The 144,179-nt window shown below is 41.1% G+C and overlaps 1 protein-coding gene across 1 annotated transcript; it reads right to left on the bottom strand.

The window, feature by feature from the left end:
* Positions 1-53,846: 53,846 nt before the first annotated feature.
* On the bottom strand, positions 53,847-137,739 carry HSD17B4 (hydroxysteroid 17-beta dehydrogenase 4). Its single transcript, XM_030317072.2, has 24 exons — positions 137,556-137,739; positions 132,751-132,804; positions 124,037-124,144; positions 122,081-122,140; positions 120,283-120,304; positions 120,128-120,174; positions 117,200-117,284; positions 115,697-115,884; positions 109,003-109,094; positions 105,728-105,752; positions 103,692-103,820; positions 101,108-101,211; positions 99,397-99,633; positions 96,323-96,374; positions 93,607-93,678; positions 90,197-90,300; positions 87,228-87,293; positions 77,704-77,773; positions 76,229-76,335; positions 75,082-75,168; positions 70,731-70,817; positions 69,374-69,512; positions 60,008-60,135; positions 53,847-54,247 (listed from the first exon to the last, which is right to left on the bottom strand). Exons 1-24 carry the CDS (start codon positions 137,611-137,613, stop codon positions 54,158-54,160), a joined length of 2,211 nt encoding a protein of 736 aa, XP_030172932.1. The 5' UTR covers positions 137,614-137,739; the 3' UTR covers positions 53,847-54,157.
* Between the last annotated feature and the right edge of the window lie 6,440 nt (positions 137,740-144,179).

Raw genomic sequence — 144,179 nt, 5'->3', positions numbered from 1 at the left:
CCATCTGGATCCTTCTGATCCCAGTCTAAAATGAGAGACACCCCCTTTTGGGGCAGTGGCCGTGATCCGGGGGGAGTACTGGTGTGCTGGAATGAGGCAGGCTCCCAGAAGTCCCCACTGGACAAAGGCAAGTCCAAATCTGAAAGGACGTGTGGAACATCAGTCTCCAAGCAGGGAGAGTGAAAACAGGACAAATACCCCCTTGTGAGAATTTGCTGATGAGATTCAATCTTCCTGTTTCTTGGAGAATCCCTAGGTAAGAAGGTGCAAAAAGAATTTTAAAAAAACTTTTTGTGGTAGAAATTTTCCAGCATAGAAAAAGTAAAAGAAATTGCACAACAGGGAAGTGGTGCCATGGACCTATCACCCAGTATGAACAATTATCAATATTCTCTCATTCTTGTCCCATCCACCACACCCCCTCCCTCACACCACACACATAGCTTTTTGTTCAATTCCTTTAGTTTCAATGTTTGGAGGAGTGTGAGGGGGTTGGGGAGTACTGTATTTTGAAGAAAATCTCAGACATTATATCATCTCTCACTAGATGCAGCAGTATTTATATCCAATAGATAACTGTTTTTTTTTTAACCAGCACTATCATTATCTTATGGAACAAATTTAACCACAATTTCTTTATATCACTTTATAACCAAGCCATACTCCAATTCCCTTAATCATATCAAATGTCTTTTTTATACTTCATTCATTAAAACCAAGATCCAGGGGTATCTGTGTTGCTCAGTTGGTTAAGCACCTGACTCTCGATTTCTGCTCAGGTTATGATAGAGTTTGTGGGTTCAAGCTCCATGTCAGAGCCTCTTTGGGTCGGTCTGCCTCCCCCCACCCCCCCTCAAAAATAAATAAATAAACATTTTTTAAAAAACAGAAATAAATCAAGATCCACACACAGCATGTGGTCAATGTGTCTTTTAGTCTGTGAGAGCTCTTCCTACCTTTTAGGGGGCATTTATTTGTTGAAGAAACTAAATCATTTATCCTGTAGTATTTTCTGCAGCATGGAGTCGGTTGGTTGTATCTTGTGATGTCATTTAAGATGTTCTTATATTACCCATAATTCCTTCCAAACAGGCAGTTAGATCTAGAAAATTAATTAGTTTTCAATTCAGTTTCTCGTTATTGCAAGATTATTTTATAAGTGGTGTTGTGTGCCTTCCGATTAAATCACAACAGTAAGCACATAAGGTTGTCCCATGTTTAACCATGTTGAGATTAATCAGTGGGTTCCAGTGCTGTCGGCTTAGCCCCTCCATCATAACGATCCCATCAGCCTTTCAATATTTAGCATTAGTAAGCCCTGATGATTATGACTTCATCAGGAGTTGAAATTTCATTAAGAGTTCTAATCCCTTCATTCCAAGGAAGACAATTCCCTTCTTTTCCCACTACACCCATTTTGCCCCTCCCCTCTAATAGCCATCAGTTTGTTCTCTATATTTATAGGTCTGTTTCTGTTTTTGTTTGTTTATTTAGAAGAAGGAAGATTCTTAAGGCATGTTTCCTAGATCCAGAATTTCTCAAGGAAGCAAACCTCTCTTCACAAAAGAAAAGATTATTCCAGTGGTACCAGTGCAGATTCTCCACGCTGGGACATACTTTACTCGTTCCTTCATTTCTTCATTCTTCGTTCTGTAAATGCTTATTGAGTCTCTACTATGTGACAAGCTCTCTAGATCCTGCAGTTGAACAGTTATGAACAAAACAGACAAAAGCATTTTCTCCCAAGGAGTTTAATTCTGGGAGACAAGACAGGTCATCTTTTCAAATACATCAAATATGTAGTAGGTTAGATATTGACAAGTAGCATGAAGAAAAATAAAACAAACTGAATTTGGGTCTGTAAGAAATGGGTCATTTCTATGTTAAATGGGAAATCATGGAAGCCTTTACTAAAAAGATCCCTTTTCAGTAAGACCTGAGAGAAATAAGAAAGTTTACAGCTAAGATTCTATTTTCCACACAAAAAGAAGAGGTTAGAGCCCTGGATCAAGGGTTGCTTGGCCTGATAGACTATCACCAAGGAAGCCAGTGTAACCAGAACTGAGAGCCGAAGAGAACGGTAAGAAAAGAGGTCAGATAGATAATGAGGGACCAGATAGTAAGCTACTGTCAAGACTATTTTATTCTGAGTGACATGGGAAGTGTGGAGAATCTTGAGCAAGCAATTACATTTAAAAAGATCATTCTGCTCTGTTAACAATAGCCAACTGGTAGTTAAGGGCAGAATCAAGAAAACAGGGGATCTATTGGGGCACTAGCATGGCTCAGTCTGTAGAGCAAGCAACTCTTGATCTCAGGGTCATAAGCTCAAGCCCTACATTGGGTGTGGGGCCTACTTAAAAAAATAAATAACAGTGGTCCTACTGCAATTATCCAGGAGAGAGATGATCCACAAGATGAAAAATAAATAAACTAGACTTCATGAAAACTAAAACCATTTGCTATGTGAAAGGTTCTTTTAAGAGTAGGAAAAGACAAGCTAGAGACTGAGAGAAAATATTTGCAAACCTCATATCCAATAGACGTAATATCGGTAACATGTAAAGAACTCCCACACTTGGAGTAAAAAAGTAAACAATCTGATTAGAAAATGGACAAAAGACAGGAAGAGATGTTTGAGTAAAAAGGATGTGCAGATGGAAAATAAGCATATGAAATGATGTCTAATGTCTTTCGCCATTAGGGACATGCAAATGAAAGCCACAATCAAACACCCCTACATACCTATCACAGAAGTTTAAATAAAAAAATTGTGACAATACAAAATTCTAGCAAGAAAGTAAAGAAACTTGACCATTCAAACACAGCTGGTGAGGACGTAAAATGACAGCCACTCTGGAGAAGACTGTGGCACTTTCTTAAACTAAGCATACTTAAACAAGTACCATCTAATCCAACAATTACACTCTTGGGCATTTATCCCAGAGAAATGAGAAGGCTGTTCATAAAACATATCCTTGGATATTGAGAACAGCTAATTCATAACAACCAAAAACTAGAAACAACTCAAGTCTTTCAGTGAGTGAATGTTTAAATAAACTGTGATACATCGATACCATGGAATTCTACCCAGCAATAAAAGAGGAATGAACCTGGATGAATCTCCAGAGAACTATGCTGAGAGAAATAAAGCCAATCCCAAAAGCTTACATACTAAATGATTCCATTTATGTAACAGTTTGGAGATGACAAAATTATAGAAATGGAAAGTGGGTGAACAGTTAAGTGGTTAAGGGGTAGTATGTAAGTGTGAGAGGGAAGTACGTGTGGCATCATGAAGTATCTTTGTGGTCATGAAAATGTTTTGTGTCTTGATTCTATCAAGGTCAATGTCTTGGCTATGACATTATACTATAGTTTTGTAATATGTTTCAATTGGCCAAAGTAGGTAAAGTTTACATAGGATCTCTCTGTATTATTTTTTACACAGCACGTGAATGCATAATGATCTAAAAATTAGTTAAGTGAGCTTAATTTAAACTAGTTATTTAATTGAGTTAACTAAAAATTAGTTTAATTAAAAAAAAACTGGACTAGGAGTACTTGTTTAAAAATAGAGGTGGCTGGCTATGGGATTCAGGTAAAGAATTAGCTTGCTTCTCCAAACAAATTTTTCTTAGCACCTGTGCAAGTATCCATGGAAGGCACATTGAGTAAACCCTCTTGGCTATCCATGGGAGAGCAAGAAAGTTACTGGAAAAAAAAACACTCCATAAACCAGTGTAAGGCTCAAAAGTTATCCTTAGGAGCTGCTAGACTAGCAGCTAGAAGGACCTTGAAGATCTCTAATCGAATCTAAGATTCTGGCACCAATTCTAACGTGCAAGGGAGTGGCTTCCCCAAGCAATACTCCAACACCAGCTGTGCATTCTACAATTCAATTCAATGTGGACACTGTCTACCCCAAGAGAGCATCAGATTCCACAGGGTAAGGGGTAAATCCTATATGACTTCCCCAACCCACCCAACCTACCCCTGCTCCACATACACACACACCTCGGACACAAGCTGTCACCTGTGCTTCTTACCAACTGGCTGTAGTTGGGAGGTTCCAACAGCCTACCCCACCTTGAGTTCAGCTATTTTGCTAGAGTGACCCACAGAACTCAGAGAAACATTTTGCATACTAGATTACCAGCTTATTCTAAGAGGATATAACTCAGGAACTTCCACCAGCCAGTTGGAAGAGATGCATAGGACAAGGTATGGTATGGGGAAAGGGCATGAAGCTTCCATGCCAATCTCCCCAAATCTCCCCCCAAATCTCTGTGAATCCCGCCCTTTTCAGTTTTTATGATGGCTTCATTATTTAGGTGCAATTGATGCAATCATTGGCCAGTGAGGCCTGATCTAACCTCCAGCCCCTCTCCCCTCCCCAGAAGTTGAGGGTGGGACTGAAAGTGCCAACCTCTATTTACGTGGTTGGTTCCCTGAACCAGTCTCTATCCAAGGGCGCTTCCAAAGTCGTGTCATTAACATAAGCACCTTCATGACTCTTATGACTTAGGAAATTCCAAGAGTTTTAGGAGCTCTGTGCCAGGAGCAAATACCTATTTCTTACTATATCATACAACCACCTTCAATTTCTACAGCACTGCCTTCAAGAAGTTGCCTAGTCTATATCTCACTATTTCCAATGATAGAAAACTTACTTCCCCTCCAAGCACCTACAACATTTATCTATAGAAAACTTAGTAAAATCTTAATTTAAGAAAAGGAAACATCTTCTTTACCCCATTCATCACAGTCAAACTCTCTGGGGACCATATCAGTCTAGAATAAACTTAGGGGCACCTGGGTTGCTCATATGACAGCCCAGAGCCTGGAGACTGCTTCAGATTCCGTCTCCCTCTCTCTCTCTCTGCCCCTCCCCTGCTCATGTTCTGTCTCTCTCTGTCTCTCTCAAAAATAAATATTTTTTTAAATTTTTAAAGAATAAGCTTAATTGTTTTATTGTAACAAATAACTTCCCCAAAAAACAGTAGCTTAAAATAATAAAAGTTCATTTCCTACTCCTTGTACGCACCCACTGTGGGCTGGCCAAAGTTCCACTTCTCATTGTCCTCATTCCTGGATTCAGGTGGATAAAAGCCACCACTATCAGACTTCACTGACAAAGAATTCCGGAGTTTCACACTCCCATTGAATGTTCTGTCCCAAAAGTAACACATTGCTTCTAGCCAAAATTGTTGATCACAATCTTAAGTGTCTCCCCATCTTCTGAATTTCTTAGGCAAAAATAATCTTGAACAGTACCAATGAACAGCACAGAGATCATGCAGAAAAATCCTAATCACTCCCCATGAGATATGAGACCTAACAAAACTATCATGCCACATACAAAACTAGAGTTAGCACTCAGATCTCTTAGATAAAAATTCATCACCTTTTCCTACCATGCTATGTTGGGATTTTTATACCAGGATGATATAGTTGGGATTACATGGCATTTACTTCATTTTTTGTTTTGTTTCTTTTTTCTAAATAGACTCAACAGAGGGAGGGCTTGGGAGTTCCTAATCCACTTGCCTTAAACTGAAAAACAACTGGAAAATAATTTCACTGCCTCTTGAAATGTGTGACCCGGTAAAGAGGAGAGGTCTGGATGGATTTTATATTCTGAATTCAAGGAAAACAAAGGAAACAATCTTTCCAAGACTTTTCAAGCAACAGGAGGAAAAACTCTTGGCTCTCATGTTGCTATTTTGATTTCCTTGTTGACACTCCAGGTCTTTGAATAATAATGGTGGCAAGAGCCAGAGTCTAGCCAAGACAAAAGTCTAGATAATAGCCTGACAGCTCCTGCAGAACCAAATACTACAGAAAATGCTTGAGCTGAATCCTATTTGCTCACAGGTCTGTGCAAAGCAACAAAGGGTTCTGAAACATTTGCTTCAAATAGCTTTTGTTCTTAGTATCTTAAAGGTAATTTCACTGCAAAATATTCGCTCCATGATGAAAAAGAATGCATACACGGGAAGAAGATTTTTGCATTGAGATAGGCTGCTTACTTTGCACCTGAAGGTACAATGCACCGCTAATTAATTAGAGGCAATCTTCCACTCTTCCCCCAATTGTAGACCAATGAGTACATCATCCCCAGCCTTTAACCCATCCTGGTCATAGTTATTTTCTGAAAGAACATTGTTCTCCTGCTCAAATTATAAATGGCTTCTGAATTAAAATCTAGAACATTCAACCCAGTATTCAAAGCTCTGCACGATTAAGGTCCCTGTTGAGTTTTCCAGGCGACAACATAACACCTATCTTCTCATCTCCACGCTACGGGGCCAGACTTCCCCACCTCAAACAGAGCACCTTCCTTGCTCAAGTCATTTCTTTCAAAAGTACAGATTTTCAAAGAGCAATTTGTATTTTGTTTTTGTTTTCATATATGACGCTATTATATACCATTGACTGTAGTCCCTGTGCTGTGCCTTTTATCCACATGACATTCATTCTATAATGGGAAGCCTGTACCTCCCTCTCCCCTTCACCCACTGTGCCCATCCCCCCACCCCCTCCCCTCTGGTGAGACCATCAGTGTGTTCTGGGTATTTACAGGTCTGTCAAAGTACAATTTGTTTTTAAGTTGAACTAAAATCCTACTTTGGAAAAGAAGCCTCTCCGGGTGTCCTAATGAGAATGGATCACTGGTAGTTGTACCTCTGATAGCTCTTTTCATATCCTGCCTTTGGATCAGTCTATTAATGAATGTGTCTCATTCACCCCCAACACGGTATGAATCCTTGAGAAGAAGAGGCTATGATTCCTTACCTCTGGAATCTCTGCAGCTCCTTGCACTTAGTATGAGCTACCTCCCTTACAGGCTCCCCCAACCCCCAAAAACAAAGCTCAAATAAATCAAATGCCAAAACACAGGATCTTCTTTTTCTCTAGACCAAACAATATCCTGACCCGTTACGTATCTTTTCCTCATCCCAGCACAGAAGTGCTATCTCTGCATCTATCCCAGAATTGGCACCACACCCACATGCCTGAACCAAAGCGAGAGCCCTGGTCATCCTATGTCATCAACCCAACTCCCTTCATCTCCCTCTCAAATGATTTTTTCCATTGCCTAAAATTTAGCCATAGAGATTCAATCGTTTGAATACTTAAACCTTCTGAGAAGCACTACCTTCATTTCAGCCATTATTAGCCCCTGTGTTAGGAAGGACTAGGGGAAAAGAGGCTGAGAAGTGGGCCATTTTTTCATGGGATAGGAGATGTGGAAATTGGGAAAAGAAAGGATGGTATCTGGCAGGGAGACAGATGTTGGCCATGGTGGTGAGAAAGTATCGAAAATAAATATTCAACTTCTTCAGAAATTTGCAACAGACAAGCTCTTCCAGAGATGGTGTCCCAGGGTGAAGCAATGTATTAAGAACATAAAACAGGGGCTCCTGGGGAGGTCGGTCAGTCAAAGGTCTGACTCTTGGTTTCAGCTCATGTCATGATCTCACAGTATGTGAGATCAAGCCCTGCCTTGGGCTCTGTGCTGGCAGTGCAGAGCCTGTTTGTGGATTCTCTCTCTCTCTCTCTCTCTCTCTCTCTTTCTCTCTCTCTGCGCCAACCCCGGCTCACATTCTTTCTCTCTTGCAAAATAAATAAATAAACTTTTTTTAAAGAAAGAACACAAAACACATATACCCATTGCAAATTAGCAATGTTAACAAACTGAGATGAGACTCAAGGAGTTCAAAAAACCAGAGTAATCAAAGTTTAATTATAAAAGAGCCCAGAGTTTGCAGTAAAACGCACAACTAGAAAGGACACCTCACCAGGGACTCAGCTGCTAGGAGTATAAACTGTAAGCAAGTGAAGCAAGCTTTATGAAGCAGAGTTAGATGATTATTGGTGCCTAGAAAAAACCCTGGCCAAAAGGAATATTCTTAGTGGAGCCATATCTCCCTCTAAACCTATTTAGTAGGGCTTTGAAAATCTCCGTGAACCTAACACCTTTGACATCAATTCATGGAACTAAATGAGATTCATGGTCTCAATGTCCATGCCAAAAGATGGGTGGTATATCTTCAATGAGGAGGGGAATGTGAAATTCCCACAAATCCCACACTTAAAATGCCTCTTGGTCTATAAATTATGCTTCTCTGATATTTACAGGTCTGTAATGGATTAAAGAGAAACCTGCTTCTAGGTGTGACAAGTGAGGTCACTGAAGATTACATGTTGCCATTAGCCCATGGTGTTTGCCCCAGGGAAAGCAATAAAATGGTCAGCTCCCACTTTTTTTGCTGGGATATTTATTGGTTGACTCTACAAGAGTTTGGCTGCAGGCTGTGAGCAAAAGCCTTCTGTCAATCTCATTGAGTGTATATATGGATAAAAAGCCAGTAGAGGCTCAAAACAGTTGAACATTCCTACCTGACACAGAGCCAGCAGCCGTGTACTAGCAGATGAGTAATTTTCAAAGGTACTTTCAAGTGTGTATAAAACCCTTTGATGGATTCTCTGTCACTTGGATGACCCAAAATTTCCATCTCATTGAAATCTGGAAAAGAATTCAGGTTCTGTCTTCCCCAGAGAGAGGAGGCATCCAAAAGTTTCACAAACCTAGAGTTTATGTAAGCAGTCAAGTCAGATTGTCTTAGTGCTGGAGCGTGACAATACTTGATCTCTGATTTGATACTTGATAAAATCATTTCAAGTATCATTTCTAAGAACCCAGTGGCATGAGATGGTGGGCTAAGTTGAGGATCGTGATTAACGCATTAGCCCTCCACATGCCCACAGTCTAAGGCAAGTCTGTGAATATAAAGGAAAGGGAAAATAGAAATGGCAAACCAAATGAGAAGGGCTGAAGTAATTGCTCTGCCATTATGGATTCTTTCCCTCCCCTGCCATCCATCATGGATTCTTTCCATTCTCTGCCTGCCATCCCCCCATCTGTCCATCCATCCATCTGCTAAAAGCATATTCCAACCATGGTGACCAAGGTGGAGGCAAAGTCTAAAAGGACAGTCCAGTAGCTTCTGAGATGCTCAGGGTTGGAAACAACTTTGATGCCTGTGAAATCCAGTCCCCAATGGTACTCCAATTCAATGGTTATCTTGAATTTCCTGTGCAATGAATTTCCTCTACCAAGTAGTTACTTGGCTCGTATTCCAACAACTTAAGGCCCAGGTATCCAACATTTCTGTCCCCCAAAAAACAAAACAAACAAGAAAAGAACAACTCTCTGTATTTGGGTGGGGATAACAGAAGACTCTTCCTTGTGATACAGGTGTGCTGTTTCAAAGGGGCACATGCACCCCAATGTTTATAGCAGCACTATTGACAATAGCCAAAGTATGGAAAGAGCCCAAACATCCATTGACAGATGAATGGATAAAGAAGAAGCGATAGATACACACACACACACACACACACACACACACACACACACACACACACAATGGAGTATTACTCGGCAACCAAAAAGAATGAAATCTTGCCATTTGCAACTACATAAATGGAACTAGAGGGCATTATGCTAAGCAAAATAAGTCAGAGAAAAACAATATCATATGACTTCATTCATATGTGGAATTTAAGATACAAAACAGATGAATAGCAGGGAAAGGAAGCAAAAATAATGTAAAAACAGAGAGGGAGACAAAACCTAAGAGACTCTCAAACACAGAAAACAAACTGCAGGTTGCTGGAGGGGTTGTGCATGGGGGGATGAGCTAAACTGGTAAGGGACATTAAGGAAGACACTTACTGGGATGAGCACTGGGTGTTGTACATAGGGCACGAATCACTAGAATCTAAACCTGAAATCATTATTGCACTATATGCTAACTTGTATATAAATTTTAAATATATATATATATACACACACATATATATGTATATGTATGTATATATATATATACACACACATATATATGTATATGTATGTATATATATATATATATATATATATATGTATATATATATATATGAAAGCACTTCCTTGTAAGGACACATCTACTTTCCCAGAGGTTGCTGTTTCTCGTTGCATCCCTTGGGGCCACAAATAACAAATCTGCATCCCTCCATTAAGACGGTCCTTCTAATTTTTGAAGACTGTTATCTCAGCTCTTCAAATCTTTTCTTCAACAACAGACCCCTATTCTTCCAAACATCCAGGGTTCATTTCCTCTTTGCCATTCATCTTTCTCCTGAAAGTGTCCTAGTTACTTTTTGCCCTAATGTGCATTCCCCAGAACTGAATGCAGTGTTTTCCAACTAAGGTCTAACCAAGGCAACGTGGGATGGGGCTCTTACTTCCCTTATCACAGATATCTCTCCCACACCCAGTTTTAGGTAGGCATGTCAAACTGTTCAGTCCTACTGAGCTGACTTGGCCACTCTACTGAGCTGGCTCGGCCACTCTGAAATAACCACATTGCAATTCAAAACCATTATTTGTTACCAAGTAATATAGCCAAATGGTATCCAGACCCTTTCTGTCCCCTACCCAGAGCCCATCCATAAGTCCCACTCCACAAACACAAAAGCATGAATGAAGTTTTCTGTTTTGCATATTCCTTTTAAAAACCTGACAATTGTTTGATTTGGCCAGGATTCTTCAAAACGTCCCCAAGTCAAAAAATGGTCATCTCTAAATTTTATGCGACTTGATGAGCTGACTGCCTAAGCCTTTAAATCTCTTGAAGGGATACCTGAAAAGGTAAGCCATTCAAGGTCAAATGGCATCCTGTCTAGTTAAGAGCTGGATGTCAGGGAAGGAACTCAGGTCAGTCTTTAGAACTACCTGAGTTTGAGTCAGAGCCGCATTTATCAAATGGCCCAGGCAACTTACTCTGAGCCTCAGTTTCCTCCCCTAGAAATGGAGATAATCCTCCTATCCTGCCATGTCCTTAAAGTGCTTGATGTAATACCTGGTCTATGGTAGATAAAAACTAAATGGCTTGTTTCCCCTCAGAGCACAGATCATTACTAATTACATCTTATTTCTCTTAATCGATTAGTAGCCCTGAAAGAAAGGGACAAACTCTTGTTTATCCTCATATCCCTCAGCACCTTGACGCCTAGCATGAGTAGACACAAACTTCCTTCATTCTTTTAAATGTTTATTTATTTTGAGAGAGAGAGAGAAAGAGAGAGAGAGAACACATGCAGGTGAGTGGGGGAGAAGGACAGAGAGAGAGAGAGGGAGAGAGAGAATCCCAAGCAGGGTCCACACTATCCTGCAGAGCCCAAGGCAGGGCTCAAATTCAAGACCATGAGATCATGACCTGAGCAGAAATCAAGAGTCAGACGCTCAGCCAGCTGAGACACCCAGGCACCACATCACAAACTTCCTTCTTGAATATATATGTGAGCTTCTGGCTTCAAATTCAGTTCTATATCACACAGAAATAATTGCATTTCTATTCTGAAATCTCAGTTATACCAGGGATATTGACAATTCCCAGGGAGTATCTAAGGTTACCCATTATAAAAAAAAAAAAAAAAGACTCCCCTCAAGTCTCAGGCAGTCACAGTCAAATGATGCTTTAGGTTTCAGCTTTTCGGGAAAACAGATTGGCATTGACATTTCTAATATTTTTAATGCTGACCTAGTTTTAAGCTCTATTTCTCTCCTAAAGTAATGATGTTCCTAGACACGGCTAACACATGAGGGGCAATAGGAGGCTACTGGGGAAAGCCAACATCTGATATATTCAATTTCTGACCTATGGCTCAGGAAGCTACAGCGAAGTTTTGTTGGTCTCCCGTGTCTACCCTGAGCAATAAAATTCAAAGAGTTCACTCCCACACAGCCTCGACCAGGTTGAGGTAATTGTTACTGTTATGGCTTTAGCAATTTGAGTGGGAGAAGATGAGAATTTCAAAAGAGATTTATTTACTGCAAGGCATCCCAAATATCTCATTAATCTGCTTTTCATTTGGCAAACTTTTCCTTCATCAAAAGTGCCACGGTCTGCAGTTTATGACAAGGCAGAATTGCCTCTGGGAACACACAACGGCAAAATGAAAAGGATCTGGGCTCGGGAACGAGGAAGATGTGAGTTTGGTTTGCAGGTGTGCTGTGTACTTGCTCTTAACCTTGAGCAGTTTCCCTCAGGCTGCGAGAACCCCAACGTCCTCATCTGTAAAGAGAGGATCATTGTTCTGCCCTGGTTTATGAAGAGCTGAGATCAATGGTCAGACCTTGGGCAGGTCTGTTTGTGTTTGTTACTTCTGGAAGGCTTGGGTGGTCCTCTGCACAATGAAGATTGTAAAAGTAGCAGTGCACAGGGTTTATGATGAGGATTCAAATGAGTGAGTATATGTAAACAGATTAGAACAGTGTCCGGCACAGGGGGGTGCTATATGTCTGTTACCATCATCATGATTAAGGATTAATGACCCATGTAAAGAGCGCCTTGCACAGCGACTTGGCATCTGGCACATAGGTAGTGCTCAATAAATGTAAGCAAAAACACCTCTGCCCAAAATGAGAGAGTTTGCACTGGGGTCTGAAGAAACTCCTTGGGTAGGAGGACCTTTTCCACAATTATATACTCAGAGCTTTAAAGAAGGAGAGATCAGGGGTGCCTGGACAGCTCAGTCGGTTAAGCATCCGACGTGGGTTCAGGTCATGATCTCACAGTTTGTGAGTTCGAGCCCCACGTCAGGCTCTGTGCTGACAGCTCAGAGCCTGGATCCTGCTTCCAAATCTGTATCTCCTGCTCTCTCTACCCCTCCCCTATTCGTGCTAAAATGAAACCATATTAAATAAATAAATAAATAAATAAATAAATAAATAAATAAATAAAATGTATGCATGCATGCATGTATTTACCTTAAGAAATACCTTTCTACAGAGTTCAAACTGTCAGGTGGCATCTGATCCTCTTTGTGACTTGAACAAAAAGGAATCTTTGCACAGAGCTGACGGGAATGCAAAGTGACGCAGCTACTGGGGAAAACAATATGGAGGTTCCTCAAAAAATTAAAAATAGAATTACCGTATAATCCATTAACTCTACTACTGGGTATTTCCTCAAGGAATACAAAAATACTCATTTGAAAAGACACATACACACTTATGTTTACTGCAGCATTATTTATAGAAGCCAAGATAGAGGAACAACCCAAGTGTCCATCAACTGATGAATGAATAAAGGAGATGTGGCATATGCATATATTACGCAACCATAAAAAAAGAGCTAGACAATGCCACTTGCAACAACATGGATGAAGCTAGAGGGTGTTATGCAAAGTGAAATAAGTCAGAGACAAACACCATATGATTTCACTCATATGTGGAATTTAAGAAACACAACAAATGAACAAAGGGAAAAAGAAACAAAGACTCTGAAATACAGAAAACATACTGGTGGTTACCAGATGGGAGACGGATGGTAGACCAGGAGGTGGGTGAAATAGATAAAAGGGATTAAGAGTAAACTTATGAGAGCACCTGGGTGGCTCACAGTTGATCGTCCGACTTCGGCTCAGGTCATGATCTCGCGGTTCGTGAGTTCCAGCCCCATGTTGGGCTTTGTGCCGACAGCTCAGAGCCTGGAGCCTGCTTTGGGTTCTGTGTCTTCCTCTCTCTCTGCCCCTCCCCTGCGCGTGCTCTCTCTCTCTCTCTCTCTGTCTCAAAAATAAATAAATATTAAAAAAAAATTTTTTTAAGAGTACCCTTATCATGGGGCACCTGGGTGGCTCAGTCAGTTAAGCGTTTGACTTCCACTCATGTCATGATTTCATGGTTTGTGAGTTTGAGCCCCACTTGGGGTTCTCTGCCATCAATACAGAGATGGCTTCAGATTCTCTGGCCTCCTGTCTCTCTGCCCCTCGCGTGTTCTCTCTCTTTCAAAAATAAATGAACTTAAAAGAAAAAGAGCACACTTATCGTGATGAATACTGAGAAATGTATAGAATTATTGAACCATTATACTGTATGCCTGAAACTAATATAACACTGCATGTTCATTTTACTTGAATTTTTAAAAAGTTGTTTTTCTTTAATAGAGAGTAAAGAAAAGACATGGGCTCAGGACAGTTTGGGGAGATGCTTGCAATGTCAAGGGAGAAAAGGTCTTCCCAACAACATTCCCAGGAGTCCCAATTCAGCGTAAGGAATATTCACCTCACTCTGGACAGTAAAACAGGGGCAATAAACACAGGAACTTGCCACCTGTGAATTGGTCCAAAGAGCTGTGTATCCTTTGGTTAGTTTTATCCCCCTCCCCCTTTTTTAAAAAGTTTATGTATTTTTGAGAGAGTGCAAGCAGGGGAGGGACAGAGAGAAAGGGGGACAGAGGATCAGAAGCAGGCTCTGTGCTGGCAGCACAGAGCCCAATGCGGGGCTTGAACTCACAAGCTGTGAGATCATGACCTGAGCCAAAGTCAGACACTCAACCAACTGAGCCACCCAGGCACCCCTAACCTTGGTTAATTTTAAACACTGCTTTTATAGCACAGTTCAGATTCGTTTTGTTTTGTACACACAACACCCCCGAGTTCCACGTTCCTTTCTCCTTAGCCCTAGGAATGACAATGCATTCCTACTGCTCTGGTGTCACTCACTTCCAGGGGGAAGTAGGATGTTCCTCTTCTCAATGGCCACACATACCTTTGCTTCAGTGGGTTTCTCTCATTTCCTCTCCTTCAGTCAGGAAGATAGATCTGACCTAAGGATTTTGGCCTTTCAAAGCAGCTCTCACTTCATGAATTTAGGATTAAAAAAAAAAAAATCAATTAGCCAAAGGAAACAGGAGACTACAAGAAAGAGAGAACAGAAAATAGAAGGGGTGAAAAAAATCAACCTGGGTTGAGCACAAAGTATTGATATTTTGTGTGCCCCCAAACTTAACCTAGGTTCTACTTTGTGCTGAGATTCTTGACCCCTCTGGCAGTGAATAGGTAATAGTCTGCCAGGAAATGCTAATAAATATTTTCATTAAGAACCAAGGGGAAGATAAAGTGATGGTCTTTAGACAGCTTTTAATGTTTCCCAGTTTTGCCTGTGACCTACCTCCCCTCACAGACTCACCTCTCAGGGCTAAAAAGAAAGGGCTTGAACTTCTGAAAATAAAATGGAAACATGCTAACAACCTTGCCCTGCCTTGAAATCCACACTTATCCCCAAAGGGGAAGACCACACTATATCCTTCTGCCTGGCTTACGTTAAGAACCCCAAGAACAGAATCGGGGGGGGGGCAAGAATGGTACCAGGGGAGGCTGCCAACAGAGCAAAATCTGTGTTCCCTCGGAGGACAGCCAGTCTTCCCCAAATGACACTGAAGCAGGAGAGGAAGGAAACACATCATGACCCCCATGGGTGGTAGAAAGAACTAGAGAGCATGTAGAAGACAACCCTTGGGGACTCTGCTGAGGGGTGGGTGGGGAGGCACAGAGGTTCATACCATCAAAGGGATCAAAAGCTACAAATAAAGGTTATAACCATTCGTGTGACCCCTTTTAAAACTCCAGGCTAGTGTGGCCTGAGAAAATGGGCTGACATTGGTAATATCACCTCCTTCTCTTCTTTTTCTACAATTTAAACTGTACACAGGGTTATAATGAAGCTCCCTAGTGGGCTGTGTTCATCCCAACTCTTATCTGATGCAGGCGTTCCCACTAAAAGAAGTATGATTCTTGACTCTTAGAATTTAATTATGTGCTGTTCTTCAAATATTGGAGTAATTCAAACTACTGAACCACTGGGTATATGATTTGTGTTACTTTTCTTGTAAGTGGGATGGGCAGGTACTGAATCATCCATTTTCTCACTCAAATTCCCTTGTAATTAACTACACACGTTTGAGAAACAGCAGGTGAGGGGTAGGAGCACAGTCTGTGTCCATGAGAGAATTTCTCTTCAAAGAAGTAATATAAAGAACCATGAGATCAACGTCTGATACTTTAGCAGCCCCTATAAGCAAGCAAACCAGAACCTAAACCTATAAATGCCTCAAGGTTAAGAAATCAAAATCTCTAATATGGGGGCACCTGAGTGACCCAGTGGGTTAAGTGTCTGACTCTTGGTTTCGGCCCAGGTCGCGAACTCATTGTTCATGGGTTCAAGTCCTGCATCAGGCTGTGCACTGACAGTGTGCAGCTTGCTTGGAATTCTCTCTCTCCCTCTCTCCCTTTTATCTTTTTTTTAACAGAACTAAGCAACTCTGGTCCAGAGGATAACAAAAATATTCATTATTATTAGCTAGAGCTTTAGGTTTAAAATGTCCGGGCCTCAGTTTCTTCATGAATTAAAACAACAACAACAACTCACAGACTTATGAGGGCCAAAAAAGATCATCTGAAACATCTTTTTTAACCCATAAAGGATCATAAATAATAAGGGGCTGTCTTGTCCATTGGCGTAAGAGGTAAGTTAAAATACCTGCTTCCCATATTATGCTGAGTGAAATAAGTCAGTCAGAGAAAAACAGATACCATATGTTTTCACTCATATGTGGATCTTGAGAAGCTTAACAGAAGATTGTGGGGGAAGGGAAGGGAAAAAAATATATATATATAGTTACAAACAGAGAGGGAGGGAGACAAATTATAAGAGACTCTTAAATACAGAGAACAAACTGAGGGTTGATGGGGGGGGTGGGGGAGAGGGGAAAGTGGGTGATGGGCACTGAAGAGGGCACTTGTTGGGATGAGCACTGGTTGTTGTATGTAAGCGATGAACCATGGGAATCTACCCCAAAAAACCAAGAGCACACTTTACACACTGTGTGTTAGCCAATTTGACAATTATACTAAATAAATAAATAATAAAATAAAATACCTGCTTCCCGAACTGTGATATTACAGTTTAACAATTTATAAAACATAACACTCTGGCTCATAATTCCCATGTGGTTTCCTGAAGTTCAGGGCAAAGAGAATGAATAACAAATCCTTGCCCTTTCTGGGCAGTTTTAGCTTGTATTAAATCTAGGAGTGACACTTCATTCTAACATCCAATATTAAGCTTCCTCCCAATAAACTAAAAAGTTTATTGTGCCAATACCAAGTTGCTTTTGTCCCTGGTATCTTAAATGCACATGGATGTTTTCTTAAGGCGCTTCATCAATCAATATGTCCCCAACCCAGAGAAACGTAGCCACACTCACCCAAAGTGTGACTAAACAGAAGCATCCTTCCCATGAACACAACTATTGGATTTTAGTGAAGAGAGTAAGAAACTACATTGGAATCTGTGCATGGTGACAGCAGAAGTGGGTCATCCTTTTAAAATCTATTTCCCCTAAAGTTTCGTGTTAACATTAACAGAAGCCCAACCTCCAAAAATGAGTTTCCCATTGCCCAGGGGGGATGATGTCAAAGTAATTTGAATATTTTTCAAGTAACTTTCCTTAATACTCTATGCAACTGAGAAATCCCACAGGCCTGTAAATGTTAGCAAAACCACTGTTCCCAGCTGTCAACTTTGTCTTTGGGTTTGTCTTTCTCTCTTCTTTTTATGGATGAATAACATTTTCAATCGAGTTGTTTTTCTAGTTACTCTGGGAACCAGGCTCCATTATAATAAGCAGATATTCTAATAGAATAAGCGGATAGAATCCTCTATTTCAGGTTCTCTGGCCTCAACTTCTCTGTCTTGTTTCTGCTAGAGCATGACATTCACATTCCAGGAACTGTGTGGAATACAGGGGAGACATTTTGGGTTGGGACAACAGACTTTTGAAATCTTAAGAGCAGGGTCACCTGGGAGAAGACACTTCACCCCTCTGAGTCTGATTGTCCTCTGTAAAACGTGGCCAATAATGACACTAGTAAGAATCAAATAGGACTTCACTCAATGACACCTCCTCTACAAATGCTCTCCTGTGGACTGTCCTTCCCTTAGTGAGAACCACCCACTCCCCACCTTGTGTCCCTTCTCTGATGTGTACCAACTTCAGACACAACCTTCGAGCTCATTTCCTGGTTTATATTTCTCTCTCCCCCCACCAGATTAAAAACTTGCCTTATTTATTTTAGGAATCCCCAAATCAGGAGGGCCAATGTTTGCTACGCAATGGGTTCTAATAAAATGTCTGTTGAAGGACTGACATGTTAATCAACTAGTTGACTGATTGAATGCTACAGATGAAAGCACCTTATAAAGCTCCAATCACAGACAAATGTAAATCATTATTACAGGGAATGCTGTGAATTTGCTTTGAACTTAAGGTAATGAGGCAATTGCTCAAAGTCAAGATGTAATGGACCTTATAAATGTTATTTCATAGCATCTTTAGTTTTTGTTTGTTTATTTGTTTAATCCAGACAGGTGCCAAGAACTCATACACTCTAGGAGATCCTGGGTGGCTCAGTCAGTTGAGTGTTTGACTCTTAATTTCAGCTCATGTCATGATTCCAGGGTGGTGGGACCAAGCCCCACATCAGGCTTAGCACTGAGCATGGGACCTACTTAAGATTCTCTTTCCCTCCCTCTTCCCAACTCACATGTGCTCTCGGAAGGAAGGAAGGAAGGAAGGAAGGAAGGAAGGAAGGAAGGAAGGAAGGAAGGAAGGAAGGAAGGAAGGAAAAAATTCACACACTCTAAAATAATAACACACTAAAAAAAGCAGTCTATGAGGGGGGAGGGAAGGGGGTAAAAATAGCTACAGAGAGGGAGGGAGGCAAACAATAAGAGACTCTCAAATACAAAGAAAAATGAGGGTGGATGGGAAAATGGGTGATGGGCACTGAGGAGGGCACTTGTTGGGATGAGCTCTGGGTGTTGTATGTAAGCGATGAATCACAGAAATCTATCCCCAAAACCAAGAGCACAATGTACACACTTTAGCCAATTCAACAATACATTATATTTTTTCAAAAAAGCAGTTCATGCAACAGAAATACTGAAAAATATTCTGCTGGTTAAGTTTGTGTTGCCTCTAAAAGACATAATAATGAAATAACACACTTGTATCCACTTGTATCCAAGTGCTTCTTGGGTACAAACTGGCATCCTGGTGAGACCATTAACACAAAAGGCCAACATGAAACACTGAGGTGACAGTCTTCAGACACCCATTTTGTTTTTACTGATAACTCTCGGTATAAGGATACTTATAAGAAGTACTTGGGGGTGCCTGGGTGGCTCAGTTGGTTAAGTGTCTGACTTCAGCCCAAGTCATGATCTCACAGTTCATGAGTTTGAGCCCTGTGTTGGGCTCTGCACTGACAGCTCAGAGCCTGCCTGCTTCAGACTCTGGGTCTCCCTCTTTGTCTGCCCCTGCCCTGCTCACACTCTGTTTCTCTCTCTCAAAATAAACAAACAAACAAACAAACAGGTAAAAAAAAAAAAAAAAGTACTTTGCTTTGGAAGAGTTTTTTTTCCCCCACTATTCAACTTACAAATATTGGACACCAGCTGCACATTGTCCAAATCCAAGAAATGCAAACACAGTTTCTAGATGGGCTGTGGGTTGCATGACAGGGTGTTGACAAGAACACAAATATCATAATTAAGGTTGAATGTAAACAATAAAATACAGACGTAACTTTTCCAGTGTAATGGGTCTAGAGACAGAGAGAAATAACAGGCACTTGGAGGACATCAGAGAAGACTTCATGGAGGGGGCGGTATCTCTGACAAAAGTTAAGCTTTGAACAGTTTGTCAATGCACATACAAAGGGCACATAGCATGGAAGGGTGGGGGAAGAGTGGGGATTGGGAGGGAAGATTGTGATGCTGCACAGAAAGCCCAGAAGGGAAGACCAGCTTCCATGGCGGTCTTTAGTCTTCATTTCCAGAAGTTTCTATTCTATCTGCTCCTGGTACACTAATCTGACTCTAATTACCAATTCAAAATTGGCTGCATTTAATGTAAAGTAACACTCATATTATTACTGTGAAGATCTCTCCCTTCTCACAACAGTGGTAAATACGATTTTGAAGGAATGCATCGAATACTACGTGTATATAATATCCCTGGAGAAATTATTCATAATTGAAACACATTTGGGGCATACTGTAATTACATTCTTTAATTTTCATTAGAATTCAAAACAAATGCTTCTTAGCCTTTTCTGAATATGATCAGTGCTTAACATGGAAAAACCTTTTAATTATTAGAGCGTAACATCTTGCCAACTTATACATCATTTTGCCCTTGCGAAATTCTGATGTCTAGCATTAGAATTTGCTTCTTTGGGATATTTTTAAGAGCTGGGAAATGCAGCTGTAGAACTGTATGACATTTCTTAACTCCGTCAAAGTTCAGAGAAGACTCTTCCATCTGTGATAGAAATAAATAATAGATTTAATGGAACGTCTCCCAAACTGGTGTTCTGCCAGATATTAAAAGATGTTTCATTTTAAAAAAATGGGACGTGTTATTGGAAAAAAGTTAATTAAAAGTTTTTGTTTTCCCTACAAGACTTCTCAGTCATTAGTGTATTCTTATAAATTGTGAATCTCTAAAGAAGTGAAGGGACCCATGTCTCCATACTTACTATACAATGAAACATTTTTTCAGAACACATTCCCAGAATGTTGTTTCAAGAAATACCAACCTGAGAAATACTCATGGAATGAATTACTCTAAATTAAAGATAAGTCACAAGTCATGTTTGGGGGGGTCAGCTGACCTCCAGAGAAACTATCTCCTTCATCCAACAAAGAGCAGGCTTAGCAAAACAAATAAAAACACACAAAAAACAGAGTATGGATCCAAAAACAAAACAAAAGTTATATGAATTAGGTGGCAAATGCCACTTAGATAATTCTTTCAAGATGCCAAAACAAAAACTTCAATCATGAATTTCAAAGAAATACTGAGATTTTCCTGTAGTATAAAACATGTCTGAGAGGCACCTAGGTGGCTCAGTTGGTTGAGCTTCGGACTTTGGCTCAGGTCATGATCTTGTGGTTGACGGGTTTGAGCCCTGAGTTGGGCTCTGTGCTGACAGCTCAGAGCCTGGAGCCTGTTTCAGATTCTGTGTCTGCCTCTCTCTCTGTCCCTCCCCTGCTCATGCTCTGTCTCTCTCTGTCTCAAAAATAAGTAAATGTTAAAAAAAATTGTTTTTAAATAACATGTTTGGTGTACTAGTAAGTTAGTCAGTTACCATGTATGAGACAAGTAGAAACACAAGCTACTTTACACAGGTTTCCTCATCTGCTGAACACTTAGCATCAGAATATCTACTTTAATGGGGATCCTGGATGACTCAGTCCATTGAGGGTCATACTCGTGATTTTGGCTCGGGTCAAGATCCCAGACTTGTGGGAATGAGTCCTTCACATCCCCCCTCCCCCACAAACCCATGTCAGGCTCTGGACTATGAGCCTGCTTACTGCTTAGGATTCTTTTTCTTTCTTCGTCTCTCCCCCACTTGATACCTCTCTCTGTCTCTGTGTGTGTGTGTGTCTTTCAAATAAAATAAAATAGCAATAGAAAAGTCCCCTCTGGCTGTTCTCCAGACAGACCTGTATACTCTTCGATCAAAAGTGTTGTGTATTACCACCGTCACCTCCCTCACCTTACTAAGGGAAAAATCTACCCAAAGAGTAGAAAGATAGAAAAGCTTGTGAAGGAAGTAGGTACATCTAAGAAGGATGGAAAAGCCCAAAATTTAGAAGGGAGAAGTGAGAAGACAGAAGTTTGGTCATGCATTGTTCCCCTTTGCCAAGACTATGATTTTTTTTTCTATGTGTAAAAACTTTGAAAGATATTTGAAGTAGTAGTTGGTTCCAGAAAACTTCACTTTGTTGTAGAAGGATGTAAGAGTGCTTTTCTGATTTGGGAGCAAACTGTTTTGAGTGGGTTGGAAATGCTTTACAATCTTTCCCATTTAAAATAATGGGATATAGGTCACCACTATTCCAAATTTTAACATCCAAAATCTTTGCTTAGATGTGGTGAGGAAAGATGCCTGAATATGTGTTTGAACTGTTCATGGGGTAGGTGGTTCACTCATCTGCCAAAATAAAGAGTTAGCCTTTCTCCAAGTAGGCACCTTGGGAATCTATGCCTTTTATCCGATAATGCTGCCATTCCTCAAAATATTTTGGAACACCTCTTTTAAAATTGCCTTTAGTTTGTGACATATACTTTTAAATTTCCTCAGTGGTGAGAAATTTTCAGCAATTATGGGTAGATTTGATTTGGAGAGTAGACAAAGACATTCAGAGCCGCATCTGGAAAATAAGGTAAATGTTCCTTCCAAGAAATGGTATTTTGCTCCATGGGAGTCTCCATATGATGTAATGACATGACATTTCTTTTGTCACTTATGAAGTGGTTTTTAAATCAGTAGGATAGGAGGAATTCCAAAGTGTTTTTATTAATGGCAGCATCGTTAGAAAAAATATATTTTTCCAAAATGAAAGTAAAGAATAAAATTTTTTGTTATGAACATGTAGATACGGTTTTTCAAAATAGTTCCTATTGCTTTTTCCAGATTTTTTTTCAAAACAACTTGTCCACGCAAGGCAAATCCCTATTAACTGGATACCTACCTGTTTTCATCCAAATGGGTTATTTCCCTTTCAAGTATTATTTGGAAGGAGACTTACTCTGTCTTCTCTTGAACCTTCTCATTTACAGGACTTAAAAAAAAAACTGATAGGAGATTTAAAAAAAAGAAGAAGAAGAAAAGGGAAAAAGGCCAAAGTTGGGTGGATGGGAACTGGAAGGTAGTCAGCAGGTATTACCAAATTGTCTTTTGACCTGGAGGTCAATCAGGTCCCCAAAGTAAAGATGGTTTCAGTATCTCCCAACACCTCTCAAAGCAACCACACAAACCAATGATGGTTTTGCATCACAGTATTTTTTTTTTAACTTTAATTTCAAATAACCTTAAAGGTCCAGTCCTTTTGGCCCTAAGCAATGTGGCAAAGTGCATTTAAGACACTTGCCTTCCAGTCTCCATTCTGTGCCTGCAGGTGGGAACTTAGCCCCTGAGCCAGAAAACCCTGTTTTCGTCACTAATGAATGAGTCCCAAACACTTAGAATGTGCACTTACAGGTACTCAACAAACACCTGCAGCAAAAGGGCTTAATTTCTCTAAGCTTCAATTTCCTTATCTGTTAAACGGGGATACTGGTTCAAACCAAGAGATTCCATTCACAGGGATACAGTAGTTACTAATAGAGCCTCATCTTTTTTTTTTCTTTCATTTCCTTTCCAGGGATACAAACTTCTCCCCAAACTAGACCAAAGGGCAGAAGGTCAGTCGTGTTAAAAAAAAAAAAAATATATATATATATATATATATATATATACATACATATATGTATATGTATATACACACACACACTGTGATGCAAAACCATCATTGGTTTGTGTGGTTGCTTTGAGAGGTCTTGGGAGATACTGAAACCATCTTTGCCTTGGGGACCAGGTTACTGTCTGTATTATCAACAGGCACTTTACTTTCATAAACTCAAGATTTTTCCAGAAATGAAAATGAAGTGGGACAGAAACGACTGGTTGCCCATGGAATAGCCATGCTTTTCTTCTTTCTCAGTAGCAGTTTCAGTTTTGCTCCAACTATCCTGTGTTCAGCTAAAATAAAGGGAAAATACTTCCCCACAGGCCCTGTGGTCTCTGTAGTTATAGGACACAGCTCTGGGGAAAGCTGTAACATTTCCTAGAAGAAGAACAGAATCTCCTGATAGTGCTATAGCCGTCTGGAAACAAGGGTACCCACCAGGGCTGAGATGCTGGAGGTGGGCCCGCCGTGTAGAAACCTCTAGCAGGGGGATAGGGGAGGGCCAGGAGGAACAGTCCCAGGGAGATCCTCCAGGAGGCAGACACTCAGAATCAGATTGTTCCAAGAACATTATTGGGAGGGCATCCACATTTTTCTTTTCATTTCATTTTTCTTTTCATTTTCAGGTCACATGAAAATAAAAACCTAAGTGGAGGGATTGCTTAAACTGATGATAACAAGAGCTAGAAAAGATCAATGATTTGCATATAAAGATGGACACTCATATGTATGTAAAGGATATCAGGCGTATATACACCAAGGCACTATTTACATTCACTGTGTCTTTCTTCATCAGACAGTTCTGGGATCATCTGAGTTGAATCAAAATAGTTCAAACTTACCTAATTATTAAAACTCATTTGCATCACATCCCCTAACACGGTTCTCAACAGCCGCCACTTACTCACCAGGAGCTAATTGAGGTGGGGGCTTAGTTTTCAAATTGAACCAAAAGGCTCAGGCAGCCAGGACCCAGAGGGTAGGGAGCTTTGGTAGTCTGAGGACCTCTTTCTGGACACCACGTTTCCTCCTGCTTCGAAGAATCTCCAGGTAATGGTGGTGCCTGCACCCTCCAATGAGGAAAGCCTTCCAGAAGCTTCAAATGGAGGTGTTTTATCTGTTACATGGGTCATGTCAACATTGTCAATGTCCACCAGGCCACAGGGCACTGACTCTTGATTAGGAAATTCTTTATGGCTACTTCTTACAGTCAAGCAAATGATTCGTAAGGGAGCCCAGAACTGCTAAGACCTTCCTGGAGCCACAGCATTTATCCATCCCTAGACCTTTCAGGAATCAGACTTCTAAAGCAAAACCTCTGAGTAGATCAAGGCCAAAGCTGACACCCCCTCACCTACCCTCCCTTACAACCATTACTGTGTTTTGTTCTCTAGAAGCTTCTGGGCACTGCATACCACCCAGAAGTTCTGAAGAGCCTAGCATTTCTTGTTTTGTGTGAGCATTTTTGTCTCCCTCCGTAAAATCATATGAATTAAAAAGCAATCCATACTAACATAAACTGGCTTTTGTTCTCTTAGAAAGACAGGGTTTCATTCCATGAATAAGAAGCACCTGCTCCCATCCTTCAGCTTCTCCTCCTCATCATCTACAGCTCCAGCCACGTGTGACCCAGTCACTGTGGCTCCAGGAGGGCAATGCGGGGGCTAAGTGAAGAGCGTCACTTTTGGCCATGGCTCACTAAAGCCAATCTAGCAAAGGTTGGCTCGCTCACCAGCGAGGTAACAGAATTTTCTTCACACGGTGAATTTTTCATTCCCATGCACCTCACCACACTCCACCAAGGATTAAGGAATAAATATGGCCACTTAATCAAGTTAAGAAGAGAAACCTATGAAACCAGCTGGGAAAATTTACCTGAAAATTAGGTTTGTTCTGTTTTGTTTTTAAGGAAGGCATGTATTTAAGGTAACGTCAGGGTCCATCTTGTTTACATTTAACATTTTAATGGTAGAAAGGTTAAGGTTTGGGAGTGAGACTTGTTGCTACTCACGTCCAAGCAACTGATTTTATTTTAGTGAACCTTACCCCCTCCCAGGCATTTAAAGAGTCCTGTTATAATGTCAAGCCCTGATCTTTTTCCTGAAAGCAGGCAAGAGAAGAATTAACTCTATAAAATGGCGCTGTGTCACAGCAAAGCCAGCCTACCTACAGGGGAGCTGAAAAGACAGAACAGACAGTGAGTTGAAAAGGACAGAGGGGAAGGAGCATCGGAGAAACGAAATTTCATGCTAAGTTCTCTGCAGAAAAACAGGAGGCAAATTCTTGGGAGGGGACTTGAGGTGATAATTCCCATTACAAGCTGGGGTTCTGCGGCCGATTTCTCACCCTGTCTGCCCTCACCCTCCTTCTCTTTCCAAACTTATCTTCGTCCTTGCAGGTTGCAAATAATTAACAGGTGCCCCCAGATGGAGGACCTTGCCGTCATGCCTTAATGTCTTTTCCAATTGCCTAAGAAAACGGGAATCTGGGATTTACTAAACCCGTTCCGCATATGCACCCCCAAAAAAGAAAATTGTACACTCACGCCTACTGTCGATGGCCTTTCCACAGTGAAATGTGTTTTCTTCAATCTCGAGCTGCTAGTTAAATAGCCAATTCCACAGAAAATTGTCCCTTCGGAGAGAGTGCTGTGATTTCCAGTGCGGGAAGGTAAGAGGGCACTTTCAGGCCATCGGTCCCCAAGGGAGCGAAAACCAGCGGCCCAAGTCAGAGCAGCCTCAAGAGTGGCAAGCTCCCTCCTTCCACAAAGACAGCTCCAGGTGGTCTCGGGACACAGCCCAGATGAAGGAAAACAGGTGAGGAAGAGCAAGTTGGCCTCAAAAAGCACCTGAGCACAATCCTCATACCAAATAGGAACTTAAAATACTATCACGTCAGAGAAGAACTTTCTGTTGTTAAACCCAAACTCCCTAACCTGAAATTCCCTTTCATTTTTTTTTTTATGTTTTATTTACTTCTTTATTGTGAGAGAGAGAGAAGGACAGAAAAGCAGAGGCAGAAAGAGACTCCCAAGCAGACTCCGGGGCTTGAACTCATGAATCATGAAATCATGACCTGAGCCTAAGTCAGACACTTATCCAACTGAGCCACCCAGGCACCCCTCTTTTTTTTTTTTTTAAGATGTTCTCAGCTACGGGGCACATTGGAATCACCCAGAGAGCTTGGTGGAAAAAAAAAAAAGTGATGTCTACTCCCATGCCAAACCAATTACATAAGAATATCTGAGGGCAGGGGGCAAGCACTGGGGGGAGGGTACCAAAACCTCTCCAGATGATGCTAATGTGTCAAGAGGGTCCACGGTCCCTGGACTCCACCATCCACACCTTGATCAAGCAGGCACATCTGACACACCTCTTGTGACAAGAAATTCCCTAACCTGGGGCACCTGGGTGGCTCAGTCAGTTGAGCAACTGACTTTAGCTCAGGGCATGATCTCATAGTTCATGAGTTCGAGCCCAGCATCGGGCTCTGTGCTGACAGCTCGGAACCTGGAGCCTGCTTCAGATTCTGTGTCTCCCTCTCTCTCTGCCCATCCCTGTCATGCGCTAGCGCTCTCTCTCTCTCTCTCTCTCTCAAAAATAAGTATTTTTTAAAAATTTTTAAAGGAAATTCCCTAACCTTCCATGGAAATCCATTCCATGTTGAGACCGTTCTGATTTTTAAAGGCTTTTCCTTACCTTGAGGCTCAACCTCCCTTTCCATAACATCCACCAATTTGTCCTTGCTCGCTCTGCTCACAAGGGCCACGGAAATCCACACAACACATATATGGAATTCGGGAAGGGTACAAACCCAGAGGAACTTCTGTGAGAGCACAACTGACAAGCCGAAGGCAAAGGTGAGGCCAAATTTCACAAAATAAAACCCAACATGTACCTGCATCCTGTCTTTTACTTAATTAAAGAAACACCTGTGAGAGGAGAAGATGGGGGAGAAAGGGTTTTAGCAGCATGAGTTCCGGGATGGACGTCCAGCACAGCGATGGAGGGGGGGGGGCAGGATCTTGATATGAATCACCAGGGGGACGTGGCTGTCCACTTTGCTCATGCTGTCCCAGGCTGCGTTCATAGACGTGTGATCTCCAGAAAAAAGGGCACTCAGGAGACACACCTGTAGTAGAGCCCTATCGTGACCATCCTTCAAAATGGATGGAGGAAAACAGAAGAGAAAGACCCCGATGGTGATCGATTTTTAAAGGTCTTCAGTAAAGAAGTGTTGGCAGAAAAGCCACTGAAAAAGACAACATTAAAATGGCAAGAGAAGGGGCCGGGTTGCTCGGAGCATCCAACTCTTGATTTCCGCTCAGGTCAGCATCTCACAATCATGGGACCTCTACATGGGATGCTCTACAGAGCATCGGACTCTGCATGGAGCCTGCATAAGATTCTCTGTGTCTTTCTCCCTCCCTCTGCTCCTCTCCCCCGCTCACCCATTGCTCTCTCTCTAAAATAAAAAAATAAAATAATAAAATAAGATAAAAAATAAGTAAATAAAATGGCAAAAGGAAACTCACATTTGAGTTTATGCTCTTTGCCAGGTGCCCTATATCCATTCCTTCCAGTAATCAAGACAGCCTCTGAGGCTACCCAATGATCTAAAGGGAAGGTGTTTCCATGATTTCAAGGAATAAAACCAGGCAGGTGGGGTAGGCTTGAAGCTTAAAGGAACAGGTATCTGCAACTCTCTTTTTTCTTTTTGAGTCTCCTTCAGAGAAGACTCAGTTCACCATGCTTCTCACTTGGTGACACTCCGTTCACTAGTCCGAAAAGCCTCCGCACCTGCTTATCTAAATGAACCCTTTTTACTGTTTATTCACATGTATATGGTTTTAAATCCCACTCTTCTCTTCCTCTTCAAAGATAACCATATATATTCTTTTCTTTGCGTATGTCCTTGTAGAATTTTGCAGGTATTCTGTAAATTTTTCTTTCCTGTAATACCTTGCCATTTTCCACTAGAGTTTGTATCTTTTTCCTGTTAATTTGCAGGCATTCTCTGTGTTCTAGGTATCAATCCCTTGTGGGCATTCACCACTTTATTTCTAGTCTATTCTGATCTTTGTAATAACATTTCCCAGATGTCCTGAAAATCAACTTTTTTTGGTATGGATTTTACATCTGAAGCTTTACTTAATAAATCCTTCCCTACCTAAGGTCACAATAAATTCTCCTACCTTTTCTTCAAACAACTGTATCATTTCAGCTCTCCTATTTAGATTTTTGATTCATCCGGAAGCTACCATTGTGTGTGGTGTGATGACAAGGTCAGTGTTCTTTTTTCCATAGAATGAGCCTCATTTTCCAGTAGCATCTATTACACAGCCCTTCCTTTCCCCCGTTGACTTAGGGTGCAACCTTCATATTATATCACCTTCCAATCAGTGTATGAGTCTGTTTTAAGCTGTTCCTCCTATCGCATTGGTTGGTCTGTCCTTGTACCAGTACCACACTGGCTTAATTACTATGGCTCTGGAGTCTGTCTTAATATCTGCCCAGGGAATGTTACCCCACTTACTCTTCCCTGTCAAGATTGGCTTACTGTGAAAAACTTCTGGACATCTGCCATACAACATTGTGTACATAGTTAACGGTACTCTACTCTACACTTAAAAATTGTTACGAGGGTAGGGGTGCTCAGTCGGTTGAGTGTCCAACTTCAGCTCAGGTCATGATCTCACAGTTTGTGTGTTCGAGCCTCCCGTCGGTCTCTGTGCTGACAGCTTAGAGCCTGGAGCCTGCTTCAGATTCTGTGTCTCCCTCTCTCTCTGCTCCTCTCTCTCTCTCTCTCTCTCTCTCTCTCTCTCTGCCCACCCCCCTCTAAAAAATAAACATTAAAAAAATTTTTTTTAATATTTATTTTTGAGACAGAGACAGAACCTGAACAGGGGAGGGGCAGAGAGAGAGGGAGACACAGAATCTGAAACAGGCTCCAGGCTCTGAGCTGTCCACACAGAGCCTGACGGGAGGCTCGAACCCACGAACCGTGAGATCATGACCTGAGCCGAAGTTGGACGCCTAACCGACTGAGCCACCCAGGCACCCCTAAGAAATTTTTTTTAAAGAGACTGGCTCACTATTTGTTGACTTTAATTATTCTGTATAAATTTCAGAGTAAAGCCTATCAAGTTGATCGAAAAAAAAATCCAAATGAAATTTTTTATTGGGATTGAATTGAAATCACAGATAATATATGAAGAATCACCATGTTCATGTTTAAGTCATCTCATAAAATGTCTCTCCATTTACTCAGATCATCCTCTATGTCCTTTACTTACATTTTAAACTTGTCTCCATAGAGCGTGTGCATAATCTTGAATAAGTTAATTCCTAGATACAGTCTTTCTGGCGGGAATCCCTCTCCATGGACTGATAGAGAAACGATATCTGGACAGCAGTTCACTCTTATCGGTGGAGAATATGTTCCAAGACTCCCAGTAGATGCCAGCAACCACAGACAGTACTGAATCCTATATGGGCTATGTTTTTTCCTCTACATACACACCTATGATAAAGTTTAATTTATAGATTAGGCACAGTCAGAGATTAACAACATCTAATAAAATAGAACAATTATAACAACATACTACAATAAAATTTATGTGGATGTGGTCTCTCCCTCTCAAAATATTTTATTGTACTATACTCAGCCTTCTTCTCGGGACCACGTGAGATGACACCATGCGTGTGCAGTAAAATGAATTGAGGTGAATGACACAGGCTTTGTGATGTAGCATTCGGCTACGTATACTGCTGTCAGAAGGACCATCTTCTTCCGGACTTTGTTGACCGAGAGTGACTGAAACCACAGAAAGTAAAACCGCGGATAAGGGGAGACAGCTATGTAATAGAGAAGCCTCTCACATTCATACCCTGTGCTATCCAGCAACAGCAGGTGTATGCAAAGCAGCAAACCCAGCTGCCATTGGCTCCTGTGGTCAGGACTCTACACGTCCTTGCTCTGTTTCCATCTGCTTCAAGCTCCAGGTGTGTGAAAGCCAGCACAGATTTAGCGCTGGTTGTATAACCTCTGCACCACAGACCCGAAGTCTCTGTTTTTTTCCCAGCTGGTTGCTGTTCACTTCCCGGGGTTAGTGCCTCACCCAGACAGATCATGTTCTCTGGTTAGTCCCCAGAGAAGTAGATTTCAGCTCAGTCCCAGGAAGGACTTTCTGTCCCAGCTGTCCTAGGAGTGGCTAATAGGTAGTTACAACCTCACCTAGTGAAGAGGGCATTCACTCAGCCTGGTCAGAGAGGTGATGGTGCAATAATCTGGAAACTGTGGTCTCTGTGGTCCCTCCCAGTTCTGATATTTGGTGGTTCCCAGGCTTCAGGTACCTCTTTTCATGGCCCAGCTTCACCTTCAGAGGACCACTCCCCTTGTTCATCAGTGGTCCCCGCTTACCCCTTGAGGTCTCCAATCCAGAGCATACAGAGCTCTAGTCTTCTGGAGAGCTAGAGGGAGAGAAGGGACAATGGAAGGATCTGGCAGCCTTGTGGCACATCTTTGGGCACAGTGGGCATCACCCAGGCTCCAAGAGTCCAGCTGGTACTAAGGAAACCCCACCTCCCTGCAGAGGGGTGCACTCCCCCCACACACAGTGTGAATCTTGTTCATTACTCTAGATCCATAAAATGAGCTGGGCAGTTTTTACTCTCTGGAACATCTAGGAGGAGTTAGAAATGAACTGTTTCTTGGAAGTTTGGTAGAACTTACCTGTAAAACAACTTGAGCCTGGGGTCCCAGGGAGGGGAAGCCTCCTGCAATATTTAATATTGATGGTTCTATTCAAGTGTTCTATATTTGCACTAGTTCTGCCATTTTATGTTTTTCAAGGAACATATCCATTTCATCTGTTTTAAGTTCCTTTGCCTATAGGAGAGAAAATCCCATAATTGGATAAGTAGAGTGCAAACAAACAAAAGAAATCCACTGTGTAAGCGCAGAGCTGTTGAATTGCAAGGTGAACCAGATGTTGGGGGCAAGCCTGCACAACCAGGGGCTAAGAGGGGCAACGTTACAAAGTTCACACTTACCCGGCTCGCTGCAATGTGATGCCATCTAGTGGTAATTGTCTGCTCTGGCTTAAATACACAGCAGAATGCTTCTGGGACCCAAGACTGGCCAAAACTTTCAGGTCACTGCCAGCAATTCCAGAAATGTCTCTGGTTGCACAATGCTGCAGATTTGGGCTAAAGAGATGCCTGCTCCCTTTCAGGCCTCTTCAGTAGTTGCCTGCATCTGCCCTACCTCAGTCTCACTCCCACACAATGGCCCCAGAAAAGATCAAACTTGAGCCCACAGCCATTTGAGAACAAGGGCAGGATACATCACCAAGCTCAGTGTATCAAGTTCATGTTATTGGGAGATATTAAGGTAATCTTTTATGTGTGTGTGTGTGTGTGTGTGTGTGTGTGTGTGTGTGTTTCTCCCTCTCTCTCTGCCCCTCCCCTCGCTTGCACTCTGTGTCTCTCAAAAATAAATAAAACATTAAAAAAACTTTTTTAAACATAATGAAGGTGTTCTTACCTTACTGTAATTTATAAAGACTTTGCCCTGCTATAGGAAGAGGTGCTCGTGCCTAATTTAATAACTACATATAGACGTATATCTCCAGCTTTCCTGGATCAGCTTATGTCCTCTGAGGTAAAAAACCAGCTTTAAGTTAAAAGCTAGCCTGTTTCCCTGTTTTCTGATTGCATTTCTGATTACAGTTTATTGCTTATCATTTATTTCCCATAGGTGTTACTGAATGGAGTTTTACCCTGAAGCTTCATTTGTTAAAAAGAACACTATTAACATAAAAGAACCCTCACTAGAACTCCAAGGAAGATGTATTACTCCAGTTTTTTCTAGTAGCAGCCAGCACATATTTTATTAAAAGATTTAATAGACTATTGTTTACAAAAATGACGCATGGAAATCTAAGTCACAATTTATTTCTGAAAGATATAATGGGAAGGATCAGTCATAGAGGAGACACATGAGGAGTTGAGAAACTCTTTTGTTAGTCGGTGTCTGATATTATATCCAGCCTTCTAAAAAATAATTTCACCTTTCAGGATAGCCTGAGAGGGAAGCCAATCAGCCAGAAAGAGTTCTCTAATTTTCTTCAGCATATAATATCCATGCAAGGGAAGGGGTAATTTTAAAAGATTGAGAGCCTCATATCCCAAAGGTAAGGCATCCCCAAGGTGATATTTTTAGTTTTATAGATGGTTTCTCCATTATGCATATAAGGGTTCTCATTTTTCAGAAAGCCTTGAGTTTGGCTTGAGGTATAGTTTGTTTTTAATTTTGGATCATTTCATGTTGGTGTAAGTCTGTGGTCCAAAAGCTTCCTCGCCCTTCATACTAAGGCAACTGATTCTTCCGCAAACTATTTCACTAAAGAGAATACTATTACACCTATGTCTACTCAGTGGCCACCTAATCCATTCTGGTTACATTTATAAAGGAGAATAGTCATAAAATTCCATATCCCAACTAGAGAATTCCTTGCATTACCTAATGAATTCATCTTAATCTGAAGGACTACACAAATATAATGATTTGCAAGACAGGTTTCACATTCCATGTTCATACAATTTGATTCTCACCTCGGACCCATTACAACAGATCCCAGGCTACATGGGCAAAACTCCCATGATGCTTATAGTCTCCTGATGTTGCCTCTGAGCCGCCATAGAGTTAAAAATGTAATTTCTGCAAACGAAAATTGCCTTTCCTGAAATTCAACAGTTTCATGGTAACTATCCATCCATATTTAATTTTTATGCACTATCATTTGGATACATTTTCATTTAATATCATCACATACGTTCCCCCTGGGGCCCAGTGATGTTCATGTTGTCAACTTAATCACCATGAGTCAGGTATGTATCTTGGTGTTTCCCAGAATTGCCCTTTTTCCTTTGCCTTATGAAGTCAGTACTGCCCTTCTTAGGCTCAGGAGTATTTTATACTAAAAGAGGCGAGATACCTTCCAGAGCTTTAGAAAAAAAAACAAAAAATTGTGGTTGGCTTTGTGGCCGAATTGCACCACCCCAGCTCAACGAGCCACATATGCATTTGCTACTAAAAGAGCTTGAAGACCAGGCTCTGATCTCCACCACCTCTCACCAAAGAGTTCTGGAAATCCCACCTTCCTGGGGCTGGAATCCACTGAAGGCATGGAGACGGGGTGGTGCTGTGACCTGACCATGCCTCAGAATCACCTGGAAACTTGTTAACACAGACTGCTGAGTCAGTAGGTCCGACCAGGCCCAAGAACTTGCGTTTCCAACAATGAACCGGATGGTAAAGACACTGCTTGTGCAATGACCATAATTTGGAAACCACTGAATAAATCCCACGGCATTAGCCTCTTATCTGGAAAGATACTAACTTTTCTCAACGCATACCAATTGCAAAGACTGAAAAGATTGGAAAAACAGGTAGCACCGTCAAAAACTCGTTGGCAGCCTACTTCGAGATATGGTGGATTTTGTAAACCACTTGCCAAATCTGGCAGATTTCCTGGCCTTCTAGATTCTGGACCTTCCTCCCTTACCTAGATTTCCAGAATTTTCCAGACTCCCTCTGCTTCACTATTGGACTGTTGTTACCCTTGTCTCAGTATCACGGCTTTATTACCACATATCTTCTGACTCTGATAAAGCCTGCTGAAGAAAAACTTTAGTCATATTCTGAAAGCAGATGAAAACTGCTCACCAGGTCAGGATTCCTGACTAATAGTCTCCTGACTATTTAGATTCCTCTAAAAGCACAAGCCCTTTTAAGGGTTCGACATAAACTAGCAATTCCGGAAGTCCCTGCACATTTTCAAGTGACTCCAAACTCATAGGGTGGAGAAGTATCTGATATTGGCTTCCACTATTACAAACACTTTAATAGCTTGTGAACAATTCAGAAAGGCAAAACCATGCCCTCAATGAGCTCATGGCTGCAATAAAGGCTGGATGAGGCTAGAAGAGGGGGCAATGTGACTGGGATTCACATCCCCCTGACAGTCCCCTTAATTCATTCCTGTTCAGGCCCAGCCATTTACAGATGCACTCACAATATAGCTTCGGCTCACTTAGAGTCCCTGGCACAAAAGAGGTTTCACAGGGCACTGCTATTTTCATCATCGAGCAAAATTATGTGCTGATTACCTTGGGATAGTTTGGGGAGAAGTCATGGATAATCTTTATTAAAGACAAACACCTGGTGGGGTGCCTACGTGGCTCAGCAGTTAAGGGTCTGACTTAGGCTCAGGTCATTATCTCCTGGTTCCTGGGTTCAAACCCCACGTCAGGCTCTGTGCAGACAGCTCAGAGCCTGGAGCCTGCTTCAGATTCTGTGTCTCCCTCTCTCTCTGTCCCTCCCCCAGTCACACTCTGTGTGTGTCTCTCTCTCAAAAAAAAAAAAAAAAAAACATTAAAAAAAAAAAGACAAACACCAGTTGGCTCAGTCATTTAAGCAACTGACTCTTGATTTTGGCTCAGGTCATGATCTTACCATTCATGAGTTTGAGCCCTGCATCAGGCTCTGCACTGACAGTGTGGAGCCTGCTTAGGATTCTTTCTCTCCCTCTCTCTGCCCCTTCCCTGAATGCTCGCTCTCTCTCCCTATCAAAAATAATAATAATAATAATAATAATAATAATAAACTGTGAACTCCCTAAGGGCAGGAGGAAAAAAAAAAAACACGAGGGGCACGGAGTGGCTCATTTGGTTAAGGGTTAAAGGTCTGACTTTGGCTCAGGTCATGATCTCAAAGTTCGTGCGTTCGAGCCCCGTATCGGGCTCTGTGCTGACAGCTCGAAGCCTGGAGTCTGCTTCGGATTCTGTGTCTCATTCCCTCTCTGCCCCTCCCCCGTTGCACCCTGTCTCTTTCTCAAAAGTAACCGTTAAACAAGCAAACAAACACCATCACCACCCCCCACAACAAACCCTCTGAATTATCTTCTCACAACCAACATAATGATTGAAAACAATGCCAGAACATATTAACGACTACAATTGAGTTATGGCACGGAGCAAGAATTTCAAACCATAAATAAGAAGACCTTGTGTGGCCCAGTTCAGTTGTGCAGCCCCCCGACTTGACATCACAGAGTCGGAGAGGAGAACCCAACTGTTCTACTATCCAAAATGAGGTGGTCACCCTGGTTCCTATGGAACCGTGCTATGGTCCATGGAAAACACGTCAGCCATGTTGGCTGCTCTCTGGTTATGGCTGCCTGTCTTCTCTGAAGCTAAGAGGCTTCTTCCCCCTTCACATTTGGAGAAAGAAAACCTAACACTGCAGAGCAATGAAATTCATCTCCTTCAGGCAAATGTAGCAGGGAGCCTCCTGGCTTCAAAAGCAAGGGTCACCATTCCCCTTGGGGTCTTCCTTGCCTTAGGCAGTCAAGGCCACAGAAGGAAGGAAGGAAGGCCCTTTGTTAGTCCAGGCACAGACCGGAGTGAGTCCTGAGCGGCCTCTTCTGCTTGCCAGGCACCCTCCCCACCACCTTCTTCCCTCTCATTAGAAAACCTCTCATATCACCACTTAATTTTTTTGACTGATTATACTTCAAGGTAAATGAATTCCAATGCTTCATCCCAGCCAGGTGTTCGCTTTTACGCACTTAATCACTGAGGACAGATTGTGGTACCCTCTCTCAATACTGCTGTTTTGGCCAGCAGCAAGTAGTTGGAGGGCAAATTTTCAGGGAATGGTTGAGAATTGTTTCCCGGAAATAGAAGGGATATGGTAGGTGGGAGCAAGAGCCAGAGGAAAGTGGCACCTGAGGGACTGGAGCCCTTGTTCTCCAGCACAAATATCCCAACTGCCATACAGGTTCAGCCTGTATGTCAAGAGCATGCCTTGGGGCGCCTGGGTGGTTCAGTTGGTTGAGCGTCCCACTTCGGCTCAGGTCATGATCTTGCGGGTTCATGAGTTCAAGCCCCGCCTCAGCCTCGCTACTGTCAGCACAGAGCCCCCTTTCAGATCCTCTGTCGCCCTCTCTTTCTGTCCCTCCCCTACATGTGCTCTCTCTCTCTCTCAAAGTAAATAAACATGGGGGCAACTATGTGGCTTAGTCGGTTAAGCGTCCGACTTCAGCTCAAATCATCTCATGGCTCGTGAGTTCAAGCCCACTTCAGGCTCTGTGCTGACAGCTCAGAGCCTAGAGCCTGCTTCGGATTCTGTGTCTCCCTCTCTTTCTGCCCCACCCCTGCTTGCACTGTGTCTCACTCTCTCAAAAGGAAATAAACATTCAAAAAAATTTTTTAATAAAAAAATAAACATAAAAAAAAAAACACAACTTGTCCTTTCCTACCCACACCAGTGCCACACCAGATGCCAGGATCCTGGGCCCATTAGGACACACAGGGGTGTCTCTGGTTATCACAAAAACTTAGGAGGACTGCCAGCATTTCCCAGGACTCCTTACTCATCTTTTCAAACTGGACAGAGGGTGGTAGGTCACTCGATCAATGCCTTTTGTTGGATTACACAAATATCCAGTGATTCCCCTAAATGAGCAGCTTCTTATAAACAGAGTTGGAAAACACAGCTTAGGTCTAAGGCCACAATACAGCCTTTTACCTCAACTTACTGTGTCCAAGAAATCAGGGTAATGAGGGGCACCTGGGTGGCTCAGTTGGTTAAGCATCCAACTTTGGCTCAGGTCATGATCTCACCATTCATGAATTCGAGCCCTGAGTCAGCTTCTGTGGACAGCACAGATCCTCTGTCCCCCTCTCTGTCTGCCCCACCCCCATTCTCTCTCTCTACCCCCCTCAAAAATAAACATTAAAAAAATTTTTTAAAAAGAGGCATAATGAAAAAGGCTATAGCCTATAATTAAGGATATCAAGAACTGTGAACAGGGCAGTTTCCTAAAAAGGGGGTGTGACTGAGCCAGCATTACTGGCCACCTTTGGAAGGAGGGCTGTGACTGGAACCTGATATCTGGGAGGATGAGGTGCATTGGCTTTGCACTACACTTACATATATGAGGGGACTACCTTTTTTTATGAAAATGTTCAAATGTGCACAAAAAACAGAACAGTATCATCAACTCTTATCTCTTTGCCCCTACATAATTCAGTGTGTCATTTCTCTAACAGAAGGACACTTTCTTTTAAATGTTTATTTATTTTTGAGAGAGAGTGAGCAAGTGTGAGCAGGGGACCGCGCTGTCAGCACAGAGGCCGACACGGGGCTGGAACTGACGAACCGTGAGATCATGACCTGAGCTAAAATGGAGAGCCGGTCACTTAACCAACTGAGCCACCCAGACATCCCAGCACATTTTCTTACATAAGAGAACACCACAGCTGCCCTTAAAAAAATTCCTAGATATCATCTGGCATCCAGTTTCATATTCAATCCTGAAAGAAGAGATATGTTTTTATTTTGCGTGGATAACAGGCAAAGTGGTAATATTGAAAAATCGGTTATAGCATCGCTGACTGTAGATACCAAACAACTGTAAAAGAGAAACAAAACTTAGGAACACTTGGTAATTAACACTAATCACAATGATTTATTCAACTGCCTGACACTTATCCCCAGTAACCACAGATCATAATAACAATTAGGCATGTCATTAAATGTTCACAGGAGTACAGCTGGAATCAAATAAAATGGACATGAATAGGGACAGCATCTGCTTGCAAATTTACATGAAAGTTGTTTGCTTCCAACAAAATCGAATCGACCTAGATCATCCGAGTTCAGACCCAAGGAAGGGTAGTTTCTATCAAGAGAACCAAAACACTTTGGACTTCATCAAACTCCTACCTTTTCTCATTATCTTTGCAATGATACATTATGCTCTCGGCTAGGTGGAGAAAACGCTGATCCCAAATCAGCTGAATTACAGACCCAGCGCACCTGTTCTGGCATCTCTGAGAAGGAGCTCATTTCCCATGAACTTGACAGAGTGGGAAGGGCAGGTTTTGCGTACTGTTTAAGAACACTTCGTCCTCCCTACCCCTCCCTAAATGCACTTCAGTTTGCAGGACTGCACATAGGTGAGGGTGCAGAGAACTGACCTGGAGCAAATTCCTTCTGTGACTCGGTTTGTCATTTGGGGGACACTGATGGTTACATCAGAAGGCTTTCTGTCATGCTAGTGCACTACCTGTGTGACAAATTTGCGTGGTCCTTTCTAAATCCAGGTATAGGAGCACCTGGGTGGCTCAGTCGGTTAAGTGTTCAACTCTTGATTTCAGCTCAGGTCCTGATCTCAGGGTTCGTGAGTTTGAGCCCTGTGTCGGGCTCTGCGCTGACATCACAGAGCCTGCTTGGGAGTCTCTCTCTCTCTCTCTCTCTCTCTCTCTCTCTCTCTCCCTCTCTCTCTCTCTCTCCTCTCTCTCTCTCCTCTCTCTCTCTCTCTGTCCCTCCCTTGCTCTCGCTGTCTATCAAAAGTAAATTTAAAAAACATGATAAATGAATCAATCCAGATATAAAAGGATACATTTAGTTCAAAGGCAAAGGGTCCAACAGAAGGTGAGGGCACTCTGTGCACCTAAGTCTCCATTCCCTAGCAGTTGGTGTTTGCCATGAAGGCAGCCCAGATCTCTGTCTCATCCTCTCCAGTGCTGGTGGCCACTTGGTTCTTTGGACACAGAATCTGCTGAACTCAAGGACCCCAACCTGCCCCAGGGATCAACAGCTGGGCTTAGAGCCCTTCTGACAAAACCATCCCTGTAATGTTGACCTTGACTTTTTAGTAAGGTTGTAAGTATAACTGGGCGGGTTTTGTTAAGTTTACATTAGCCTAAGCCTTCTGCACAAGGGGAGGGAGGAAGAGAGGAACGTGAGAAGACAGGCAGGCAGGCTGGGCTTGGAAATGGGACTCTCTGAACCTGAAACACTAGAGAGCCTGTTAAAGGCTTTGGGTCTGACAGCCCAGCTTCCCCATTCCACGGCAGCTATAAACAGAATATAATTATACTAACAGAAGCCACCTGCGTTTTGAAGTTGCCCTAAATTTAAAGCTTCTGGGAGAGTTAATTAAATTTAATGAAAACCAAAGCCGCTAAACAAAGATGTATTGTAGCTCCCACTTAGGTATTCCTGAAGAAATTAAGTAGCAGTCATGAAGACCTACCTCACCTTTCCCATTTAAACCTCTGGATATTAACGCCCTAAGTCCATAAATAAGGTAATGCAGTCTTCTTTTCGTTAGCTAATAACACTGTCAAACTGCTCCTCCGTTCCTGTAGAAAGCAAGTAAAACAAAATTAGAAGGGAAAAGAGGAGGAGAAAAGAAGGAAAGCTATCCTGAGCATGACACAGGATAATATCCTAACTGACTTCCCATCCCTAAAGCCCCTCCACCCTCTCCACCCCAAACCCAAGTGGGATCTCTTTAGTTTGTGAGAAAACTGTATGTTATTTGCCATTGCAGAGCAATGCAGATCAGAATGGATACCTGTAAATCACAGCACCGGAACATGTGGCTTGCTATGCTCTTGTGGTCATCTTATTTAACCCAGACTACTTCTATGTAGATGCCATGGTGACCCTTTGGGTGGAGTTTAGCAGTAGGCTGGTAGACGGTAAAAGGCGACACCAGGCAGAAACATTTTTTTAAGTTAATTTGCTTATTTTTGAGAGAGGCAGAGATGGCATGAGTTGGGGAGGGGCAGAGAGCGAGGGAGAGAGAGAATCCCAAGCAGGCTCCACGCTGCCAGCGCAGATCCCCACGAAACCACAAGATCACGACCTGAGCTGAAACCAAGAGAAGGACGCTTAGCCAACGGAGCCACCAGGTGTCCCAGCAAAAAACTTTTGTCTAGAAGAAGGACAGAAGAGGAGGAGGTGAAGTAACCTTATCTGCCTGCACAGAGGGTAACCAGACAGTCCGGGACAGGGTGCTCATCACAATCCCCTGGGGAGCTTGTTAAAACATAGATTGCTGGACTTCACTCCCAGAGTTTCTGACTCAGGGGGTTTGAAGTTGGGCTCCAGAACTTGCCTCTCGAACACATACGCAGATGCTGACTGATACTGTGGTCCGCCAGACCATATTTTGAGACCCACTGATCTAACATGTAGTGTCTCCAAAGTCTAGAAAACAGGGGCATTTTTTAAAAAGTGTTTTGGTATTGGGTCAATCCAATCCAAAAGCACAACACAGTGTTGAGAAAACTAAGCCGCCAATGACAGGAAGTAGGCAGGTAATGGCTGAGTCCCAGACATTTGCCCCATCTGGCAGACCCATCAGTATCAGGTGAGCAACAAAGCCTCCCCCTTGAAAGGTGAAAAGAGATGGGTGGGGTCCTACAGCCACTATCTAGCTGCTGGAATCAGATTACGACCTCAGCCCTTAGGGGAACCAAGAATAAGCTGTGGAGGGTCCCCATGGGCTCAGGAATGAATTTGGGACAGACTACTTCAGGCCAAGGAAGCTGGGAGCATCTCCTACCTATGAAAAAACCTGACCCTCCAGGAATATGCATTCCCCTCCTGGCGTCAGAACCTACCCTCTCCCCACCCATGTCCACAAATGCTCCAGCTCTTTACAATTCCTGTATAATTAAGCAAAATACCCAAATCACTAAAGTCCACACTCATCTGCCTACAATTAGAGCCCTGTACAGCAGTTTAATGAATGATAAGGCACAGAACCATAAGGCAAAGTTACTAAAACACTTTCATGTTCACTGTCACGTGACTCTTCAAACCACCCCATGAGATGTACCAAGAGAACAGGCAAGATAAAGGATTCTCAGGCATCACAGGACTGGCCCTCAGACCCACAACTGTGTGAAGTCGAGGCCATCCTCCTGATTCCAAGCCTGGCCTTTTGACTGCAAGTCTAGTATTTTCCCCCCCATTAGAACACACTCCCTCCCATTTAAAAAGGATTTGAGGGGCACCTGGATGGTTCAGTCAGTAAAGCGTCCGACTTAGGCTCAGCTCATGATCTCACAGTTCATGAGTTCAAGTCCCGCATCGGGCTCTCTGCTGTCAGCACAGAACCTGCTTCAGATCATCTGTCCCCCTCTCTCTTTGCCCCTCCCCTGTTTGCTTTATCTCTCTCTCTCCCTCAAAAATAAATAAACATTAGGGGGGAAAAAACACTTATGTAAAAATAAATAAATAAATAAATAAATAAATAAATAAATAAATAACATTAAAAGGATCTGAACCAACGCTACAGAACAGAAGAAACTTCATCTCTCCTGCTTCATTAAGCAAACACCCAAATCAACAGATTATCCAACAAGCATGTTTCATCACTGCACTGAACTTTATAACACTTAGCTTAGTCCATTTCCCCATGGAAAGGGAAGTCCCTCCCCTGCCTTAGGAAAAACAGAATTCTCCATCCCTAGAGGTAACCAAGCAAAGGAACGTTGTAGAATTACTCACCAGGTACATTAAAAAGGGGATCAAGTATTCAGTGGGATGGATATTGACAGATATGGCTATTGATTCTATTGATTATAAATTCTCTTAATTTCTTCATTAGGCTATTCATTAAAAAACACTCAAGGGGCACCTGGGTGGCTCAGTCTGACTTTGGCTCAGGTCATGGTCTCACAGTTCATGAGTTTGAGCCCCACATTGGGCTCTCTGCTGTCAGCACAGAGCCTGCTTCAGATCCTCTTGTCCCCCTCTCTCTCTGTGCCTCGCCTGCTCACATTCTCGATCTCTCTCTCTCTCTCTCTCTCAAAAATGAATAAACATTTTTTTTAAATTAAAAAAAAAAGTATTTAAAAAAACACAATATCCCTATCACCCTCTCTGTCACTTTTTTTAAAATTTTATTTATTTATTTTGAGAAAGAGAGACAGAGACAGAGAGACAGAGAGAGAGACAGAGAAAGAGAGAGAATCCCAAGCAGGCTCTGTCCTGTCAGAGCAAAGCCCAATGCAGGGCTCGACCTCAGGAACCATGAGATCATGACCTAGACGAAAGAAACCGAGTCAGATACTTAACCGATTGAGCCACCCAGGTGCCCCACCCTCTCTGTAACTTTTAGGTGCAAAATGTTTCTGTGGGCACACTAATTTCAAAGGACCATGAAAGCCTGGTATTTTTGTCGCAACAATGAACATAAATGACAACGTATTGTTTCATACTCGCCAGCTAGTTTATTTTTGTCAAGTGGAAGAACACAGTAAGATATTTCTTACTGGAATCCTTGGGTTTGGAATTCCAAAATTAGAACAAGCCTAATACCTCACAACCCCAAGTGTGTGTATTTCTTTTCCAATGGTATCTTTGCTATTTGAAAGTGTTATCTTTAATCTTGTTTAATGTATTCTTCCTCCTTTTCTATTGTTCTGTCAAGTTTACAAATAAATGTCCATATGCATCAACTCTGTGATGTTCATGATAAAGTCTGCAAATTTTTAGTACAATCATTATAAAAAATTCTGCCTCTTAAACCCGAGTACGAGTATGGATACATGAATATTTTTTTAATATGAAATTTATTGTCAAATTGGTTTCCATACAAAACCCAGTGCTCATCCCAACAGGTGCCCTCCTCAATATCCATCACCCACCCTCCCCTCCCAACCCCCATCTACCCTCAGTTTGTTCTCAGTTTTTAAGAGTCTCTTATGTTTTGACTCCCTCCCTCTCTAACCTTTTTTTTTCCTTCCCCTCACCCATGGTCTTCTGCTAAGTTTCTCAGGATCCACATAAGAGTGAAAACATATGGCATCTGTCTTTCTCTGCCTGACTTATTTCACTTACCATAACACTCTCCAGTTCCATCCACGTTGCTACGAAAGGCCATATGTCATTCTTTCTCTTTGCCAAGTAGTATTCCATTGTATATATAAACCACAACTTCTTTATCCACCATTCATCAGTTGATGGACATTTAGGTTCTTTCCATAATTTGGCTGTTGTTGAAAATGCTGCTATAAACATTGGGGTACAAGGGCCCCTATGCATCAACACTCCTGTATCCCTTGGGTAAATACCTAGCAGTGCTATTGCGATACATGAATATTTTAAATGGAAAGCCCATCAAGGCAGCGTGACACGTAGAATTAGGAGACGAGTGATCTAAGTTTGACTCCCGGCACCACTGCATCCTAAGTCTGTGACTTTGGCAAAGTTTCCTCTTTGGGAAAAAAAAAATGAAAAAAACTGCACATAAATCACAGGAATAAAATGCAATAATGTCGGGGGTGGGGGGAGCCAGCATAATGGATAAGGCAGCATTTTACCATGATGAAAAATGAAAACTATGTGTGTCCAAATCCCAGATCTGCCACTTGACAGTGATATGATGGTGAGCAAGTGATTTAACCTCCCCAAACCTATTTCCTCATCTTTGTAATGGGGGTCATCAAATCATCTACCCACAGGTTTGTTGTGAAGACTGGCTGGGATGGTGCTTGTAAAACTCTTGGCACAGACTGCTCCCTTTCACAGCATCCTTTTCCCCAGGGTCCTCAGGTCTTCCTATGCACCTTTCTCCCTATCTTGCCATCTTACGTGGCCCAGAAGGAGATAATACATGTAAGCTAGACGCTGAAGCCTCTCAGGGAAAGAAATGTATCTGTTGAGGTATGTACAATGGAATCCTTGTTATCTGTGAAGAGAAACTCCCAAATGGCCTGGTTGAGAAATGAGTCAAACCACTGGATATGATAAAGGGCGAGAGCATGGAGCTTCCAGGGGCATGAGAGGTGAGCAGAGATGTGAGAGGAGCCATCCCATTGGGGAATGGCCAAGGCACTTTTAAGAGCCAGAGGGTCTAGTATATGCCATGAGTAGCCAGTTGGGCTAAGCTGTAAGGTAAGCCCTCTGTGTTCATCCAAGTGTTTCGGTATCTGCCCAGTACACATAATTACCTTGAGTGTGTGTGGAGAAAATGTCAACAAAAGTGAATGCTGCTCCAAATTTAGTTTCAGGGTAGAAAGGAATGGTTGAGCCGGGTTAAATGAGAGATTATGATCCAATGGAATCAGAAAATCATATCAAAATGTGACTGGAAGGGGCGCCTGGGTGGCGCAGTCGGTTAAGCGTCCGACTTCAGCCAGGTCACGATCTCGCGGTCCGGGAGTTCGAGCCCCGCGTCAGGCTCTGGGCTGATGGCTCAGAGCCTGGAGCCTGTTTCCGATTCTGTGTCTCCCTCTCTCTCTGCCCCTCCCCCGTTCATGCTCTGTCTCTCTCTGTCCCAAAAATAAATAAACGTTGAAAAAAAAATTTTAAAAGAAAAGGTGACTGGAAAAGCCATTAAAACTCCCCAAGAATACTTGGGCGCATTGGTGGGGACACTGGATTTCTCACTGTAAGCAGGAATGAAACTCTGGATTTAATTGTTAATCAGGGGTGATGGAGTGCTGGAAAACTTGGGCCTGACCCCCTTCACCTATCAAGACTGCTAACAGCTTAATTGTGCCATTTTCCCCTTTTCATCACTGGCTTTTAACTGGACATATGCATGATTCTTACTCAATGAAGTGAAATATTTGATTTCAAAGCAATGTTGGAAAGTGCATGCTCATAGGGTTCTGGAAATCTTGAAGCAAGACAACCTTCTGGCAGTGACCTAGTCCATGCTCGTAACAGCTAGGGAACCAGCCTGGGGAGTGGCATGCCCAGATCTCACAGCTCATTCCAGCAGTAAACGGACTGGAGCTCACGGCCACGGGCAGCCATTCCCCTCCTTATCGCTGGGCTGGTTTGTTTCACGTCAGAAAGGGAATAAAAAAGAGCCTGAGTGTGTAAGGTGGCTCACAAAACCAGGCAGCTCTTCGTAGTTCCCTGCAGGCGTTCCAGAGTAGAGACACTAGTGAATCCATTTCAGCAACAATCTGTTTCAACTACACCAATCAACTATGTCAATATGTTATTAGATCCAGTAACTCTGACGACAAATGAATGTTCTTTTGAGGATAAAATATCATGATAAGACTCATTCTTTGACATAGAAAAGTGAGATGAAGTATGAAAACAGGCCCATTGGACTATCAGAGCTTGTAAAGTTTTAGGGCACCTGAGCGGCTCAGTCGGTTAAGCAGCGGATTCTTGATTTCAGCTCAGGTCACAATCTTACGGTTTGTGAGATCAAGCCCTGCATTGGGCTCCATTCTGACAGGGCGCTGAGACTGCTTCTGATTCTCTCTCTTCCCTCTTTCTGCCTCTCCCCTGCTTGTAGTTGCTCTCTCTCAAAATAAATAAATACACTTTTAAAAATATTAAAAAAAAAAAAAAAGAACTTCTCAAGTTTTCATTTGCTTCTCTGTGTCGTGAACTGATTTTCTGGTGAGTTGAAACAAAACGAACACAAGTTTAGAAAATTGAATGCCTTTACAAAGAATACAAGACTGAGCAATTTTTGTGGTTGTAGTCTAACTATCGAATATGTGCTTAAATGTCACTGAATGTATGAAATAAAAATGAACTAACCGTTTTAATTAACTTCATTTGGAGATTTTAAACCTGTGATTTTTACAGAATGGCTGAATGATAAAGGCATAACTCCCACAGTTATGATATAGGCATAACTCCCTAACCTGTCCTGGTTCGGCTCAGGTCGTGATCTCCCAGTTCGTGAGTTCGAGCCCGGCGTCGGGCTCTGGGCTGACAGCTCAGAGCCTGGAGCCTGCTTCAGATTCTGTGTCTCCCTCTCTCTGCCCCTCCCCTGCTCATGCTCGGTCTCTCTCTCTCTGTGTCAAAAATAAATAAACATTAAAAAAATATAAAAATAAAAAAGAACTTGAAATTAACAGACCATGTCTCACGCCTCTAAGTATTTGCCTGGATAATAGAGTTATAAACCTAATTAAATTCAAGAGAAAACTTGACTGTCAACTATAAGATTTTGTCAGAAAAAGACAAAAGATATTTGCTTGGGTATTAGAGGAGGTGTGATGGTCCAGGAGAGAGGACTCCCCAAGGTATTGTAAAAAGGAAGTTAGGGGAAAGAACTTTAAAACATTGAGGAGCTAGAGGGGAATAAGCCAGGGGCATGTTTTCAACCCTGCAAGGAAAATCAGAAATAAAACATGTCCAACATAAAGGGGCTTCTCTGGTCCAAGTAATTCTACAATACCCAGCGTTCTCCTATTTCATCTTTAGAGAATTTTCTATAATTCCAAAGTTAAAGAGTAAAAGTCCTGCTGGCATTATAGATCAGCACTCCTCTGAGCTCCATTCAGTTTAATTTTTTAAAAATTATTTTTAATATTTATTTTTATTTTTGAGAGAGACAGAGTGTGAGTGGGGGGAGGGGCAGAGAGACAGGGAGACACAGAATCCGAAACAGGCTCCAGGCTCTGAGCTGTCAGCACAGAGCCTGACGTGGGGCTCGAACCCACAAACCGCGAGATCAGGACCTGAGCTGGAGTCAGACACTTAACTGACTGAGCCGTCCAGGCGCCCCACATTCAGCTTAATTAAGGGGTCTAAGTCAAATCAGATGATGTACCAAAGATAGGGATGGAGGTTTAGAGATATCGCTTCGAATGCATAGTAGAATAAACACGAAGTAGGAGTGGGCGACCTTGTTTCTTGGTGTGACATTCATGAGTCTCCCAGGATGATCTGGCGAAATTCATTATCTTCTGAGTTACATGGCCGTCTGCCAAATCAGGTTTTTTTAATTGTCGACTCTAAGGAGTTAGAAGCTAACAATTCACATGTAGGAAAAATACATATTTCTCCTTTTTTAAGTTTCTTTATTTATTTTTGAGAGAAAAAGAAAGGGGCAGAGAAAATCCCAAGCATGTTCTACGCTGTAAGCTCGAACTCGCAAACAGTGAGTTAGTGACCTGAGCCGAAATCAAGAGTCAGACACTTGACCGACTGAGGCACCCAGGTGCCCTCATATTTCTTTTTTTAAGATTATATTATTATTTTTTAAATAATCTCTACACCCAATGTAGGACTCAAACTTACAACCCCGAGATCAAGAGTCACATGTTCCACCAACTGAGTCAGAGAGGTATCCCAAAATACATATTTCTTGAACAACTCCTAGGCAAATATATATTCTCTAATTAATTTAAAAAATGCAACTGGGGGCACCTGGGTGGCTCAGTCGGTTAAGCATCTGATTTCAGCTCAGGTCATGATCTCACAGTTTGTAGGTTCAAGTCCCGCGTCAGGCTCTGTGCTGACAGCTCTCTCTTTGCCTCTCCCCCGCTTGTGCTCTCTCTCTCTCTCTCTCAAAAATAAATAAACATTAAAAAAAATTTTAATGCAATTGAATTCAAACCTGAGACATCATGGAACATGTGCTAAAGAATAGTAATTTCTTTAAATGATAATATCTTAAGACATAACAATAAAATTGCATTCACTCTTCAATGGAACTAGCTCCATAACGTCAGATATTCTGTCTTCCTTGTTCACATCTGGATCTCCAATGCCCAGTACACATTAGGAGTCCAATGAATACTCCCTGACTGAGGATCCATTAATGGTCTTGAAAATTGTTCTCTGGGAAACAATTTCTGCTACTGCTTCCATATTAAGCTGAAGGGTGAAGAGTGAGGGGAAATAATTTGTTCCATCCAGTGTGTCCTTACCTCCACAGGCCAATAAAACTGAGTACTCTGAATTAGGCAGAAGAAAAAGAAGGGAGGTCTATTTTCATTGGGGACAGTGGGCAAGAAAGTCGTGGTACCAACACCCCAATCTCTAATCTCCCAATCAGAACTCAAAGGTAAAACACACTTTCACTGTCCATGTGTCCTCCGTTGGGGCACGGGCAAACGTGAAGGCTCACTTTGGGTTGAGGCTTGGCTGTCATCGGACCCAGCTTCAGGTGATTATTCACAAAGGTCAGGACAACTGGGTGACTCAGTCGGTTAAGCGTCCAACTTTTGATTTTGGCTCAGGTCATGATCACACGATTCATGAGACTGAGCCCCACATCGGACTCTGCACTGACAGAGTAGAGCCTGCTTGGGATTCTGACTCTCTCTGCCCCTCCCCTGCTCATCCTTGCTCACTCTCTCTTAAAATAAATAAATAAACTTAAAAATATTTTTTTAAGTCAAAGATTCAACTCACTTAAACACACAACACTACGGATTTTCTTACAATACACTGGGTGAACAGGACTGTTCTGATCACGAACCCACTTCCAATCAAAAACAGGGGCCAGCCCCCAGACACAGGGCACATACCTCTTGTCCAATTTACTGCCACAGCCACCTCATTTGAATCAGACATCTGAGTCTTAATTGCTTCAATTGCTTTTTCTTGTTCGGTGATACAAAACGTAGTAACGCTAAGCAATGAAAGCCTTGCTGCTGTCAGCAGGGAATGACTTTGCTTAAGGCCATCGCTTTTGTTTTTTTTTTTTATGACAAAACTCACCGTTATGGACACGCTGACACCTGCCTTCCTCGCCTCACCTCCCCAAGTGAGACAAGCCTACAGGGAACCTGCCAGCTGTAAAGCCGCTCTTACCATCTGACCCAGTAAGTAATTCCACTCCTGAAAGTTTTAGTCTAAGAAAACAACTCCGAGGAAGGGCAATGTTTACAACAGCACTGTGTAAACAGGGCGGAAGCTCATGAATGTTGACGGGGATGAAAAGCGAAGATCGAGGTGATACCTGAGTTGCTGGTTTAGAAAACTTGAGTAGGTGCCGGTGCCTCTCACTGATACAGGGAATGCGCAGCTCAGGCTGGTACGAGCTGGTAACTGTGTGTGCCCGGCAGTTTTAACTGCCCGGGTGTGTGAGTGGGAGAGGGTCTTGCGTACTTCCATCATTGTTTACAGCAAGAAAGAATGACAGTCTTAAATACTGTTTTCTTTTTTGTTATTATTCATTTATTTTGAAAGAGAGGAGAGGGAGAATCCCAGCGAGGAGCCCCATGCAGGGCTCAAACCCACAAACCACAAGATCGTGACCTGAGCGGAAACCAAGAGTCGGAGGCTTAACCGACTGAGCCACCCAGGCGCCCCTTAAGTACTGTTTTCTTAACTGGCACTCAATATCTACCCCAGGCCCCATCCTATAGGCCAAATCCAACCCCTGACCTGTTTTTGTACAAATTTGTACCTTTTTTAACAAAGGTGTTTAAAAAAAAAAAAGTTGTAACATCAAAAGACATTATGGAATACAAAGCTGAGCTGTTCAATATCCCTTCAAAGGACTCTCCCTCGATGTGATACTTTTTAGTCTGTTTTTCTGGTTCAATTTTACATCTTCTTCCATTATACCTCCAGAAACTTCCCCCAGTCAATGCTGCCCCAAGCAACACACAGCTCTTTCTGCTTGTGTATTTTGTTATTCTCGTCAGCTGTGGACAATTTACGTAGCCAGGCTTCTTAAAACAGAGGTTCAGGGGGTGCTTCGGTAGCTCAGTTGGTTGAGTGTCTGACTTTGGCTCAGGGCATGATCTCTTGGTTGGTGGGTTTGAGCCCCATGTCACGCTCTGTGCTGACAGCTCAGAGCCTGGAGCCTGATTCGGATTCTGTGTTTCTCTCCCTCTCTGCCCCTCCCCGACTTGTGCTCTCAAAAATAAACATTTAAAAAATTTTAAAAAGTTGGGTTCAGGACAAGGCTACAAATAACTCACACTTAAATGGGTACATTTGGAACTTTAGTGCTTCAACATTTTATCCCTTCAGGTATCTTTTTCCATTTTTTGAGCAACGCTAACCCTGATGTCTAGAGGTCACTTTGAGCCAATATACTGCATATTCATGTAAAATATGTCTACATTCATTTTTACCAAGGCTTGCAGGGTTTTTTTGTTGTTGTTTTTTTTTTTTTTGCCTATTTATGGGTTTTTAAACAGTTGTGTGTTTTTTTTCTTTCCTCTCCTCTCTTAAATACCTTAGTCCACACTGACTTAAAATGCTCTGCTCTTCAGAAAACCACTCTCTGTAACTTTCAAGTTTTAAGGTTTCTCACTTTCAGGATTTCTCAGTGGAATTAGGTTATCATTTAATTTGGCTGCTCTATTTGTTGACTTAATAAAGGGTAAAGTTTGTGTTAGAGTACTATCATTAAATAGATTATTATTCAAATCTATTTCCCTTCACTATAAAAATCCACTTGCTTAGATTGTTTCATTTAAAACAGATATATCCATGGCACCTGGGTGGCTCAGTTGGTTGAGGGTCTGACTTCAGCTTCATGATCTCGTGGTTTGTGGGTTTGAACCCTGAATCAGGCTCTGTGCTGACAGCTCAGAGCCTGGAGCCTGCTTCAGGTTCTGTGTCTCCCTCTCTCTCTGCTCCTCCCCTGCTTGTGCTCTCTCTCTCTCACAAAAATAAACATTTTAAAAAATTTAAAAAAAAGATACACCGACTTCTGTGAGAAGTCAACAGTATTACTAAGAACAGTTTCACACAGGTGCACACTTGAAAAGTTTAAGGATATAGAGGAGTTTACCAGGTGATGAAGTTAAAAAAAAAAAAAAAGAGCTAAGGAGTCTTTGCAGAGGCACCACTGTGATCTGGTTTCCCAGTATTCTCGATTTCCTCAGACATCACACCTGATGAGCTCTTGGGCCATGAGGTTCGGGAGAATGATCCCATGGATGCAAAAGAGTTAACAGGGCAGCTCTGAGACAGCTATCCTTGGAAAGGTTTGCCTGCAAGGTTGGCCCTCGGCTGGCATGTGGGAACTTAGATTTCAGGAGGGCTCCCCCATTCCCTGAGAAAGCGGCTCCCTGTTCCCAAACTGTACCAGGGGGTTTATGCTAAATATACCTGCTTTCCTTCTATGAACCTGGAATTTTGCTATGGGGTCTGGCAAGACGAGCCTGTGTGACAAGCCTCCCAGTGAAAACCCTGGACACTGAGTCTTGATAGACATTTTACACGTGTTGTCACGATTTGATGCTGGGGGGATTAAGCGTGTCTTGTGTGACTCCATGGGAAAAAAAAAGTCTTGAAAGCTTGTACCTGATTTCCTCTGGACTTCACTCGATGCAGCCTCTTCCTTTTTCTGCTTTTGTTTTGTATCTTTTTGATATAATAAATTGTAGTCTTGAGTGTGGCTGTATGCTGAGTCCCACGAGTCCTCCCAGCAAATCATCAAAACCAGGGGAGTCTTGGGGGACCTGCCAACACACTGCCCTCAGCCATAAGTTTGGGTCCTGATAGATGCATGCATAGCCAACATCTCTATAGAGGTGATCCGAGGATTGGCTTCTGACTCCAGCATGGCTAGTGAGACCAGATGAGGCCTTCCCTGGGCTTCTCAGAGAACCCAGCGTTCTTTATTCTGCTGGTTGATGTGGGATGGGACTGTGAGGCTGCACCTGGTGGTTGCCTTCTTATGACCAAACAAGAACAACCTGGAGTTACCAGGGAGGCTACCACATGGAGCCTGCGGATAAGGCAGGCACAGAAGGCAAGGAATTGGGCCAGGATCACAATCAATTTCTTGATCAAGCCCCTTCAAAGACAGTCCTACCCTTCTAGATGTTTCCTCTGTTACGCAGGCAAGTTGTGTTACCAGTGCGAACTAGTTTTATTATTGGCCACCGCAAGGATCCCGACTGATGCGACACTGAACCATGCCAGAGTCTGACGGAGAGAAGACTAAGTGAGAACCCTGTCAGGTTTCTGCGTTGGGAAGTCACATATTTATTCAGGTGTGTGTCCTAGTAAGGCCCCTCTGGTGGGCAGGAGGTGCGTGGTGAAAAACTGGAGACCAGTGGGAACACCACTAAATGAGCTATCCACTAAGAGGGTATACATGGTAGCAGCAACTGGAAAACCCTGGAAGATTCAGTAAATGGAAGTGAAGGATTGGATGTGGGGGGTGAGCACTAGAAAAGTCGAAGATGACTGGTTTCTTAGTTTGCCTCAGCAAAAGGTGGTGTTCTTTTGTTTATTTGAGAGAGAGAGAGGGAGAGGGAGAGAATCCCAAGCAGGATCCCCACTCAGTGCAGAGCCCCATGCGGGGCTCAAACTCATGAACCACAAAATCCCGACCTGAGCCGAGATCAAGAGTCTGACACTTACCCGACTGGGCCACCTAGGTGTCCCTAAGAGGTGATGTTCTTAACTAAGGCAACAAGAATACATGCGCATTTAGGGGTGGAGGGGAAGACGACGTGTTGACCTGCACAGTAACCAGAGGACAACAGCCTCGTAATGACTTGTAACTGTGGGTGGGACTGTGGGATTATGGAAGGAGCATAACTAAAATACAGGTCCAGGGGCACCAGCACTCAGGCAATTGGTGAAGATATGAGAGGAGATGAAACCATCCAGGAAGAAAATGTCTTCCAAAGGGTGGTCAGGCCTGAAACCTCAATCCTGATCCTACAGAGATGGGTAGATAGGAGAAATTATAGAAGAGACAAAGAGAAAACAGGGAGACTAACCCATGGGTTCATTAATAAGTTAATATATTTCTTAATGAAGGATAAAAGGGAAATGATGAATTAAGGAGGACAGTGTATTCAAACAGTATGAAGATTACAGAAAAAGTTAAGGAGCACAAAGACAAAGAAGAAGCCGCTCAATCTGGATAACAGCCTCTCTCTGACCTTTGAGACTGACAGAGAAAGGTTAGGAAGATAATTAAAACATCTCTTTCTTAACATGCTTTAAAGATGTAGGGTCTACATTCAACACTCTCATCAGTGTGTGGCATTTGATTCATTTTAACATACTGTTTCTATTTGGAAGGACACTAAGCTCTTCCAAGCTCAAGAGCAACAACGGCTATGACAAAAGACCAACGTTAAAAGGCTGCCCCTTTAAAAAACAAATTCAACTGGTGTAACAAAAAATCACTCTGAATTATAGTTTTAGGATACCATACAGAGATCGTGAGGCTGAGGCATAACTTCTAGGTCTTCTCCGCATCCCGCTCACTCATTAAGCCAACAATCCTGAGGCGTGCCTTTGTGTTCCCCCACTGTGCTAAATGTTCCAATTCCATGTTTCTGAGACCGTTTCCCTTGATCCCTGAGCCTCCTGAAGCGAAGTGCCAGGCCACACTCCCCGAAGCCCTATTTGGGACTGAAGATGGTCCCCCAGCTCCTGAGCAAGTCAGCAGCGGTCTCTGAGCACACTCGTCGGCCCCAGGTCACAGTCCGTCCGTAGGGCAGGCCGTAATCGGTGACTGGTTAGCGCAGGGCAATGCTGACGGGCACCAGAGCCTCCTCTGTTCTCTCTCTGCCTCCTCTGCTTACCACTCTCCACCCAGGCGTTGATCCCCACATCTCCAAATACATTCCTGCCCGGAGATCTCCACGTCAAAGCCCAGTGGCCAGCCCATAACAGCCCTCTCCGCACACATGTTCTCGGCCGCACTCCACAACTGGAATTCACTCCATCTCCGACCTTGGCATCCCACTTGCTGGTCGCCTCTGCTGCCGACCCATCAAAAGGGCATCTCCTCGGCACACATCATCCGAGCTAAAATGGTGGGGAAAGCACCAGTGTGACAGCACTTGCCTGTGACCTATTTCTGATTTGAGAGTACTGATTAAACAAGAAAATTCTTATTTTTGGTAGATTTACAGGCATTCTATGAAAATAAAAAAATTTCAACAAAACCGAGGCGAGAAGAAGGAAAACTATTTGGGAACATAAAGACGTTTTTCCTGCTTTAAAGCAGAACACTGTCATAGCAAAGTATGGAAAAATAAGTGAATACATGTGACAATTCATGTTAAAACTGGGGCATCAATACATTAGAGAACAGAAATCAGCAAAACAAAGTGCAAAAGACATCAAAGTGGCTTTCCTCATTTAATGTTCCTTTCCACTTATAAATGCTATCACAGTTCTAAAGAATTGGGAGAAAATTTTTTATTATGAAGATATAGCTCTAAGAACAGAAAGATAATTACATGCTAGCTTATAGTTCATTGTAAAAAATAATTATAACGTGAAAAGTTAGTAAAAAATTAAAATCTGAAAAGTTATCTAAAGTCTGAAAATGTTAAGCAGAGTCCTCTGTATCTTGGCTGTGATCACTTTTGCATATCTGGGAGAGGAGAGTACTTAATTTCTCTATTCTTAATTAATAAGGTGGTGTGTCCTTCACAGCTTGGCATAGTCTTTAAGAATCATCTGAAGCTTCTGGCTCAGCAAGATGTTCCCTCTGGCCTTCAGTCTGCCACTAAAGAATGCCTGGAAAGGAAAGCGGGACAAAAGAGCGCCAGACTTTATCATGTTGCATTTCATTTCTTTTTTGAAAAGATCACTGTTCAGACTGAATACAATTGAGATAATACCTCTGGACGACAAAGGCAACTTTTACCTAGCAATAATACTTTAATGATTATAGATAGTACCCAAATTCCTAGATACCTAAGGAAACAAACAAACAAAAAGACTCCTTGTGTATTTTGGAAAACCACAGAATAATTTATCTGAACTGACAGATCTGGGAGTTCTGTGTCTCAACCCACACTTGGATGTCGGTCTATGTTCTTAAATGTGAATTTAAGACCCTATGAATATAGGGCTTTGCTGTAGTCCTGACAATACAAGTATTTCTTACTCCTTGAAAGAGAAAGCCATGTAATGACAAAACAACACCGTGTAACTAAGTAGCGAATCGGCCCTGTGCTGTAGCATCAGAAGGGCTGGGTTAAAATCGAGGCTCTGCCACTTCCAAGCAAGGTGAGCTTGGGAAAATTACTTAAACTCTCTGAGCTCCAGCCTCCTCATCTACGGGGGCATGACAACAGTACCTAAATAACGCAGCTGTGTCGCTGAGCTGAACGAAATAGTGTGTCAAGTGCTTAGCTTAGCGTGTGATGTGCGGTAAGGGCCTATCAAACGTGTCATTATTACCAAGTGAAGGCTGGAGAGTTCCAACACTACAGAATCGCCTGTGGGCCTGGCCTGACACAGAGACTTGTCCACGTTCCTTAAGTTCACCCTCGCTGTCAACTTCCCTCGCGGTAAGAAAACACACATCAAAGTTCATACAGCTAATGGGGAAATAGTATATAGACTATGAAGTGAAAAAGAAATCCCTAGGTTTTTAGATAGATGGAAAAAAATGTAATATCCATGTATTCTTACCATTACAAAGCAGCCTAGGAATACAGTCTCACCTGAGAAGCCAAGCCATCAGCTTGCAGTGAGCCTGTTTCCTGCCAGTCGACAGCTGAGAAAACTTGAGAGCTGTAATAACCGGCTCAAGGCCACAGCGCCAGCGAGAAGCGGGGCTAGGCCTTGAACTCACACGGGTTCTTCCTCAACACAGCCTCCGGCTTATCAACATACAGCAACTTGATCTTAGAAGCAAACCCTCATCAACTGGAGGGAAAGCCAAAACTACGCCAACTTCTTATCCCAGAAAAAAATAACGGGGAACTCATTCACAATCAGGATCAACTGCGAGGGGTCCAAAGAGGAGCCTGGGATTTCAAAGCTAAGACTGCTTTCGCGGGGCAGTGACAGAAGCTACGCTCCACGAGCCTGGCAGAGGCGTCAGTACCGAGACCTGCCTGCTGGGGTCCAGCTCTGAGACGGACCTGCCACTGAGGATCAGAACACCTAATTCCTTGAAGTAGATACACCAAAGGCAACGAGGACGGGTGTCTTAGAGTAGAAGAATTCTGTACAGAGATCTTTGTCCCTATCTATTTCCTTAGGATAGATTCCTAGAAGAAGAAATACTGAATCATGACACAACCACGCTTGCCCATCACCAGCGTGCAAACTGTGTGGCACAGTATGGAACAATATGGAACATTTAACATTTTCAAGGGAAATACAGGGACATCAGTGAAACACAACTCTTGCTTGGACCTAATCACTTAATAAAGGGCTGTTAGGTATTTCTCTGAGCCTAGGAGTGCGAGGCAAAAAGTACTGAGACCGCAGGTTGCCACGAAGGAACAAAGTCTGAAGCCCTCCCACAGTGCTTTCCAGAAGACTGTACCCAGTTTATACTCGCTCCAGCTACCTGTGAGTTCTCTTATCCCAACTGTAACAATACTGTTCATTTTAACCTTTGAAAATTTGAGGCAAAATGACATCCGCTAATTTGCATTTTGTGGCTACTGGGAAAAATTAATAGTTCTTATGTATCTAAGTCATTTCTATTTATTGATTACTGGATAACTTTTGCTAACTTTTTTCTATGTGGTGTTTTCCAGAGCGTTGCAGAGGTTACTGACACCGCTCTACCGTGTATCGTCGTTGTCTGTGTTATTTCCCCCAGGTTTATGGGACCACCTCGAGGAGTCCGACAAGCTGGCGTTTTCAGTTTCCCCATGGCCTCAACTGCTATTGGTGAGCTCCTGTTCCTGATTTTTATCCTTGCTTTCATCTGCTCAAGTATCAGTGAGGGCCCACAGTATGCTAGGCGATAATCTAGGCAGGAAATAGGTATCTTCCTCTGTTCCCATGGTGCTAACATTATGGTAGGGGAGTCAAAAAATAAAATGTAAGCAAGTAATTAAAACCTGTTATAAACACTAGGAAGGAGAGAGCAGGATGCTATCTCACATCCTTCCTAACAGAAAGGAACTACTCTGGATGAACTGAAGCCAGCTCTGCCAAAAGCTCAGGGGACAAGATCCAGAAAAGGCAACGGCACAGACACCAAAGCAGTAAAAGGTGATGGGAAGAAATGGAGAGAATGAACAATGTGAATGAGTCAGCATTCTAAGTGGGGAGACAAACGGTGTGGGCTGAAGCGAGAAAAGACGAGCAAGAAAATCGCCACGCAGGACATGGGAGATTGGTAGTCTGGATGTCATCCAAGTGCAAACGGAAATCTTAGGGAGGTTTTCAGGTAGGGAGACCAATAATCTAATTTACATTTTTAAACGGTTCCCCTGGACCCTGTGTGGAGAACAGACTGGTGGAGAGGCAAGTTTGGAAGTAGTAAGACCAGCCAAGAAGCCATAGGAGTAAGCCAGCGGAGATGCTGGAGACTTGGATCGTGGTGGTATCTCTAGCGGGGAAGGTGGAGGATGAATGTTAAGATATATTATGGAGAAAGATCAGGCAGAATTAAGGACAAACAGAATATAGAGGTATAGAAGGAAGCCAAGACAATCCTTACATTACCAAGCATATTAACTTGTATAGATAGATGGTAGTGCCATTTACGGAGACAGAAAAGACTGGGGGAGAAAATGAACTCATGAGTTCTATCTTAAACGACGTCAGTGAGAGATGCCAGTAAGACCTCCCATCAGAGGGTCAGGTGGAGAGATGCCGACAACACTGTGGAACTCAGAGAAGACAAGTCGGACATTTAGATCTGCGAGTTTTCAGCACATCCAAGGCTTTAAATACCATAGGATGGAGGAACGCATTTGGGGAAAGACGTTACTTAGAGAAGAGCCCTGAAATGAGCCCTGAGAAGCACCAAATTTAATGGGTGGGGTGGAAGAAGAAGACAGTAGAGGAGATTAGGAAAAGCCAAAGGTACAGAAAGCAAAACAGAAGAATATGGTGTCAAGAAAGCCAAGGGATGACATCATTTCAAGAAGTTGGTGGTTAACTCAGTTGAATGCTAAGAAGGGCTAAAGCAGACTTGGAATGCAGTAAAAGATAATCAGAAGAGAGATGAATGAACAAAGGGTCACTTGTTGGAGAAGCCATTTTTATGAATCATGAGGGAAGCTACCAAGGTCAACAAGAGTCGGTGGCAGAGAGAGAAAGACTGTATATACGAGGAGATGCGGTCTCCGATGACTGAAGACTAATGACCTTAGCACTGAGGTTGGGGAGAAGGTAACAAAGCCAAATGGCTTCAGAAAAACTCCGATATTAATTAGAATTTCTCAAAGGATTATCATTAAGAACAATAAGTAGCTAGGTTTCTGTTAAGTTTTTGCTTCTGCTTTTATTTTTTACATTTAATCCCATTCCGTCTGGTGGTGACTTAGTTACATGGATGATGAAAGCACTACCATTTCCTATGCCACTGCCCAGTGCCATCCACTAAATGATCCATTCACCCCCAAGGGTCTCGTATTCCTGGCAATTACAAAAATGTTTCCCTGATCCTACATTAAATCTTTATATGAGGGCACCTCAAATGTAACACGTCTAAAAAAGAACTCCTAACGACCCACTCTCTGCCCTGGAGTCAATTTTCCACTCAGCGGCCAGAATGACCTTTCAAACTCATGCCACAATGGCTTCCTATCACACACGAGATCTAGACTCCTTGCCAAGACTGCGAAGGTCCTGTGCAAACCAGCCCTTCCCCACTCTCCCACTCCTCCCCTCCCAGTGCTCTTCACCTGTCTCCTCACAGTTAAAGTGCTTCAGTAAAGTCCGGCTACTCCTGCATCAACATTTCGTGTCCTTGGCCTCATGGTTCATGCATGAGCACTCACTTTGGCCAGTGCTCTGTCAGGCCTTTTTGGACAACCCCATCTCAAACAGTTCCCCTAGCCTATCACCATCTAATCCAGGGGCCAGCAAACTACAGCCTGCAGGCCAAACTCTGAGGCCAGTTTATGGAAATACAGTTTTACAGTTGGAACACAGCCCCATTCATTTATTTCCATATTTTCTGTGGCTACTCTGACTCTACAGGGGCAGAAGTGAGGGGATGCAGCAGAAACCATCGGGCCCACAAAGCCTAGAATGTTCACTAGGTGACCCTTTACCGACAAAGTTTGCCAACCAGTGCTCTGACCCATTACTGTGCCTTATTTTTCTCAATACCTGAAATTAGATTTTTTTTCCCTTCCACTCCAGAACTAAGCTCAAACGGTAGGGGGCACTGTCATGTTGAGCCATACCTAACGCCCGAATCAGAGTTAAGTGCTAAGTAAATTTCTGGAAAGGAACCAACTGCGGTCAGCTGGTGCGAAGCACCAGACTGAGCTCTTCGTATACGTTATCAGGTTTAGTTATGACTATTGTTTGGGATTATCACAATTATTGTATTAACTTTACTGTTGAGAACACTAGAATTTAGAGAGTAAGTGACAGCGTGGATTCAAACTCAGACCTATCTCATGTCAAAGATCATATTTTTAACACTACACTAATTACTGTACAGTTCTTTTTAAATTAGTCTTTCTACCCAGGAAAAGTGCACTTTCTCAGGTATCCAAATTGCTCTGCTCCTTGTAAACTTGCACAACTGTTCTCACATAGGCTTTCCTTGTTCGGCAAGTCACTGGCATTTTACAGTTTGTGTTGTGATTATAAACAACTTTTATTTTCAGTGACATCTTCTACTTGGGTTCACTGCTGTGTGAAAGCTATTTTTTAATAATAACTGAATTTCCAACTGCTTGCTTAAAGCCCTTCATTCTAATAAATAGTAGTTGATTCTCTTGGGATTTCTAGCTACATGATCATGGTTTGAAAGTAACAAGTTTTTCTCCTCCATTCTAATTGTTACATCAGTTTCTTTAATTTTGCGTCTGTGGTTTGGCCAAAAGTCTCAGAACAATATTAACTAACAGTGATCTGAGAGGGCAGCCTTGTCATAAGCATTATTTTCCAGGGAAAGGCCTCTAAATGTTTCATCTTATTAAGTAAGACACCAGCTGTTACATTCTATCCTTCTATTTCCAGTTTTCAATGATGATTAAGACAACTTATTAATCTTCTACATCAGGAATGAATTTCTAATTTCATAAAGTATCTAGTAATGCATGGTTTTTCACCTCTGAATTAATGACAGAATATATTTAAAGGTCTAGATGTGGGTTTTATATTGTTCTAGTCTATGCTGAAGAAGAACGTCACCCCCAAATTCAGTTTTAAAAGGTGTTATTTGGAACTCCTTTAAAAATATATATGATCTGTCAACCCAGATATTGATATCAACTGTGCCTTCTTCAAAGTTGTAAGGAACCTGTCTTATAAATCAGCATTTGGGAGTCAGCTGAAAACTGCAATTCTCAAATAGGAAGCAATGATGATGAATGGACTTGTTAGGAACATTACCTTCTGAGGGTCAAGCTTGCCCAGGACTACCTCCATGAAATCTTCGTCTGAAAGTGTGAAGGTCGTATCCGCAGAGCCTACTGCAGGGCCTTGATAGACTTTTCCAGAACCATTTTTTAGGTCAATAGCTGTCAAAGATAGGAAGAGAGCAACGTGTGTTATTTTTTTTTTCTTCACAACAGGAGAGTAAAATAAAGCAAACAAAATGCAAACATATTTATAGTTTCCAAGATAGTGTGGTGCTTTCTACATTACACGTTCTCTGTCATTTAGAAAAATTAGAAAATCCTTTATTTTTCAAGATATCTTTTTTATAAAGAAGTTCTTCACAAGAGTAAAAATCAATAATAGTTTCACTTCACTAAAGAAGTATATACAACAGAGACATTTTAAATGTGAATTAATGTAGAGTAAGATATAAGGAAGCTAAATTGTTGGTGGTTATATGGTTAAGGGCTTTAGGTTCAAATACAAACTCTATAGTCAACAAAGGAAGAAAGCCGAATTTTAAAACAAGTGCATGCTGGATACACCTGGGTGTCTCAGTTGGTTAAGCATCTGACTTTGCCTCAGGTCATAATCTTGCGGTTTGTGGGTTCAAGCCCCGCATCGGCTGTGCTGACAGCTCAGAGCCTGGAGCCTGCTTTGGATTCTGTGGCTCCTGTTGTCTCTGCCCCTCCCCTGCTCATTCTCTCTCTCTCTTTCTCAAAAATAAATAAACATTAAAAAAAAAATTTTAAACAGGTGAATGTTAGTTGGGTTGGAGGAAGGAAATACACAATCTAGTCACCTTTTAAATACCTATATTCATCAAAGGTTCTGTCATAGCAAGATAGTCAAAACAGATGCGTAAAAATGTTCTAATTTGTTGCGTGTACTTAGTATTTATTTACAAAATATTTCTTGCCCTAATTGTTGCAAATAAACATTAAAATTTAACTTCTTTTCCAGGGCACCTGGCTGGCTCAGTCGGTTAAGCGGCCGACTTCAGCTCAGGTCATGATCTCACAGTTCGCGGGTTCAAGCCCCGCATCGGACTCTGTGCTGACAGCTCAGAGACGAGCCTGCTCCGGATTCTGTGTCTCCCTCTCTCTCTGCCCCTCCCCTGCTCTCTCTCTTTCTCAAAAATAAACATTAAAAAAAATTTTTTTTCAATTTAACTTCTTTTCCCTTAACTGTTTTTGACAGAAGTATTTAAGTATCCCAGAAAAAGGCTGGGTAACTGGGAAAACTATGAAAAATTACCTTCATTGCTCTCTATAACATTTATAGAGTTGAATACCAAAGCCACAATTTACGAAGTTTTAAGTGCCTCCCATGTGACTGAGGCCATCATCCCCTCCTCCATTGCCAGTCTCTGGAAGGCGCTTTCTCTTGCTACAGCAAAGGAGCTACAATCGCATCACCATCCCTAAGAGTGTGCAGAGAGCTCCCAGCTTAGGGCCAAGCTACACATACATGAGGAAAACCCAGAGTGCTTAACTACCTCCTGCTCAGCCCAAGACTTGCTCCAGAGGGAAAATGATATCACTCCAACTCTTCAGAGTACAGAAGTTGGCCAACTAAGGTAAAACAAGAACTCAATGAAAAGTCACCTTGGGGAAGGAGAAGGGGAAGTTTTTGCTTTGTACACTTCGTTCACTCACTCCACTGCTGAGTTGCTACTACAGGTGTCAGACAAACGCAAGGTACTAGAAGTCACGCGTGAAGAGCAAAGGCTCTGTTCTTACTGGCACTTAACTATGACATGTGTGTTCTCCTGTATTGCTTGTAGAGTTAAACAGAAAGAGAGAAAAAGGGAGGGAGTCAGGAAGGGTGGGGAAGGAAAGGGTGGGAGAAAGACTCTAAACTCTAAAAGGCAAACTTCTGGCATTCAACAAACAACCTTCATGATGTTAATTCGTCACAAGTGAGTCTAAAAGCCCACACCAGTCCTGCTCAGGAACGTTAGTGGGCTGCACACATCTTAATGCTCAGGTGAGGGAGGAAGGCTCTGAGCTAACGAAGGTTCTTATCTGTCCGCCTGCCCTCTCACTCCCCCTGGTTCTACGTGCAGCTTCACAGCCATGACTCTTGGAAAGCAATATGACTCTCTTCTGTGGAAAGCTAGAAACTAGGACTGATGAAAGAGAAGAGGGCTCAGAGAAAGGGAAGTTCTTAGCAAGAATACAGGGAGTGAGGGGAAAGGATTGGCATGTCCAATTCCAAGGTGGCTCAGGTCATGGTCTACAATATGGCTCATTCAGGAGACTCATCATCCACCACCATTACCTTGAGTTTACATTCACCCATCGGTAAGGTCATGGTTATTCTTACAGAAATGAAGAAACATACTATACGTATTTTCTTTTACTGGTAGCAGCTATTTTAAAAGCTTTGTGCATGACTTCAGCTCTGTATTTATATGATCATTAAGGCTCCGAAAGAGTCTATGAAAATTTCAGTTGTACTTTACAACATTTAATGGGGGTGAGAGACCATGCCATTTGGAAAACTGGGGATCTCTAAAGGTCTTGGGATATATGTACCTTACAAATCACAAAGGAGAAGGCGGCTGTTTATATTGATGCCTCCTTCCCTGAAGATTATAAATGCTCTGCTGGAACAAGAATGTCTTGTCTGTATCCCCTACACTTCCTCAAATAGAAAGTACTTAGAAACTATTTATTAACGGATGATTAAAAAAGCACATCGATGAAGCATCTCTATTAAAAAAAAAATAGTAACAACAACAAAATGAAAACTTAAGTTAAAAATAAAGATTTTTGGGGGGCGCCTGGGTGGCTCAGTCAGTTAAGCATCCGACTGAGGCTCAGGTCATGATCTCACGATTTGTGAGTTGGAGCCCCACGTCGTGCTCTGTGTTGACAGCTGAGAGCCTGGAGCCTGCTTCGGATTCTGTGTCTCCTTTTCTCTGTGCCCCTCCCCCACTTGTGCTCTCTGTCTCTCAAAAATAAATAAATGTAAAAAAAAATTTTTTTTTAATAAAGATTTGTTTTAAATCACACCATGAAGTACATAATACTTTTGTGCTGTTCCTGCCAAAAACTCAAACTCAAACTAATAATCATGGGAAACATCAAATAAACATAAGCTGAGGAACATTCTACAGAATATCTGGGCTCTATTCTTCAAATATGTCAAGGTCACAAAAAACAAGAACAGATTGAGGAACTCATCCAGATTAACAGACTCAAGAGACCTAATAATGAAATGTAGTATCTGATCCCAATTGGACCCTGGACAGCTCTTTCTTTTTCTTTCTTCATTTCTATTATTGTTGTTATTATTCTTTCTATTGTTACTCTTTTGCTATAGAAAACGTTAGTGGGACGACTGGTGAAATAATAAAGTCTGTAGATTAATTAATACTGTATCAATGTTAACTTCTTGATATTGAGAGTGGTTCTATGAATACATAAGAGACAGTCTTTGTTTTTAGGAGACGCTACTGGACTACCCAGGAAATAAAGGACACTGTGTCTGTAAGTTTCAAACGCTCTCAAATGCTTTAGAAAAATGACCATGACATGTACGATGAAAAAAAACCAGTAAAGGATATGGAATAAAATCATAATTTGGAGAAACTGAGTGAAAGACACAGACCAGTTCTCTGTACTATTCCTGCAACTTTTCTGTAAGTCTGAAATCATTTCAAAAGAAAAAAGTACAAAAAGATGTTATTAAGATGAATAGCACCCACAGCAAGATGGAAAGCCATTAACGATTTAAGTGATTTTGTGAGTGAGTGAGTGAGTGAGTGAGTGAGTGAGTGAGTGAGGGCAAGCAGTCAGGGGCTGTGCTGTAGGAGGGGATGTGGTCACGGGTGCTAAGGGAATCGAGAGTAACCTGAGGTAGACGCCCCTCCAACACACAGGTCCCCACCCCTAACTGGATGCCATGGTGCTTTCCAAAGGTCATCTCTTCAAGTCTTTCCTGTAAACCCATGAGACGCTTTCGGATCCCAGTCCAAAATGTGGAACAAGCATCCTCAAGCCTGAGTTTATAGCCCAGCTGAGAAACCCTCAAAGGTGAACTGGTTGGTCTGCTAGAAGATGAACACCGACTGTGAAGCTAAGAGGTCCTAATGATCAAACGGTGCCACTGAGGATGAGTGTATTCTGATCTTAACAGAACGCCAGTTGCCAAATCCGTATATATCCTTCCACATTCTGGCAAATTTCTAAGGTCCAAAACAAATGACCTCTAATATTTAAAGAACATCTTTGTCCAGACATTGTTACATAGTGCATAATGGATGCCTGGATCTAGTCCAATTACGTAGACTTAGCTCTATACAATTAATTTCAGTATATATATTTTTTAAACCCAAATAATTTCATTACATAACCAGCAGTATGCAAGCAATAATGCATAGTATTTCTACAATCTTGCTATATCAATGCCAATTCCAATCATGTTCGTATAATGGCAAAGAATACAAATATGTGAAAAGAAACTAAATTTCCCTTAGGGGAAAAACAACCAATTCGTTCAACACCAACCAGCTTAAACCTATCATCAGAACATATTTGTTACTCAGCAACACTGTATCATCACTACACGGAAAGAAATGGGTCTTTATCAAAAGTTTCAGTAGCGTGGCTATTCTACATCTACTAGATACAATCAAACCACAGATAGATTCTTATTTGGAAACAGAGGGTAATAATCATGTCTAGACTTACAACAAATTGCATCTTTAAGATTCCCAGGCCACAGAGTAAGATGCTCACTTTATTTAGACACAAATGGAGACGCTGGGGCCATCAGCTACGCAGCAGACAGTCTTGTCGGAACAAGGATCTCCCTCCATTTTCTTCCTGCGTGCCATGAAGCACAGCAGCAAAGCTACTGCCCGGAGTCCCACCCGCCATTTCCCTGAGCGTGGTTTCCAAGGCCCTGTCTCAGCTGTGACTTTATTTATCCCATGTTCCCGGCCCACGGTTCCTACCCACCAGCCCGGATCTCAGTCTGCTACAGGTAAGCACCATGGCTTATCCTCTTCTCCCAAACCCCTCCCCTGGCCCACGTTTCACACATCTGGCAACACAGAGTCAACAACCCCAGCCACACAGGCTCCAAACTCTGGCATCCGTTTGGACTCCTTCTCTTTCCTCTTGTTTTTCAGACATTATCAGTAGCCAAGCCAGTCAATTCTTCTTAGCAATAATCCACATATGCCCTCCTCCCTCCATTCCTTCCATGACCTTCAATTAGGTCTTCCTTCCCTTTCATCTGCAATGCAACAATCCTTGTCTCTCCAAACTCTGTATTCAAATTTTCCTGTGTCCCGCCTCTAAGAGTGAACAGCCAGTCTTCTCAAATTTGTGATCTGCAACCTAGCAGGGCACCTGGCACATTGTGAACACTCAATTATTACTTGAACGAGCCAATCCCCCTGTTCTGTGAGAGTTGATGACACCTTCTCCATGTCTCTTATCAATTCTGTTCAGAATTATTGATGGACATGAATAGGCCCCGATTCCTTATTTGTACTCCTCCAAGCAAAACGTGTTTCAGAATGCAGAATCTTCCAGATTTCAGGAAGGAAATACAGTGCATAAAACATGTATCATCTATTATGGAAAAGCTGCAACACTGTAACACTCTATACACAGATACACGATTTCTGTACTCAACTCATTCACACCGGGTGAGATGCGGACAATTATTTGCATCATATGAGTTCCAGTCAGGTTCTGGCATCAATAAGTTGGAAGGAAAAAGACCTTTCCAGTTTTAGACTTTGTGGTCTCTGGAATGACAGACAGAAGAAGCTGTGTTTTAATTTTCAGGTAAAGCCTCTGATTCTTTATCATCCTCTATGCCTTCCTGTCATCTTTCATTTCCTCTGAATTTTTCCTGTTGCTTAAAACAACAGAATGGGATCCAAAGGGTTTAGCAGAACAACTTTTGGCTGGCTTTAGAAATTAACAGCCATGGGGGCGCCTGGGTGGCTCAGTCGGTTGAGCTTCCAACTACAGCTCAGGTCATGATCTCACATAGTCCATGAGTTCGAGCCCCGCATGGGGCTCTGTGCTGACAGCTCAGAGCCTGGAGTCTGCTTCAGATTCTATGTCTGTCTGTCTGTCTGTCTGTCTCTCTCTCTCTGCCCCTCCCCCCCACTCACACTCTCTCTCTCTCTCAAAATAAATAAAGATACAAAAAAAAAGATTTTTTTAAAAAGAAATTAACAGTCATAGATGTTATAAGCTATATTGCTTACTTATAAAACGTTTCAGTGGGATCACCCTGTTCCTGATTATTTCACTCATACTAACTAGAAAATATCCACACAACACGTTATCATTTTAAAAGACAGAAGGTACCAATTTCAGAACTTAAAAAAAAAAAAAAAGCAGGTGTGTGATTCATCTAAGACTATATACTCTACATGGCTTTTAGCACTTAGTCAACATACATGGAAAGAGGCTACTGTGTTACAGGTTGTACTAGAAGCAAGAAATCAAAAATTAATCTGTAGCCCTTTCTCAGGCTTACCCCCAAGGTCAGATGGGAGGAGACACCTAATTATGAACGATCATAACCCAGTAAGATAACTGTGACAAATAAAAGACTGTTCAAAGGAAATTTAGAGATTTCTTTCTCCCGCTAATGTCCATCTACACCCCTGCAACAGAATCCAAGAATCCCTATAAAAGTAAAAAGCCAAAGGAGAACCTTTATTCAAAAGGGTAAAATACCCGAAAGAACAGAACATAAGAACATGGCAAGGCTTTCAACTACATTTTAGAGCCACAAAAAGACACAAATAACAAGATCATTATGTCCTTGATATCATTATATGGTTACATGTTATAAATACTATTTTATACACTATTGTATGGTAATGATATGATATATAACATTATTCATTATTAACAGTGAAATAAGAAAAACAGGCTTCTCAATTTCTATCTACATAAAGCACTATGTACGGATTGTAACATTTTTAGTAATATAAAACAATGCTCTATAATCAAACCATTGTCTCCAGAAGCAGAAATAAGAAGGTCCTAGTGAGCCTCCTCCCCAAAGTTCCTCATCAAGGCCCTGCTTCTGGCTCTTTATGCAGATCCGGCGTCCTCATCCCATATCTCTCTGTTCCGTGCTCTCGGCCCACAAGAAAGGAACGGACGGGCTCTCCAGCCTCTCTGAGGCCATCTCTGCCCAGCGAGGCAGAGGCCACACCGGCCCTCCTGCTCCTGGGTGACGACGCACAACAGGCTTCACGGGGCCTCACCTCAAAGACGCAGATATGGCTCCTCTGCAGCCGAAACCAACCCTGACCCAAGGGCCAACACGAGAACGCAGCTAATTCTCCCGAGATTCAGACAAATTTGGTTTTAAAAGACTCTTACTCTCCCCACCTCCAACCACACATGACTGGGTGATGTCGGGAGTGGCATCGGGATAGCAGGAATGGTAGGGGGGGGGGAGGGCGGGGAGAAGACGGGCACAGTCCAAGATCTGCAGTTGGAATGCACCTTCTGGGCCAATAAGCCCAAACCCCCAGGTTCTGAGACTCGCACAAGGTCAGTCACTTGTGACGGTCACTCCGGTGACACCTGTGCTCAGCCAAGGTGCAGTGAGGAGCTACGGTCTTCTCTCCTGTCCACCAAGACGCGAACGAGGCTGGGACAGCTAAGAGCAATTTAAAATACTAAGATGTTTAAGAAAAAATCTTTAAAACCGCTTGTGCAAAAAAAAAAAAAATAAGGACTCCCTAAATCAAGGCATTCAACCATCCATTTCGTGGCATTAAGCGCCAAGATGAAGACGACAGATGCCAACACGGAATCATTTTCTAAGATACCGTAAGCCCAGAGGCCTAGACAGCTTCTACTGCCGCCAGCCACGGTGACACAGTCTGTGACACAGAGACTGGGAAAGCAACAACCAGAAGTGGAAACAGTTACAACACAGCTGAGAATCAGGTCCAATAATAGGTGGCCGACCAAAGGGAACAGTGAACCCTTTCAGGGAAAGCTTTACTAAGGACTGCTCAAGATGAGAAAGCAAGCAAAAAGCTACCGGGCATCGATAGTAAGTAGTTATTAACAGGATTCCAATATTCCCATTTTTCCAGTGGAACTGTCAGGAAAAACCCTTCTCCTGAGTTAATTAAAGGTCATTTGTAAAGGGAAGCACATTTGCTAACACTGTCTACGAGGAAAGTACCAACAAGACAAGGGGCAAATCTGAGTTACTAACACTAGTTTGCCAAGAGTGAAGCTCTTATCTACGTTACACATCCCTGCAGGGTTCGAGGGTGCCAACTTTGGGACCCATGGTTCCAGCACCTTCTCTCACTATTTACAGATCTCATTCCTCTCCTCTACCAGTATCTTCAAAGATCCTGTGCTGTAATTCAACTTCTAGCAGACGTTCCTCCCTAAGGAAAAAGCTGAATTCCATCATGGAAAGATAGACAACGGGAAGGGTGTGATAACACCTGCACACACAGTGTTGATCTACGAAGTTACTTAGACAAAAATTAGACACTTTGAAATTTGGGTGACTAAATACCTATCACGTTTGCCTTCCTTTATCCCCCCAGCGCCCTTCTGAATTAACTTCCTAGAAGCCCAGTGAGTCCCAGAAGAACAAACATCAAAATGTTAACTTAGGGTGGTGGCACTATATACATCCTTATATTCTTCTTTATGCCTTTATAGATCAAACTATATGTCATAAGCATACACTGCTTAAAAGGAACAACAGTTGCTATATTACAAAGAAGGTTGTTAATATTGATCCAAAATCAGTTTAACAAAACTTCTAAATGTTCTTCTAGGAATACATAACAGGAGACTATTTCAAAAAGTTTCAGTTGCTTTAGAGATATATTTTAATTTTCTGCTCTAAGTGAGCATTTATAGTGATGTTTAGTTGTAGGGAAGAATAAAACAAACTGATTTTCAAGGCACTCACAAAGTCAGTCTTAAACAGCAATCTAAGAATTAAGGTGAAACCCAAATTAGTAATGTTTTGGGATGAGGAAAACAGTTTTAAACGTGTCAAAATATAAAGACTTAAAAATATTTCATTTGACCTATAAATTTGCTTTCTGTTGAAGGGGAATTTAAAGACAAAAGAAGCACATAGCTAACAAGACTGTTTAAAAGTACTAATTTCAGTTATATACAATGAAATCTTTAAAAACAGATATTTTCATTTTCACGGATTCTTTACACCTCTGAAAAACACACATGGGTTCAGTGCCCTAAAACGTGTTATGTCCCATGAAAAGGTAGGGTTCACCTACCTTCAAAGACACAGGCTCTAATTATAACAAGGACACTTTACCTCTATGTACTAAGAGTTACCTTAGAACAGGATAAGGTCAGGGATAGGACTTACTCCACTTGGCTGCAGTGTCTCCACCTTTAGTGATGTGCCACTCAAACACAGCATCCACTTTCTTCACCACCTCACGCCCGATATCCCCAAGGCGGCGACCTATTTCCTCAAACACCAGGGTACTCTGAAGCTCCTCACGCTGGCAAAAGGATAAAATTTAATTTTAAAAGTTTGTAAAATGACACAAGGGGAGAAATGATTACAAAACGTATGTGCAATAAAGTGATTTTTTTTTAATCTGCATAAAAATAAGGCAAATTAGTTTTTTGCACACCAGCCTTCTTTTACTCTTTCCTTACATTCATTCATGTCACCCAGGACCTCAGTCCTCTTAATGAGGATTTTACTTTTATCAGAATTCAGAAGTAATATTTGAAAAGCACACTCGACAACCTACGTCCTAACTAACTTCAGTAGGAAGACATTGGACAAATCAGTCTAACCTCTGCAGTCTCATCCCTTGCTTTGTAAAATGAGATTAAGTTATATGAAGCCTGATTTTCCTTGGAGCTTTAACACTTCTAAAGTTTTTGATCTTAGATTCTTCTTAAGGGATTTTAATCTTCAGTCATTTATGGGATGACACAGCTCATATGAGACAATTAAAGATCCTGTGTCTGAGAACCTCAGATTACAAAGTTAATACAAAGTTAAGACCGAGAATAGAAACATTTGCATTAAAAGCCTCAGCACGTTAATCGAGTAACACAAATATTTTAATAAATAATACATGCTATTGTTTTCATACTTGCATACAAAGCTTTACACAGATCTTTAAATCAAGAAAAGGCACAGGATATTTAACTTTTTCATCTGCTTTTCCCCAAAATATTGTTAGCTTAAAATTTCCAACGAAAAAAGTGATTCAGGGGCGCCTGGGTGGCTCAGTCGGTTAAGCGGCCGACTTCAGCTCAGGTCATGATCTCACAGTCCGTGAGTTCGAGCCCCGTGTCAGGTTCTGTGCTGACAGCTCAGAGCTTGGAGCCTGCTTCAGATTCTGTGTCTCCCTCTCTCTCTGACCCTCCCTTGTTCATGCTCTGTCTCTCTGTCTCAAAAATAAATAAACATTAAAAAAAAAAAGTTTTTTTAAAAAAGAAACAACTGATTCAGTTACTCTAAAACTAAAATATTAAGTGTTTTCTCTTGAAAGCAACCCCAGCGTCTCCCTTTAAAAAGTTTTAAAAATTTCTAAGTTGTCAAAGTATTCCTTTTACTTTCACAGTTTTGAATTATTATCCTTCAAGAATAAGAATCTTTCAGAGCTCTTAATTTTCTAAAGCAGCGTGAACACTAGAAGTAATGTTAACTGAAATGCATAACTCAGGAAATGACTGGGATACCAGTTTCTACGACCTACCGCAGAGGATGTCTTAGCTGAAATACCAGATGCTGGCACAAGATCCACATACGCATTTGAAATGACGATGTCTCCGGTTTCATGAATCTTAACAAAGAGAAGAGGGAAAAACACCAGTTCACTCTGATGATTCCAATGAAAACACAGTATTGCCAGAAAACAGTATAAAGTCATTTAAAATTACAGTTTTTCCTCATAAGAAGAAGAAAATAATAATCCAAATTAAATAAAGTTTATAAATTAAATATCAAGATGAATAAACATGAAGTCTTACTGTTTTACTACAACTGTTATCAACCCTAACTGGAGTCAACTGATGCCCTTTTAAAAAATACCTATGACCAAGGTCCCATCTCCAAACTTCTAATTTAAATAGTCTGGAGTGGACCCCTGGCATTCGTATTTGGAGATTTAAAAAAAAAAAAAATTTTATGTTTATTTATTTTTGAGAGACAGAGCACGAGCGGGGGAGGGGCAGAGAGTGAGGGAGACACAGAATCTGAAGCAGGCTCCAGGCTCAGAGCTGTGAGCACAGAGACTGAGGGTGGGGGGGGGGGGGGGGGCCTCAAACTCACAAACCATGAGATTGTGACCTGAGCCTAAGTCAGACGCTCAGCCTACTGAACCAACCAGGCGCCCCGACTGCATTGGTCTTTTTAAAGTAATCCAAATTCTTTCAAATAGGAAGTACACATAGCATAAACAAAATGCTTAAATATACTTTCATCAAAATATTCATTTGAGGAATTCAAATTCTAATTCCTAATACTTCATCTAAAATTATTCCAATAGCTACTCTTTCATAAAATTGTGATATTGCTACAAATATACAGGATAATGTCTAAAAATTAAGGTGGCATTAATGTTGACTTTTAACACTTTAAGAAGATCATTGTTGGGGCACCTGGGTGGCTTAGTCGACTCAGGTCATGATCTCACGGTTTGTGAGTTTGAGCCCCCTGCTTGTGCACTGTCTCTCTCCCAAAATAATAAATAAATAAATAAATAAATAAATAAATAAATAAATAAATAAAACAAACATTAAAAAAAGAAAAGAGCACACTCCTTTGACTACTTGCCATCGTACTTGAGAAAAAAGATTTTCAAACAATTTGTTCATTTTGTTCTAATTATATACAGTGCAAAACATGGAAAGAGACAATTTATGAACAAAATATACTTTAGTAAATTACTTTCTTGTGACCAAGCTAAGCATGTCATTTTGGAATATTAGTTTAAAATGTTTCTTAAAATACAACATGAAGGAAGGAAGGAAGGAAGGAAGGAAGGAAGGAAGGAAGGAAGGAAGGAAGGGAGGGGAAGAGGGGAGGTGGGAGGTGGGAGGGAAGTAGGAAGGAAGGGGGGAGGGAGAGGACGGAAGGGAAGGAAGGAAGGAAGGGAGGGATGGAGGGAGGGGAGGAGGAAGGAAGGAAGGGAGGGAGAAAGGATCCTATATATAACTAATAGGAAAGAGTATCTCTAATCACTGGGGGGAAAGAGCAAATATAGTGAAAAGATAAGAAGATATACTTAGGTTTTATCAAAATGGCAAGAAGATATTATATTCAGACATTAAATTATTTCTCAGCCCTTTCAGTTGTATCCATGGAAATTATTTCTGTGCTGTTCATTACTAGAACTGGAGAAAACAGAAACCTGTAATATAGTCATGGACCTTAACACTTTCAGATTTCATCATCTTACTCAAAAAATAAAACTTAATCAAAATAATGAGAAAACAGGAAGGCTCCAGAATATGTGGCACAAACATTAACCATAGGAGGACTTGAGAGAAAGGCACTATGTGAGTTTGTGTGGGCAGAAAAAGAGGAGTGAGCAGTAAGGAGCCACTGCCTCCAAGGGCAAGGTAAGAGCTTGAAAGGAAACTGAAAAGACAAAAGGCCACAGGAAATGAAGCGTGTACACAAATAAAGTAGGCAAGTGATAGTGCAAGCTACAGGAATTAATGAGGAGTAGGGCAACCACATAAAGAAGAGTTCCACAAAGTTATTCATTTATGAAAGAAATTGTGATATAGTAAGAAGAGCGAGGGCCCTGGGATGTAGGCTTTGAGCCAGAAGACCAGGGTTTGTACCCCGGCTCCACCACCTTCCGTGGGACCAGGAGCTGGTATTTAAGAGACCCAAACCCAGGGCGCCTGGGTGGCTCAGTCAGGTGAGTGTCCAACTTCAGCTCAGGTCATGATCTCATGGTTCATCGGTTTGAGCCCCACGTCACGCTCTGTGCTAACAGAATGGAGCCTGCTTCGGATCCTCTGTCTCCCTCTCTCTCTGCCCCTCTCCTGCTCGTGCTGTCTCTCAAAAATGAATAAATGTTAAAAAAATAATAATAATAAAAAAAAGAGAGACCTGAACCCACATTTTCTTTCATCAAATACAGAGTTCTTAGGTATATTAGAGATAATGGTACAGCCTGCTCAGAGATATTTAATAGCTACTATTATTATTCATGATGGTGCCTACACTGCCCAACACAAACCATCTGTGTGGTACAAAATGATCAGGCCAAAAAGTACCAGCTTGGTCAACCATATTAACAAAAATTAGCTTTAAAAATCTCACATATAAAGGAATGATCGCATGTCCTTTTAGTATTTTACCGGAACACTGCTAACAGCCTCACCCAAACATTACTTAACCCTTTAGGGATACATACTTATTTTGTGGCTTGTTTACTATTCATTAGGCCCAAATTCTGTGACATAAGGTGTTAATTTGTGGATTTTTAAAATTTAAATCCAAGTTAGTTAACATATAGTGTAATAATGCTTTCAGGAGTAGAACTTAGTGATTCCTTTCTTACATAGAACACCCAGTGCTCATCACAAGTGTCTGCCTTAATGCCCAGCACTCATTTGGCCCATCCCCCCACCCCTCCCCACCTCAGTTTGTTCTCTGTATTTAAGAGTCTCTTATGGTTTGTCTCCCTCTCTGTTTTTATCTTATTTTTCCTTCCCTTCCCCTTTGTTCATCTGTTGTGTTTTTTAAATTTTACATATGAGTGAAATCATATGGTATTTGTCTTTCTCTGACTGGCTTATTTCGCTTAGCATAATACCCTCTAGTTCCATCCACAATTTGTGGATTTCTGTATGATTGAGATATCCAGTAGAAAACATACCCATAAGGGTATGGTTTTACTGTCCTGTACAACATTAACTAGTTTTGTCTCTAATTCAGCAAAATTATTTAGAGTGGGTCCTGTTGGGCCATATATTGTTACTCCAATTCTCTTTTGGACCACTTTTATCATCTTGCCGGCTCCCACATTAAGCAATTAGATTTGTCATATTTTCATTTAAAAAAAGAATCTTTTTTAATGTTGATTTTTGCAAGAGAAACAGAACATGGGTGGAAGAGGGGCAGAGAGAGAGGGAGACACAGAATCCACAACAGGCTCCAAGCTCCAAGCTATCAGCACAGAACTTGACACAGGGCTTAAACTCATAAAGCATGAAATCATGACCTGAGCCAAAGTTGGATGCTTAACCAACTGAGCCACCCAGGTGGCCCTCATTGATGCAATTTAAAAAAAAAAAACTTTTTTATTATGTTTATTTATTTTGAGAGAGAGAGAGAGACAGAGTGCGAGCAGGGAAGGGGCAGAGAGAGAGAGGGAGACACAGAATCCAAAGCAGGCTCCAGGCTTCAAGCTGTCAGCACAGAGTCTAGCACGGGGCTCAAACCCACAAACCGTGAGATCATGACCTGAGCTGAAGTCGGACACTTAACAGACTGAGCCACCCAGGCACCCATCATATTTTCATTTTATATCTGCGGAAGAGTGATGCCTTTAATATTCTGAAGATTACATTTTGACAACTTGATTGGCTGAGTCAAAAAGGCTGGGTTTTCAGAACAGCTGTGCCTCTTGTACAAAGGCAGGCACCAATTCAGTAAAAAATAAATAAAACAAGGGACATAGACACCTTTTCAATTAAAAGTTACCACTGATTAGGGACACCTGGGTGACTCAGTTGGTTAAGCATCCGACTCTTGATTTCAGCTCAGGTCATGATCTCACAGTCACCACATCAAGCCCTGTGTCAGGCTCCATACTGAGCGTGGAACCTGCGTGGGATTCTCTCTCTCCACCGCCCCCCCCCCCCACCTTTCTGCCCCTCTCCTGCTAACGTGCACGCACAGGGGACCATTCTCTCTCTCTCTCTCTCAAAATAAATTTTTTTTTGAAGTTACCATTAATTAAAAAGAAACTCTCTAGATTTTCTATCATACCCATAGCACTAACCAAAATAACACTGTAAGACAGAATACAATTACAGGGTGTGGTGAACCAGATAACAAAGCCCCTCTGACTACATTACTCATACCTTGGTTTGGAAATGAATTCTATTTCCTTCTTTCCACATCTCAGTTTTTATAGTCTGTCCTGGATATACTGGTTTTGAAAAACGAACCTTTAAAAGAAAGGAGTTTGGGGGTTAACAATGTTTTAAAATGAAACCTTTCTACTCGTGGGGAAAGAAATTCCAAGGAAGGTTGGAGAACAAAAAAGGAAGAAAACAGGTTTAAATAAATTTAAATTCTTAAAAGGACAAAAACAGTAGTAAGAAAAAATTACAGCAACGATATAGTTCTTATAAGCTCATTCTTTATCTTTCAAAGCACAGAATCCATGAATAGTGTTTAATCTTGAGAAACAGAAACATCATTGTATTAAGGACAGTTATACAGGTAGTACTAAGTATATCCAGGGACTAAGATTTGGGGTGGCATCTAGAACAAAATAATCCCACTTCTGATTTCATAATTTTCTATGCCATGTTATTTGCTCTGTGTATGTTTAGCTAATAAGAGTAGCTACAGTAAAATGAAAAGCATGAAAATAATCTGTGTTATTAAAGGCAACACATCAGAAAATGCAATTTCACTGCTGCACAGAACACAACTGATAAAAGCTTTTGGAGCCAATTTGATACTGTCTTAAACTATTTGTTAGTGTCTATCTTTAGACTTAACTTCTGCAAAGATGCTGTGTAGAGACAGGGTTTTTTTGTAATTTATAATAGATAAAAACGTGAAACCAGCTTAAAAGTACAAAAACTAAAATCAATATGCAGTCGTCATGTTGACATAGGTTAATGAGTTCAAATGCAGCCACTTAACATTTTTTAATTAAATTAAGACAAATTACAAAATAGTCACGAAAAAAATGTTTAAGGTAAACCTCAAGTTTTTATTAATGCGTATATACTGACATATGCATGTATGCTCCTAATTAATGAAACAATCAAATTAATCTGTGGAAATTATAATTGTATATGATATCTTTCATGGTTCATGCGTAAGAGGTATTTATAGCTACAATAAGAACACGGGCTGATTGCCAAGTCAATGAAATAATAAAAATGTGTATTGCTTCAGTACAGTACCTATTTCAAATGAAGTCACTAAAACTCCTTTTCTAAAAATAAAAAAGGGAACTAATGTTCAAATTATGCAATAATGCACATATACCTTAATTGCCTTGAATCTTGACACATCATTATCTGCAAACTTCTGTAATACATGCCTGGCAGAAAATCCAAATGTACATAATCCATGTAATATGGGCTTGTCAAAACCTAAAAAAAAAGAGAGAGAGAAGAGAGAGAGACTTTAGTTAGTTAGATATAGGTATATTTCCTACTTAAAAGCCAAGGGCCCCTGAGTGGTTCAGTGAGTTAAGCAACCGACTCTGTTTTAGCTCACATGATGATCTCACAATTTCGTGGGTTCAAGCCCCACATCAGACACTGCACTAGCAGCTGGCTTGGGATTCTCTCTCTCCCTCTCTCTCTGCTCCTTCCCCACTCACACTGTCTCTCTCTCTCTCAAAATAATAAAAACTTAAAAAAAATTTATTTATATATACACATATATGTGTGTGTGTGTATATGTATATATATGTATATATGTATGTATATGCGCACCAAGGATAATTAATTCAGGATTTCAAAAACACATCTTCAAATGGCACTACAATGGGGCATCTGCGTGGCTCAGTCGGTTAAGCCTCCAACTTGAGCTCAGGTCATGATCTGATGGTTCCTGAGTTTCAGCCCTGCAGCAGGCTCTGTGTTGACAGATTGGAGCCTGGAGCCTGCTTCAGGTTCTGTGTGTCCCTCTCTCTCTGTCCCTCCCCTGCTTGTGCTCTGTCTCTTTCTCTCTCAAAAATAAATAAATAAATACTAAAACTTCAAAAAACAAAAAAAACAGCACTAGGATGAATTAATACCATCTATTTTAAGAAACATGGAAAATATTTTATAAATAATACTTCCAGGGAGAAAACTATGAAACAAACAGAGAAGAATCAAGAAAGCAATGTGCGAGATGTGGGAACACAAAGAATTGTTTTGTTTGGCTGTGGTCCTGACGATGAAATCACCCCTGCTGATTTCAATATCCAGGTATGCAGATGATCCTTTCCTAGCCTTTCAGTTCCTTCCTCTCTCCTCCAATGTCCTTTGCCCAGCAGGTTAACTCCGATACCCACCTACATGATAAGATCCTAACCCTGCACTAGGAGCTGCCTTCCTCCACAATCTGAATTATGAATTCCAAGCACACCACCTCCTGAACACTACTTCCTACTTTCTCTACCCTTAGCATAAATGTATTAGGAGAAGGCTATTTTTTAAATACAACTGGGATGCCTGGGTGGCTCAGTTGGTTAAGGGTCCAACTTCGGCTCAGGTCACGATGGCGTGGTTCGTGAGTTCGAGCTCTGCGTCAGGCTCTGTGCTAACAGATTGATCGGAGTCTTGAGCCTGCTTCAGATTCTGTGTCTCCCTCTCTCTTTGCCCCACCCCCACCTCTCTAAAAAATAAACATTAAAAAAAATTTTTTAAATACTACTCAAACTACCTGTCTTAAGTAGCAATGTCCCTAAGTGTTATTTAGATAACGGAACTACTAGTTTTCATTGGTACACATTATGAGCAACTCACCAGCGAAACTAGAGAAGTTAGGATCAATGTGTAAGGGATTCCAGTCGCCACTGAGGCGGTACAAAGCAGCCTGCAGAGAAAGAATTATAAAAATAACTAGCACTCAGTGCTTTCTGAAAATACATTAAAAGAAAAACAGGAAATATGTTCAATTTTTGTATAAGAAATATATAATATACCAAATTGAAGCTCTACTTAGAAAATAACCATCTCTAACACAGATGAACTGTAAATCAAGTGCTTTTTATAACACCTGCCACTGGAATCAGCTGGGGAGGAGGGGACCTGTCGGGTAATGGGAAGGGGCCAAGAACTACACCTGGGTAAAACCATGGTTAACTCTGCCTGAGGAGCAAGTCACAGAAAGGAATCCATCTATCTATTCTCATTACAACACAATGAAAGGGTGGGCGCCTGGGTGGCTCAGTCAGTTAAGTGTCCGACTTTGGCTCAGGTCATGATCTGATGGTTCGCAAGTGCACACCCTGCATCAGGCTCTGTGCTGACAGCTTGGAGCCTGGAGCCCATTTCAGATTGTGCCCCCTCTCTCTGCCTCTCCCCTGCTCGCACTCTGTCTCAAATATAAATAAACATTAAAAAAAAACACATACACATACACACAGTGAAGATAAGGTAGATGTTTACAGCCTCTGCTAACCAAGCATAATTTAGGCCAGTTAATGGGGTGCTTTCAGTTGAAGCCTGTAGACTACCACAAACTTCCATCCTCCTGGTACCCTAAGTCCTGAGCACTAGCTCTCCTGCAACAAAATAGACTTGACAGGTTGCCATGAAGATTAAATTTCTCCTTGACCCAGACCTTCATATCACTTCTTCACTTAGATGAGGCAGGATGAGCAGAAAGATACAGATAACAATAGAAAAAAAGTAACCAGAGCTCCCAGCATTTAACTTGTTTACTGTTCAAACTAGAAAGTACTTTTCAGAAGGGGAGAGATTCACAAAATAGCAGACAGTAGGCATTTAATATATCTGTATTTAATTTTGTCCTCTTGTGCTGCCTCAATACTTCTCCCTGTTCTCACAGATTGCAATGTTAGACTTTCCAAGACTACCTAAATGTTGTATAAAGACTAATCATGTCAGGGGCACCTGGGTGGCTCAGTGGGTTGGGCGGCTGACTTCAGCTCAGGTCATGATCTCACGGCTTGGGAGTTTGAGCCCCAAGTCAGGCTCTGTGCTGACAGCTCAGAGCCTGGAGCCTGCTTCAGATTCTGTGTCTCCCTCTCTCTCTGCCCCTCCCCTGCTCACACTCTGTGTCTCTCTCTCTCAAAAATAAATAAATTTTTTTTAAAAATTAAAAAAAAAAAGACTAATCATTTCAGCATATCTGACTTTCTTAATTACTGGGTTTTTTAATTATTGATTATTCTTTTTAAATAGATTTTATTAATAGAAAACAACATTTTCTATAATGCATAGGAAAATGTAATTTCTTTTTTAATATGCTTTGTACAATTTTAATAAGCTCTTTCTCTTCTCCATCACCCCATATAATAGTTGTATCAATTATTCATTTTCTCAATTGCCGAATATTATTCCCTTTCTACTACCTTCTAAGAATAACTAAATCAGATCAACAATTATCTTACAGCGGTGACTTACAAGATTCCACATAATATGTTGGAGGATTAAATGACAATATTTGAAAAGCTCTTTACAAACAATGAAAATACTAGGCAAATATACATCACTGTGTTGCATACAAATGAAAACAAAGATACATTTCAGAGTCTGAAAGGCAAACTGTCCAACACATGATAGACCATGGGCTTTGATACCAGCTCTGCCTTTAATGGCCGAGTTTCCTTATCACCCGGAGCTTCAATTTGCTCACCTGATAAACCTTTCAGAAAGTATAACCCATGATAAATATTAATACCTCAATAAATGTGAGCTATTATTTTAAAAGGTATTAGCAACAGTATGTCAACGGAAAGAAAGCCGACCTCAAAGTAGGTAGGTAAATAAGCGCTTTATTCGTTGCCTTACTGAGGATGCCAGCCTGGGAAAGTCTTTCCATTTGCCCAGAAGAACTGCTCTGCTCTGCAGCGCGTCAGCCACAGGGGAAGGGGGAAGGTGTGCTTGCAAGCAGTTCTCCAAATGCTTGTGCGTCACAAGGTATATGTGTTATGAATGTCAAAACTAAGGTTTTCTGATTTCCACAGAGACACAAGAAAGACCCTTAGGTCATCTTAATACATTAGGTTTCAGGGCGCCTGGGTGGCTCAATCAATTAAGTGACCGACTCCTGATTTCGGCTCAGGTCATGATCTTGCAGTTTTTGAGTTCGAGCCCTGCTGGGTGTGGAGCCCGCTTTGTCTCCCTCTCTCTCTGGCCCTCCCCTGCTCGCTCTGTCCCTCTCTCAAAATAAGTAAATAAACTTAAAAAATATATATCAGGTTTCTATATATCTGATTGTTTAAAAATATTGCTTCCATGTCTCTGTTTAACCGGTTCTCCAGTTCTTGCTGGTTTTGATTTCTCCTTGAGGTCACTTGAGACAGTTCCAGGAGGCTAATGTCAGTCACCTACTGCAGTTGTAGTGCACAAAAGTAGGACAGTCAAGTTTTAAGATTAGTACCAGTATTCTTATCCTACAGAGATCATTCCTATAAATGGAAAAAACAAAAAACAAAAAACCAATTCTCCTAAAGAAATCTTCTTAAAGGAATATGAGAATTTTCATATTCTTTCTTTTTTTCTTTAATGTTTATTTATTTTTGAGAAAGAGAGAGAGAGAGCATGAGTGGGGTAGGGGCAGAGAGAGGGGAAGACACAGAATTTGAAGCAGGCTCCAGGCTCCAAGCTGTCAGCACAGAGCCTGATGCGGGGCTTGAACTCATGAACCACGAGATCATGACCTGAGTTGAAGTGAGACACTTAACCGACTGAGCCATCCAGGCACCCTGAGAATTTTCATATTCTTTCAATGATAGCATTGCTTCCTACAGATGGCAGAGAAAGCAAAGACAAAAAAAGAGCCATCATGAGACATGACTAAAGTCAAGTAATTGGAGGTTCGATGAAATTCAATCATAAAGCAAAATAACCATTCTCCAAATAATAAGGAACACTGTGTTCAATGCTTACTTTCTGAATATCTTGAGGGACATTCATATTTCAAGTTTCAGAAGGAGAGTTAAAAGCTTCTTTTGTTACATCTCTGCCTTGATAGAAAAGTCATTAAAACTTGCAAACACGTATACACAGAACTTAGAAAATCAGCTATAAATTACCTTGCCCGTGTATTACATGTCAGTGGGAGTATCTTCTACATATGAGTATATTAGTCCTTAATTTTATTTTTAAAAGTTGTATCTTTAAGTTAAACTAAATGCTAAATAAAAGAAATCAGGAACTTGTGCTTCCCAAATCCTCACATGCTCCAAAAAAAGGTTACAGTCAACAAAAGGAATAAAATGACACAGATCCCAAGCCTACAGTGTAACCAAAAGACAGAGAATACTGCCCACTTCAAATTGCTATAAACACAAAAATGAACACCGATCTCCCGCACCCTCTCCAAGCTACTGTAGAGTGGTGGGGGTAGAGAGGGGAGCGCGGAAACAGTGCATGGAAGAGAGAGGAAGAAAAGAAAAGTCACTTCTAGAAAGACCACCTTAAGAGAAAAAAGTACTGAGAAGAATCCTCGAAGATAAGAGCACTGACTACAAAGAGAAGAATTAAGAATGTATCAGCCTCCAAGTCGCAGTCCAGACTGGCCACATTTCTAAGGGAGGAGAGGGTTAAAAAAAAAACAATGTCCCTTTTGAAGACTGGATAATGTAGGAAAAAAGAAGAGAGGAAATTTAAGATAAAGAGAACTAAAAAAAATGTTTTGAATAAAACAGCTCCCGACAACGTCCCACTCCAAAAAAGCCATCTCTAAAAAAAAAAATGCACTTTGCCACACTGACAGAAGAGGGCAATCTTGAATTTCATAATGAGAGAATTGTGTAAACCATCACAAACTACCAATCTTCCTCTCAAACTGCATACATTTAAGTAATCTCCATCTATATGAAGCTACTCTAAGACTAAAAGAGGAAACAAGAACCAAAATATTACCATAAATGAAATCTCCCCAAACAACCAACTACCAAACAGAATAAAACTGTAACACAACATTCAAGCATTTGGGGATATGAAAGAAACACCATGAATTTAAAATTCAAAAACTAAGAACAACATCAACAGACAACAAACATGAAGGAATGAAATAAGATATAATTAAACTCTAGAAAGAAAAGGAAGGGGGGGAAATCCTATCAGAAATGAAGACTAAATTATAAGATGCCTAGAGGAAAACATATTCAAATAAAAATTTAATAAGGGGCACAGAAGAAAGGGAGGGAAAAAAAAACAAGAGAACAGAAATGAGACCAAGAGGGGCACCTGAGGGGCTCAGCTGGTTAAGTGTCCAACTCTTTATCTCAGCTCAGATCATGATCTCACGGTTCACGAGATTGACCACACATCAGGTTCTGCACTGACAACATGAAGCCTGCCTGGGATTTTCTCTCTTCCTCTCTCTCTGCCTCTCCCCTGCTCCTTGTGCTCTCTCTCTCTCAAAACAAATAAATAAACTTAAAAAAAAAAAAAAAGAAAAGAAAGAGAGGAAAAAAAAAAAGGAAACAAAACCAAGAAAGAAGTAAAAAAAAAAAAAAAAAAAGCTACAAAGTGGCTAAAATAAGACAGAAAAAAGATCCAATGCATATATAACTTAAGTATTTGAAGAAGAAAAACAGAAAAATGAATGAGAACTACTATTTAAAATTATAATCCTAGGGGCGCCTGGGTGGCTCAGTCTGTTAAGCATCTGACTTCGGCTCAGGTTGTGATCTCGTGATTCACGAGATTGTCAGCTGTGCTGACAACTCAGAGCTTGGAGCCTGCTTCAGATTCTGTGTCTCCCTCTTTCTCTGCCATTCCCCTGCTTGAACTCTGTCTCTGTCTCTCTCTCTCTCAAAAATAAAAAATAAAATAAAATAAAATAAACATTTAAAAAAAATTTTTTTTCTTAATTAAAAAAAATTTTACTATCTAAATATACCTATTAAAAAAGCCCACTAGTGACATAGGGTCAATGGCCAGGAATGGGCAACACTGAGACCCAGCCTAGTAAAATTACTTGACTTTAAAGGTAAAGAAAAAAGATAAAGAACAACTCTAAGGGCCTAAAGAATAAAGACCAAGAAACCTGGAGAAAGATAAAAAGACTGTCATCAGAGTGTTCAAAAGCCACATTCAAAGCAAGGTCCATGGAGCACCATTTTTAAGAAACTCAAGATTTCATATCCAGCCAAGTTGTTCTTCAAGTATGCAGGGTATAGAAAAATAGTTTTAAATACACAGGAACCAAAGAAACACTATATACATGAGCGCTTCTTGGGGCACCTACCACAGGAGGGGCTTTATCCAACCAGGAGGTGTTGGGGGAAGGTTTGGCAAAAGGACTGATACAATCAGTCGCAAATCTAACACTAAAATGAAGATGGGGAAGAGAATACACAAAGAATATACAAATGTTAAATGCTCCGAAAAAGTAAAATTAATGCATATCAAAAGATGAGAATAAAGGAGAGAGAAACAAGAAAATAAAATAGGCTCTTTAACTGTAATACAGGAAACAAGTAAAAAACAGAGACAACGATAAATACTGGAAAACCGTATGGTAACAACTGAGAAAATGAGAAACTACTATTTTATGGTAAAAACCATAAAAGGTTTGTACCAAGGGCATAGGAAAAGGTTGAGGCACTGCTCTTAGATGTTACACAGTAAGCAGTATGGGATTAAGACTTGATAGAAGAGACACAAACAAGAGCCACAGCTCTCTGACAGCACTTTTCAGACTGTGGGGCAAGAAAGGAAATCCAAACACAGCAAAACAGTCTCAGTGAGTCAAAGAGATAGAGATCAGAGTTCCAGGAGTCTATGCAGCTAGAATCTGTACATACTGAAGAAGAAGAAGCTACACAGAAAAGAGCTCCAGAAATCTAAACACAGGTCAGTCCCCTTGAGGACCATACAGAAAGGCCCTGGAAGAGGAGACATCACATGAAGAAAGAGGCCTTGTGGAGAAGTTTAGAGGCACTCCAGCCAAAAGTCAGCAAGAAGCCCCTAAACTTAGCAAAGATGGTATCTTTGGCCTCCCAGCCCTACCCAGCCACCATCTGAGAATAGCTACACAAGCTAAGGCAGAAGGAACACCCAGTCAATCCACAGTCATTAAAAGAAAAAAAAAAAAAAAGTAGTACTTATAATATACCTCGTAATGTAATAAAAAATATTTTAATGGATGATATAACTAACATGCCAAAGACTAACTTTATTTAATAATGACAGTAGTGGGGCACCTGAGTGGCTCAACTGGTTGAGCACCCAACTATCGATCTTGGCTCAGCGTATGATCTCACTGTGAGTTCGAGCCCCACTCCAGTATTCTGTCTCTCCCTCTCGCTGCCTCTTCCCCACTTGCTCTCTCTCCCTCAAAATGAATTAATTAATTAAAAAAAATGAGAGTAGCTAAAATCCTGTTGGAATAAGTGGTATAAAATAACTATCTGGGAAACTAGAGGTACTTGTTTTCATTCTTCCCCCAACTGTAAAGCCTGACATCTAATATCTATTTATTCTTTGGCCTTTCTAGATTACTAAGGATGAATTTTTTATTTATTAATTGTAAAACACTCAAAGGACACTTACAACTTCATAAGTTTGAAGATGAAGAAATTCCCCTAAGGACATGATAAACAGACCACCCCAGAAGTGATCTCAGTACAACTAAAACTACGGTTGCCCGCTTCCTCAGTGATTGAAAAGTTACTGACTTAATTTAAAACCTACCGTATAGTTGACACTATAACAGCGTAATTTTTCCCTTATTTCCACTCCTTCAAGATCTGCCCAACCATGACCATCTCCCACTTCTCTGTCATGTGGCTGCTCCAGTTTTTACTCTTTCTACGCCATCATGCTCTTCTCTTCTCTTACAGTCAGCTATCATGACGTCTTATCCTCTTTCCGGCCAAACTGCAAGCCCTACGTCTCTGGTAAAGAGAGAGTATCTACACGCCATTTTGGTTCAGCTAAGTTCCATCTTTCCTACCAAAGCTTGCTGAACATCATTCCCTGTGAGTATCCCCACTGTGAATGTCCACAGCACTTGCTCAGCAATTCAAAGCCCGTGTTTAATCACTCACAGTTTGGAAGAGGTGCCCTAGTTATTTTGACATTTACATCTTGAGTATTTGAGTGTCTTTCCGCTCCTTGATGACACATCAGTTTTTCCACTTGATCTATGTCTCCTATATAGCTCAGATTCAGTTTAAAACAGCCCATAAAGCCCCTGAAATTTATGCAAAGTTTAATGAAAAATGGTTTTTGAACAAACGGTGGCTTTTGTGAGATTTTCTTTTTGTTTTATTTTTAATTTTTCTTAATGTTTTATTTATTTTTGAGACAGAGAGAGACAGAGCACGAGCAGGGGAGGGGCAGAGAGAGAGCAAGACACAGAATCCGAAGCAGGCTCCAGGCTCCAAACTGTCAACACAGAGCCTGATGTGGGGCTCGAACTCATGAACGGTGAGATCATGACCTGAGCCAAAGTCAGACACTCAACTGACTGAGCCACCCAGGCGCCCCTCGGTGAGATTTTCAAATGACCACATGAGACTAAAATGCTCTGTCAAATGACAGGTGCCCGTTATTTATACAAAATATATTTGTTAACTAGGGTCGCCCGGGTGGCTCAGTCGGTTAGGAGTCCAACTTTGGCTCAGGTCATGATATTGCAGTTCATGAGTTCTAGCCCTGCGTCAGGCTCTGCGCTAACAGCTCAGAGCCTGGAGCCTCCTTCAGATTCTGTGTCTCCTCCTCTCTCTGCTCCTCCATGTTCATGCTCTCTGTCTCTCTATAATAAATAAATGCTAAAAAAAATTTTGTTAATAAAAAAAAATTTGCTAACTTAAAAACTTCCCTTTGTCACACAGCAAAAGAGAACTCTGCTGAAAATAAACAAAAAGTTCTACTCTGAAAAAGAGGAAAAGAAAAAAAAGTCTCTCTACTTACTGTGTGTAGAAATTCAAGCCTTGCAAACTATTCAGCTTTTCTTATCTACAGCAGATACCTTTCATCATTTCAGTAACTCCAGAATAATAAGGGAGCACTGTGGGGTTTCGTGAACCATGAAACCACGAAGTCCTTTTCTGTTCTTTCTAGTGCCTTAATAAAATTAATTTCACTATGAAACTTTAATTAAACACAAATATGAGTGCACGCATAAGAAACTGATAAGAAACAGGGATGGGAAAAACATTTAGAGGCAAAAACTAATCTCTGGAAAAAAGTGTTCTTCTTTCCGTCACCTGGTTATACAAGCACAAGAGAAAAAAATAATTAAATATGTACCAATCTTAATTCTTTCTGGCTCGTGAAATTATATTTCTATTTGCCAGCAAACAGAAATCCTGCATAAGTTCTCATATCAAGCATATCAAAGTTAGTATCAAAAACCACATATACTTTATAAATAATTTGCTGTCATTACAGTAGCTCCCTCACAGTGTATCTTCAGAGCTTTATGTTTTCGTTCTGTATCTGCATGGTTACTCCTCTGGCCACTGTGGGGAAGAATCTTTGGGGACTCTCAAACACAAAGTGGCTTTTCTCATCTTTATGGTTACCTTCTGTTTCTTAAATAAAATCTGCATACTCAAAAAATTTGTCAACTGATAGGGCATTTTATCTCCTCCATCAGAAAACAAATTATTTATGCCCAAAAAAAGACATTAAATCACCTACCCCTCCTAAGATGCTTTATTTTGCCTATCCACTAAAGCTGGCATAAAATAATCTGTTTCTGGGGTGCCTGGGTGGCTCAGTCGGTTAAGCGTCTGACTTTGACTCAGGTCACAATCCCACAGTCTGTGAGTTTGAGCCCCACATCAGGCTCTGTGCTGACAGCTCAGAACCTGGAGCCTGCTTCAGATTCTTGGTCTCCCTTTCTCTGTGCCCCTCCCCTACTCATTCTCTCTCTCTCTCTCTCAAAAATAAACAAACATTAAAAAAGAATTAAAAAAATAATAATAATAATCTGTTTCCAAGCAATGTAGCTCAACTTTCTTTCCTGAAAGAGTAAAGGGTGACCAAAATTTGCCTTTTAATTCTTCTCCTCCTGCTCAATAGGGGTTGAATGAAATTCTTCACTACTAAGTTAGGCAGTGTCTTTAAGCACTGCCCAGCAAAGCAGGATGCTTCCTGAGGTGACATGTGAAAAGTCTTTCTATATTTTCTTTTGATTTATTGTGGAGAAAAAAATCTGATGAGCAAAAATGTAGAAAGACCAGATTACAACTATGGAAATATACCCTTAATCTTTATCATGTTCAAGGACAAAGCCCTACGTTTGGACTCACACAACTATAGGATATCAGAGTTATATATTCAAGAGCCAGCAGTCAGGTGGCTTTATCGCTTTTCAAAAAACACAATCTCACCTGATTAAGTGAGGTGACATCTGTAAGGACAGCATCAGGAGGTCTATTAGGCACGGCTACAGCTTCCTGAAACCAAAAAACATCACAGGTTAAATACTAACAAAGTAATTGGTACTCTCTTTACTCAGATTAGTATTTGATGAACAACCATGTTTCAGTATAACAAAATCTGCAAGTTAGATAAAATGTTTTTAAAAATAATTTCTGTTCAGGAGATAACATTTAAAATCTCATAACTGCTAGCCTCATCTATGCTGTGATTTCCCTGAAATGACCTTGTTTAACGAAAGGAATTATACAACCAGATCCATTCCCTGGGCCACCAAGGAGAAAGAGGTAAAGACCCTTTTCCCAGTGCAAAAGGTGATAATAACTATAAGAACTAGACAAACAATTCACACCTACATTGATTTAATCTTTAAATGTACTTTTTACTAACAGTGCGGGTCTCTTTGCATCTATATCCCATTTGGAGTTGGTTCAGATTCTTGCATGTGTAGATTAATGTTCTTCATCAAAACCATCATTCCTTCAATTATTTTTTCTATTTCTCTCTCTCCTCTCCTTCTGGTCTTTCCATTACATGCATCTCGCTATACTTAAGGTACCCCACATTTCACTAAGACTTCTTTTTCTTTTCATCTTTTTTTGTCTCTGGAGATAGATAGATAGATAGATAGATAGATAGATAGATAGAGAGACAGACAGAGAGAAAGATCTTCAGGCTTTTTGATTCTTTCTTCTGCCAGTTAAAATCTACTATTGAGTGCTCTAGAAAATTCTTCATTTCCCTTATTGTAATTTCAGCTCCAAAACTTCTATTTGGTTCTTCAACATAATTTCTATTTGTTGATTTTCTCTACTTGATGAGTCACTGTCATCGTACTTTACTTCTTTAAGCGTGCTTTCCTTTGGTTCTGTGAACACATTTAGAAGAGCTGCTTTGAAGTCTTTGTCTACAAAGTCCTCTCAAAGGCAGTTTCTATTGCCTGTTTTGTTCTGGTTTTATTTTCCTTTCTATGGGTCATGTGCTCCTGTTTCTTGCATGTCTTGTAATTTTTTGTTGATGACTAGACATTTTAGATAACCCATTACACAACTCAGGATATTGACCTCCTTTCCCTGTGACAGGCTTGTGGTTATTGTTAATTTGTTTATTTGTGTGGTGCCTTGGCTAGATTATTTCAGCTAAGTCTATTTCCCCAATAGTGAGCAACTTCTGGTGTGGCTCCTCAGAGGTATAGCCTTGGGCAAGAACACAGTCAGTTACCCAGGGATAACAGTGGGTTTATTTACCAGGGTTCTCTGTGACTCTCTCTCCCTGACCTCTCTGCTCAAGTGTCTGCCTCATTTGGTATCATACCCAACCGTTAGGCTCCACTAATCACCAGATGATTGCTCTATTACTTTCAATAATGCCCTGGGGCATAAATCACTCTACAGTCTGATCCAATTAAAGTCAGGCCAGTTTTTGTCATGATCCCATGAGGGCTCTTCTTAGCTCTCTCTTTCCATGGTTCTCTCTAGAAAACTTCTAGTTGGGCTGGTTGTTAGCTTATTGTTCTCATGGAGCTACAAGGTTCCTCTTGGTTGTTAATCTAAAGTAACTTAATATCTGTGGGCACCCTTACCTTTGAACTTTCAACTACTCTATTCCTTGGGATGAGCTTCAGAGATCTCTATTATTACAGGCTGCCTCAGTGCCTGGGTGAAACCTCTCCTCCACTGCCGTAGAAGTAGGGGCAAGGATAGTGGCCCACTCATCTCCAAGTGACATCCTCACTCTACAAGAAGTTGTGCTGGGCAGGGGTAATAGCTTCTGGCCTCCTCAGCTTTCCTCACCCTGTGGGCAAGTGGGGGCAAGAGGGATTGGGTCCTTCAGTCTTCTCAGCCTACCATGTGTGGAGCAGAGTTTCCACTCTACATGTGGAGGCCAGGTAGAGAACGAGAATGCTGTAACTCTTAGCCACTTCTACCTGGAACAGAGCTTCAACAACACAAGCTGGGGGCTGTGGGAGGCATAAGAAAATCTGGTGACCTGCTCTTGCTGGGAGGACAGCCTGCTCTGGGAGCAGGGACAAGGGATCCTGTGCTTGGGCTACACATGCCTAGAGTGGAACTGCCATTATGCTGAGCCCAGTGATGAGGGAAAAAGGAGAAAGCCATGGCTCAAATGCCACAGATTCTCAACGGTCTTACCAAGATAAAGACTTCCTTGAATAAATATTTCCTAATTTGCTATATGCCCTGAGGACAATCTCCAGACACTTTAAATGGTTTTCTTTTTGTTTTAACTTTCACCCATTATGATGTTATGGCTGACTCAATGGGGAGAGGGTCCAGGGGACTCCTCACACCATCATTCCAGAAGCAGTTTCTCAATACTGCTTTAAGCGTACTTCATTTATCCAGAATGTTTACGACATTATAATCTCATTACCTCAAATAAATCGGAAGTAAAGGCCAGGTTAAATGAAAAGTAATGTCCAAGTTATAAAATATTTTTAGAAAAAAAAATGTTTTTAGGTAGAATTTGAGAACTAAAGAGTAACTAGAATCGTCTTACACAAGACAAGTCCTTAAGTCATTTAATGAATAAAGATTTTATTTTATACAAGGATCACTCGCATGTGTTAGGTTTTCCTAAAGACTTCTGGGTGATGCAAAGTCTGTAGAAGAAAGTAAAAACGTTCCCATAATTATCTCAGGTACATTACACTTATGTCAGCCAGACTCCTCTACAAATACGTGTTATATATTAAAATATGCAAACATACGTAGCTCTTTCAATCAATTCAAAGATACTCTGATTCAAAGAAGTGTGAATTACTGAGGATCTACTCTGTTAAATCACACCTATGGTAATATGATAAGTTCAAAATATACATACACTTACATACCCATATATTTTGCTTATATGGATACTTACCTACCCATATATTTTGCTTATAAAGCTTATAATAGCCTACCTTGACTTTGTCTGACGTCCGTTTTCCACCAATGCCTCCAGAGCCAACGAGGAAGACAGAGAACTGATTGTAACATATAAGTTCCTTCTCAAAATAAGAATAGACTGAAAAGCAAATGAAAGAAAAAATAAAGGAAGTTATTATCTAAAGACATAACCAGTTAACCAAGACTTGATCAGCAATTCCTTTAAAAGTTTCAAAAACAAAAAGTAGTCACTAGAAGGTCTGATAACTTAAAGATGCCCAAGTTTGGTTTATAAAGCATCTTTCAATTTCTTCACTACCGGTCTCTAGAAGGCAGAGTGAAGAGGACCTTCACATACCCTCTCTTGACTGTGAAACAGCAGTTTCTCTCTCCTCTTCTTCAACCTCCCCAACTGCCTATCCTATCTTAACTCTCTCCATCTCAAAGATTTCACAAAATCCCACTATACAGTGCAGGTATCCAACACTCTCAAACATTCCAACATTCTGCCAAAGGACTCAAAAAGAGCCTGGAGGGGTTCCTGGGTGGCTCAGACGCCCCTCCCCTGCTCGAACTCTCTGTCTCAAAATAAACAAACAAACACACACACACTAAAAAAAAAAAAAAAAAAAAAAAAAAAAAAAGAGGGTGGCTCAGTTGGTTAAGCATCCGACTCTTGATTTCCACTAAGGTCACGATCTCACAGTTCCTGAGTTCAAGCCCCACAATCAGGCTCTGTGCTAACAGTGCGGAACCTGCTTGTAATTCGCCCTCTCCCTCTCTCTCTGCCCCTCCCCTGCTCTCACTTTCTTTCTCTTTCTCTATCTCTCTCTTTCTCTCAAAATAAATAAATAAATCTAAAATTAAAAAAAAAAAATACTTGAAAAAAAAAGAACCTGAAATACAAAAGAAGTGAAGATCAAGGTATAAGCTTCAGGAGGACAGAATCATGGGTCTGGCTCACCATTATATTCCTAGCAATCAGAATGGTACCTGGGACAGAAAAAGCACCTAACCAATATTTATTAAATTAATGAGTAATGAGGGGCACCTGGGTGGCTCAGTCGGTTGAGCAACTGACTTCGGCTCAGGTCTTGATCTCACAGTTCGTGAGTTTGGGTCCCATGTCGGGCTCTGTGCTGACAGCTCGGAGCCTGGAGCCTGCTTCGGATTCTGTTGTCTCCCTCTCTCTCTGCCCCTCCCTCACACGCACTCTGTCTCTCTCTGCCTCTCAAAAATAAAGAAAGCTAATTAAAAAAAAATTTTTTTAATTAATGAGTAATAAATAAATGATACGAGTTAGTGAATGAGTAAGCAAATAATGAATGAATGTAGGACAGCTGTCCCTCTTTCTACTAACTTCCTAGTGAGGGTGTGAGAACTCTATCTCCAGCTCTAGAAAATTAGAAATATGACTTTGAACTGCACACAAAAGAAAAAAATCTAATTATAACAAAAAATAAGGAAGGTCATGGCAATTTGTATTAAAATAAGATTTTTAACTGTATTACGCAGGAAGTTGGATATCTGATTTCATTTGCACTTTGTGTACAAATTCTAATACATTATTACCCAATATCAAGCTGTAGTTAACTAAATGGAGTGGGTCAAGAGAAAATAGTAAAAATGAAAGTTAAGGTTACTGCAGAAACTTTGTTCTGAGGTATGTCACATGTCTGGTAGCTCAGGGAGAAGAGTAAAAGAAAACTGGGAGAGGGGTGCCTGGGTAGCTCAGTTGGTTAAGCGCCTGACTCTAAATTTTGGCATGGGTCATGATCTCACAGTTTGTGGGATTGAGCCCCATGTCAGGCTCTGCACTGACAACGTGGATCCTGCTTGGGATTCTCTCTCTCTCTCTCTCTCTCTCTCTCTCTCTCTCGATCTCTCTCTGCCCTTCCCCCAACTCTGATTCTCTCTCTCTCTCTCTCTCTCTCTCTCTCAAAATAAACTTTAAAAATAATAATAAAAAAAAGAAAAAAGAAAACTAGGATAGTTGCAGCCAAATGTTGGCCAACTTCTGGAATGACAAACAAACACAAAAATCTAAAACATGGGGCATCTGGGTGGCTCAATCAGTTGAGTGTCCAATTTCAGCTTAGGTCATGAGATCATGACCCCATGGTTCATGGGTTTGAATCCTTTGTCGGGCTCTGTGCTGACAACTCAGAGCCTGGAGCCTGTTTCAGATTCTGTCTCCCTCTCTCTCTGCCCTGACCCCACTTGTGCTCTCTCTGTCTCTAAAATAAATAAACATTAAAAAAAATTTTTTTTAAATAAAAAAATAAAAATCTAAAACAGAAAGGGGAGAAGGAAGAAGAGGAAGACAAGAATGACAGGAAGAGGAAAAAAACAGACATACTATGAAATACTATGAGCTGACAGAAATAATGTAGTAGGAGAATATTTAAGAGCATCAAAAATGTTCTCAACATATTATGTAGTAAAAACAAGGCAAGTTCCTACACAGCATATACAGTATGACCTTCCATGTATTTAGGACAAAGATGATGAAGCCTATATTCCAACTATCAGACAATATCATATTTCCCACTCGAATTTATTTCCAAAATTTTTGACAACAAAGATCTATTTCTTCTTTTTTTTTTAAATTTTTTTAAGTTTATTTATTTATTTTGAGAGAAAGAGAGAGTATGAGCAGGGGAGGGGCAGAGGGAGAGGCAAAGAGAGAACCAAGCAGACTCTGTTGTCAGCACAGAGCCTAATGTGCTCGATCTCACAAACCATGAGATCATGACCTGAGCTGAAATCAAGAGTCAAACAGATGCTTAACCAACTGAGCACCCAGGTGCCTCAATATCTATTTCTTCTTAAACTTCAGAATAAATAAATTTTAAGCAATGTATCTTGAGCTGATGTTTAATTACTAGTATGTCAACCTTTACTAAACTACTATAACCTTTTTTTTCCCACTGCAAATAAAATATGGCTGTGGTGTTTAAACCACATTTGAGTTCAAGAGGCTTGAATGCACAACATTAGGAACTTAACCACCATTCATGAAAATGATTGAGAGCCAAATACGTCCCAAAGAGTTCCAAAGAGCGAACAAAGACAAGAGTATCTACAATACTAATTATCCAGTGATGGTTGTCGATGTGTTCCTTCCTGCCAAGTCCAAACTCCAGTCCGCCACTATGTTCTCTGTACCAGCCACAGTTTGCACCTCTGTGCCCTGGTCATGTGGTCTCAAATCCCCTGAAATGCCCCACTCTTCCCACCGCTACCCTAACCTGCTCCTTTGCCTCATCCTCGCTTATTTCCTGAGAGCTTATAAAATTTTTAGAACGCTGATCGTTATCTTGGTTTCTCGAAAACTGGAAGATGAATGTGAACATACCGATCAGTTTCTATGGTGAAGCACCACATGACACACACGAGGCCTGTCAATCTAACAATATTATTGTAAGAATTAAAAGTGACTTACCATCCATAAGAATTACTAAACCAGATCCTTTATCTAGGACATCGGCAATAACAGCTTCACATTTTAAGTTTCCTGAAATGAACGGCGAAATCAATCAATCATCTGTTTTTAAAAAGACCGTAAGATCATTATATTAAGATATGAGAGAATTTAACAAAATCTCCACTGTAAGTTCAGCAAAACTAAAAGCTATGCTTTGATATAGTTTTCAAGGTATTGTTAAATCATTCAACATTAAAAGGAAAGAGAATACCTTAGTCACTACATTTGAAACATCAAGTAGAAACACAATAAAGATCAAACTTCTAATACCCAGAAAATCTGGAGACCAGCATAGCCTGAACTAGACCATGGTCTAGTTCACAATGGACACAAAGGGCTGCTGATAGGTTTCTTGTCCTCCATATAATGCTCCTTTTTTTTTTCCCAAGAGGAGTCACACGGCCTCTGACAGTACCAATGAAGCTGACAAATCCAGTGAGAGAGACAGAGACACTGACATCAGTCTCCTGATGCTTGTGGTCCTGAGTCTCATCACCTGCTGGGTTTCACAGGAAGATTATAAATAGTAGCCGTACCTTAGCTTTCTGTAGTTTAAAGAGGTTCCAAACCACAAGTATCTCGAATTTTGAATATTCATATTAGAGAGGCATTAGAGAGGTAGCTTTAAAAGTACTTAAAGAAAATGCGCAGAAGCTACTGAAGAAAAATAGTTCATGAGAAACGTAACTTGACGCTAAGGAGGTACACGAAATTAAGAAAAATATTTGCCACACCTTCCTATTCATATCACTTTCCAGGTGTAATCATTTTGGAGTATATGCCTGTGTCTTTCTCTTGATATTTAAAATCCCTAAAGGCAAAAATCTACCCTACACATTCGTACTTTCCTTATAACAATGGTTCCCAAGGGAGCCCACGGTAGAGTGACTGGCACATGCCAGAGGGAGCTTCCTGGCCTCTGCCCTGGCCACCAGTGCCACCGCCACATGCCCACACACGATGCACGCATACACACAAAACCTCCACGATGGGGATCCAGACACCGTATTTCATTTAAAATAACAGGTGGGGCGCCTGGGTGGCGCAGTCGGTTAAGCGTCCGACTTCAGCCAGGTCACGATCTCGCGGTCTGTGAGTTCGAGCCCCGCGTCAGGCTCTGGGCTGATGGCTCGGAGCCTGGAGCCTGTTTCCGATTCTGTGTCCCACTCTCTCTCTGCCCCTCCCCCGTTCATGCTCTATCTCTCTCTGTACCAAAAATAAATAAACGTTGAAAAAAAAAAAAAAATTTAAAATAACAGGTAACTTGGGGCGCCTGGGTGGCGCAGTCGGTTAAGCGTCCGACTTCAGCCAGGTCACGATCTCGCGGTCCGTGAGTTCGAGCCCCGCGTCAGGCTCTGGGCTGATGGCTCAGAGCCTGGAGCCTGTTTCCGATTCTGTGTCTCCCTCTCTCTCTGCCCCTCCCCCGTTCATGCTCTGTCTCTCTCTGTCCCAAAAATAAATAAACGTTGAAAAAAAAAAAAAATAACAGGTAACTTAACGTAGTAACAGGCTGTTTCAGTAGGTAGCCAGGTTAGAAAATGTATCTAAAACTGAAAACTCTGCCTTCTCCATGGCAGGTAAGCAGCGGATGTCTGATGAAGGCAGTCACCACACATCAGCTCAGATAAAAACGGTTGTGTGAAAACTTCTGCTATAACACTGAAATAAGGCTATTCAAATTGAAACAGTGAGAATCTCATACATTTTTTTGGTAAAATAAAAAGCTTTGGAAAAACATGAAAGGAGGATTCTAGCTTCTTGCTGACCTGCATGCTACATAAGGCAAAATGATAAATAAGCCCTTTGTTTGTTATTTTACCACCTTATGTGGTCAGTATTTAATTAGACAATATGCTGACATTAGAGCACTGAAACAAATCTATCAAACTATAGTCGAAGAATAAGAAAAGCAGCTTTACTGAACAAGTAGGATACTCCTGAGAAGAAGAAAATTCATTATTAAGGCAGACCTGATTTTACTTACTCTAAAAGAAAACAGGAATAGTTAATTACAACAAATCCTCTATCTTTTAACGCGCTTGCCTTTATGAAAATTGCTACCAACATAAATACCTGAGAAAAGAATCAAAAACCATTATTCATAGGAATCATAGCTGCCTATATACAATTACTAAGTTTAGAACACATGTATACAACAGAGATGCTTTTTCAGTTGCTAATGACACCTGTATCATTAGAAATACACTGTTAGTATTTCGAGATAATTTAATAAACAAGACTATTCAAGGACAAAGCTTAAGGTCACCAAAATAGGTCCTGCTTCACATCAATCTATTCTAATGCATATCCACGCCTTGCGATATGACTTATTTAAAGTCACTCTAGGGGCGCCTGGGTGGCTCAGTCGGTTAAGCGTCCGACTTCGGCTCAGGCCACGATCTCGCAGTCTGTGAGTTCGAGCCCCGCGTCGGGCTCTGTGCTGACTGCTCAGAGCTTGGAGCCTGTTTCAGATTCTGTGTCTCCCTCTCTCTCTGACCCTCCCTTGTTCATGCTCTGTCTCTCTCTGTCTCAAAAATAAATAAACGTTAAAAAAAAAAATTAAAAAAAAAAATAAAGTCACTCTGTGCCAGTTTAACACAATGACACAGTTTGGAAGGTTAGTCAGGAAATAAAATCAGGGTACAATTAAGGAATCCACGTATCAGGAACTCACCTGATCTGGGAAGTGGTTTATACAACTCCAAGTACTGCTCCCCATGGAGAACCTATGTTAGGGTAAACAAAATTTTATTGGCCGACTTTCCTGTTCCACAAGCTCTGCTATGAATATGGCTAATCACGAGTGATATTTCACTGGCCGCTTGCTCACATCAGTACTCCCCCCAAATTATCTGTCTCAGTTTGGCTTCTACTTCTTAATCATAATCATAATCAATCATATTCAGAAATAATCAGCCTCCCAATCTAAAGACTGTTAGATCTTTTGGAGCAGAAAAGGTATCTGTGTGTTCTTTCTTGACATTCATAAATCCTTACTGACTGGTAATTATGGATTACTTACTGATGCAAACACTAAACTAGGCTATATTTCCAGGGCTTCTCACTGTGCCTGGAACATAAAGGGTAATTAATATATATATGTTGAATAAAAATGGATAAATTGGAGGTGCCTAGGTGGTTCAGTCAGTTGAGCATCCCAACTCTTGATTTTGGCTCAGATCATGATCCCAGGGTCATAGGATGGAGCCCTGCATTGGGCTCTGTGCTGAGCATGGAACCTTCTTAGGATTTAAGATTCTCTCTCTCTCTCTCTCTCTCTCCACCCCTCTCCCTCACTCACACACGTTCTCTCTCTAAAATTAAAAAAAAAAGTTGGGGTTCCTGGGTGACTCAGTTGGTTAAGCCTCCGACTTCAGCTCAGGTCATGATCTCACGATTTGTGGGTTCAGGCCCCGTGTCGGGCTCTGTGCCGACAGCTCGGAGCCTGGAGTCTGGTTCGGATTCTGTGTCTCCCTCTCTCTCTGCCCCTCCTCCCCTGCTCTTGCTATGTCTCTCTCTCTCTCAAAAATAAATAAAATATTTAAAAATAAAATAAAATAAAATAAAATAAAATAAAAGTTTTAAATGAATTTCAAATCACATGTACCAAATACAAACAACTCAACTAAAACACAAGAGAGTATTACAACCATGTTCAAAGTAATTACAACCATGTTCAAAGCACTATCATTGTCCATATTTCCTTAGTGTGATATCTTACAAATTATCTATAGATACAAAAATAGACATAGATGCATCTTATAAATTAACTATCAGTAGATACTAAGGACATTGTGTAACTCGAGAGACACTTAACCTCAGTGTATGGAAGCAAGAATACACCAATATATGTAGGAAAATAATAGGACAGAAAAAACAAAATCTGACCCATATACTCAAATGACCACACCCCACTGCCATGGGACACCTTTAATTCTGTCTTCCTCCGAACCCAGAAGAAGAACAAATGAGACAAATGGAGGATGGCCCACCGTATCAAATGGCCTGGACACTCAAGGTGGGAAGACAGGGATTTCAATTCAAGAGGGCTATTATTTCTGGCCACAGATTCTGAACACCATTCGTGATTTTTCCAACTCCTCCTGACTCTGAAGGAGTACAGTGCAGAATTCTGAAACATTTGCTTTAACTGTTTGCATTTCAATTATTCAAACAGAACTGTATGCAGCAAATACCATGGGGCAGTGACTAAAACAACAAACTGCCTGGTCCATATCTCTTGCCTCCCTCCCAACTCATCAGATACTCAAATAAAATAAGTTCTCACAGATTCAGAGCAGCAATGGGCGAATCGCTCCTCCAGTAAATGGGTCCTCCAATCACCAAAGCCAGAGAAATTGGCTCACAGCTCTAGGATTCAACAGCTATCCCTGGACGCATGACCTGAACCTTGACTCCAAGAAATGAAACATGCCCCACCTCAAAAGCTTTCTCACAGTTGTTCACACCTTCCTTCTTGAAACGACTTGTCCATTTTGCTTCTCAGATACCACATTCTCCCGCTATTCCTCAGAGCTCATACCTTGCCAGCCATTCCTTCTCGGTCTCCCTTGCTGATTCTTCCTCATGTCTTCAACCTTTCAACACTTGTAGGGTCCGGTCCCCGAGCTCAGGCTCTTCTCTACCTACGCTCACACATTACGCTACGTGATTTCATCTAGTCTTGGGTCTTCAAATATCACTTCAAGTCTAAGAACCCCAGCAAGACCGCTACCCCCCAAAACTCACGACTCACATATTCAACTGCCCGTTTTACATCTCTACTGGATTGTATAAGAGAATCTCAGGTTTTTCCAAAACCAACCCCTGACCATCCCCACCTTAAGGTAACTGTATACATCTATCTTGTTATATATATGTTCTATATAACTACTATATATACTAAATATATTGTATATAGTTAATTATAAATCATGGATAGAGACATACATGCATATATTTCATCCCAGTTACAAAAAACTTCATCTTTGACTCCTCTTTCCTTCGACTCACATCCAGCCTTTTGTTTAAATTACTATAAGAGACTCTTAACTGGTTTGCCTGCTTCGGCTTGGCCCCCATATAATCTATTCTCCACACAGTAGCAAAAATGAGCCTATGAGTGAACACAGCTAGATCATATCACTCCTTAGTTCAAAGCACTACAGACTATCTCCCATGTTAGTTAATCAGAGCATAAGCTAAAATCCTTATAATGACTACAAGGCCCTCTTCTCCTACCACCGCCCCCCCCCCATTCATCCTGTAACAGACTGGCCCCCTTGCTGCTCCAAAAACAAGCCAATTATGCATCTGCCTCAGGGCCTTTTACACTTGTTCTCTCTGGCTCAAATACTCTTCCCAGATTATTACCTGGCTTGCTCCCTCACCACTATCATCAAGCAAGAGTTATCACATCCATTTTATAGATAAGGAAACCAAAGCTTCAGAAAGTTCTGTACCCTTGGTCAAACAGCAAGCAAATGGCAGAGAGAGGATTGAGAACATTATGTCAGGGTCGTAGGACTGGACCTAATTGCTGTTTTCTTCTTTCTGCTTGTCCTTTCAACTAAGTCTCTTCTCTTATATGCTCAGAAAGGAAACTCAAAGATATGCTAAATCTTTATTCCTGAACCAACCATGACAAACTATTTTATTAATACATGTGCCCGCAAACAATGTGACATTTATCAATCATATTTGAAGAAACCAAAGAAAAGCAAAGTAAAGGTTTCTTATTACTCTTACCTTTTCCAAGCTGACCGGAAGATCAGGAACCTCTCCTAACCCTCCACGTACTAAAGGTCTCTGAGCTATGATAACTCCAAATGTAGGCAAACAGGAGAAGTCAGAGCTTCCTTCGTATATAAATTTCATATCTTTTGGCTCCTTCACCGATGCTCCCACTCCAAGGGCATACATAATAGTTTCCAGCTCCGTGTAAGCAGAAGAAAATGGAGGGAATTTATAGCCAATGGCTCCAGCCTATGAGACAGGTATACAAAAGTGTTTTTTCAATGATATTTTTGTCAAATCCTTAACATTTTAACTTTTTCAAAACTATTAACTGCTTACATACCTGGTTTTTGCTTTTGAAGACAGGTGAATAGAATGTCATGTTGGTGAATTTCATGGAGTGTCGTAATTGTTTCATTAGATTTTATTTTAATAGAAACCAATTAGAAAGTGTGTGGGAAAGGACTTCATTTACAGATAAGAACTTTTTTTATAATTTGTTTCTTACTAACAGTATGTCTCATTTTCAAATTTCCTATCTCTGATGGTGAGAAGCCCTATTAATTCAGCAACTATTAAAAACTCAAACATACAAAAAAATAATAATAATAATGAATAGGTCATAAATAGCGATAGTGAATCGCCCTACAGGAGCTACTGTATAAAATTAAATGTAAAAAGAGCAAAACGCTGCTTAATGCTTGTAAATTAGATGGCCTCAGAATGGTTTTAGTTAAAATGAGATTTTACCTTAAGTTCCTGGCTGGGAATGTCCCTCATCAAACTGGATATTGTATTTTTCTACTTAGTGATGATATGTCTTGCTAATGTGTGAAGTTGATACTGGGCTAAAAAGCAATGATGTCCGATTGTCAATCACTTTTATTCCAAAACAGGAGTCCACAAACAAGGGCTGAGAGCTAAGAATGGTTTTTACATTCTTAAAGAGTGGTTTAAAAAAAAGAAAAACAGGAAGAACATGTGACCAGGAAGGGTAGGTGATCCACAAAGCCTAAAACATCTACTATCTGGCCCTTTCCCAGAAAAGTTTGCCAACCCCTATTCTAGGATAAAGTCATATTTATAACCCAATCATATTCTCAGGGTTAAAATTAGATTGTTAACATTATCACTCTATCTGCCCTGAGTCACAAAACACCAAAACCGAATGCATCAAATGATTTCTCACTATTTATGCACTACATTTTTTTGTTTAAAGGCGACAGTAAATCAGCAAACTTCACATGAGCTATGACCACTATTCCATCAGAATTTCTACACAGTCGGAGGTCCTTTATTTGCAGCGATGTTGAAATAGTTCCAAAATACAATCTATCAATGCTTTCCCTAAAAAAAAATGACTCAAAAGAGGCACTTACATAGATATCCTTTTCTAAAAAGTTAGAAAAAACAGTAACTACAGTAGAATTATCAACAATACTACCAAAAAAAAAAAAGACACTTGTGTAATTATACTGAAGAAAAGAAAGTAAAAGTTACATAAGGCTACATCTTAGCCTCATGTTCATTCAAATTCTATAAATATTTAGTACATATTTTAAGAAAAGTCTTGTCACTTATCTTTCCTATTTAACAATGGACTAATAGCTTGGAAAATAACATTTTTGTATGAGAGAAAAGAGAAAAAGGAGAAAAAAAAAAAGAAAGAAAAGAGAGGATCTCAAGAAAAGGCACAGCTTTTAGGCTTTTCTCCCCAACTTACAAATCCTGATGGTGCTGTCGATGCTGCGTGACTCGTATGATTTGTCGAAACTCCTCCATCTGAATCGATTTTACTTATAACTCCAATTATACTGCCAACTGATTCTAAACAGTAATAACAACAAGGATGCTTCTGTTACAAGACATGACTAAGAAAAGTGACAACGTGCTCGATTATCATTCCTCTAACAGTGAGTAAGCCTGCCACAGGACCTTCACAGGCACTCATGAACTGAATGTATGAGGTAGGACTATTAAAGGAAGAAGCTGTGAAAGACTCCGAAATAGACCAAAGATCACTGGGTGTTGTCAATGGAAAACAAGCCATTGTCCAACATACTCTTCCTGGGTTTTGATTCCAAAGAGGCACTGAGCTTTGCAATGTCTTTGATCAATTTTACAGCTCTGTAAAGTGGGACCCTTGTCCAGAGACATGCAATTTTTGGTGAAGGAAAAACAAATTTCCCTTTCTTGCCATCATCACCCCTCCTCCAGGATGGAACAATGCCAAGATTATCCTCCGAACCCGCCACCCACGTCTCAAGTGATAGCTCTGAAGTCGGTACTAAAAATTCGTCCAGAGAAAACCATCATTACGAACAGAGACTTCAGACAGGGTTCAGAAGCTACTGTTCTGGGGTCTAAAAGGTTAATAAAGGAGACTCATGGGGCTGCCACATATGCCAGAAGATTCCAAGGACTCTGAGACCTAACAAACCTGACAGGTACAGGCCTCTTTCTAACCTTGGACACAATCTATAAGCAAACCACACACTGTGGTGTGACCAGGGATATCAGCCAGCTTCTTGCCTCCGAATCCTCCCCTCACCGCCCCACTAAGAATGCTGCCAGAAGGAGGCTTTTAACTGAAAGTTACCTTGCTACGGGCTGAAAGGACACACAGAGACACGGGCAACCTGAGTTAATGTGGCTCAAACACTGAGAAAGCTTGGGCCAGTTACAGCACTTTTCTGGGATTTAGTTCCATTATCTGTAAGCCATGATCAGTTCTACAGAAAAATGTGACATGTTTCTTCTAACTCTACTTCTAACACTCAGAGGTATATTTTCATTTAGAATTATGTAATTCATTTAGCTTTTTCTTTAGAATACTTTTAAGGCAATACAGTGGAACTTGGACATCAGAGGAAAGTTTTTAATGTACTTCTTTCTTTTTCCTTTCATTCATTTTCAATGATGGGTGACTCATTCACAGGCTAAATTCATCACAAACAGAAAAATATGGAATACAGGAAATGCTACCATTAATGACATTACAATCGTGCTATCATCTGGTTGAGAAAGAGCATAATGAAAATTTCAATGAGGGTACCAGCAGGCAGGAAAGTGTCATTAAGGAGGAAAAAAAAACAAGAATAGTCATTTTTTGAGATATATTCCCCTACCAAACACTGAATATAAAATTACTAAGAGGAAAAAAAAAAAAAAAAAGATCTGTCTACAAAATAACCCTGAATCATTATCTTTCCCAGAAGAGTCGTTTAAACTCCATATACTAAAAAAATAAATAAATAAGTAAAAATAAACTTCATATACTACATGCATATGTGAGTTACACTAGAAAAAAAACAACGTGCCTTTTGCTGGTTGTCTATTCCTATGGCAAATCATAGACAGCTCGATAATTCCAGGGAGTAAGCATTTGCTGAATCCTTTCTGAGTTTGGCTCCAAGTGAGCACCAAACACAAAAGAAGTACCTCCAAGACACAGTCTCCGCCTCCAAAGGACCTTACTGTGCAGTTAAGAAACCACATATTTACGAAACAAAAGCAGCTCTGAGCAGATGCTAAGTGGTCAGAGTCCAGCTAAGAGAGAAATCAATGTAGCCTGAAATATCTGGGGAGGTTTGGTTGAACATCCAGGGCTTGAGTTTTGATTTTAAGAGAAGTACTCGGGTCAGCACAGGTGATAAAGGCAGGAAGGGGCATTTTGAAGTTTCTTCTCATTTATTTTTGAGAAAGATAGAGACAGTGAGAGCAGGGGAGGGGCAGAGAGAGGGGAAGAATCTCAAGCTCTTCACTGACGTGGGGCTCGAACTCACAAAACTGTGAGATCATGACCTGAGCTGAAATCAAGAAGCAGACGCTTAAATGACTAAACCACCCAGGCACCCCAGGAAAGGGCATTTTAGAAGGGTGAGACACAGCAGCAAAGATGAAGGGATAAAACAACACAAAATCTACTCATTAGACAGAAAAGAGCTAAGCCTAAATAAAACTGGCCTATGTGAACTTTTTGGGAAACAGAGAAAAACCAGGTGAGGTAAGCGGTGACTGGTTAGGTAAGAGAAGACTCTGAAACGAACCATCAGGGAGGAAGCACAGAAGGGTGAACAGCTTGTACTATCCCCCACCCGGACATACACCCAAAACACAGGATTACAAAACAAAACAGAAAAAGTGACAGTGGGGGTTGACATACATATCTTAAATCTGAAGAGTTCTAATAGCTCCTGGCGCAAAAAACACGCACTAGTTAAAAACAGAAGACAGGTCCCTAAGAGAAGAGAATGCTTTGTTGCCTCTGGCTCCCCAGCCAGGAGCGAAGGGATCTGGGCCTCTACCTTGAATTCTCTGGGGCTTGGTGGCGTTCTCAAAGTCACAGATCTTCTTCCAATTAGCCTTCACCCCCTCGGGGGTCATGGGTTGATTCTTCTGTCTTACGATGGCTCCAAGGGACCGCTCCCAGCGTACTGAAACAAACGTACAGAAACATACAGAAACAAAACGAAGAAGCTAAGCACAGAGTTTAAAAGGGACACAGGAAGTAAAACTCATCTGAGACCCTTGAATTTTTTTTAACCGCAAGAGAAAGGAATTCAGGGGGGACAAAATGAGTCTAATATCTGAAGAGTTATACTACATGACTTTAAAGAAGTTGTTCCTGAGATGACAATCCCATGAGGATAATGTGAATTAAAAAAAAAAAAAAAAAAAAAAAAAAAAAATATATATATATATATATATATATATATATATATATATATAAAGCTGAAGGGAAACAGCTCTCCTCTGACCATGCCAGATACTACTAAAGGAAGACTGTAATGCTCAATCATAAAAATTTTAATTATAGACAATCACACCAAAAGACTGACTTCATGACCAAAGATCACTCAGGTAATATACTTCAAGATCTTTGCTAAACAGCAAAGTGAGGGATAACCAAATTAATATGTCACATAGCCCCAGATAATTCCCTCATGCCTCCTCCCTTTGCTCTTTGCTCCTTTTTCACAGGAAGTCAACTAGAATAGGGCAGATTCACAAAAATCATATTGCTGTAGAAATTCTGTGAGGAGAATTTTTAAGACTGTTTGTTGCCTTTCAAAAAAGCCCAAGGAATAAAATAACCACTGGTAACCTTATTTAAACGTATTGGTCAGATTTTGATGATTATTAAATTGAAGCTTTGTCTCAGGCAATGACAGAAATACATGCTTCTAGAGTTTTCTTATGGACAAAGTCTCAGAAAAAACTTTTATTGCAACATTTCCTTTCTTAAATGGATATCCTGAGACACTTATGTTGAACAATGCTTGAGTAATATACGTTACTTTGATAACCAAAGAGAATAGTCATTAATGATGAAAATATTGATACTCTATCTATATCAATGCCCTCCAGTAATGACAACCTTTTAAATAATTTCATTAATTCTGATACCAGCAGCCAAGTGAAAACTTGATTTGGGATACTGGAATTTTTCACAATTTTTTTAAATGTCATGAAGCAACTGTCCAATGTGGAACTCACAAGATTGGGGAGCTGGGGAAAGAGATGGTTGAAGCCAAATGAGTTCACTATTGGACCAGAGGGCAAAAATTTCCAGACATCAGTTGCAATTTCTGTCTCAGCAAGTTGTCCTCTGTGATTCCTGACCATTACCTCCTGATGTCTCATAGCCCCAAGGAAGAAAAGAATCAAACAAGAGAATTGGAAAATTTTCCTGCTGTGCTCTCTAGGACAAGACTCTTCCCATCTTTACAAAACAGCCCCCTCTCTCACTCATTACTCTGCAGAAACAGCAAGAACAATCATGTGGGGGCACCTGGGTGTCTCAGTCAATTAAGCATCCCGATTTCCGCTCAGGACATGATCCCATGGTTCCTGAGTTCAAGCCCCAGCATCAGGCTCCATGCTGACCGTGTGGAGCCTGCCTGGGATTCTCTCTTTCCTTCTCTATCTGCCCCTCCCCACTCATGCATGTGCACATGCTCTATATCTCTCTCAAAAATAAATAAACTTTATTAAAAAAAAATAAATAATGTGGGATGCCGGAGACATAGGAGGACACAGGACGACAAACAGACTGTGCTGTCTGAAGGAACAGCCAGTTACGCATAGGCCAGACAACTCCTGAATAAGGACTGCCAACAGGGAAAAAATCCTCAACAGTTTCTTGAAAATGCCAAAGGCCTTCAGGACAGCTTCCACATTTTAGAATGCCTAATGGTATACCCATGTTTGAGGTAGAATATGCATGCACGAGCTCCAATAGTTAGCCATTTGGCAAGACCTTTACCCAGCTCCAACTGGATGTGCAAGGTTAAAAATACAGAAACAATATACGGCAAATGAAAAACTAGAAGAGACTTACATTTTCCAATCCATCCTCCTCCAACCTACCAAAAAGAGGGGAAGACAGTTATACCATCTAAAACGGATCACAAAGAGGATTTTTTAATAGAAAAACAGGCAGGTGTCATACTAAGAGTATTAGAAGGCTAGATGACAATGGATGAAAATAATACAGTTCTACAAAAGTCCATGGGCCTCCATGATTTTGCTTTGTTCATGTCACCACAGTAGAAATACAAAGCAGCATTAGGTGGTAGACAATGCGTGTGGTAGAAAAGCATGACTGATGTCAGAAACTAAGGCTTTAGGGCCGCCTGGGTGACTCAGATGGTTAAGCGTCCAACTTCGACTCAGGTCATGATCTAGCTGTTTGTGAGTTCGAGCCCTGCATTGGGCTCCATGCTGACAGCTTGGAGCCTAAAGTCTGCCTGGGATTCTATGTCTCCCTCTCTCTGCCCCTCCCCTGCTCATGCTCCGTCTCTCTCAAATATAAATAAACATTAAAAAAAAAAAAAACTTAAAAAAAAAAAAACTAAGGATAGATTCTTCTACTGACTAGTTGTGTGAGTCCCATCAAATCATTTGAACCCTAAATCCAAGTTTTCCCCTATGTAAAATAAGGATAATAATATTCTTCATGAGCTAACCATAAAGGTTAAATAATATAAAATAGTAAGATTGTCCCAACAACACAGGCATGAAATAACAGCTCCCTCTAGAAAGATCTAGTGAAGAAAAACATAAAAAGGAAAGAAAATAAAATTAGGATTTGACTTAAACAACTACATATAGTCGTTTCAATAAGATATCTTTATAGAGAGAAGGCAAACGACCAAATATATTAGTTGCCACACAGAAAAATCACATTTTTTCTAGAGGTCATGCAGGGGAATCCCCAGAAGAGAATGTCTGATGTTAAAAAAAAAAAAAAAAAAAAAAAAATCTTCAAGCACCACAACTACAATGTGTCAGAATTGATCATGAGAATTCCACAGACAGAGGACAACAGAATATGTTATCAGTAGAGAGCACACAGGTTAGTGGCTCCAGGTCAAGGGCATGGCTTTTTATCACCCTTTGCCTCTATATGAATATGCCCACAACTTTTACAACAGACCAGTTAGCCCTGATGCTGTCAGGGTAGATAAGTCAGCAGTGGTTTCGGTAACAGACAAGACAGATGTCATATTGTACCGTATTTGGGAGAGGCTCAAGAAGCTGGAAACTCCTCCAGGCACTAGAAACAGGAGGTCCAACTGAGCCAAAGAATCTCTATCTCTCCCTCTAGGTACCTCTCAGAATTTGGCAAACAGTGGCAAAACTTACTTTCAAGGTTTAAGGTGGGATATTACAGATGTTTCTTACTGTATTTTATCAATCATGCACACCAAATGTTCCTCACTAAAAATGTTCACAACATACAGAACACATAAAACTGTACCTATAACATGACCTTGTTGTCTCTATAGGTTTTTCTGTATGTATAAAATGTATATCTAAGAAAAGAGACTATTCGTGTAAGATAAACATCTAGGGGTGCCTGGGTGGCTCAGTCAGTTAAGTGTCCAACTTCGGCTCAGGTCATGATCCCATGGTTTGTGGGTTCAAGCCCCTCATTGGGCTCATTGCTGACAGCACAGTGCCTGGAACCGGCTTCAGATTCTGTGTCTCCCTCTCACCCTGCCCCTCCACTGCTTGTGTTCTATGTCTCTGTCTCCCCCTCAAAAATAAATAAACATTAAAAAAAATTTTAAAAAAAGATGCAAATCTAATAAAAGACTGGAAGAATACATAAAAATATTAATAGTAGTTATCTCCAGATAAGGGTAATATGGATGGTTTTTATTTTCTTCTCTAAACTTTCCTGTATAAATTTTTCTATAAAAGCATATATGATTTTTATCTACAAAATAATAAAAATTCCTTAATGACATAAAAGGCAGGCCAACTTCTGAGCTCCAGATGGCTTGATATTATTAAATCTGTAAAGTTCTCAGAAAGTTCTTTTCACCTCTAATTTTCCACAATTCGCAATGTCTGTCATTAAGAAAGTGGAGGCACACATCTCTGCTTAGATATGGGTACATTATTTTTTATTTTATCAAGTTTTTATTCAAATGCATCAGGTTAATATAGCATTCACTTCCAACTAAGCCAGGTAATTTTGCTACCAAGAAATATTTTGGGATGTCATAGTATTCTTCATATAACAGGTTCCTTATTACCACAGAGAATCAAATAAAGGTGGGGCGGAGAATCTAAAATATAACAGTACTAGGGGGAAAAAAGAGATCACACTTAAATGAGGAATCAAAAATGTATAAATTGGCATAAAGAGATCTAAAAGGACTTTGATTACAAAGTGAAAACTGGATCTCACTGGATGTTTGGATTATATGTGCTTATTTTTACAATAAACACTTAAAGCCCTACAATGAGGAAAAATAGGAATGTTTATTCTTAAAGTTAAAATACATAATAGGTTACGTTTACTGACCTATCATGCCCAGACTAAATTTCTGGTATGCTGACATAACAGTTACAATTGAAAACTAACTGTTATGTACTAGATCCAGTGCTAAGAGTTTAAAAATAGGATTTCTCGTTGTCACAAAAGCCCAAGAAAACTGATGCTCGGGGACATTAATTTGTACAATATTCCAGCGAGCCAGCAACTGTCAAAACAGAGAATTCAAAACTCAGGCTGGCTGACTCTGAACCATAAGCTCTATCCTCCTACTTTAACATTCAGGTTCCCAAACCAAATAAAACTTTCTTCATTTGACTAAACACCTCTAACCAGCCACATTTTCATTTGATAAGCATATTAGAAATGAAGAAAGAAAGAAAAACAGAATTTATCAAGTTGCTATTTCTTTCTCAAAAAAGGACATTTGTCAACACTTGTTCCTTAGTTAACTATAATATTTAAAAAATACACAGTGAGGGGCACCTGGGTGGCTCAGTTGGTTAAACACCGACTCCTGATTTTATCTCAGGTCATGATCTCACGGTTCCTGAGATCGAGCCCTGCGTTGGACTCTGCTATGACAACATGGAGCCTGCTTGGGATTCTCTCTCCCTCTTTCTCTGCCCCTCCCCTATTCACATTTCGTCTCTCTGTCTCTCTCTCTCTCAAAATAAGTAAATAAACATTAAAGAAAAATATACAAGTGATATCAAATGATGCAGATCTTTCCAAATGTGAGCAAGTGGAAAATATTAATGCTTAAATCATTTTTTATGTTTAATTACACAAATATTACTTAGAGAAAGCAGGAAGGTGCAAAATACCTCAAACAAGCCACCGTTTTCCTCACAGCTCTCATGGCAAAGCCAAAGGACCAAGGGCGCCACGTAATCAGGCTTCAAAGTTTCCAGGAGATCTAAAACATCCCAAAAATGTTTATGAACAAGAATATACACATATTCAATCCACCATTTTGCTTTCTGAAAACTCCTTACTTAGAAATTTTGGTAATTCAGAGGCTTTTTTAATAAGAACAAAATGAGATCTACAAAATTAACCAGTCTAACATTCAAAGCTTTTGAAAGAACTGTTTCATCCCTTCTAACTTTGAAGGCAACAGATACACCTTTCCAAGAGGGGTAACATACTATACAGACGACAAGTTAAGTTAAAGCTACCTAGGCAGTAAGTGGTGAGTAGAATTCTACTTAACATGAGGAACTGAAGTCACCATTCGTTCCCAAAACTATTTGGCTCTCCCAGCAATTTAACCAGAAGCTAGAAAACTACAAAACAGCCTTGACCGTTGTAATGGCGGTAAGATAATGATGTGAAATGAAGCTTGCAACCATCACTGATGAGTAACGAAGTGTAAGAAATATTTTCCCACTTGATGGTTTCCATGAGCAACTTAATAGAGTAGAAAGGAACAGGCATACCTTGGAGATATTGTGGGTTTGGTTCCAGACCACCACAATAAAGCAAATATACCAATAAAGCTAGTCAAATGAATTTTTTGGTTCCCCAGAGCATATAAAAGTCATGTTCATGCTACCCTATAGTCAGTTAAACTGTACATTAATATTATGCCTAAAAAAACAATGTACATATTTTAATTTTAAAATACTTTAGCCACACCTGGGTGGTTTAGTTGGTTAAGCCTCCAACACTTGATTTCAGCTCAGATCATGATCTTGCGGTTTGTGAGACTGAGCTTTGCATCAGGGTCCACGCTGAGCATGGAGCCTACTTGGGATTCTGTTTCCCTCTCTCTACCCCTCCCCTGCTCATACTCTCTCTCTCTCAAAATAAATATTTAAAAACTAATAATAAAATAAAATACCTTATTGCTAAAAAACGATAATCATCATCTGGGTTTTCAGTGAGTTATAATATTTTAGCTAGATGAGAGTCTTGCCTCAATGTAAATGGCTGCTGATTAATCAGGGGGGTGGCTGCTGAAGGCTGGGGTGGCTGTGACACTTTCTTAAAATACAATAATGAAGTATGTCCCATCACTCGACTCTCCCTGTCAACTGATTTCTCTGTAGCATCTGATGTTGTCTGACAGCATTTTACCCACACTAGAACTTTCAAAACGAGTCAATCTCTCAAACCCTGCTGCTTTAACAACTCAATTTATATAATATTCTAAATCCTGTGTTATTATTTCAATAATCTTCATGACCTCTTCACCAGGAGTAGATTCCATCTCAAGCACCACTTTCTTTGCTCATCCCTAAGAGCTCCTCATCCGCTCAAGTTTTATCATGTGATTGCAAGAATTCAGTCACACCGTCAGGCTCTACTTCTAATGCTAGTTCTCTTGCTATTTCCACTGAATCTGCAGTGACTTCTTTCATTGAAGTCTAGAACCCCTTAAAGTCATCTATGAGAGTGGAAATCAACATCTTCCAAATTCCTGTGAATGTTGATAGTTTAATCTCTTCCCACAAATCACAAATGTTCTTAATGGCATCTAGAATGGTGAATCCTTTCCAGAAGGTTTTCAATTTATTTTTCCCAGATCAATCACGGGAATCACTGTCTAGGTCAGCTATAACATTATAAAATGTATATCTTAAATAATAAGACTTGAAAGTTGAAATGACTCCTTGTAGCAGGCCTGAAAACAACATTAATCTACATCTCCATCAGAACTCTTGGGTGAGCTGGTGTACTGTTAATGAACAGTAATATTTTGAAAGAGATCTTTTCTTCTGAGCACTAGGTCTCAACAGTAGACCCAAAATATTCAGTCAACCCTGCTGTAAACACATGTGTTGTCATCAAGGCTTTGTTGTTCCACTTATAGAACACAGGCAGAGTAGATTTTGCATAATTCTTAAGGGTCCTAGGATTTTCAGAATGGTAAATGAGCACTGGCATCAATTTAAAGTCATCAGCTGCATGGGACAACTGGGTAGCTCAGTTGGTTAAGCATCCAACTTCAGCTTGGGTCATGATCTTGCAATCCATAAGTTCGAGCCCCACGTCAGACTCTGTGGTGACATTTTAGAACCTGGAGCCTGCTTCGGATTCTGTGTCTCCCTCTCTGTCTTCCCCTCCCCAACTCATGTTCTGTCTCTCTCTCTCTCAAAAATAAATAAATATTTTTTAAAAATTTAATAAAATAAAATATTATAAAGATTTCCTTTTAGAAATATGTTAAAAACCAGAGGTATTAAAAACCACAAGGTTGTCCACTAGTCAAGTAGTCTATTATATAATTAAGTATAAGAACAGGCTCTCAATCATACACTTAAATTTTACATTTTCAAAGAACAAAGTTGGAAGACTCATATTACCTGAGTTCAAGACTTACTATAAAACTACAGTAATCAAGGGATACCTTGGTGGCTCAGTCGGTTAAGCATCCGACTCTTAATTTGGGCTCAGGTCATGATCTCACAATAGTGAGATCAAGCCCCATGTCAGACTGAGCCTGCTTAAGAGACTTTCTCTCCTTCTCCCTTTGCTCCTCCCCTACTTGCACTCTCTCTGTCGAAAGAAAGAAAGAAAGAAAGAAAGAAAGAAAGAAAGAAAGAAAGAAAGAAAGAAAGAAAAGGAAAAACTATAGTAACCAAAACTTCATGGCATTGGTAAAGAGACAGGCACACGTCAGTGGAACAGAACACAGAATTCAGAAACAGACCCGCACCTACATGGTCAATTGATTTTCCACAAAAGGACAAGAACAACCCAAACCAAGAATGAGTACTAATCTCTAGGACAAATTAACTAGTTTCTTCAACAAATAAATGGCTTTTTTTTTTTTTAAAGAACAAACACTTTTATTAAATAAAACAAGAGCTATGGTAACAAAATGCCTGTAGACTTTATCTGGATCCCTGTGGAATAAGCCAACTCAAAAAGGGTACCTTTTAGACAGCCAGTAAATCTTAATATTAATTTGTTATTAGGTGATGTGAAAGAATTATTTTGTTTGATGTGATGATGACACTGTGATTATAATGTCCCTATCGGTTAAAGATATATTTCCAAGGATTTATTAGGTGAAATATAAAGTCTAAGACTTATTTTGAAATATTACAGAAAAAAAAAAGGAAGAAGGTGACCAAAAAAAAATCATTTTGAAATATGCCCAGAGCATGGTGCTTTCCTTAACAAAGGGCTATCTTCACGGAGACTACCAGAGCCTCATCTGACCTAGGGAAAAGGCAATTAGCAAACTGGAGCCTCTCTAGCATTCCTGTCTCAATTAAGGAAAGACAGTGAAAATGGCTAAGAAATTCTTCTGAAAGTCACAACCCAGGACTTTGACTCCCTAAAGAAAAATGGAGATTCAATCCTAAGATTATAGAACATCTTCCCTCCCCGTGACTTACAGCCACAGCAACAGGACTCCAGTATAACAACAGTGGGTTCTACCTGACAGAGCTCAAAGACGCATTCTATTTAACAAAGAGTTTTGGGGGAAACCCAAAGACAACAGGGAACACAAAAACAAGGACAGAGAGGAAAAAAGCCTCTGACACAGATAGTCCCAGCAAACAAAAAACATGGCCTATGGCCTAAGCACATATACTTAAAATCTCACACTAAAGGCCTATTTACCTCACTTTCTACTATACCCCAGTGCACCATGTTCAGCTTTCAACAAACATTTCAAGGCATGCTAAAAGGCAAGAAAAGCACAGGCTGAAGAGACAAAGTATCAGAACCAGGTTCAAATAAAATAGACATTCTGGAATTATCAGACGAAGAATTTAAAATAGCTACAATTAGGGGTGCCTAGGTGGCTCAGTCAGTTACAAGTCTGACTCTTGGTTTCGGCTCAGGTCATGACCTTGCAGTTCGTGAGTTCGAGCCCCACCTGAGGCTGTGCACTGACAGTGCAAAGCCTGCTTGTGATTCTCTCTATTCCCCATTCTCTCTGCTCCTACCCCAATCGTGCACATGTGTGCACGCTCTCTAAAGATAAATAAACTTTAAAAAAAGCCTTTAAAATAAATAAATGAATACATACAATAACTATAATTAATATGCTACGGGCTGTAATGGAAAAAGCAGACAGCATGCAACAATAGATATGGCCACAATAAGCAGGGAGATGGAAACTCTAAGAACAAATCAAAAGGAAATGTTAGAAAACAAAAGCAGTATAACAGAAACGAAAAGGGTCAGTGAACTTAAATATATGTCGATAGAAACTTCCCAAACTAAAATGCAAAAAGAAAAAAGAATTTTAAAAAAGGAAAAGAATATCCAAGAACTGTGAGATAACTGCAAAAGAGAGAATGTGTACATAAGGGTAACACCAGAAGGAGAAGAAAGAAATAGAAAAAAATAATTAAAGCAGTAAAGGCTGAAAGTTTTCCAAAATTAATGACAGACACCAAACCACAGATCCATAAGTTCAGAGACTATCAAGTATCAGTATATTGCCAAAAATCTCCACCTAAGTACATTATATTCCAACTGCAGAAAAAGAGAAATATCTGGGAAGAAGACAGGGGGGAAAAAAACACCTTGCCTACAGATGTATAAGGAAAGGATTACAGCAGACTTCTCTTCTGAATCAGAAACCATGTAAGAAGCAAGAAGAAGGTGGAGTGAAATAGTTAAGTGTTGAAAGAAAAACAACTACCAATCCAGGATCCCATTATCAGTGAAATCATCCTTCAAAATTGAAAAACATTAAAGGGAAAAAAAGACAAGCTATAGAGTGGGGAAAGAAAATTTGCAAAACACGTATCTGATCAAGAACCTGTTTCCAAAATATGCAAAGAATGCTAAAAACTCAACAGTAGGAAAATAAACCACCCAATTTAAAAATGAGCAAAAGATAGGGGGCCTGGGTGGCTCCACCGGTTAAGCATCTGACTTTGGCTCAGGCCATGATCTCACAGTTCGTGAGTTCGAGCCCAGCGTCGGGCTCTGTGCTGACAGCTCAGGGCCTGGAGCCTGCTTTGGATTCTGTGTCTCCCTCTCTCTCTGCCCCTCCCTGCTCACGCTCTGTCTCTCTCTCAAAAATAAACATTTAAAAATTTTTTTTAAAAAATGAGCAAAAGATGTGTGCAGACACATCACAGGAGTGAATAGATAAACGGCAAACAAGCATAGGAAAAAATGCACAAGATCACATATCATTAGGGAGCTGCAAATTAAAACATGAGACACTACTACAGACCTATGAGAAGGACTAAAATGCAGAAGACAGACAACAGTAAATGCTGGCAAAGATGTGGAGCAGTGAGAACTCTCCTTCGTTGCTAGTGGTACTACAGCACGACACACCCCTTTTGAAAAGAAGTCTGGAAATTTCTTAACAAAGCTAAACAGTCTTAACATACAATCCAGCAACCACGCCCCTTGGTATTTACCCAAACAAGTTGAAAACTTACGTTCACACAAAAACCTGCGCATGGGGGCACCTGGATGGCTCAGTCAGTTAAGAGTCCGACTCTTGATTCGGGTTAGGGCATAATCTCCTGGTTCATGGGATCAAGCCCTGCAGTGGGGTCTGTGCTGACAGCACAAAGCCTGCTTGGGATTCTCTCTCCCTCTCTCTCTCTCTCCCCCTCCCCAACGCATGCATACACACACACACACACACACACACACACACACACACTCTCTCTCTCTCTCTCTCTCTCTCTCCCCCTCTCTCTCTCTCTCTCTCCCTCTCCCTCTCTAAGTGAAGACACTTGAAAAAAAATTTTCTTAAACTGCACATGAATGTTTACAACAGCTTTTACCCATAATTGCCAAAAGCGGGAAGCAACTAAGATGTTCCTCAATAGGAGAATGAATAAATTACGGACCCTCCACACCAGGGTATGTTATTCATTGACAAAAAGAAATGAACTTCAGTCCTCCCAGACATTCAAGGAGAGGGAGGATGAAGAGGTGAAGGCACGGGGGTACTTTCAGGGCAGTGAAACTATTCTATAGAGGAGAATTCTGTATATAACAGTGGATACAGAACATTATGCATTTGTGAAATCCCATATAACTATACAACACAAAGAGTAAGCCCAAATAGAAACGATGAACTTGAGTTAACCATAGTGGATCAATACTTGTTCATCAGTCATAACAGAGGTAGCACACTAACACAAAGTGTTAATACGTAGTAGGAAAAACCATATGGGAACTATCTTCACTATCTGCCCAATTTTTCTATAAACCTCAAACTACTCTAAAAAATACACCCTATTAGTATTAAAAAATAATCATTGCTGTAAACCAGAATGCTATTGCCACCTTCAGTAAAAAGCAAAAACAACAAAGCAAAGATATTTAGGTATTCATGTGTACCTATGCAGAGAAAAAGAATGACAGTTCATCTCTGAATGGTAAAATTATGGATCATTTTACATTTTTTTCCTTTGGGTTTTCCTAAATTTTCTGTAACGAATACAAATTATGCATAATGCTTTTTGAAACTGTAAGATAAATAACATTTTAAGTATTCAGAAAATTAAGTACTTCTGCAAAACTCACTCCACACAGATTTGTAGCTAAGAGCACTGAAAAATCTAAGCTACTTACCTTCAGGCATAACTGTCTGGGTCATCCGGGATCCAGCTGTAGGGGCAATAGTGTTACAGTGAATGTTGCTTTTCTTGCCTTCAAGTGCAATAGTGTTTGAAAGGCCCAGAAGACCCAGCTTCGCAGCACTATAATTGGCCTGGCCAAAGTTGCCGTATATTCCTGAAGCTGATGAAGTCATAATAATCCTGAAAGGAAAAATCCATCTCTCAAAATCTCTTTCCCATGTTTTGACAACAATGCAAACTCCAAACTTAATTTTTTCTTTTTCCGTACTATTACACCTGTCAAAAGCAACTCTGTATACTGTCATTAGGTTCCTACAGTCATGATTCATACATGTAAAATAATATTAATAATAAAAGTAATCTCTCAAAATTTAACTACAAGATTTAACTTTTAAAAAGAATCCCCAATCAGGACCAAATAAATTCAAGTGTAAGAACGTATATTCATTATCTACTGAGAACAACAATAAATATTTATAAACAAAATAAAGTGGCAATATATGAGTTAATGCTACAATAAGAAGTATAAGAAAAACCAGTTCTAATTCTTTACTTCTCATTACACTGCCCCTTTTTGTGGATAATGTTAAATGCCTCATACTAAAACTATGCCATCTCCAAAACTGGACCCAATCTCACTCACTCTATTTAGTTGACCAAAGAAAACAATTCACATCATTCATTTTCAGAAACTGAGGGTCAGGAGAAACGCTCCAACAACAGGTATCACAAACAATTTACTGCTACAAAATGCGTGTGAACCATAAGTTAACAGGACGGGCTGTGTCAGAGGGCACGAAGCCACCTCCTAGCTCTGCTTTGTTCCAAGGCACTCACACAAACACTGCCACAGATGGGACCTACAGGTCCCAAACCATTTATAAAGAGAAGCTCCTGTCTGACCAGTACCAGCCAGCTGGACACACAGCTCATCTCCCCTCACGTGATCAGTAGACACAAAATAATACTTTGGTTAAAAAATAACGTACGGCTGAATCCTCCATGTTTGTACTGCTAGAATATCAGAGAGCAGCAGGAAATTCATTAATAATGAAAAGCAGGAGGTGAAAAGAAATACAAAGTTGGCCAGCTCAGCTAATAGGTGGCTAAATGACCCCCAATTTAATGAGAGGGTATATGGCAACACTGCATTAAAAAGCCTGTGAGGGGCACCTGAGCAGTTCAGTCGTTTAAACATCCAACTCTTGGTTTCAGCTCAGGTCATGATTTCACAGTTCGTGAGTTTGAGCCCTGCATCGGGCTCTGCGCTTACAGTGTGGAGTCTGCTTGAGATTCTCTCTCTCTCCCTCTCTCTCTGTCTCTACCCCCCTTGTGCTATCTCTGTGTCAAAATAAATAAATTAAAAAAAAAAAAAAAAAAAAGCCTGTGCAGATCTGAATATATCTTCATCAATGTCAAAGCACTTAACCTTTCCCTGGACACGAGGACCCACACACAGCGTCTCCAGTCCCCCAACAGCCACATGCACCTCTACCTCCCAAACTTCTGTTTCTTCATATGATCCCAAGCCGCCCGGGTCACTTGGAATGAGCCTCGTAAATGGACTCTATGGATTATATCTAAAACAACAAATTATTTTTATTACATATTTTGTTAAAAATTAGTCATGTCTCATAATCAACATAAGCAATGATTTATTTATACATAGACATCCATTTTATACCAAACATTCATTTAACTTTTTTAGTTAATTTACTTATTTTGAGAGAGAGTGAGTGAGCATGAGCAGGGGAAGGCCAGAAAAAGAGAGAGAGAATCTTAAGCAGGCTCCACACTCAGTACAGAGCCCAATGCAGGGCTCGATCCCACAACCCTGGGATCATGACCTGAGCTGAAATCAAGAGTCAGATGCTCAACCAATAGAATCACCTAGATACCCCTATACCAAGCATTCAAAATCAACTATTGTCACACTACTCCCTGAGTAACCATTTTTTGCTTTTATCCCAATTATGTAAGCAATCAATAGTTAATATTCATTTTCCGTATAATTCATGATAAAATTATTATAATCCCTGAGCACATCTAAATACAATGCCATCTTTAATTTAAAAATAATTTAATTTAAAAATCCACTACTACAGGGGTGCCTGGGTGGCTCGGTCAGTTAAGTGTCAGACTTCGGTTCAGGTCATGATCTTGCAGCTCATGGCTTCAATCCCTTCATCAGGCTCCAAGCTGCTGTTATAGAGCCTGCTTGGAATTCTCACTCTCTTCTCTCTCTCTCTGCCCCTCCCCCATTTGCACTTTCTCTCTCTCTCAAAATAAATAAACTTAAAAAAATAAAATCCACTGGAGCACCTGGGTGGCTCAATTAAGTGTCTGTCTTCAGCTCGGGTCATGATCTCACAGTCCGTGGGTTCGAGCCCCACGTCGGGCCCTGGGGTGACAGCTCAGAGCTGGGAGCCTGCTTCAAATTCTGTCTCCCTCTCTTTCTCTGCCCCTCCCCTGCTCACACTCTCCCTCTCTCTCTCTCTCTCTCAAAAATAAATAAATATTACAAAAAAAATTTTTAATCCACTACTATAAATATCCAAGAATTTTACACATACATTGGGAATCAACACAAACATTAAAGTGTAATGTATATAATTGTTGAATCACTATGCTGTGCATTTGAAAATAATATAACATTGTATGTCAACTATACTTCAATAATGAACATTTTTAATGAAATAAATAAAATTTTGAAAAAGCGTGATTATAAACTACACAGTTCACTGTCAAGAAAACGTTGCTCACTATTTCCCTATTTTTACCAGGGTAAACTATAAATGAGTTGGGGCAGAGGGGGTAAGAAAATGGAGGGAGAGAGGGAGGAGACAGGGTTAAGACAGACCCATCTGCTTTTAGAGATGTCAATCTCATGAACACACAAGTTGGGGAATGATTCAGATAGACAAACAGCTGCAGATTTCATTTGTCCTCTTAATTATCAAGGTTTTACCATTACTTATTTTTGTTCTGATCTGGAACATCGACAAATGTTTTCACGTGTATATTAGAAGAATAAGGTAAAAATGAAAAGAGAGAAACTTAAGAAAGAAAAAGAAGAAAGGGAAGGTGACTAGGGGGTTTGGAATAGTGAGCCTGGGATAAAAGCAGAGGAGGAAACGGCCTGGCCCCACCAGAATGGAAAGGAAATCGAAAAGGTAAGCCCCTTTTGCTAACTTTCTCAGCTTCTTTTTTTGCCCCAGTTGCTAAAACAGAAAGAGGAAATTAAAAGCCCTTCTTTGCTTAATTCTCAATCATAAAAATATTTTGCTTCTTCTGAAAGAACTCCTGGCCATTGTCCCCAGAAGCACATTCTATAGACGGTGATATGATTTACCTCAGTTGCCATGCCTCCCCAGGTCTCAGCCACCTTTGCTTACTTTCGTTCTGACAGTCAATGAAAGTAAAGGCATGAAGACCAAACGGCAGGGGACATGGGACAACTGTGACTTGTTTGTTATCTAAACTCAATCTTTCTGGGGCTCCTGGGTGGCTCAGTCAGTTACGTGTCCGACTTCAGCTCAGGTCATGATCTCACAAGTTCCACATCGGGCTCTGCACACGTCGGATTCTCGGTCTCCCTCTCTCTCTGCCCTTCCCTGGCTCACCACCCCCACCCCCAATCAAAAACAAATAAATAAACATTTAAAAATAAATAAATAAACTCAATCTTTCTGTGGCATTCCTAATGGGATTTTCCCCTACTCATTAGAAACTTTGAAATTACATCGATGGTTTTCCCTCCCCAGTTCTCAGAGCTCCAACATCTTCAGTGCCTCACACCCCTTCTATATCCTGCTCTGGCTCTTGAAATAGGAATCACACAAGCAGCTAAGCATGTTGAAGACCATTACAAAGAGTTAATACAGCTGAGGGGCACCTGGATGGCTCAGTCAGGTAAGTTTCCGACTCTTAATTTCAGCTCAGGTCATGATCTCACAGTTTGGAGATTCAAGCCCCATGTCAGGCTCTGTGCTAACAGTGAGAAGCTTGCCTGGCATTCTCTCTCCCTCTCTCTCTGCCCCTCCCCTGCTCTCTCTCTCTCTCTCTCTCTCTCAAAACTAACCAAAAAAAGAAAAAAAAAAAAAGAGTTAGTACAGCTGAGAAATGCTAACATCTTCTCAAGAAAAAGGGGAAAATGACTTGAAAGGCACAAAATCCTTTCAGGTAACTTCTGTCAACTGATTTAAAGTTTTCTGGTTTATCAAATGTTAAAAGAAAATAAGCTACTTCCAAATGTTGTTGTCATTTTCAGTTGTAAAGTTTATTCATCATATTCATCATCTACATTTGGAGCAGCAAAAGTAGGCAGAAGTAGGTTTTTCCTTAAATATACAAATGTCTCAAATATTATAAGGTTAAATGGATAGGTTATGTCCCACAGAGATATATGTTACAAACAACTTACCCCAGTCTTCATCACTTATTCTAGCAAAAGAACCATCCCTCAGAATTCTAAAAACAATGATATTATATAGGTTAGAGGGGAGGAGTATCTACTTGGAAAAAAAAAAAATTTCACAGACACATTATTTTACTTAAAATGAAAAAAGAAATACTCACCCAGCATTGTTGACCACAACGTCTACAACATAAAAAAAGAATATATATATATATATATATATATCCAAGTCACAAATATAAAAGCAAGCATGTTAATTTGCATTGGCTTACAATTCATATTTCTTTCAAAATTGGGGTCCCCCCCATGGAAAAGTAAATAATAATAGGAAAGAGTGATATCAGAAAAAAATTTTATACCTAAAGTAAAATAACAAAAAAAAAACAAAAACAAAAACAAAAAACAATTCACAAGTATCACATCCTTATCAGTGCTTTCCTCTCAAACTTACATACATACGTTTTTCCACCTCCACCTTCTGCCAAAATTCTATCAGCTTATTTGTAGGATTAGGTGTTGTCCAACCTGTAAGGTTCTTAGCATTCAGTGGTAACCACAAGCCATCCCTCAATTAATCTCAGAATTCACTCAGAAAATCAAGTTTAAAAGATTTGTTTTTGCCACTCAAAAGTCAAAATCCCAGAAAGGAACCCATCAGAGTGAGAAACTAATGGCCTATCATAACACACACTTGTATTCCCACTATTTAAAAAAAAAAAAAAAAAAAGGAACCATTTTTTTTAAGGTTCTTGTGGCTGTTTTCACCCTGTGACTTCTCACCTCTGTGGCCTCTATCCCTCTGTCAAACGATATGTAAACAAGTCCCTCATAAGATTAACCAAACATAACTAGAAAAACAAACATCCTAGCCAAAAATAAAAGCAGGGGGAGCACATTCAAATTATAAAAGTTAATGTCTTCCAGACTATAAACATGTTGGGCTTACCAGAGGTAATGTTTCCCTGAAGTAACTAATAACCTTTACTAAGAATGTGTGGAACTAAACGAAGAACATTATCTAGAGAGGGATAAACTAAACAACACATATGAAATGCTTCTTAAAAATAAAGATTTTAATTATATATAATTCATCTTAACTAATTTGCAAAACATTGAATCATTTTAATCTAAATCATAATTATCCCAAAATTCTACCGGGTCCTCTATTGCCAAAATATTTATTTTATAAACATATTTGAGGTATAATTAAATTATGATAAATAAGGAACTTAGAAAATGCTTCTAATTTTTTTTTTTTTTAATTTTTTTTTTTTCAACGTTTATTTATTTTTGGGACAGAGAGAGACAGAGCATGAACGGGGGAGGGGCAGAGAGAGAGGGAGACACAGAATCGGAAACAGGCTCCAGGCTCCGAGCCATCAGCCCAGAGCCTGACGCGGGGCTCGAACTCACGGACCGCGAGATCGTGACCTGGCTGAAGTCGGACGCTTAACCGACTGCGCCACCCAGGCGCCCCTAATTTTTTAAACATTCTTAAAATCTGAAAAAATAGAAAACAAACTCAACACATTCTTGCATTAAAAAAAATGCCACCTCTTAGCCCTTTGTGTGAATGAGGTAGAGTATATAAAATAATTTGTAAAACAAATCTAAAAATTTAGTTATAAAGAAAGAAGGAGTTTTGGGGTGCATGGGTGGCTCAGTTGGTTAAGCATCCAACTTCAGCTCAGGTCGTCATCTCATGATTCACGAGTTCGAGCCCCGTGTCAGGCTCTGTGCTGGCAGCTCAAAGCCTGGAGTCTGCTTCATATTCTGTGTCTCCCTCTCTTTGCGCTCCCCCTGCTCACGCTCTGTGTCTCTCTTTCAAAAATGAATAAACTTAAAAAAAAAAAATGTTTAAAAAAAGGAATTTTTTATAAGCCAAAATTACATCAAGAACATTTTATCAGGAAAGGTAGAAAGTGCTCTGTCAGGACCATAAACACAAAGAAACATCACCTATTCTTCCAAAAGCGTCCAATGCTGTCTTCACAACCTTCTCTCCTGCTTCTACTGAATCTGGGGGAAGGGAAAATTAGTATAAAACATCAGTAATATCCCTCACGAATGACTCCTGAATTCTGTGGATCAGAGCACAGGACAGATACTCTCTCAACAGAATTCATTTCCACAAAAATAAACGTGTATTACAGGCACATAACAAATCAAAATATAGATGACCTAATGTTACAAAAGAAATGTAGCCCCTAAAACAATTATTTAACCTACTAAAAAAAGAGAGAAAGAGAAGGGGAATAAGGAATATTTGGCAAACGCTACCTGAAACAGCACTGTCTAGTACAACTTTCTGTCCTATTTCTGTACTAAGACAGTAGCCACTAACTACTGACTTTGAAGTGTGGCTAGTATGACAGCCCAACTGAGTATTTCATTTTGTTTAATTTGAAAAAGTCACACGGACACTTCCCCTTAAAGATGCAAATTAGAAATGAGGAGGGAGGAAAGGGGGTACACGTTTAATTTGAAAAAGCACGCCCAATGCTATATAACTACACATGGAGACACTGCATTATTAAATACAAAAAGTAAAGCTCAACAAAATAGCACAGCTTTCTTATTTTCTGTTCATCAGCCCAAGGGAAGAGCTCACAGGCCCACAGTTGTGTGTCAAATGGTCAGGTGTCAACATCACCCCTGCCTTTCTCTATGCTCTCTGCCATCACTTGGGAGGAGCCGGGAAATACATTCCCTTCCCTGAGATCCATACAGTGGAGTTAGATCTGCCAAAAAGAGATACCCACTAAAGGACAGAAAAGTAGGAAAAGCCTGTGGGTGCGGGCAAATCTTATGAGCAGAGTGCAGATGAAAGCTCGCAGGCACATCTAGGTGAGCCGTGAGAACCACGGACTGCAGGCTGACAAGGTTACCCGGTTTCCCAGACATGCCCTTCCAATGGTCATGCAAGCCTCTAACTCTTTGCATTAAAACGCTTCACACTTGGAAACCTAGAGGGGCCTCTGTTTTCCTCACTGAATCTTGGGTGATACGGGTTGCGTGTCAAAAGTCGGGGGGGAGGGGAAAAGGGGGGGGTCTGGAATTATTATCTTTATAAAAGTGATTCTTTAAACTCCAGAACTTAAAAAAAAAAAAAAGTTGAAAACATTTTTCTAGATCCTCAGTGTGAAGAAGATGCTAAGATGTCTGTCTCATTATTCCCTGGAACACTCAAAACAAATCATTTCCTATTTCCCTTCCCTTAAGATTTCAAAATGAAGTCACTGGCAATCTAATTTTATCTCTGGCCAATAAAAACAATCTGATTTGCAGAGAAGTCAGTACGTACTCATTTCTGTTTGAGAAGGTTCCTTACAGATACTATTATAATCAATGTACCAAATGCTGTTTTCCTCCTGGCTTCATTTTAATGCCTAACTTTGAGTCTTAAGTTTTTCTACAGGTAAGAAAGTTACATAAGCAATGATTACTTATGCAAAATGGAATGCAGTGGTTGAGTAGAGAAAGGGGGCATTTCACTTCCCACGCTGTATTACTTCAAGAGCTGTTCTAAAACAATTTTTAAAAGAAGAATCTCATGTTACTCTGTAGAAATACATAAAATGTTTTAGCTAAAATAGGTCTTCCAAGAACAAGAGCATATTCATATCCACATTATTAATAATTTACTGATTTTATCATGTGCTTATTAATAAAAATATTACATAAACAATATGCTAAAAGCTAGACTCATGAAATAATCTACATCAAAAGTTTATGAAAACTGCGTATGTTATATAAGATAGATAGCCAAACAGATTTGGCTGACTCAGAAAAAAAATCTAATCTCCTAATCACAATGGAATGCTGAGGTATTTGTTCAATGATCATTAATGGGAGCAAAAGCGTTAATTGAAGGAGAATAAAAGAAAGAGTATATAGTTCTTTTGAATATCCTACCATAGTTGGCCACGGCTTTTCCACCTTTACTTCTTATTTCTTCAACAACCTTATCAGCAGCAGAGGAGCCTTTACCAACTCCCCTGAAGTCACCACCTAGGTCATTCACTGCAATGCAAAAACATACACAAGTCATTTCTAGACAGTCCAAATACGAACTGGAAATAAAATCCTACAGTGAATATATTTCTTCAATCACCTCTTCAATTCCCTCCTTCGGTAACCCCATCTCATTAAACACGCCATGACAGGCGCCTGGGTGGCTAAGTCAGTTAAGCATCCGACTCCTGATTTCAGCTCAGGTTGTGATCTCACGGTTCACGCGTTTGAGCCCCAAGTAGGGATCTGTGTTGACAGAGTGGAGCCTGCATGGGATTTTCTCTCACTCTCTCTCTGCCCCTTCCCTGCTCAAGCATAACGCTCTCTCAAAATAAATAAATAAAGAAACCTTAATAAACAAACACATCATGAGATACACACTTTCAAACATGCCTCTTTGTTTTTAGATACAGATATGAAGCAGATATTAAACATGGGCTCATGTCACAAAGCGTTCAACTTTGCAGTGGTTTTCCTTTTTTGGAAAGAAAAAGAACGTGATTCAACCCAGTTTCAGCAAAAAGAAGAAAAGTATTCATAAAACATATTGTATCAGGGTCTACAATAAAAGAGAGAAAGATTATTTATTAAAAGAGATCAGAAACTACATATAAAACTCACGCATTCAGTCACTGATTGATACCATGACTCCATTATTATATGTTAAACAAGTGACCACGCTCACTACATAGCATCTCCCTATATCCAGCCATAAAGGTATAAACATTAATTGAGCATTTACTATTAGCAAGGAAATCTACGGAGAGGCACAAAGATGTGTAAAAGTGGTGTCTGTCCTCAAAGACTTTCTCATCTACTGAAAATTAAGTATGGGATAACTACGATAATGCACACATTTTATTTCTTTTTTTTTTAATGATGACTAACCAATCTTTTTTGTTTCTTTAATGTTTATGTATTTTTGAGAGAAACAGAGACAGAACAGGGTTGGGGCAGAGAGAGAGGAAGACACAGAATCCAAAGCAGGCTCCAGGCTCTGAGCTGTCAGCACGAGAGACCGATACGGGGCTTGAACTCACAAACCATGAGATGGTGACCTGAGCTGAAGTCAGACATTTAACCAACTGAGCCACCCAGGCGCCCCTGCACAGATTTTAGCAACAAGTGTATGAAGGTAACAAAACTAAAGAATGGGAACAAATAACAAAGTTAGTTTTATGTGATAATTTAAGGTAAAATTTATATAATAGTATGCAAAACCTAATGAAACGATATATAGAGCAAGACCAAAGAACTTGAAAAACACAATTTAATAAAAACACCTGGGACAAAGAAATAATTTACTTCACAAGATGAACATTTGGGGAGTAAAAAATTTACTAGTTAATAAATGGCATGGTAGCATATACTAAAATTTAAAGTTTTTTTTAACATTACCAAATTGACGGTTGCCACATACGGAAAAAATTTTTTTTTCTTTTGAATAGTTTTTGGTTTTTTTCCCCCCCCTTTGGATGGGAGTCAAGGCTGGTGGGACTGGGTGATTAAAGAGACGAAAGAATGATGCAGAGAAAAAGCCAATACCAAGGCACCTGGTGGCTCAGTCAGTTGAGTGCCTGACTTTGGCTCAAGTCATGATGTCACAGTTCATGAGTTCAAGCCCCACATCAGGCTCACTACTGCTAGTGCAGAGCCTGCTTTGGATCCTCTGTCCCCCTCCCCTGCTTGGGCTCTTTCAAAAGTAAATAAATATTAAAATAAAAAAGAGAGACATTAGAAAAAGCCAAGGCCTAGCCATACTGAAAATCCACTAAGTCAGGTGTATTTTCACATAACATTTTTAAGGAAATGCGCTTCTCAAAATGTGGCCTGGGATACATTTTTCTAACGATACAGTCTTATTGTCTTACCACAAATACAAACCGGTATGGAGGCACAAAGTAATGAAAAGAGGTTTACATTATCCCTCAAGAGATGAAGAAAAGATTCTCAAGACTCAATTCCTATGAAATGTCCATTTCCGTGCAATTATTCCAATGACAGGAAACAACCAGTAAAAAAAAAAATCAAGATTTTAAGACATGCAGCTAACAGTTTTTTAAGAGCCTTTTTAACTAAGTAAGGAAAAGTTCAAAAGCGAATTGGCAAACGGGATATTTAAGTAAAGAAACAACTGCTCTGTTGTGCAATAGAACACTACCCTCAAGTGGAAACTGTTCAAAGTACAACCAAACACGTAAGCACTGAAGCCTGGGTAAATAATTCACTGAGGTCAATGATATGCAATGAAACAATGTGAGACAGACTTATTTAAGACAAGTCTTTACACGAGAGTGCACTAAGTTAACCCTGACCCCCATTGGTCATGCCATCATCACGAGACCTAACTCACAGGGTTACAACCTGAACTACAAAAGCACTCTGCTTTTGTGAAAACCTTTTTTAGCCACTGTATTATGCAAAGAGACATGTATCCATACTGTGTGACACTGTTACCACTCAAACGTGTGGCGAAGGAATAACAGTAAGTATATTTTTAAAATACCAATGCTACCTTACACTGGGAACGTAAACTGTGCATTTGTAGACAGCCATGAGGTACACTGCTCCTCTGATCTCCATAGACCTTCTTAGGAAGCTGGTGGGAACAGCTGTTCCAACTTTCACGGATAAGGAAAGTTTGGACAAGTTAGGAAACCTGCCCCAAGCTCCAAGGCAGTATGAAATGGCAAACCCAAACTAGAGCGCAGACGAACTAACAGTGCCTCTAATGCTGTAAACAAGTCTCTTTTATCCTAAAAAGGGTGTAATTTTTTCCACTAAATGAAAAGAGAACAACACGGAGTCGCCATACTATTTTCACTGTTCATCAGCCTAGTTCATCAGGAATCTTCTCCAGAGAGCCATAAATGTATCTAAATATTTGAAGGACCACAAAACGTGGACGCAGTGCAGATGTAGGGGTAGAGGTAGTGTCGAGGTAGGGGTGTCTTAAATTAGGTTCCAGTAACCAATTCTCCTGTCTGAACAACAAGGTGGCATCAAAGGTATCTTTACTGGGAGAAAAAACAGAAAGTGGGAAACTGATCATCCAGAGTTCAGTCCTCGGACCTCTTCTCTTTCTCATTCATACTTACTACCTGGGTAACCTGATCCAGTCCCCTGGCTTCAAATACCACCTATAAACTGAGAATCTCCAGATTTATATAGTTCGCCTGTGTCCCCCACTAGTCACGTATCCCACTGCCTACTTAATAACTGTCTGAAAGTCTACCAGGAGCGCCTCCTCTCTGCCCATCTGGCCCTCCTTCAGGGCTTCTTGTCTCAGTAAATGGCCATTCTATCCTCTGCCTTCCCTTGCAACCCACATTAGCAAATCAGCAAATCCTGCCATATCTACCTTCACGATATACCCAGAATTTAACCCCTTTGTACCACCTACACTCCTATGACCTGTTTAAATCACCACCATCTCTCACATGCATTACTGCGATATCTTGACAGGACTCTGTGTTTCCACTTCTTACCCACCCCCTCTCTTTTTTCGTGGAAAATCACAAGAGTGTACAAGAGGAGTTAATAGTATAAAAGCCCCAACGAGCCCATCATCCTCCTCCACTTCTAAGACCCTTGCTCCTCTGCAATCATTCTCCACATGGCAAGCAGAGTGATCCATTTAAAACTTCAGGGCGCCTGGGTGGCTCAGTCGGTTAAGCGTCCAACTTCAGCTCAGGTCATGATCTCGCAGTTTATGAGTTCAAGCCCCATGTCCGGCTCCGTGCTGACAGTGCAGAGCCGGCTTGGATTCTCCCTCTCCTTCTCTCTCTGCCCCTCCCCGACTCGTGTTTTCTCTCTCTCTCTCTCTCTCTCTCTCTCTCTCTCTCACATAAACTTAAAAAAATTAAAATAAATAAAATTTAAATTAGGGCATGCTGCTCTGCCATTCACACTCACCAAAGGCTTCCCATCTCCATCAGGGTAAAAGCCGGTCCTGACTCAGAACTAAATGGTCTTATGCACCCTGGCCTCCTGTGAACTCTCTGCCCTCATCTCTGGGTTTTGTTCCCTGTGATGATTTTGCTGCAGCTGCACCGGCCCTCTCATTGACCCTAAACATGCTGAGCCTGCCCCTGCCTCAACACAGAGGCACTGGGTGTGCCCCTGCCATAGGCTCCTGGGCCCCCCATCTTGTCCCTTGCCTATAGGTCTCTCCTAAGAGCTCTCTGGTTTTCTCTCCATATCGTTATCTGATATATATACACAGGTATTCACTGCCTGTCTCCCCTCCACACACCCCTAGAACGTCAGCTCTGTGAAAGCCGGGCCCCTGTCAGTTTTATTCCCCACTCCACCTCCTCGACTCCTAGAGCAATGCTTGCTACCTAACAAGCACCCAGTAAATTAAGTGCTGGATGAATAAATGAGCCCAGATGATGCTACAAACTGTATGGATTACTTTTAGTTTCTCAAAACCAGGGTTTTTAAGCGATAAATGGCTAAGAGCTATTCTAAAGCTATCTTTACAGGCTGTCACCCATAACCTGGGTTAGTGACAGTCATAGGAAGCATCTGGGGAAGACGTGAGCATTGCATGTATAGCTCATTTATTATAAGCCGGAATCTACATGTGCTTTCTCGTGATCTCCGTGTGTCACGTAACCCATTCCCTTCTTCAGCACGTAGGTCTTGACCAATTACTAAGCGAAGCACTATGCTCACACGTGAAGAGAATACCTCAGTACATAAGGCAGGCCCTTTTCTCTAAGAATCTAGAAAAGGAACACGTGTTAGATAAGGAGGCTGGGATGCCCGTGAGTTGTGACATATATCCAAGTCCTAAGCACAGTGCCCAGCACGTGGCAGGCAGTCCTGACTACTGGCTCCTTGCTTTCCCCTTAGAAAGACATCAAATTGCTGATGCCACTGAACCCCTGCCATAATCCTGAAAGTCAGACAAGGTGGTTACCAATAGTGTGTGAGAGGTCACACGATTAGGCAGTATGGCCAGGAATGGAAACGGGACCTAACTTCAAAGGCAGCTCACTTTCCCCACCACGGTTCAGCTTTTGGCCATGAGGATCACACAGGGGTAGAAACATGGGCTCTGGCATCAGCCCCCAAGAATCTGAAAGGCACCTTTACCAGTCACTGTGTAACTGTAGCCCAGGAAAGAAATGGTGCCCACCTCACATAAGAGGATTAGGATTTGGGTTACCCAAAGGTGCTACTTCTCCAGCTCAAGAACAGAAAACTTTCCTCCTTGCTTACTGTCAAAGAAGAGGTTCTTCTTGCTGCACAACTTCAGTTTTTTTCATGTTCGTGCCCTCAAGAGAAAACTTAATATTTAGAGTAGTGGACACAGCTCACCTACTGAGCAAAATTCAAAACTATTCCACTCCCAGCATTCCCTTCAAATATGGGCAAACATTTCCTGTAAGTTGTAGTTTCTAGAAAACCAAACATCCTTTGTTGTAACTATTAGCCAAAGGCTGAGCAGTCCTTATGCCCAGACTGAAATCTCCCCTAAGGTTTTCTATTATGCAACATAAAACACAGCAATCAGGGGCGCCCTGGTGGCTTAGTCAGTTAAGCGTCCAACTCTTGATTTCAGCTCAGGTCATGATCTCATGGTTCATGAGATCAAGCCCCATGTCCAGCTCCACAGAGACAGTGTAGAGCCTGCTTGGGATTCTCTCTCTCCCCCTCTCTCTCTCTGCCTCTCCCCTGTTTTTGCACGCTCTCTCTCTCAAAAAAAAATAATAAACTTAAAAAAAAAAAAACTCTATTTAAAAAAAAACATAGCAATCATATTAATACAGAGTTAGAGAATATCTTAAGTGATGCTTGGCCAAGTGATTTCCTTTGGTCACTGAAATGTGAGTGGAAGTGGATTTCAGAGCCACCAAGCAGACCCACTGGTATTTCTCATCCATCCACCACCAGCAATGTCCCAGACAGAGCTGCTCCTTTAACTGGAATCCTGAAATTAGGAAGACGCTTAGAGCAGAGACACAGCTGACCAGAAGCTGAAAGCTCACAAAAAACATGAAATAATCCTTTATTATTCTACATCACTGAGATACATTTGTTTATCCGGCATAACCTGACATAGGTTGACTTATATGAGAAACAAGTTCTTCTATCCCTCTGTTCTTACTTCTTACTGGACTCTGAGCTAGTCATAAAATTATCGGAGGAATCACCCTCCAACAAACGAGACGTTCTAATGTCACGCCATTCCTCTACTTTTTCTACTTTATTCCTCTACTTTTTCTTACTCATGTAAAACATACACGAGCAGAACTAACATTAACAAAGGAGAAACATTAGTGTGCATGAGGCACCCCGGAAGCAGGGCATCTAGGTTTTCAAAAGCTGAAAGAGAGGGCAGCAGTGGTCGGGGAAGAACACAACTCACGGCTGGCCTAGAAAGCTCATGGGTAAGTCACAGAATAAAAAGCTGTAGAAAATATCAGCCAAAAGCTAAGCAGTATGACACAGTCTGACTTCTCCCCTCCACCAAACTACATCTGGCTCTTCAATCAAGTTTGACAAATATTTTTCCAAGGGGCAAAACTGCCTGCCTCGCCAGAGTTCTACCAGCACTTGTGGCAACACTCCTCTAAGGGACATGCCATGCCTATTTATCTGCTTGCTGGAACTCAAAAACTCCTCTCCCCAATTTAGTAAGTTCAGCGGTAACACAAAAATATAGGGAACCTGATCCACACAAACACACATTGCTGTAAATTTCTCTCCAAAACAAGTTTATAAACTAAGATTATACTTAATCACGACAAGTAGGACTTTATCCAACCAGTCTCAAACACACACCAGGACCTCCCCCATTCCCTCCAGAACGAGTCTGCTTCAAACAACAATAAGGGCCCCAAGGAACAAAGTACCTTCTTTGCACAAGGATATATTCCAGGTCCTATAGGAGATAGAGAAGATAAAACAAGGACCTTATACTTACAGAAGTGAGTAGAAAAAAAAATGTAAATGCATAAAAGTTAAAAGTTAATAATATTAAGAAATGGATAGCAAAAGAAAAAAAAAAAAGACAAAACAGTAACAACATGAAATATCTTGGGAAAATGTGGCAAAGAGGGCCGGAACTATATACCCTCTAGCTAAATTCCACAATGTCAAAATGTGTCCTTGTCACAAGAAGATGGGATTAATGGACAGTGGACATGACCTTAAGCAAGGAACATCCAAAGACTCTGTGTCCCTTCCATAAAGGTAAGCTACATAGGGGCACCTGGGCGGCTCAGTCGGTTAAGTGTCCGACTTCGGTTCAGGCCATGATCTCACAGTTCATGGGTTTGGGCTCACATCAGGCTCTGTGCTAACAGCTCAGAGCCTGGAGCCTACTTGGGTTTCTGTGCCTCCCTTTCTCTCTGCCTCTCCCCAACTTGCACTCTGTCTGTCTCTCTCTCTCTCTCTCTCAAAAATGAATAAACATTTTAAAAAATTAAAAAAAAAAAAAAGATAAGCAACGGATCCACACTGAGGGAGAAGAGTATATTCAAATGTCCTGCTTGGGTATTCTTTAGAAAACCAGGCTATGCACTTACCCTTTTGTTATGCATGGCTCCATAAACAAATTGGAGGAAATTTGTTTCTCTGTATTCCTTAGTAAGAGGTAGAAAAAAGGGCTATAGAAAGTCATCATGGGCGAACAATTTTATCCCAGCAAAGATACTAATAAATATTGGGCCATATCATCTGCCTTACCCACCTACCCCGCACTGAACACTCATTCATTTATTCCCCACAAAGGAATGGCTGAAGACGAATCCACTCCTGTGTGCACACCACATCATGTCAGTCCAAAACGTTTAGATTCCTACAACCTCCCACCTTTGGGATTCTTCAGTACAGCATCTTCTAACTGATGAGCCATAATCAAATTCATGCAAATGCCTCTCCAATTAAAACTTTAAAAATGTGTTGCAAAAAGCTTCCATGTGAAAAATTTTAATGAAAGAGGTTTAAAAAAAACAACAACAACATACTTTGGATTCTCTGACTCCAAACTTGTAGTCCTCAAAATACTTCTTATTCTTATCAATATACTTACTTACACAGATTCATCTCGAACCACCCTTCTATCTCAAAAACTTACAGCTGGCAATTTACCAAATTCAAGAACTTCCTTTTATACAATAAATGCCTGACCATCTTTATCAATTCTGTTCATGTGCAAAGTCTGTGAAACTAGTCTACTTTAAAAAGTAAGTTATAGGGGCGCCTGGGTGGCGCAGTCGGTTAAGCGTCCGACTTCAGCCAGGTCACGATCTCGCGGTCTGTGAGTTCGAGCCCCGCGTCAGGCTCTGGGCTGATGGCTCAGAGCCTGGAGCCTGTTTCCGATTCTGTGTCTCCCTCTCTCTCTGCCCCTCCCCCGTTCATGCTCTGTCTCTCTCTGTCCCAAAAATAAATAAATGTTGAAAAAAAAGAAAAAATTAAAAAAAAAAAAAAAAAAGTAAGTTATAAAGTCATTCTCAAGGAGGACAATTGTGCTGGCAGAAGAAATTAACCAGTGATGAAATCTGACTTGGGCAAATTTGCTATAAAGGCAAAGCTGGCTGACTTGTGAAGACTCTACTTTAAATACCAGCTACTCATTAAAAAGAAAAATATCAACTTACCAACAACTGATGCACCTCTTTCTGCAAACGCCAGGGCATAGGCTCGGCCCAGTCCTGATGAAAAATAAAATAATCAGAAAGTTGACCAAATGTTGGCATCATTTTTTTGGTCCGCTCAAATCAACCCCTATTTCAAAGTAACTGGTGAGGAATTAATTATATTACAGTGGTAGTGTCTTCATTGGTACTCTCAACATCTATTTTACCTTCTTCAACCTATAGAGGTCTGAAAGCTTAAAACTATATTTTCTATCTATTCTGCCTACCATTTCCTACCCCTCTACCTAGCTGCTAGGCTGGCTCGATGTGGGCGCCACCATTACATGTATTTGCCTACCTGGAAGGTGGAAAGGAGGCAAAAGTTACCTTACTGTGACTTCTGGCTGTTGCTGTTGGTTAAGAGGCTGATTTCTTGAAGTTTCCTAGATATTAAGAAACAGTGAGTGGGGAACCTGGGTGGCTCAATCAGTTGAGCGTCTGACTCTTGATTTCAGCTCAGGTCATAATCTCATGGTTTATAAGACCGAGTCCTGTGTTGGGCTGTGCGCTGACAGCACAGAGGCTGCTTGGAATTCTCTCTCTCCCCCTCTCTCTCTCTGCCCCTCCACTGCTCACTCTCTCGCTTTCAAAATAAATAAATAAACAAAAGAAAAAGAAGGAAGGAAGGAAGGAAGGAAGGAAGGAAGGAAGGAAGGAAGGAAGGAAAGAAAGAAAAGGAAAGAAAAAGAAAAGAAAGAGAAGAGAAAACAAGGAAACAGTGGTTATAGGGGCAACTTCTTGATCTAGCTCCCTAATCTCTGGACAGCACCTTCCGTTCTCTAGATCCTTGATATCCAGGGCTGCTTGGGCTGCAGCAGTTCCAGAAGCAGCCGCAGGGGTAGTAGCTCCCCTAATGAACCACTTCCATATCTTTCCGCAAGTCAATGCAAGAGGAAGTGCCTAAGACCCAGTGCCTGTGTTAAATCCTTTCCTGCTCCAAATATTTAGAGATTTCTAAATCCTGCACTGAACCCTGACTACATAATCACCAAACACAAAAAATATTTAATTCTGACTCAAAGGTATGAGGTGTAAATTTGTTATCTGAAAATATATATACACTTAGGAGTTTTCTGGGAAACAGAAGTGTGTGACTAGCAACCAAGGGAGGAATGCTTGCAGGGCGCCTGGGTGGCTCAGTCGGTTGAGTGTCCAGCTTCAGCTCAGGTTGTGATCTCGTGGTCCATGGGTTTAAGCCCCACAGCTTGGAGCCTGGAGCCTGCTTCAGATTCTGTGTCTCCTTCTCTCTCTGCCTCTCAAAAGTAAGTAAACTCATGCTGTCTCTCTCACTCTCTCAGAAATTAGTAGACATTTAAAGAGAGGAATGTTTGCTTTTGTATTGTTTAAATTGTTTTAGCATGTATACATTTTTTATTTAAATTGATTGGCAAATGTGATTAGTAGCTTAAATTTAATTTAAATGGATAAAGAAGTATACAAAGAAGAAAGAACCCAAAAGATAGTTTTCCAAAACTGAAAGATATCACCAAATAATTTATTTTACAAGTTAATTCACCATTTTTTTTTTTTTTTTTTTTTTTAGAGAGAGAGAGCAGGAAGAGGGGCAGAGGGAGAGAGAAAAAAAACGAACTCCAAGCAGGCTCCATGCTCAGTGCGGAGCCTGACTCAGGGCTTGATCCCACAACTCTGGGATCATGACATGAGCCAAAATCAAGAGTGGGACGCTCAACCAACTGATCCGCCCAGGCGCCTCTTTTTCAGAAATTTTTTTAGAAATTAATCCACTTTGAATGGATAAGAGAGACCTCAGCCAATACAAGAATTCAAGTCTTCTCATATTTTATACAAGCAAGGCTGAAGCACTTGTTCTAAACATGGTGTTTAAAGAAATCACATGCTCATGACCAGAATGCAAAATTAATGGTAACACAGTAGAAAATCATCAGATGAAAGGAACAGGGTAGGTCTCTCGGAGAGAGAGTGACCTAATCAGAAAATTACCTCAACTTAAAATCAAGATACACAGTTCTCTCAAAAGATTGTAAGTGATGTACTTTTATCACAAAGGCCCATATAAACTGTACACAAATCTGCACACAAAGTAAAAAATGACAGCCTCCTTTTTCCTCCAATACCACTAGCCCACAGCAGACTGGTAAGGGTCCTTCCAGATTCTAACATGTGTGCTTAGGTAAACATTATTTAACTACTTCATGTCCATTAGTCTGCCTCCCCACTTAAACTAGAAGGCTCTTGATGGCTGAGATTGAATATGTCACTCTTTTGCATTTCCCACAACTTGGCTTTAAGGGCCAAGGGCACAAAAAGTTAAATCCAAGAGCCTCCATTTTGTCTTAATCTCTTAAATCCTGTCTTAAATCTCCCCCACACCTAAATACACTGCCAATCACCCCCTCCCCTCCATTTCTTTCTTTCTCTTTTTTTTTTTTTTTTGACCTTAATTTCTTTAGCATTGTTAAATCTCAGTTGATTCTTAACTCAAACTGCTGGTTCAGTTTCTCTTGGATGGCTTACACTTCTCTCTACTCTAACAATGGAGCCCCTGAGAATAGCTTCCTAGACTCTTTCACTCTGTAGCTTTATCAGTCTAAGGAATTCAGATGACTTCCAAATCTCTCCCCTGACTTCAGGATCTCCACCTACTCACACCCTTCTCACTATCTCCAGATCCAACATTTGCTAATCTCATAACCATCTCGAATTCAAAATGGCCTGACTCCCTTCTTTCCCGGCCCAAATCCTCCACTCTCAACAGTTACATCCCCAATAACCATTTCAGTCAGCTAATAAACAGCTGTTATACCCTGTTATTCCCCTGTTGTACTACCAATCATGGCAAAAGTGTTTACATAAAGCCTGGACAATTCTAAACCTCTCCTATCAGGTTATTTCACGTAATAAATCTCCCATTTTGTTGCTCCTGAAATACATTAAACTAATCTATATTTCAAGCTACACAACAACACTTTAATAATGCAGATATATTTCTCTTTAGCTGCAGAATATGAGTGGATTGAAGTCAGACTAATTCCCACACAGGCCCAGTAGGCATTCATGGACACCCTCTCCAGAGATGTTCAGCACTACCTCAGTTCAATGGGTTTGGATCTCTAAAAAAGAACCCCAAGACTCAAGGACAATGGTCTCTGTGGCAGGACTGGAATTTGATCCCTAGCTCCCTTCCCCAGTGATGATCTGGAACAGTCTCTACTTCACCACAAAACTCCCTCATATTGGCAACAGCTAATGATTGTATCATAATCCAGGCAATGGAAAGTCTGCACAGCTCTTTAAGACACAAACCAGTTTGTAAACAGGAGGTACTAAGTCCTTAATTGTCGAGTCACAACTCTAATGATTCACAAAATCAATTTCGTAGGTTTTGCAATCTGCATGTACTTAGTGAAAGAGAACAGAAAATTTTAGAGTGCACTTCATTTACTATGTACCATGTCAGGAACTTGCTTCAAATATAAATGATGTACCTGTGTACTGAATCTTGGTGCAAAATGCATTTCATACTGTGAATCACTATCAAAAGAGGCTTAAAACACTGAGGGCATCACTTAATTATTTCCATCAAAAGCAAAGTGTAAACCAAATGTTTTCCTAAGGACATACGATCATTTTAGAATGAATATAGCGAGGAATACAAACTTGGCCACCAATTAATACTAAAGCACTTTCCAAAAGGCAGCATTAGAATCCATTCTATCAATGGAGATACAAAGATACAAATGGACCAACTGGAATAATTCCACTGATGTGACTGTTAATACACAATTTAAATTAATTACACATTAGGTCTATTTTAGATATAAGGTACCACCAAAGGGGATTCAAAGGCACTGAAGGTCAAGATCCCTACATGTGGTGGTTACAGAGGGGAAACACTGTAAAATCACACTGCCAAGCACTGGTATGGGTATGGTATGGGTATGAGTGGTTTTAGTTTTTTCTCCTTCAAGAATGGGGTTATTTCACATAACAAATCTCCATTTTGTTTCTCCCGAAACACAGGAAGATCTGGTCTACTTCAGAAATGTCTCTGCCCACCAGTTTGTCCCCACTCCACTCCCACACTAACGCCTGCCTGCCTACTGTAGGCATTTGAGGCTTGATAAGCATACCAACTTAAACTTCAACAAGAAGACTCTTATCAGATAACTTCTTTAAAGAGGAACTTCTCAAGATGCCCAAATCAACCGACAGATGAAAAGAAACACTGCATGGTTGACTTTTCAAAGGCAAGGGGCTGACATCTCTACTCTTCTGCTGGGGGTGGGTGCGGCGGGAGGTTCCTGCCGCGAACGACTTTCCTGCAACCTTTAAAAGACTTGACGACAGGCCTAAGAGTCGCAAGAAGGGTCGCGATCGAGCGTCATTAGCAACTTTTACCCAGTCCTGCAAGCCGTAGTCCAGCCCGGCCTCCGTCTTGCAAGACCCAAGGCCTTGGGAAGCGGCCACAAGGAAGGTGAGGCAGGAAGCGAGCTGCACGGGACTGTGTGACGAGGTGTTGATTGGCTCCCCACTCAGTGCTGGCCAGGCCCACCTCTCCCTGCTCGGCAGAGTCGACGACCCAAGAACAGCTGTTACCCTTCCTCCCTCCCGGCCCACCGGCTCCAGTGGGTCTCCACAAATCGCCTACTCCCGCCGCCCCACCGCTGCCCGCAGCCCCGACGCCAGGAATGCAGCTCTGGCTGCGCGGGTATCCTGGGACGAAAAGGGGGTCTCAGGGTGCAACAGCTAGACCGGCGTCCGCCCTCCGGCTTTCGCGTGCTCACCTCCCCCCGCGCCGGTGACCAGTACCACCCGCCCGTCGAATCGCAGCGGCGAGGCCATGAGTCCTGCCTGCGACACACACACAAGCCGAAATGCCGCAGCTCAGACTGAGAGACCGAAAGGAGAGGGGGAGACGCGGAGGCGGGATGGGAGTGACCTGCGGGTTTTAGGCAAGGACGCCGTAGTTTTCCAAGTGCGCCCGCGCGAGAGTCCCTTGGAACTCTGGGAAATGTAGTCCGGCGTGCTTCACGTGGCTGCAAGAGCCAGCTCAGACGGTTTGGCTTGAAAGGGCCACTTTTGCTGCTGGAAGTAGTGGGACCTCCTAGGACCTGTGCAGTAAAATGGCTCACACGACACCAGGCTTACCTCCATGCTCTTGTCGTTTTGTCATTCACTCAAAACTGTTTTCTGGACTTTGGCCCTAGCCTTAAATAGCTTTAAGACATAGCCTCTAAGAAAGGCACCTTTACCAATGGGTAAAGATTTCTTACAATGTAATACTTGAACCTCATGCATGAAAATCATCCGAGAACTGTCAAAAACGGACAGTCCTAGAACCTGAAAGTGAACTCCCAAAGAAGAAACTCGGGGGACAAAAACAAAAACAAACTTTTAACAAGTGCTCCTAAATGACCTTCGCTTTTGTATATTAAGAAAGGTCATATGGGGCGTCTGGTTTGCTCAGTTGGTTAAGTGTCGGACTTCAGCTCAAGTCAAGATCTGGACGTTTGTGAGTTCCAGCCCCGCATCAGACTCACTGCTCACTGCAGAGCCTGCTTCAGACCCTGTCTCCCACTCTCTCTGCTCCTCCCCCACTTGCGCTGTCACAAAAATAAAACATGAAAGAAGAAAAGAAAAGAAAAGAAAAGAAAAGAAAAGAAAAGAAAAGAAAAGAAAAGAAAAAAAAGAGGGCACAGTGGATTGGGTGGTGACTTCGCCCCAGGTCATGATTCCTGGTTCATGGGTTCCAGTCCCGCTGTCGGGCTTTGTGCTGACAGCTCAGAGCCTGGAGCCTGCTTGGGATTCTGTTTCTCCCTCTCTCTCTGCCCCTCCCCCACTCACACTGTGTGTGTGTGTGTGTGTGTGTGTGTGTGTGGCTCAAAAATAAATAAACGTTAAAAATTTTTTAAAGAGAAAGGTCATATGGTGTGATTCATTTATCACTGATTCAATACTTACAGGCGGTAGACACAAGTTTACAGATGAACAATCAGGTCCTCCAGAGGTGTTCAAAGTTACTAAAGGTAAGCCTTTCATAACCTTACAGCATGATAAAACACATGACAAATCTGTACAGGTCTGCAACTAGTGCCAAAATAAACGGCCCCTATCCTTAGGGTGAAAGGGGAAATTTCCAAAGGAGATGATGCACAAAGACCCTTAAAAAGTGAGCTGTGCAAACAAAGAATATTACAGGCAATGGAAACACTAGCTAGATGCGGGGGAGGGAGGATGTAAAGCCGCAGAAATAGCCAGTCGGTCAGATCATGTTTAGCTGTTTTAACTTATTGCAAATGGTTTTAAGCAGGATTACTCCAGACTACACATTAACATCGTGGAAAGCTCACTCTGCCTCATTATTGACGATTGGTTGGAAGTGAACAAGGTGAGCAGAAACCTACTGGGAAAAATCGTGGAGATTCAAAGTAAGACAGAGGAAATGTTGGAGAGGGAAAATCTGGAGATATTTCTGGAAATGGGGTCAGCTCTTTGTGATTAGTTGACTGTGAATGTGAGGAACGATTGAACCCCGGTATTTCTGGCTTGAGAATCTAGGCTATGGTGGGCCATTCTTCAAAATAAGGAATAGTGAGAGAAGAGCAGCTTTTGAAGGGAACACGGCTTCGATTTAGGGCAAACTGCATTTGGGAAGGGAAGCGAAGCTACAGCTGGAGTTGTCTACAGACAGCTGTGATTCTAGAGCACTAAGAGTTTTTGGTATCCTTGAACTCAAGCCTAAAGCTCCAGAGAGCAGTCCTTTCTTTCACAGAAAACTAAACCAGCACCCTGCTGTCTTAGTCATTTGTCCACATCTGCCTTATGACGTTTGAACCCTGAATTCTGCTGCTCATTGAAACCCAGGAAGGACAGCCCAGAGCGCGCTGGACCCAAAGACAAGAGGATAAGGGTGTTAAGAATTCTTTCCCCGCACTTCTGGCGGAACCTTGCCCCGCCCAGGCATCGCCTCCAACCAATGGGAACGCGCCGCCTAAAAGGCGGAGCTCACCTCTCAGTTCCGGGCCTGTGCAGCTGCCACCCTCTGCTCCGCCCGAAGGCTCCTCGGTTCAGGCCAATGGCAAACTTCTTTGCTTGTTGGTCATGAAGAACGCCTGGAGGCCTCAACCGCAGGCATTTCGAAGGCAAGCTCTGCTCACCCTGTAAGTGAGCCGGGGGCAAGGCCAAATGGGAATCCCAGGTTCAAGAGTAACCCTGTGTGACAACTCAGGAAATATGGGTCTCCAGGTCCCTACTTCCTACCCACGAAGGATGGAATTTCAGCGACTGAGTAAAGCCTCAAGCTAGAACCCACAGGGAAGCACTGGCCCATTCGCCAAACTCCCCTGATTTAAGATGTTGCAATAGCTGGACATCTGTTTTTATATAGTGTTGTGATCTCTGTTGCTTAATCCAGTAACCCAGTTCTTCTGTTGGAAGGGGGAAAAAAAAAGACTGCGTTCATTATTCCTACTTACAGAAATGTAAGCACAAAATGAACCCAGGTGACTTACTCTGAAGTGCTTTCAGCCAAAGGCCTGCAACAGGAGCCAGAAGTAAGGATTTCTCAGCCATTGCTGGGGAGCCAGTACTCCATGTCCCAGACTCACAACTGGGCACTGGCTTGTCCCAGACCAGGGCCAACAGGCATGACCAAGCACCAACTAATCTTCAATGATTACCCAATAAATATGCTTTGAATATGAATGAGAGGCAGCACAGATTTAAGACCTAGAGTCTTGGAAGTTAATACACTACCAGAGCACTGCTATCTACGTGTAAGTTATTCTCTAGTATTCTTAGGTTACCTTCACATCCTCATTCTTGTGGGAGGGGAGGCGAAAAAGGACACTTGAACTTGCCAGTTAAAGGCAACTCCATCTGTTTGAGGGTGAATGCTATCTTTCAGGATTTCACCCTCCTCCTTCTGGCCCAAATGTCACCTTAACAGAGAGGAAAGGTTTGGCAGAAGCGGAGCCATGCTGGCCTCGTTTTTCCCTTCTAGCTACTGATAAAGTGCATGGGCTTAGATAGTCCTAGAATCTGCTCTGCATTCTTTGTCACTCTCTGAACTGTTTTAGCAACTTCTGTGTAAGTCTAGACCCATAAACATATGTAGGCAAATAAAAAAATTACTCAAATACAATTCTAAAATAAATCAGAAATATGTATGTATCTATCTCTTCCATACCAGCCAGGAGCCAAAAGAGACAGGAGTAGGTAGGACCTAATGCTTGCTCATCCCGTACACTAACAAGACCACTGCCTTGCTGCTGCAGTTACCCTCTGATAATTCAAGGTCACTTGCATGGCAGTGACTTCTCAGAGTCAAAATTATCCTTTTCATTGTCTCATTTCTTCAAACTCAGGTCCCAGGGAGGGAACAAGGAGTGCTGCATCCCTGAAGAACCCAAGCCAACCACACCCCCTATCAGCTACCTTCCTAATCTTTCTCCATCCTCTCCCCAATGAGAATTCTATTTAATCTTTCCTGCTGGTCAAAACTCCTCCTAAGTTTGTCCTCTTTGCTCCCATTTTATGGATGTCTCTTTTTTTTTTTTCTTTTTTTTTCAACGTTTATTTATTTTTGGGACAGAGAGAGACAGAGCATGAACGGGGGAGGGGCAGAGAGAGAGGGAGACACAGAATCGGAAACAGGCTCCAGGCTCTGAGCCATCAGCCCAGAGCCCGACGCGGGGCTCGAACTCACGGACCCCGAGATCGTGACCTGGCTGAAGTCGGACGCTTAACCGACTGCGCCACCCAGGCGCCCCTGGATGTCTCTTTTCTAAGGGGTTACTCTTCTAAGAGAGATGCTAATAAGCTTTATGGCTTAGTCCCAACAGTATATGGTGAACTGGGAGAGCATAAAAGGATATGATAGTGCAGTGAAAGATATTCTTTTTACTGCCAGACTGAACCCACTTCCTATTGTTGGAGAATACCTTCAACAGCAATGAACAAGAGGATATATCTAGCCCCTCTTTCCTATGGCTCCACTTAATATGGATCTCCCAAAGAAGGAGGGATGGCTAATCCTACTGCACAGCCAAGGACACATGTTTTGAACCACATTTACCACGGTGAGGATATCATGCTCTAAAGGCAGTAATCAAGCCCCATTTCCCTTTCACTTCCTATACCTACACAGTGGACTTTCTTCTGCTTCCTCTCATCTTCTGTGCAGATTAGCAAGCCAGGCAAGACTGCTTCTCAGCTGGTATGAGGCTCAGCCATCTCCCTCCTGCCCTTTCTTTCCCAATATGACAGCTTGATCTAGATGATCACTTGAGTCATAGAGTGGCCAGCCTAGGCCTGCTTGGCATTGGGCATTAGGACAAACATACACTTTTTTGTAATGTTTCTTTTCGTTTCTCCTGTGGGCTTCCTTTTTCTAACCCTGCACTTGCAGAGCTTGGAATGTGAAATAGGGAGAAGTCCACATTGCACAGATAAGAACTTCCATCTGGAGCTAAAATAAAACAAGGAGAGATGAAAACATCTGTATTCACCATGGCTGGTTTAAGGTGTCCCCGAGCTGCAGCTGGTTGGAGATTGTCACTGTGCAGGCTGATTGAGCACTTGGAGACCACAGTAGCTGAGTTTTAGAAGAAAATAGATTCATTTGAGAATCAGCACAGACTTTCCAGGAACTCAGACTGCATAAGCCAGAATTGAATCTTGGAAAGAGATAGAAATTTCTCTTCTGAGTCACAACAAGCACTCAAAGGGACCCTAGAGTAGCTGTACTTTGGATGAACTTCAGACCCAGGGCTATTAGCAAGCATGGAGCACTTCAGACCTGGCTTTTTCTCAAGCTCAGGTTAATAAGTAGGAATCTAACGGATTTTTTGTGATTTTTCCCCCTCCTTTTTCTTGTTTCTCAAGCTGGGATAGATGACCCAGGTTGGATTTGCTGCATTAAGAAGATATTTGCAGGCAAGAAATGGTTGTGCATCTTTCAGAGTAGGACAGCTTACATGAGCATGCCTTCACTGGGCCTCAGAAGCACCATCTTGATGTTGACGGTGGTGACCATACAGCCGGAGAAAGCCTTGGGTTCTGCGAGGTATCTGCGAGAGGAATATATGGAAACATAACTCACCTCCTTACAGAAGATTTTCCCGATTGAGTTTAGCTTCACAGACCCAGGCTAACTTACACAGTATGACCGGTAAGCTGACAAGCTCAAGCAAGAGGCTCTTCTCTTTTTCTTCATTCCCCAGATAATCCTAACACAGTTGGCTGGCGACTGCAGTATAGGTCGGGATTGTGCTGGGATCTGGGAATGTTATTTTTGCCTCTGGTAACTGCTGCTGGTGTTTTTATAAATATCACGGGAGTGCGGCTGCTACGATGCTGACTTTAGGTAGCCTGTGCTCTTTGGAATAGTAAGACACATGAGGGACTTACGGTTGGCTCAGTCTTGCTCTCCAGGGCTTGGAGGAGTCACATCCATTCTAGTATAAGATGCACAAGATATGGTGAAAGCATCTAGTGGGGGCCAGTGTATAAAAGTTAAAGGCATTCGGGGCACCTCGGTGGCTCCATTGGTTGAGTCCCTGACTTGGGCTCAGGTGATGATCTCACAGTCCAAGAATTCGAGCCTCGCGTGGGGCTCTGTGCTGACAGCTCAGAGCCTGGAGCCTGCTTCAGATTCTGTGTCTTCCTCTCTCTCTGCCCCTCTTCTGCTGGCATGCTGTCTCTCTGTCTCTCAAAAATAAACTTAAAAAAAAGTTAAAAGCATTTAAATAAAAGTAGGACCATGTTTTCCATTTTAAATGTGTCTCTTGTACACACAGCACCTTATGCACACGAGTTAAGATTTGAATATTGATAGGTTCCACCTTTATTTATTAAGACTCTTGCACTATGAGTCAGGCAATGTTCTTGATGTCAAGAATAAAACAGACAAGGTCCTTGCACTCACATAGCTTCCATTTGAGAGAAGAGAGATGATTAACATACGGATAAATAAATGATTCCATCTAATTGCAGGCACTAAGGAAAAAAATTATCGATTCATCAGAGTTCATTATGGGCACTTTCTTAGTGCTTTATAAATATTTCCTTATTTGATTTCCTTATAACAATCTGTAAAGTACATACTACAATTATCCTCGTTGAGAGATGAGGAAACTAAAAGCACAAACAAGGGTAAATAACTTAGCCAGCATGCAGTGAAGTGAGGAGTCAAACCCCCCACAGTGTAGCTCTGTTGCTGAAACAAAGTAATAGCATTCAAAAGACATTGGAAGTGGAGACAGGAGGGAGGTACTAATTTAGAGAATATAACTAGGAAAGGCTTGTGAAGAGGTGAATTTGCAGCTGAGTCTGGAACCTGTGAAGAACCTGTCAGACAAGGATTGTGAAGGAGCTTCTGGAACAGAACAAATAGCACATACCAAGCT

The sequence above is a fragment of the Lynx canadensis genome, chromosome A1, assembly GCF_007474595.2.
Source record: "Lynx canadensis isolate LIC74 chromosome A1, mLynCan4.pri.v2, whole genome shotgun sequence".
Taxonomy (NCBI): domain Eukaryota; kingdom Metazoa; phylum Chordata; class Mammalia; order Carnivora; family Felidae; genus Lynx; species Lynx canadensis.
Note: the sequence above shows the minus strand (reverse complement) of the source record. Positions and strands in the feature narration are given on the sequence as shown.

Bases quoted from the DNA above. Each gene is read 5' to 3' on its own strand.
- HSD17B4 (XM_030317072.2), bottom strand. From the start codon at position 137,613: ATGGCCTCGCCGCTGCGATTCGACGGGCGGGTGGTACTGGTCACCGGC. The intron at 99,634-101,107 runs GTAAGTTGGGGA...CCTGTCTCATAG, and splicing joins CGACAGCACCATCAGGATTT to GCTGGAGCCATTGGCTATAA. The intron at 77,774-87,227 runs GTGAGATTGTGT...CTTTCTCTGCAG, and splicing joins ATGTCACCTCACTTAATCAG to GCTGCTTTGTACCGCCTCAG.